General features: G+C 58.2%; 5 protein-coding genes across 7 annotated transcripts in view; 4 read left to right on the top strand and 1 right to left on the bottom strand.

Moving 5' to 3' along the window:
* The first annotated feature begins 14,458 nt into the window (after window positions 1–14,458).
* Window positions 14,459–64,590, top strand: NOVA2 (NOVA alternative splicing regulator 2). Its single transcript, XM_075915101.2, has 4 exons — window positions 14,459–14,704; window positions 28,989–29,132; window positions 47,098–47,264; window positions 53,864–64,590. Exons 1-4 carry the CDS (start codon window positions 14,533–14,535, stop codon window positions 54,878–54,880), a joined length of 1,500 nt encoding a protein of 499 aa, XP_075771216.1. The 5' UTR covers window positions 14,459–14,532; the 3' UTR covers window positions 54,881–64,590.
* Window positions 64,591–69,497: 4,907 nt separating this feature from the next.
* On the top strand, window positions 69,498–83,343 carry LOC149523160 (uncharacterized). The gene is made up of 9 exons (XM_089769920.1): window positions 69,498–69,668; window positions 70,250–70,315; window positions 70,970–71,020; window positions 71,333–71,360; window positions 75,874–75,904; window positions 77,250–77,307; window positions 77,918–77,951; window positions 82,361–82,388; window positions 83,206–83,343. The coding sequence occupies exons 1-9, from the start codon at window positions 69,498–69,500 to the stop codon at window positions 83,234–83,236; spliced, it is 498 nt and encodes a 165-aa protein (XP_089626046.1). The 3' UTR covers window positions 83,237–83,343.
* Window positions 83,344–93,407: 10,064 nt separating this feature from the next.
* On the top strand, window positions 93,408–95,751 carry NANOS2 (nanos C2HC-type zinc finger 2). Its single transcript, XM_075915469.2, has one exon. It carries the CDS (start codon window positions 94,519–94,521, stop codon window positions 95,152–95,154), a length of 636 nt encoding a protein of 211 aa, XP_075771584.1. The 5' UTR covers window positions 93,408–94,518; the 3' UTR covers window positions 95,155–95,751.
* Window positions 95,752–99,958: 4,207 nt separating this feature from the next.
* On the top strand, window positions 99,959–116,563 carry CCDC61 (coiled-coil domain containing 61). Of its 3 annotated transcripts, none has more exons than XM_075915139.2 (14): window positions 99,959–100,082; window positions 102,246–102,434; window positions 103,368–103,450; window positions 103,827–103,990; window positions 105,386–105,538; window positions 106,467–106,683; window positions 108,484–108,566; window positions 110,795–111,042; window positions 112,804–112,882; window positions 113,262–113,386; window positions 113,653–113,731; window positions 114,268–114,334; window positions 114,897–114,969; window positions 115,486–116,563. In XM_075915139.2, exons 2-14 carry the CDS (start codon window positions 102,287–102,289, stop codon window positions 115,581–115,583), a joined length of 1,617 nt encoding a protein of 538 aa, XP_075771254.2. In that variant the 5' UTR covers window positions 99,959–100,082; window positions 102,246–102,286; the 3' UTR covers window positions 115,584–116,563. The 3 variants fall into 3 exon arrangements, with proteins under 3 accessions (XP_075771254.2, XP_075771253.2, XP_075771257.2); XM_075915138.2 differs by having other exon boundaries at window positions 99,960–100,082; window positions 114,265–114,334; XM_075915142.2 differs by lacking the exon at window positions 99,959–100,082 and having other exon boundaries at window positions 102,376–102,434; window positions 103,832–103,990; window positions 114,265–114,334.
* Window positions 116,564–126,133: 9,570 nt separating this feature from the next.
* Window positions 126,134–129,410, bottom strand: part of LOC102445335 (peptidoglycan-recognition protein SC2) — a 4,461-nt gene continuing 1,184 nt past the window's right edge. Inside the window, exons 3-4 of the mRNA XM_075915470.2 lie at window positions 127,129–127,247; window positions 126,134–126,799 (exon numbers count right to left, since the gene is read on the bottom strand). Coding sequence (XP_075771585.2) covers window positions 126,621–126,799; window positions 127,129–127,247 — 298 coding nt within the window. The 3' untranslated portion in view covers window positions 126,134–126,620. The remainder of the gene's footprint in view (window positions 126,800–127,128; window positions 127,248–129,410) is intronic.

Below are 129,410 nucleotides of genomic sequence, written 5' to 3'. Positions count from 1 at the left end.
CTGAGCCTTTCTTTATACCTCAGTCCTGGCTCCTGTACCCCTCACATCCCCAACCCTAACTCCTGCACCTCAATACCCCCAGCCTGGCTCCTGCACCCCTCACACCTCCAGCCCGGATTCCTACACCCTCTAGCCTCTTGCCCCGGGCCTCCCACCCCCCATTCCACTGCCCTAAGCCCCCCTCCCCCCGCAGGGTGTGTGTGTGGGGCAGGACAGCACCTGTAAGCCACTTAAGTTACCTTCACCCTGGGCATTCCCACAATACAGATACGATCACAGTTACTGACCCCACACCCCGCCAGCATTTCATGCCCCCTCCCACTGCATGCAGCTGTTTTCAGGGTCAGGCTGGGGCATTGGAACCCAGTTACTCTCCCCCCACCCCGCCCCGCCTCTAAGGGTGACCCCTTGGGCTGTGTTCCTTTCCTGCCATGGCCAGCAGGGCGCAGCCTCCCCAGAGCCAGCTGCCCCACGGGACAGGCAACCCGGCGCCCCTTGCTAGCCCTGAAGCCGAGGTGAATCCAGGACCCTAAGACAGTCCGGCTGCCTGGCGGGAGCTTCCAGCCGGGTTTTACCCTCTGTCAGGGGGCTAGGCTGCTCCCGGCTCAGAGCTGACCTGAGCCCAGTCCCGGGCCCGGAGGCTGGACACGGTCTGCCTGGCAGGACGCATGACTCTGTAACCACTGGGGGGGGGGGAGGGTTACGCGTGGGCTCCGCGTGGGGCAGGGTTTCCAACAGAGGGGCGCCTGGAGTGACTTGGGGAAAGTCTCTGGCCCGCGGGCCTGTCTACATGTAACACACAGGCACTGGACCAGGGGAGCAGAGCCCCCCCACACTTTTTACCGGCTGTAAGGGCCGGTGTTGGAGGCAGTCGGTAGGGGGCGGAGCCTCAGTGGAAGAGAGGATATGAGGGCGGGGCCTAGGAGGAAGGGGCGGGGCCTCATGGAAAGGGGCGGGGGAGAGCAGATGTAAAGGTGGGGACTTAGAGGGAGGGGCAGGGCCTTGGAGGAAGGGGCGGGGCATCAGGGGCGAGGTGGGGATTGAAGGAGGAGGGCTGGTGGGGGGCTCAAGAAGACGGCGCAGTAGGGGCCATGGTTTGAGCCCCCCCCCACTTTTAGGGAACTTTCGCTGCCCCTGTTAAAATACCGCACTGGCTCAGCTGCCTTGGTGGGGTGTCCCAGGGGGGCTCCCTATTGGCGCAGGTAACTCACCTCCCCCCCGCGTGGTAGCTATGAAGTTTGCCCTCGGCCCAGCACTGCCCACACTGGGGTCAGGTGGGCACCGCGCCATCTCTCAGGCTGTGAGCGCTGTGGCTGGGCCAATGGACGTACCCAGGGCTGGGCACAGTGGTCCCTCCCGGCCTGGGAATCTGAGTCTGGGACCCCTGGAGGTGGTGGTCACTGGACATCCCACCGATCACAGGCCAGGGAGAGGAGGGTAGCCATGCTGGGCTGGGGCAAGAGACTGGGAGGTCCTAGGGAGGGGGGAAGGGTCTGTCATCTGAGGCGAGGGGCACAGCTCCCAAAAGCCATGAGAAGCAGCTTTGCACCTGAGCCCGGGAGATTTCCAAGAAAAAATCCACAGGACTGAGAATGGTTTGAGTTTCCCGGTAAGTCCTGGGAATACTCACCAAGCCCCAGTGAGGCACCAGGGGGCGCTGTGCTGCAGAGAGCAGGCTGGGGGCTCACTAGGGGGCGCTGTGCTGCAGAGATCAGGCTGGGGGCTCACCAGGGGGCACTGTGCTGCAGAGATCAGGCTGGGGGCTCACCAGGGGGCGCTGTGCTGCAGAGAGCAGGCTGGGGGCTCACCAGGGGGCGCTGTGCTGCAGAGAGCAGGCTGGGGGCTCACCAGGGGGCGCTGTGCTGCAGAGAGCAGGCTGGGGGCTCACCAGGGGGCGCTGTGCTGCAGAGAGCAGGCTGGGGGCTCACTAGGGGGCGCTGTGCTGCAGAGATCAGGCTGGGGGCTCACCAGGGGGCGCTGTGCTGCAGAGAGCAGACTGGGGGCTCACTAGGGGGCGCTGTGCTGCAGAGAGCAGGCTGGGGGCTCACCAGGGGGCGCTGTGCTGCAGAGAGCAGGCTGGGGGCTCACCAGGGGGCGCTGTGCTGCAGAAAGCAGGCTGGGGGCTCACCAGGGGGCGCTGTGCTGCAGAGAGCAGGCTGGGGGCTCACTAGGGGGCGCTGTGCTGCAGAGAGCAGGCTGGGGGCTCACTAGGGGGCGCTGTGCTGCAGAGAGCAGGCTGGGGGCTCACCAGGGGGCGCTGTGCTGCAGAGAGCAGGCTGGGGGCTCACCAGGGGGCGCTGTGCTGCAGAGAGCAGGCTGGGGGCTCACCAGGGGGCGCTGTGCTGCAGAGAGCAGGCTGGGGGCTCACCAGGGGGCGCTGTGCTGCAGAGAGCAGGCTGGGGGCTCACTAGGGGGCGCTGTGCTGCAGAGAGCAGGCTGGGGGCTCACCAGGGGGCGCTGTGCTGCAGAGAGCAGGCTGGGGGCTCACCAGGGGGCGCTGTGCTGCAGAGAGCAGGCTGGGGGCTCACCAGAGGGCGCTGTGCTGCAGAGAGCAGGCTGGGGGCTCACCAGAGGGCGCTGTGCTGCAGAGAGCAGGCTGGGGGCTCACTAGGGGGCGCTGTGCTGCAGTGAGCAGGCTGGGGGCTCACTAGGGGGCGCTGTGCTGCAGAGAGCAGGCTGGGGGCTCACTAGGGGGCGCTGTGCTGCAGCGAGCAGGCTGGGGACTCACCAGGGGGCGCTGTGCTGCAGAGAGCAGGCTGGGGGCTCACTAGGGGGCGCTGTGCTGCAGAGAGCAGGCTGGGGGCTCACTAGAGGGCGCTGTGCTGCAGAGAGCAGGCTGGGGGCTCACTAGGGGGCGCTGTGCTGCAGAGAGCAGGCTGGGGGCTCACCAGGGGGCGCTGTGCTGCAGAGAGCAGGCTGGGGGCTCACTAGGGGCGCTGTGCTGCAGAGAGCAGGCTGGGGGCTCACTAGGGGGCGCTGTGCTGCAGAGAGCAGGCTGGGGGCTCACCAGGGGGCGCTGTGCTGCAGAGAGCAGGCTGGGGGCTCACCAGGGGGCGCTGTGCTGCAGAGAGCAGGCTGGGGGCTCACCAGGGGGCGCTGTGCTGCAGAGAGCAGGCTGGGGGCTCACCAGGGGGCGCTGTGCTGCAGAGAGCAGGCTGGGGGCTCACTAGGGGGCGCTGTGCTGCAGAGAGCAGGCTGGGGGCTCACTAGGGGGCGCTGTGCTGCAGAGAGCAGGCTGGGGGCTCACTAGAGGGCGCTGTGCTGCAGAGAGCAGGCTGGGGGCTCACTAGGGGGCGCTGTGCTGCAGAGAGCAGGCTGGGGGCTCACTAGGGGGCGCTGTGCTGCAGAGAGCAGGCTGGGGGCTCACTAGGGGGCGCTGTGCTGCAGAGAGCAGGCTGGGGGCTCACTAGAGGGCGCTGTGCTGCAGAGAGCAGGCTGGGGGCTCACTAGGGGGCGCTGTGCTGCAGAGAGCAGGCTGGGGGCTCACTAGGGGGCGCTGTGCTGCAGAGAGCAGGCTGGGGGCTCACCAGAGGGCGCTGTGCTGCAGAGAGCAGGCTGGGGGCTCACCAGGGGGCGCTGTGCTGCAGAGAGCAGGCTGGGGGCTCACTAGGGGGCGCTGTGCTGCAGAGAGCAGGCTGGGGGCTCACCAGGGGGCGCTGTGCTGCAGAGAGCAGGCTGGGGGCTCACCAGGGGGCGCTGTGCTGCAGAGAGCAGGCTGGGGGCTCACCAGGGGGCGCTGTGCTGCAGGGAGCAGGCTGGGGGCTCACTAGGGGGCGCTGTGCTGCAGGGAGCAGGCTGGGGGCTCACCAGGGGGCGCTGTGCTGCAGAGAGCAGGCTGGGGGCTCACTAGGGGGTGCTGTGCTGCAGAGAGCAGGCTGGGGGCTCACTAGGGGGCGCTGTGCTGCAGAGAGCAGGCTGGGGGCTCACTAGGGGGCGCTGTGCTGCAGAGAGCAGGCTGGGGGCTCACTAGGGGGCGCTGTGCTGCAGAGAGCAGGCTGGGGGCTCACTAGAGGGCGCTGTGCTGCAGAGAGCAGGCTGGGGGCTCACTAGGGGGCGCTGTGCTGCAGAGAGCAGGCTGGGGGCTCACTAGGGGGCGCTGTGCTGCAGAGAGCAGGCTGGGGGCTCACTAGGGGGCGCTGTGCTGCAGAGAGCAGGCTGGGGGCTCACTAGGGGGCGCTGTGCTGCAGAGAGCAGGCTGGGGGCTCACCAGGGGGCGCTGTGCTACAGAGAGCAGGCTGGGGGCTCACTAGGGGGGCGCTGTGCTGCAGAGAGCAGGCTGGGGGCTCACTAGGGGGCGCTGTGCTGCAGAGAGCAGGCTGGGGGCTCACTAGGGGGCGCTGTGCTGCAGAGAGCAGGCTGGGGGCTCACCAGGGGGCGCTGTGCTGCAGAGAGCAGGCTGGGGGCTCACCAGAGGGCGCTGTGCTGCAGAGAGCAGGCTGGGGGCTCACTAGGGGGCGCTGTGCTGCAGAGAGCAGGCTGGGGGCTCACTAGGGGGCGCTGTGCTGCAGAGAGCAGGCTGGGGGCTCACTAGGGGGCGCTCTCCCCTGCCAGTCAGTGCTGAGTCCCTGTGCAGGGCTAGGGGGCGCCCTTTGCACTCCTGTGCAGCTTTCCCATAGGCCCCAGTGCTGCCTGGGATTCTGGGGGGACCCTGAGGCAGTGGGGAGCGTCCTGCCCACTTGGTGCCCCACGGGCAAGCCCCCTTGGCAGACAGAGCCTGTGCCAGGGACACCAAGGCGGGGGGAGGTCTGTGTCGCAGGAGGCGGCGTGGTGGGGGAGGGGTGCGCGGCGTCCAGATGTGGCGGCCGTGGACAATAGCCGAGCGGGAAGGGACAGATGGGGCGGCGCACACAATGCGGGAGCCGCTTAGCATTCAGGAGCCGTGCTCGGCCGCCTCCCCTCCTCCCCCTGCGCTATTGAGCCCGGCCGAAGGCTGCAGCTACGCCTGGGGGGATGAAAGGGCCCATCTGCTCCCAGCGCCGCGGCTCTCGGGGCACGGCGGGACACGGCCCCAGTGATCCAAATCCCCCTGCACCTGTACCCCTGGCAGGGCCGTCTGTCCCTCCCGGCCGGTTCCCCCGCGGCCGCTCCAGCGAGGGGCTCACCCCCCGTCTGGTTCCCCTCTGCCTGGCCTGGGGGCCCTGCTCCCCGAGGAATCTGGGGCCTCTTTGCTCTCCCCCAGGCGGCTCTGGCCACCGGGCCACCCTCCCGGCGCGTGCTGGGAACAGCAGCCAGGCACCTGCCTTCCCAGCCCTGCAGCGAGGGAAAGAGCCCACGAGCAGACCCGCCAACCCTCAGAGAACCTCTCCCTTTCCAGGGCCTGGGATACAACCCAGGAGTCCTGGCTCCCAGCCCCTCCCCCCGGCTCTAACCACTAGTCTCTCACTCCTTTCACAGCGCTAGGGGCAGACCCAGGAGTCCTGGCTCCCAGCCCCTCCCCCCGGCTCTAACCACTAGTCTCTCACTCCTTTCACAGCGCTAGGGGCAGACCCAGGAGTCCTGGCTCCCAGCCCCTCCCCCCCGGCTCTAACCACTAGTCTCTCACTCCTTTCACAGAGCTAGGGGCAGAACCCAGGAGTCCTGGCTCCCAGCCCCTCCCCCCGGCTCTAACCACTAGTCTCTCACTCCTTTCACAGAGCTAGGGGCAGACCCAGGAGTCCTGGCTCCCAGCCCCTCCCCCCTGGCTCTAACCACTAGTCTCTCACTCCTTTCACAGAGCTAGGGGCAGAACCCAGGAGTCCTGGCTCCCAGCCCCTCCCCCCTGGCTCTAACCACTAGTCTCTCACTCCTTTCACAGAGCTAGGGGCAGACCCAGGAGTCCTGGCTCCCAGCCCCTCCCGGCTCTAACCACTAGTCTCTCACTCCTTTCACAGAGCTAGGGGCAGACCCAGGAGTCCTGGCTCCCAGCCCCTCCCCTCCCGGCTCTAACCACTAGTCTCTCACTCCTTTCACAGAGCTAGGGGCAGACCCAGGAGTCCTGGCTCCCAGCCCCTCCCCTCCCGGCTCTAACCACTAGTCTCTCACTCCTTTCACAGAGCTAGGGGCAGACCCAGGAGTCCTAGCTCCCAGCCCCTCCCCCCTGGCTCTAACCACTAGTCTCTCACTCCTTTCACAGAGCTAGGGGCAGACCCAGGAGTCCTGGCTCCCAGCCCCTCCCCCCTGGCTCTAACCACTAGTCTCTCACTCCTTTCACAGAGCTAGGGGCAGAACCCAGGAGTCCTGGCTCCCAGCTCTCCTTCCTCCCAACCACCAGATACCACCCCCTTAGCAGAGCCAAAAAGTCCTGTGCCCACATAACCAAGCCAGCCCTAAAACTTTCCTATGGAATCACCCCCACCCACCGAAGCAGACTAGTGGGCCCTCCTGTAGGGGAGAAACATCCTCTGGGGTTTGGGGGTGGTTGGGGAGCCATCCTAGAAGGAGTCACTGCTGGGCTGTGGAAATACAGCCCGGCCTCTCCCTCGGGGGTCACTGGAGACAGCTGGGAACTGTGGCCCTGCTCTGGGAGTGGCCGCTCCAAAAGCCCCCTCGCCACCCCACCACCAGCAAAGGTGCAGCCCAGGCCCAAGAGGAGAGACACACCAAGAGTGATGGAGTTTCAGGCTTGGGGAGGGGGCACAATCCCTGTCCCTCCCCTGCCCCAGTACAGCCCTGGCTGCTACATTCCCCCCAGCTCACACATGCACAGTCAACCTGTGGAACTCCTTGTCACAGGATGTTGTGAAGACCAAGGTTTTAACAGAGTTCGAAAAAGAGCTAGATAGATTCATGGAGGTGAGGTCCATCAATGGCTATTGGGCAGGGATGGGGGGAGTGAAGCTGTTCGAATCCTGGGTGATCTAGGCCACGTTGCTTCCCCTTGCTGAGTCTCTGTTTCCCCACCCGTCCAGTCAGCTGTCTCCCCTGTTCTCCGCCCGCAGTTCACCGATGCTCGGCCTCCCGGGACAGAAATGATTCGGCGGCGAAAGGGTCGCTGAGGTGAGCTGGGAGCTGCAGGCTGGCTCGCGTTTCCACAGCGTCCAGCCTCTTCTGGGGGTGGTGGGGGGCAGCCGGGGCTAGCCGAGGGCCTGGGGAATAGCTGGGAACGCCGAGGGAAAGGCAGGGATTGTGCCCAGAAAGCCACGTCGGGCTGGAGGTGAGGCCCAGGGAGGGGATGGGACACTGGAGATTTCTAAGGGCAGGTTGGGCACGCACCTGGCAGGGGCTGGCCTCTCTAGGCCCAGGGGTACACGCCTATGGCTCTGTGGTCTGTGCTGCAAATGGGCATCTTCCCACGGTCTCCTCTGGCACCGTCCCTCAGCAGCCCCCAAAGTGCTTAGGCACCACTGGGGAAACTGAGGCAGGGGGCAGGTCACACACCAGGCCAGCGCAATATCCACTAGGCCACGGTGCCTCCTGCAAGTCCCGTCCTTCACATGCTACCCCGACTTCTCAAAGGGGGTCCGGGGCGAGGGCTTGGCCCTGATCTCCAAGGCACACAGGGCTTTGGGCCCAGGGATGGAAAAGAGCCAAAAGTGCTGGGATGGGGCAGACCTGTTTCTCTGGCTCAACGGGGATCCCCACGGTCGGGGGGTGGGAGAACACGGGACAGGCGCCCATCACCTCACTCGCTGCCTCACCCGGAGGTGCCCAGACGCTATGGTGATGGGCACCAGAGAAGAACCTGGGAGAGCGCGAAAGGAATTGGAGCTCAAAGGTGACATTTTTGGAAGCAAAAATCCAACCACCAGCCCCTGACTGACACCAGCGAGGGCAGGGGGTTGTTTGGCTTCTCTGGTGCACTGCCCCAGCCGCTGGGATCGGGCGTTCTGTCCCCCGGCCGGTGGGGGAATAACGCTGGGGAATCCCAATGTGAAATGGAGCCAAACTGGAAAGTGAAACTGACCAGGCACAGGCGGGTGCAGAATGCTGTAATGCCTTGCTGATCAGTGTCTCGTTTATCAGTTCTGCCGCTGACTCTAGTGGAGTGACTCTGGAGTCACACCTGGCTCAGTGCGAAAGGAGCTAGTCCCATTGACACCAGTGGAGTGACTTCAGATTCACTCCTAGCTTAGTGAGAAAGGAGCTAGTCCTGTTGACCTCAGTGGAGTTACGCTGGAGCCACACTTGTCTCAATGAGAGGGAAATCAATCCTGTTGACACCAGTGGAGTTACTCCAGAGTCACACCTGGCTCAGTGAGAAGGGAACCAGTCCTGTTGTGGATTCTGGATTCATGCCTGGCTCAATGAGAGGGAAACCAAACTCCACAAATAGTATTTTAGGCTATGTCTAGACTACAGGCTTCTTTCGGAAGAAGCTTTTCCGGAAGAGATCTTCTGAAAAAACTTCTCCCGAAAGAGAGCATCCAGACTGCAAAAGCGCATCAAAAAAGCCATCTGCTTTTTCGAAAGAGCGTCCAGACGCTCTCTCGCATGTACGCAGTGCTGGCTATGGACGGAATAGCCACCAGGGCACCTGTGCTTTTTCCTCTTTCCTCTTCTTCCGAAAGAACTCCCTCTTCCCTGTCCACACATGCCTTTTCCCGAAAGAGCTCTTCACAAAAAGGCTTCTTCCTCGTAGAACGAGGGTTACTGATGCCAGAAAAGCCCCTCTGTTCTTCCGATTTTCTTGCGGAAGAGCACAATTGCAATGTGGACATTTCTTAAGTTTTGTCATAAAAACATCCTTTTTCCCAACAAAACTCTGTAGTGTAGCCATACCCTTAGGCTATGTCTAGACTGCGAGCCTCTTTCAAAAGAGGCTTTTTCGAAAGATACTTTCGAAAAAGCCTCTTTCGAAAAAGAGCATCTAGACTGCAAGCAGTACTTTCGAAAAAGCGGCTTGCTTTTTTGAAATTCGATCACCCAGGCAGTCTGGATGCTCTCTTTCGAAAAAGCCCTGTTTGCATTCAAGAACGCCTGTTTTCAAAAGAGCTCTTTCGAAAAAAGGCGTTCTTCCTCGTGAAATGAGGAGTACCGCCATCGAAAGAAAAGCCGCGCTCTTTCGATTTAATTTCGAAAGAACGTGGCTGCAGTCTAGACGCAGGTGAAGTTTAAAAAAAAAAGGCTATTTTTTTCGAAAAAACCCTGCAGTCTAGACACAGCCTTACTGAAAAAAGTCCAGAGTGGGGTTTAAACAAATGACGCGGGTTGAAAAAAAAATACATTACAAAGAAATTGAGGCGTGTGGGAGGAGTGACAGAAAAAGCCTTTTTGGACCAAATGGCAATTTTCACTAATCATGCCTGGGTTTGGCAGAAATGTTTGATTTCTTGTAGACACCTTAAAATACTGCAAGGGACATTCCAAGCCTGCTGACAGTGGCTTGCCTCCTCTAGGTGAAGTAACATGGTCTTCCTGTTCTTTTACCTAACAGAAGGTGACATCACATGTCACTCCTCAAGGATTCCTCCAGATACGGAATCCACGGCCACAATGGAGCCAAGATCAGACGCCAAGCAACCGCTAACAACACCTGAAATCATTAAAAGGGGGAATCTATTTCAACCCATTCACGCGTTATGCTGAACACCCGTCATTTCCCTTTCATTGTGTCCTTAACACCCCCAGACTTTCCATACTGGTGTTTCATTCATACCTGCATCCATCACCTATAAATGACCCATTTGTGCCCACGTGCTTTCAATTTCAAAGCTCCCAACTAAGGCGGTCGATTAATTGCAGTTCACTAAAAAAGCCTGTGTTTTGAAAAATGAATCATGCTGTAATCATGGTTTCAGTCGCACTGTTAAACAATGGAATACCACTTGAAATGTATTAAATATTTGTGGTCTTTTTCTACAGTCTCAAATATAGTGATTTCAGTTACAACCCTGAATGCAAAATGTAGAGTGCTTCCTTTATATAATTTGTATTGCAAATATTTCCACTGTAAAAATGATAAAAGAAATGTTATTTTTTAGTTCGCCTCATACAAGTCCTTTAGTGCAATCTCTGTATTGTGAAGCTGCAACTTATAAATGTAGAGCTTTTTTTGTCACCTAACTGCACTCAGAACAAAAACAATGTAAAGCTTTAGAGCCCACAAGGCCACTCAGTCTTACTTTCTGTTCAGCCAATGGCTTGGAGAAACAAATTTGTTTATTTTTGTGGGAGGTGCTGCTGCTCACTTCTTGTTTACAGAGTTACCTGAATGTGTGAAGAGGTGTTTATGTAGCACTTTTATAGCCGGCCTAGCAAAGCATTTGCACCCCAAATATGCTAAACATTCATATACTCCTTCGTGCTTTGGACACCATCCCAGAAGACATGGTTCCATGCTGATGACACTCATTAAAAACAGTGCGTTATTTTAATTTGTGACTCAAATCCTTGGGGGAGAATTGTGTGCCTTCTGCTCTGCACTTTACCTGCATCCTGCCATATCTTTCACGTCAAACCATCTTGGATGGTTGTCCATTAATTAAGAACGCTTTCCCTTCAGATCTGACAACACACAAAGAAGGTACCAGCGAGAGATGTCTTAAAGCAGCTACAGCACTTGACCCAAGGTTTAAAGATCTGAAGTGCTGTCCAAAATCAAAGCGGGAGAAGAATCTTCTGTGCATTTGGCATGTAAATATCTTGTAATGCCGGCTGCAACAATGACATGCAAGTAGTAAATGGTGCGATAGCTCTCGTCACCATGGTCTTTTGACAGGTGCCCCTGCGAACGCCTGTTCTCACTTTCAGGTGACACTGTAAAAAAGAAGAGGGCAGCAACGTGTTTGTCGGAGCCAGGGGTGGGGAACCTAAGGCTGGGGGGCGGGTACAGCTCCCTCAACCCTCTGTGGGGCAGGAACACACAAAATCTACTAGCTTGCCCTCCCTCCCGCCCCCCGGGTTGATATGCAAGAGGTACGTGGAGGAATGTCTTTCTCCTTCACAGTCAGGAACCACGTCAATGAGGGGTGTTGGTTTCTGGTTTTGCTTCTCACTTGTGTGTGGCCCCCGACTGACTTTTTCCCTGTGGGTCAGTGTCCCCCAACCCAAAAAAGGATCCCCACCTCTGAAGCGATGGGCTGAACACAACATAGGACCGAGTAGACTCGTAGGCGCCGAAGTTTCACATTGTTTTTGTTTTCCAATGCAGGAATATTTTTATACACAATTCTACACATGGAAGTTCAACCGTCATGAAAAAGATTGCACTGCACGACTTGGAATAGGCAAATTGACAAATACTATTTTGTTTGGTTTTTTTACAGCACAAATACTCGCAATCAGAAATGAAGGGAGCACCGTACACGTGGTATTCGGTGTTGTAATTGAAATTGATCATATTTGAACATGGAGAAACCACCCAAAAATGGTTAAACAAACAGCATTTGTTGTTTGCAAGTGTGATTAATTGTGATTCATTTTTTAATTGTTTGACAGCCTGGCCTTCTCAAATCTACCAGACCTGGCCGGGCAGCTGTCTGTCATTTACTTCTCCAGGGAAAGGGTCCCATATTTGCTTTCCTCGGCCTTTGAGGATGGAGGATCTGGTCTTTCCCGAAAGGAAGCTATCGCACATGGGGCTGCTGATAGCGAGTGTTCACGCGGCCTTTCCCCAAGTCAACTGTGTGTTGATGTCCAGTTTCACCTTCAGGGTCCTTGTGAGTGCAAGGATGGGTGTCGGGTACTACAGGGGTGGGTGTTGGGCACTGTAGAGGGTGTGTGGGTGTTGCACACTGCAGGAGTGGGTGTTCACACTGCAGGGATGGGTGTGGGGCACTGCAGGAGTGGGTGTTCACACTGCAGGGATGGGTGTGGGGCACTGCAGGAGTGGGTGTTCACACTGCAGGGATGGGTGTTGCACACTGCAGGAGTGGGTGTTCACACTGCAGGGATGGGTGTTGCACACTGCAGGAGTGGGTGTTGCACACTGCAGGGATGGGTGTCGGGCACTGCAAGGGATGGGTGTCGTGCACTGCAGGGGGATGGATGTCGGGCACTACAGACAGTGGATGGACATTGTCGTTTCAGGGTGAGGAACGTCAGTTTTAAGACATTGGCTTTCACCATTTTTTATTTCTTGTGTTTTTTTTCTTGTTGTTTTCTTTTTAAATTGTTGAAAGATTTCCCACTGGGCTCAGCTCGTACAAAGCTGACATGTTTGGTGGCCTAGATTGTATCTCAGCCCTCAAAGCAGAAAAAGAGCTGCAGCGAGAGGTAGGGGTGTGTGTGTGTGTGTGTGTGTGCATGCACCCTGGGTAGACAGACAGACAGACAAACACACACATACACCTGAAGCAGTGCTCTGTGTAGCTTGAAAGCTTCTCTCTCTCCCACTGACAGAAGCCAGTCCAATAAAAGTGTTTCCCTCATTCACCGGGGGTCTGTCATGTCCTGGGACCAGCACAGCCCATGGCAACACTGCAGGGATAGACAGATGGGATGTCTAGGGGTGCATGGGTGGGTTGGGGTGTTTGGGGATCGATCAACTGATACTTTGATAGATGCATAGACAGAGATGTGGGATGTAGACATAGGTTGGAGCATGAGATAGATGAATAGATAGATGGATGATGTGTATGTAGATGGATGGATGGATTGGGGTGTTTGGAGACAGACAGGTGTGTGAAAAGAGACAGATGGATAGCTGGGGGGTGTACAGGGATGGATAGATAGGGGTGTACAGGGGTGGATAGGTGGGATGTACAGGGATGAAAACGTGGGATATACAGGGACGGTTATACGTGAGTGTGTACAAGGACAGATAGGTGGGGTGTACACAGACAGATAGGTGGGGGAGTACAGGAATGGAAATGCAGGGGTCTACCTGAATGGATAGGTGGAGTGTACAAGAATGGACAGGTGGGGTATACAGGGACGGTTAGGTGGGGGGTGCACAGGGACGGATAGGTGGAGTACTCGGAGGGTTAGGTGGGGGTGTACAGGGAAAGATAGATGGGGGTGTGCAAGGACAGATAGGGGTGTGTATATAGGGATGGATAGGTGGGACTGTATAGGGACAGCAAGGTGGAGGATGTACAGGGACGGCTAGATAGTGGTGTACTAGGATGGATAGGTGGGGTGTACAGGGAAAGATGGGGTGTGTGTACAGGATGGATAGGTGGGGGTGTAGAGGGAAGGATAGGTGGGGCGTACACAGACGGATGGGTTGTGTGTACAGGGATGTATAGGTGGGATGTACAGGGATGGATAGGTAGGTTGAACAGGGACAGATAGATGGGGTGTACAGGGATGTATAGGCAGGGGGTGTACAGGAATGGATAGGGTGTGTGTGCAGGATAGATAGGTGGGGGGGTTAGAGGGATGAAGAGGTGGGGTGTACAGGGACGGATGGGGTGTGTGTACAGGGATGGGCAGGTGAGTGGTTGTACAGGGATGAATAGGTGGGTTTGGGGGCTCTCAGGGGTAGGGATGTATAGATGGGCAGGGGGTGGGGATACAGGACATAGGAGTGATGGATTGATGGGGTGTGGGGAGGGGTAGATGGGTGTGGGGTGGACACAGGCTGTAGGGATGGATCGATGGGAGCGTGGGGGGGGGAGTTAGGAGGGTAGATGGGCGTGGGGGAGGACACAGGCTGTAGGGATGGATCAATGCGGTACGGGGGGGCTGGGTGCATGGATCGGGTGCCCCGGGAGGGGCAGACAGGTGCGGGGGGCGGGGCAGCCCGCCCTAGGTGAGGGAGGGAGGGGCGTGGGGGGTCAGGCAGCAGCCCACGCCCCACCTCTCCCTCCCCCACAGTCCCAGCCTCGCCCCCCCCCCCCCCAGCGCGGCGGACGAGGGGGGCTGAGGCCGGGCCCGGCGGCGCAGCGAGCGGGGCGGGGCTGGGGCCGCTCCCGACGTCGGGGCCGGGCCGGGCCGGGATGCTGCCCCGGGGACCGGCCTCAGGCTGCGCGGCTCGCCGGAGCGTTTAAACCCTTCGCGTGCCCGGGTCTCTGCGCCCCTCCCCGCCGCCTTTGTGCTGCTGCGCCCAGCCCGGCCGCCTCGCACCCCCCTTCCTGCGGCGGGGCGGCCGGTCCCCCCCCCCCCGCGCCCGACTGCTCCAGCTGCCCTCCTTTGTCCGCGGCGTGGGCAGACGCCTCCCCCCGGCCCGCACCCCGGCGCACCCCCTGCCCCCCTCGCGCACCCTCTGCCCCCACCTGCCCCCACTCGCACCCCCCGCCCCCCGCCTGCGCACCCCCTGCCCCCCACCTGCCCCCACTCGCACCCCCTGCCCCCCACCGGCGCACCCCGTGCCCCCCACTCGCGCACCCCCTCCCCTCCGCGCCCCCTACCCTCCCTCGCGCAACCCCTGTCCCCACTCGCGCCCCCTTGTCCCCCACCCGCGCACCCCCTGCTCCCACTCGCGCACCCCGTGACCCCCACTCGCGCACCCCCTGCCCCCACCCGTGCCCCCCACTCAGCCCCACACCTGGCACCCCCATTCCGCCCCACCCTGTGCACCCCTTCGGCCCCCCTCCCCGTGCAACTCTCCTCCCCCTCCCTGCTCTAAGCCTCCCCCCCCCCCCCCGCCTGTGCATCCTCCCTCCCTCCTCCTCCTCCTCCCCCCGGCGAGGCGGCCGGATCCCGAGCAGGGCTGGGAGATTCGCCCGGAGGATGAAGATGATGGCAGGCGGGTCGGTGCACCAGAACGGCATCTTCTCGGCCTCCCACCCGCAGCCCCAGCAGCCGCCGCCCCCCCACATGGAATCGGACCCCCCCGACTCCAGGAAGAGGCCCCTGGAGACCCCCACCGAGGCCATCAGCACCAAGCGGAGCAACACAGGAGGTGAGCGGCGGGCAGGGGATGGATGGGGAGCTCCCTCGCCCTGGCAGCCCATTGCTCTGCCACCCTCGCCCCTCCAAGGACAGGGGTCGTCCGCTCCATCCCTTTCCCTGCGCCAGCCTGACCTACCTTCCCCCCATCCTCTTCCCTCCCTCCAAGCCACCCACCTGGAGAGGGCACCCCCCCCACACCTCTCCAGCCTGTCCCCCCCCCCCCAAGGATGGAGATTTCCCCTCCATACCGCTCCCCCCCAGCCAAGCTACCCGCTCGCCATCTAATACGTCAACAGTTCTGCACAGATCCCCCATCTGGGACTGCTTCCCCCCCCCCCCCCCCCCGGCATCGCCACGATCCCAGCATTAAAAAAATCATAATCCAGTTGCCACAAAACCGGCAGGTATCTGCAGCCTTCGAGCCGGCAGTGGCGGGCAGGCGGGGGGGGGGGGGGGGGGGAGGGAGATGTGACAGCCCAGCCCTCTGGCTGCCTCTTCCCTATGCAGCCCCCCCCCCCCCCAAAAAAAATCCTGAGATGTCTATCCAGCTGCAGTGTCAAAATGGAGGCGAGGAGAACTGTCCATTTGATAGCAGCTTGGCGGGGGATGGCGGGAGGGGGTGACACACACACACACACACACACACAGACACACAAACACACACACGCAGGATGGCAAGGCTGTCAGCTCTTCCCAGGATGTGAAGGGGGCCGAGGGCAGGAAGGAAGCGGCGTGGATGCGGGCAGAGGGCAAGGGACGGAGGCAGCTGGGGTGTTTGAAAGACACTGCGTGCCTGGGGGGGGGGGGGCGGCCGCCGGGGAGGGGGGGACAGAAGGCTCAGCAAACAACACAAATCCCTCGAGACCCTCGCTCTTTGCCAAGGGCCAAGATGCCGGAGCTGGCTGTCTTCCCGCCCCCCCCCAAGGCCTCGCCGCACTCCCTCGCCCAACCCCAACCTGCCTGGTGGCCACAGCGGCCCAGGCCCTGGGTTCTGGGGATGTCTTTTCTGCCCCAGATTTCTGTGTCGGTTTCCCTTCCCGGCCCTGGTGTGTCTTTGTTGTGCAGGTGTGCGGCCAGTGACGGGGTGTGTGTGGGGGGGAGGGGGATTCCCAGCCAGGCGCGCCCACCATAACCCTCATGATGTAATTAACATTTGGAGCCGTTTGCATTTGGCCTTTGGGCGAGGAGCGATAAATATTGCCGCCGGACGCAGATTCCTCCAGGGAATCGGCCCGGGCGATTAGCCTCGTTGGACTGATGGGCCTCATGCATCGTCTGGGAGGAGGTAGCCGAAAGCCGGGCGTGAAATGTAGCGATAAGAGGCTGGGGAAGGGCTGGACGGACAGGCCGGGGGCTGAGGGAAAGGACGGCTCCCGGCTGTTACCCGGATATTTGGCTGATGGGTTTTTTGGTCCCTTTTGGGCCGGTGGCGTCTGTTCTGTAGCCCGGGGGGATGGGTGTGGGATGGAGGGGGGGGGTGGATGGATCCCCCTGCACTGAGGCGGGGGGCCCTTTGGGGATCTCTGAGTGGGGGCCGGGATGGAGAGCTGGTTCGGGGCGGGGGGGGTTGGAATCCGGCCTGCGTTGGCAGAAGGAGGCCGGTTGCCCAGGCGATGCGCAAGAGCGGAGGAGGGGGAGGGATCCCGGTGGAGCAGCCAGGGGTAGCTATGGCTTTGAGCCAGCTGAGGCGGGGGGGGGGGGGGCGGGGAAGGATGCGGGGGGAGTCCGGGGTCTGAGAAGGAAAATATCAGGGGAGGGGAGAGTGGAAATGGGGTGGGGTTTGGTGTGGTGGAGCCCTAGCTTATTTGGGGAGAGGGATCCCCCCCACACCCAGGACCCATGGGAAGACGGATCCCCCAAACCCAGGCCCTATGGGGAGAGGATCCCCCCATTCCAGGACCCATGAGGAGAGGGGACCCCACAAACACAGGCCCCATGGGAAGAGGGATGCCCCACAAAACAAGGCCCCATGGGAAGAGGGGTTCACCACAAACCTAAACGCCATGGGGAGACGGGATCCCTGCAAATTCAGACTCCAGCTTAGCTGACCCCCTCAAAGCTCCTAGGTGGCTCTTGGCCCTGGGGGAAGCCGCGGCCAGGGGCCGGGGCAGCAGGACGCCCTGTGGCTGGAGGGTCCTTCCTTCGGGGGGAGGGCTGGGGCAGCAGATCTCACTGGCAGCCCCGTTGCGCGAGGGGGGAGGGGGTCTCGGCTTGGCTTGCGGTGAGGCCGTGGCGGTGGGGGGCTCGGGCTGGGAGCCCCGGGCCCGGAGGAGCAAAGCCCAGGGCAGGGCGGCGAGGGAGGTGGGCTCGGGGCCCTGCAGCCAGGTTGGAACGAGGGTCCCCTGGGCCGAGGCCGACTCAGCCCACAGACCCAGCGTGGCAGCTGTGAGCTTGGGTCCATCCTGACTGGCCGGGAGGGTCCAGGGGGCTGGGCTGTGCTCCCCCACGGTGCCCTGGTGGAATCTCCCAAAAGCCTTTGCTCCCCCCCCCCGCATTCTGATGGGCTGGCCAGGTACCCGCAGCCCGTGGTGCGGGGTGCTGGGGTGGCAGGGGGCCTGGAGCCGCGCACTGGCATGGCTGTGGCAGGTTGGCATGGAGTGTGGACAGAGCCCAAGTCTGGGCTCCCTGGTGAGGTCGATCCCCTGGGAGCCAGGCTCAGCACGGCCCCCTCTCCAGCTGGGCCGACACAGCCCCCTGGGCCAGGCAGCAGCAGGATGGAAACAGCCAAGGGGGCTGGGAGCCAGGGAACTGGGACTGGGAGCTGGGCGGGAGCAGGGAGTTGGGATCTGGGAAGGGCAGGGGGCTGGCTGGAGGCTGGGGCAGGGGACAGAGAGCCTGGGAGGGCAGGGAGCTGGCAGCTGGGGGATGAGGCAGGGGGCTGACAGCCTGGGAGGGCAGGGAGCTGGCAGCTGGGACAGAGGACTGGGGGGGCAGGGGGCTGACAGCCTGGGAGGGCAGGGAGCTGGCAGCTGGGGGAGGGGACGGGGGGCAGGGGGCTGAGAGCTTGGGCAGAATATTCACTCATTTTGTTGGAAAGTCCCTTCATGGGCAGAGGGGCCCCCTCACATTCCAGCTCCAGGCCCCCCCCCCCAGATAGGACCCAGGTGTCCAAAGAGGAGGGGGGAGGAGCCATCGGTGCTGCAGGCCATGGGCAGCCTCATCTCTGCTCCGTCTGGGCAAGGTGGGGGTTTGAGCGGTACAAATGTCACATTTGGGAGGGACGTGGAGAGACACCAAAGCCGCCCTCACCAGGGCTGGCTGGCTATTTATGTGCCCTGCCAGTGCCCCTCACTCCCGACCCGCAGCCCCTGCCAGCCCGGCCCTGGCCCCCAGCCCTGCCGGTGCCCCCCACTCCCGCCCCGTACCCCTCCAGCCCAGCCCTGAATTTCCCCTATGCAGACCCTGCCTGTCACTCGGAGCTGGCAGCTGGGGGTGGCACATTTGTTTCACTTGTGACTCCAGCCTCGCATCCAGAGGTGACTGGTCAATACCCAACAGGTCTTGCACCCCTGCTCTGTTCCCTTCACTGGGGCCCCAGGACAGGAGAGTGGGTCTGTCTATCCCAATGGATAAAGGGACCAATAGGACCTTCCACTGGCGATTTATGGGGCCCTGATCTCGGTCGCTGTGTGTCTGGGCGGCGCCCGGCCCGACGGGCCCTGATCTCGGTCACTGTGTGTCTGGGCGGCGCCCGGCCCGACGGGCCCTGATCTCGGTCACTGTGTGTCTGGGCGGCACCCGGCCCGACGGGCCCTGATCTCGGTCACTGTGTGTCTGGGCGGCGCCCGGCCTGACGGGCCCTGATCTCGGTCACTGTGTATCTGGGCGGCACCCGGCCCGACGGGGCCCTGATCTCGGTCACTGTGTGTCTGGGCAGCATGTAGCCCCATAACAGACCTAATAATTAGGAGCAGAAATCCCCACCTGCCCGCCCACCCATGCATGCATCTCCCCCTCGTGTAAGCAGCGTACGGTACCTTTGCTGAAGACAAATGGGGATTGGGGCCGAAAAATGCCAGGTGTGGCTGCTCCCTTCATAGGGGCCAGGAATAGGACCTGGATTCCTGACCCTTAGTGCCCCTGGCTCTAACCACTGGCTCCCACTCCCCTCCTAGCACTGGGAACAGAACTCTGGAGTCCTGGAAGTTCTGTCCCGGAATGTGCCTCCCTCGCCCAGAAGGGTGAGGGGCGATGCCTTAAAGGGACGTGGACTCTAAGCTATCTCCTCTGGCCCTCTCTTGCCTCGGGGGCTGCGTGTGGTTCTGAGGCCCTGCTCCCCTGGGAGGGGCCTGTGTCTGCGCCCTCCACAGGCCAGGGCTGGCGCCCAGCGACACAACCCTGGGGTCCCTGCCCACCATGGCTGAACCCTAGTCAGGAGGCCCCAGTGGCCTGGCTGGGGTGGGAGGTAAATTCAGGTGTGAATCTCCCAGGGATCAGGGTTCCCCGGAGGCAGGGCAGGGGCCAGGTCCCGGTCCGTGGCTAAGGTTCTGGTGGAGGCAGATGCTCCGTGCGGATCAGCCTGGAATCTATTGCCTCCTGAGACGACTTAACTGGCTTAAGCTCCCCCAGAGGTGTCTCTTTAAGTGGATTTGGGCTGAGAAGCCTCCCCGCCAAGCCGCTCAGGGAGGCTGGAGCCGTGCCAGGGTCTCGGGGCGGGGCGGACCCCCTGCAGGAGGATGGGCGATACGGGCTCACCCCTCCATGGGCCCTCAACTCCCAGCTCGGAAGGGTGCACTGGACAGGGGCTGGTGTGAAGCGGCGGCCGGGGAGACAGGTAATCACAGCCCTGTTTCCACATGGCAGAACTAGCAGGCACCTAGGCCTGGTCCACACTAGGACCTTAGTCCGAAATTAGGCCCCCAAGCTCAAATTTGTAGGCGGTGCCTCCACGCTCCCAAGCCTGTGATTGCGGAATGAGGGGGTACGGAATTCGGACCCTGCAGTCCTGCTTTTCACGGGGAATAACGCTAGTCCCATACGAAGCGAGATTAAAAAGACTTGGAGGTTTCAGCTTAGGAAAGAGGAGACGAAGGGGGGATAGGTTAGAGGCCTATAAAATTACCACTGGGGTGGAAAAAGTGAATAAGGAAAAGTTATTTACTTGTTCACAATATAAGAACTAGGGGTCACCAAGTGAAACTAATAGGGAGCAGGTTTAAAACAAACCAAAGGAAGTTTTTCTTCACACTGCGCACAGTCAACCTGTGGAACTCCTCGCCAGAGGATGCAGTGAAGGCTAGGACTGTAACAGGGTTCAAAAAAGAGCTAGATAGATTCATGGAGGTTAGGTCCATCCATGGCTATTAGCTAGGCTGGGTAGGAATGGTGTCCCAGGCCTCTGTTTGTCTGGAAACGGGTGACAGGGGAGGGATCACGGGAGGATTCCCTGTTGTGATCCCTCCCTCTAGGGCATCTGGCACTGGCCAATGTCAGCAGACAGGATACTGGGCTGGATGGACCTTTGGTCTGACCCAGTTCGGCCATTTTTATTTTCTTATGTGCTTAGTCCCGAACGTGTAAGTCCTAAGTAGCATTCATGGGGACGCGCTGGTGCCGCTAATTGAAACTAATTGGCTTCCGGGAGGCCTGAGGGTCTGAGTCCGAGGTAGCACGTCCACATTAATGGAGCCTGCTTCGGACTCCATTCGAGTCTTTCCCGTAGTGAGGACGCAGAACTTCACATTTGTAAAATCAGGCACCCAGCAGTTGAATTTAGTAAATTCGAAATAATCTCCTTGGCTACGTCTGCACTGGCATGATTTTCCGGAAATGCTTTTAATGGAAAAGTTTTCCGTTAAAAGCATTTTTGGAAAAGAGCATCTAGATTGGCAGGACGCTTTTCCGGAAAAGCACTTTTTGCAAAAAAGCATCCATGGCCAATCTAGACGCGCTTTTGCGCAAAAAAGCCCCAATCGCCATTTTCGCGATCAGGGCTTTTTTGCGGAAAACACTACTGTGCTGTCTACACTGGCCCTTTTCTGGAACAGTTTTCCGGAAAAAGACTTTTGCCCGAACGGGAGCAGTATAGTTTTTCCGGAAAAGCACTGATGATTTTACATTAGATCATCAGTGCTTTTCTGGAAATTCAAGCGGCCAGTGTAGACAGCTGGCAAGTTTTTCTGGAAAAGTGGCTGATTTTCTGGAATAACTTGCCAGTGTAGACACAGCCCTTGTGTAGACATGGCCCTAGTGCATAAAGGGGAAAAACAAGGCGATGTCATAGTAGGGGGTCTACACTGGAGAACCAGGAAGAGCAGGTGGATGGAGGAGCCTGAATGTTGAGTAGTAATGAGGGACTTTAACGACCCAGGTATCTTCTGGGGAAGCCACATGGCCAACCTCAAACTCCCTGGTAAGTTCTTGCAGGGTATCAGGGCAGCTTCTTGCTTCAGAAAGTGGAGGATGTAACCAGTAGGCAGCTATTTCAGATTTGATTCTGACCAACAGGGAGGAAGAGGTAGTGAACGGGAAGGCAAGTGGAAGTGACCATGAAAGGTGCAAGAGTCACTGTGGCTGCAATTGGCCACTGTCAGCAGACTGGATACTGGGCTGGATGGACCATTCTTAAGTTATAGGAGATTGGCTAGCTCCTAGGACTGGAAGGGACCTTGTGGGTCATTGACTCCAGTCCCCTCCCTTCACAGCAGGACCAAGTACCATCCCTGACAAATGTTTGCCCCAACTCCCTAAATGGCCTCTGCAAGGATTGAACTCACAATCCTGGATTTAACAGGCCAATGCGCAAACCACTGAGCTATCCCTCCCCCCTCCTTATGGTTGTGGTAGAAGAAGGCCCATAGAGAAAAGTCCTTACCCACCTCAGAGAACTGGTAGGGGAGGTCCCTCGGGAGGGAAATCTAAGGGACGGAGGATTTTGGGAGAGTTGGTTCAAGGAGACAATACACAGCGCACAACTGCTGGCCACCTTGCTGCGAAGAAGATAGGACGAAGAGTATGGCTCGGGGAGGGGCCCTTTACTGGCCTGAAAATGAAAACGGGAAGCTGCACCAAGTGGACAGCTGACTAGGGAGGAATACATAAGAACCGCTCAAGCCTGCAGAGGCAAAATCAGGAAGACTAAGGCACCAAACAAGGGACGTATGAGGCCAGAGGAAGAAGCTCTTGAAATATACATGGTGGAAGAGCAAGTGCGGGTCCTTTGATCGGGGGGAAAGAGAGCGAATAAGTGTGGACAGCAAGAATGGCGAGGGGGTTTGACACCTCTTTTGCTTCACTAAACTGGTTAATGGTGACCAGACGCTCAACACAATTAATATTGGGTATGCCTACACGGCATGGCTATTTTGGGGTACTGGAGGTATCTTGACATAGCTACCCTGCGTCTATACAAGTCGCCTGCTATTTCTAAATGTTTTTCGAGATAACGGGAGCGCTATTTCGCCATCCTGGTAAATTTCGTTGTATGAGGGATAAGGGATGGCCCGAAAAAGCGCGTTATTTCAAAATTTGGCACTGCCAAATGTCAAAACAAGCCATTTCGAGATAGATTCGAAATAAGAGACGCAATGTAGCCACGCCTCCCCTCCCATTGGTAACCTCATGGTCACGCCTCCTCTCCCATTGGTAATCAGCTTCATACCACAGATTCAGCCATGGCAGCAGCGGATATAACTCACTTGTGCCACGCCTCCTCTGCTAGTGGGCGATCTATACAACAACCTGCTACTGCTGCCAGCCATGGAGCGACTCCCTTAAGCAAAGCGGCAGAGGTTCCGTGCGTTGGTCCTTGAATGTGAAGGCTGCTGACGACGCGGAGCGGGGAGAGGGGGTCGTTATGCTAACCTGCAATAGTTACGAGGAAATTATTTAACGAGCAGCTGGGATGCTGGGGTGTGGCGTCGGCACCGTGGGAGCAGCCCACTCTGCATGAGAGTTGCTGGACTGGGCTCGAGGGCAGGACGTCCCAGGGGAAGACTCGGGGTCCATGGCTCCGGCTGCGTGGTGGCACTGATGGGCCTTGTTAACGAGGAGGAAACCAGGTTGGCCACTCTGGCTATTGTCCCAGGCCTCAAAGCTCGGCGAGGCGGGGCCCTGGGACATGTTGGCCAGCTGCATTGCGCGGGCAGAGCTCTGCGTCCTGATTGGCTCCCTAGCAGCCAAAAATAAAGTTAGGTGAAGTCAAGAGGCAAAATAGGCAGATCTCTGCATCCTGATTGGCTCTTCAGCTGTCTCATATAAAAATACACAATCCCATGCAATATACGCTCAACACACAGAGTACACGTTCAGTACACACGTATACAATCACACAGTCAGTACACACACAACACACATGCAATCCCATTAAATATATATTCAATACACACAACAATCACACAGTCAGTACACACAACACACATGCAATCCCATTCAATATATATTCAATACACACAACAATCCCACACTCAGTACACACACAACACACATGGAATCCCATTCAATATATATCTGATACACATAACAATCCCACACTCAGAACACACACAACACACATGCAATCCCATTAAATATATATTCAATACACACAACAATCACACATTCAATACACACAGCACATACGTGCAATATATACTCAATACACACAGTACACATCCCATAATATGTATACAATCACACACACAACACACACATGCAATCCCATGCAATATATACTAAATACACACAGTACACATTCCATGCACATATATGCAATCAAACGCAATATACACTCAACACACACAGTACACATTCAGTGCACACATAGACAATCACACACAATAGACACACACAATGCACATATGCAATCACATCCAATATACACTTGATGCACACAATACATTTAGCTTGCAATGTGCATTCAATACACACAGAATATACATGCATACAATCACATGCCATAGACACGCAACACGCATGCACATGCATATGCTCATGTGCAACGAGCACTCCCTACATACACACACCGCACACACACGGACACGCAACACATGCTCCATACATGTGCACGCCCATCCACTGAAGACACACCACTCATCCCCACACAGGCTGTGATTTCCTGGTGAGATGCCGACGGCCAGATCCCAGCACCGTTAACCTTGAGCTAGGAGAGCAGCGCCGCCGCAGTGCCGAGAAATCGGAAGCTCAAATCCCTAAGCTGCTTTGCAGAAGTGGAATGAGGGCAGCCACTGGGCCTGTGCCCCCTGCGGGTGAGGGGGGGGGGCTGTATTCTGTGTTACAAGCGGCAGAGGAACTAGGGAGCGAATGGCTGGAGCAGAAGCAAGGGAAATTCAGGCTGGAAATTGGATGCATGTTTTTCCCAGGCAGGAAAATTGCAGACCCTGCCTCGCTTGGAGATGGGGTGTCTTTTTCTCTGCCCTAGTTCGACCCCCAGAACGTGCATCAGCGCAGCAGGGATCACTGGGTGGAATCTGTGGCCGGCATAATGCCCCAGGAACATTTGCGGTGGAAATGTGGGGCCGAGCGGCCGGGGCTGTGTCTGGTGCTGTATGGGAGAGAGCAGCTCCTTCTGGGGCAGGTGGAGGGCAAGGCTGCTAGGCTGGTCAGAGGACAGGCGAGCTGATGGCGCGAGAGATTGAAAGAGCTGGGCTTGCAGAGTGACTGCGCTCTAGAATTATGCTGGAGGGGGTGGTGTCTGTGATGGAGAAGGCTCCTTCCAGTGAGTCACAGAACCCTAGAACTGCAAGGACCTCGAGAGGTCATCAAGTCCAGCCCCCTGCCCTCACGGCAGGACCAAGCACCATCTGGACCATCCCTGACCAGTGTCTGTCCAACCTGCTCTTAAATATCTCCCGTGATGGAGATTCCACAACCTCCCTGGGCAACTTATTCCAGTGTTTCACCACCCTGATGGGAAATTTTTCCTAATGTCCCACCCAAACCTCCCTTGCTGCAATTTAAACCCATTGCTTCTTGCCCTATCCTCAGAGGCCAAGGAGAACAATTTTCTCCCTCCTCCTTGTCACACCTTTTTAGGTCCTTGAAAACTGCTCTCCTGTCCCCTCTCAGTCTGCTCTTTTCTAAACTAAACAAGCCCAATTCTTTCAGCCTTCCCTCATAGCTCATGTCTTCTAGATCAGTGTTCCTCAACCAGTGGTACGAGCACCCTTAGGGGTACTGCAGAGAAGTCTGGGGGGGGTACGTCAACACAACTCAAATTTGGAGAAAACAGAATTTTTGTTCTAAGTTTTACAGCGTTTTATTATTTTTGTACTTTTTACACCCAAAAATGTCATCACCCGCCTGGCTACGATTAAGTTGTTTACACAAATACGTTGCAATGGCAAAAAAAAATGTGTGTGTGTCTGAAAACTGTAGATACTGGGGGTACTTATAATTGTTTTTTAAAGGGGTACTTTATAAAAAAAGGTTGAGAAACATCTTTATTTAGATCTAGATCTTTATTTGTGTTGCGCTTCACTGGACCCTCTCCCGTTTCTCCACATTTTTCTTGAAATGTGGTGGATACAGTCCTGTTTCTTAAGCTTCTAGGTGGTTTAAGAGTCCAAGGTGGTGTGTGCCCAGATGCTAAGGTGACGGGCATAAAGGCATGAACCGAGGCCTTGTCTACGCTAACCCCCGCCATCAATCTACTCCAGCTATGCAAATAGCGTAGCTGAAGTAGATATACTCACCGCAGCGTCTTGCATGCAGTAAAGTCAGCGGGGTCTGCTCTCCTAACGGTGCTGGCTACTCTTTTCGTCCTGGTGGAGTACTGGTGTCGAGGGGAGCACACTCAGAGATTGATTTATCGCGTCTAAGTAGACATGATCTCTCTGGAGATATTTAAGAACAGGTTAGATAGACATCTGTCAGGGATGGTGTAGACGGAGCTTGGTCCTGCCTTGAGGGCGGGGGGCTGGACTCGATGACCTCTTGAGGTCCCTTCCAGTCCTATTATTCTATGATTCTATTATTCTATGATTCTATGATAAATCGACAGTCAATCCATCCCCGGCATAGTGGAGACGAGACCTATGCCGTGGCTGGTAGGTTGCTGATAGCAATACAGACCCTTGTGCTTTAGTGGGACATCATGGCACCCCCAGTAACTATCCGCTGGGGGTCGGTGAATCTCGGTTTCCCCCACCTTGGAGAAGACAATATCAGAGTGGGAGCATAATGCTCAGTGAGGCAGTGGAATCTAGTGGGTAGAGCCCTGGACTGGAATGCAGGAGATTTGGATTCTCCTTGCAGACCCATTGGGAGACCTTCGGCAAGGTTGGCGGTTTCAAGCAGAGCACCTCCAGGGTCGGTTCTGAGGCCGGTTTGGTTCAACATCTTTCTGAATGACCTGAAGGAGGGGATGGGTCGTCCCCTCAGCAAGTTCACGGAGGACACTAACCGAGGGGGAGAGGTAGGTACGTTGGAGGGCAGGCAGGGTCCAGCGTGACCTAGACAAATTGGAGGATTGGGCCAAAAACAATCGGATGAGGTTCAACAAGGACAAGTGCAGAGTCCTGCCCTTGGGGCGGAAGAATCCCAGGTACTGGTACAGGCTGGGGACCGACGGGCTAAGCAGCAGTTCGGCAGAAAAGGACCTGGGGGTTCCAGTGGATGAGAAGCTGGAGATGAGTCAGCAGGGTGCCTTTCTAGCCAAGAAGGCCAACGGCTCATTGGGCTGCATTAGGAGGAGCATTGCCAGCAGATCTAGGGATGTGATTATTCCCCTCTACTTGGCTCTGGTGAGGCCACATCTGGGGTATGTCTAAACTACACCCCTCTGCCGATAGAGGGATGTAGATTAGGCACATGGCTATGGCAAATGAAACGGGGATTTAAATATCCCCCGCTTCATTAAAATAAAAATGGCCGCCGCGCTGTGCCGGCTCAGCTGATCGTCGGCACAACACGGCAGTCAAGACGCGGATCGGTCGGCAAGGAAAGCCTTTTCCGACCGCTCCTGTAAACCTCGTTGCACTAGGCATAAGGGATCGGTCGGAAAAGGCTTTCCTTGTGGACCGATCCCCGTCTAGACTGCCGCTTTTTGCCGGCAAAAAAGCGGCGGCCATTTCTATTCAAATGAAGCGCGGGATATTTAAATCCCCACTTCATTTGCATTAGCGATGTGCCTAATCTACATCCCTCGGTCGGCAGAGGGGTGTAGTTTAGACACAGCCCTGGAGTGTTGTGTCCAGTTCTGGGCCCCCATTACAGAAAGGATGTGGACGCATTGGAGAGGGTCCAGCAGAGGGCGACCAAAATGATTCGGGGGCTGGAGCATATGACCTATGAGGAGAGGCTGAGGGATTTGGGTCTGTTTAGTCTGCAGAAGCGAAGAGTGAGGGGGGATTTGATAGCAGCCTTCAACTACCTGAAGGGTTTGGAGAGAGGGTGTTCTCAGCAGTAGCAGATGGCAGAACAAGGAGCAATGGTCTTAAGCTGCCGTGGAGGAGGTCCCTGACCTACGAATGGGTTACATTCCGAACACCTGGTCGTAACTCGATTTGGTCGTAAGTCGGAAATACCCTTAAATGCGCTGCCCGCACTGTTCAAAACACTTGACGTCCGTGGTTCTCAACTCGAAAATATTATAATAGGGTTTATGGGAGGTTGGTCATAAGCACGGATGGTCGTAAGTCAGTGTGTTCGTAAGGCGGGGAGTGGCTGTATGGGGAAGCGCTGGGATGGGTTCCCTAGGGAGGGGATGGAATCTCCATCCCTAGAGATGTTTAAGCCCAGGCGTGACCAAGCCCTGGCTGGGCTGATTGAGTCGGGGTTGGTCCTGCTTTGGGCAGGGGGCTGGACTTGATGACTCCTGAGGTCTATGCTAGCTCTGGGCATCTATGATTCTAGGTCCCTTTTCCCTCTCTGCCTCAGTTTCTCCATCTGTACAACGATGGCACTGACCTCCTGTGTGGAGCACTTTGAGATCTGCGGGCGGAGGTGCTGGGGATCTTTATTCTGTGGCTGGCAGCATGTCTCCCCACACATGAGACAGCAGCAGCTCCTCTAGAGCTAGAAGAACTAGAGGACACCAAATGAAATTAATGGGTAGCAGGTTTAAAACTAATAAAAGAAAGTTCTTCTTCACACAGCGTGTAGTCAACCTGTGGAACTCCTTGCCAGAGGAGGCTGTGAAGGCTAGGACTATAATAGAGTTTAAAGAGAAGCTAGATAATTTCATGGAGATTAGGTCCATAAAAGGCTATTAGCCAGGGGATAAAATGGTGTCCTTGGCCTCTGTTTGTCAGAGGCTGGAGAGGGATGGCAGGAGACAAATTGCTTGATCATTGTCTTCGGTCCACCCTCTCTGGGGCACCTGGTGCTGGCCACTGTCGGCAGACAGGATACTGGGCTAGATGGACCTTTGGTCTGACCCAGTACGGCCGTTCTTATGTTCTTATGTTCTCTACTTGTGCTGTGTTTGTACAGCGCTGAGCACAATGGCTAATCTCTGCCCGAATGCAACATGCACGGAGGGCCACGAGTGGCCGGCTGTCACAACCGCATCAGCCCACTGCCAGCTCTGTTAGTGTCAATTCTGTTCTGACCCCCATGCCTGTTCCAGGGGGACCTGACCTCCCAGCTGGGCCTTGGGCCAGGTGGCTGACATCTGTCGTGGGTGGGCTGTTTCACCCTCGAGGGTCCCCGTGGTGATTGGGATGCGTACACCCCTGTAACACTCCGGCAGTGCGACCAGAGTCCAGGAGCCCTGTTGGGAGGCCATGACCCCATTTACGCTGGGTGCGCTACAGACCCCAAAGAGGCCTGGGGAGCAGCACTCCTGGGGTCTCTCTCCAGCTCTGGGAGGGAAGTGGGGCCTAGTGGTTAGAGAGGGGACCAGGAAACAGGACTCCTGGGTTCTATTCTCCAGCTCTGGGAAGGAAGTGAGGTCTAGTGGTTAGAGGCAGCACTGGGAATGAGCGTTCCTGGGTTCTATTCCCCAGTTTTGGGAGGAGAGGAGAGTCTAGTGGTTAGAGTAGGGTGACTGGGAGTTGGGATGAGAGCAGGGGTGAGTGGGGGTCAGGACACTGGGGTTCTATCCTCGGCTCTATCCCTGGCCACGGGCAGGTCCCTCCCCCTGCCTCAGTTTCCCCTGCCTCAGTTTCCCCTGCTGTGAAATGGGGGCAGCAGTGCTGTTGCTTCTTGAGAGAGTATTTTGAAGTTGACAGACGAAAAGCCGGATGAGGGCTGAGCATGGTTACTCCAGCACGCCCCAGTCATGGCCTGACACCTTTTGGGGGCTATTCACTGAGTAGGTTGGAAGCTCGGTGGGCAGGGTTGGGGGGCTAATCTCTCCTCCACCCCCCATGGCTTTGCTAATGGGCCACTTCTCTCCTCTCTCTCTCCTCCAGAAGAGGGCGAATATTTCCTCAAAGTCCTGATCCCCAGCTATGCGGCCGGCTCCATCATCGGGAAAGGGGGCCAGACCATTGTCCAGCTGCAGAAGGAGACGGGCGCTACCATTAAGCTCTCCAAGTCCAAGGACTTCTACCCAGGTGAGGGGCCCCCGTGACGCCCTGCGGATCTGCGCTGGGGGAGGGGGAGGCCAGGACTTGGCCCTGCCACGGTGGCTGGGCAGGAGGGGACCAGGTTTGTCTCGTGCCCGGGCTCCGGACCCCTGTGGTCCATCCTGGGTAGACCTCGGGGCCGGGTGAACTTCTGCCATCTGAGCAATCAGCCTTGCCAGGCTTGGAGAGGGGCGAGAAATGCCGTTTGCACGTAACAGCCAGTTGCGAGACAGGGGGCTGCGTCCGGGCCAGCAGCAGCTCTGGAAACGGCTCGGGGCTCCCGGAGGCTGCAGAGATAATGGCTCTTGCGTGAGAAGGGGGGGATTCAGCCCCGCGGAGCAATCGGCTCAGGCTCTCTGCAGACTCAGGCGGCATCACTTGGCCAGCCTGGCCAGCATGTATGGGAAGGGTGGGGAGGGGCAGAGAGTTACTGTGGGGAGTGACCCCACCCCGAGTTTCCACCATGGTAGGACTGAGACCCACAGGTGGAGGGCAAGGTTTGCCCTGCAGCCCCCCCGTGAGGTACATGGAGGGAGCTGGATCTCCCATGCCCCCGGCCTAGCAGAGGACCACAGCCCCACAGCGAGGCCACGTTGGGGCCAGCCTTTCCTTGGGGGTATTGGGCCACCTCCTTCGTACCAATAAAAGAAAGTTCTTCTTCACACAGTGCATAGTCAACCTGTGGAACTCCTCGCCAGAGGAGGCTGTGAAGGCTAGGGCTATAACAGAGTTTAAAGAGAAGCTGGATAATTTCCTGGAGGTTAGGTCCATAAAAGTCTATTAGCCAGGGGATAAAATGGTGTCCTTGGCTTCTGTTTGTCAGAGGCTGGAGAGGGATGGCAGGAGACAAATCGCTTGATCATTGTCTTCAGTCCACCTTTTCTGGGGCACCTGGTGCTGGCCACTGTGGGCAGACAGGATACTGGGCTAGATGGACCTTTGGTCTGACCCAGTACAGCTGTTCTTATTTACCGGGGGGTTTCTCTGTCCCGGGATTGGTGCTGCAGTGGGGCTCTGCTCTAGTCCAGACAGGGATCGTTTCTGGGCAGTTTCCTAGCCTATGTTAGGCAGGAGGTCCGACGAGATGATCACAGTGGTTCCTTTTGGCCTTGGAATCTAGGCAGCTGTGAGGGGAGTGGTGTGTAGTTGGGGGTGCGGGATCTAGGACTCCTGGGTTCTAATCCTGGCTCTGGGATTTGTTGGGGGCAAGTTGACATGTTTCCTGCCGTTCCAATCTACCGCAATTCTTTGAGCGGGTTAACAAGCATGTGGACAGGGAGGAGGGTCCGGGGGAGACAGTGTACTTAGATTTTTCCGAAAGCTTTTGACAAAGTCCCTCACCAGAGGCTCTGGAGCAAAGTAAGTTGTTGTGGGATAAGAGGGAAGTGCTTCTCATGGATCGGTAACTGCTTAAAAAACAGGCAAGAAGAGGGTAGGAATGACTAGTCTGTTTTCAGACTGGAGGGGGGGGTGTCCCCAGGGCTGTGCACTGGAACTAGTGCTGTTCACGTAATCATAAATAAAGGGATACGCAGGGAAGGGACAAAATTTGCAGCCGATACAAAACGACTCACGATAGTTAAGTCCAAAGCAGACTGCGATTTAAAACGAAAGCAGACCAAAAAGCAGGTTTTAGACAAACCAGAGGAAGCATTTCTTCACACAACACCAACAGGCAACCTGTGGAACTCCTTGCCGAAGGATGTTGTGAAGGCCAAGACTCTCAGGTTACGTCGACGCTGCAATGCTGTTTCGGGATACCAGAGTATCCCGAAATAGTTATCCTGCGTCTTCACAGCAAGCCCATTATTTTGGGCTTGCTATTCCGACGTCCCGGTAAACCTCATTTCACGAGGCGTAAGGGAATAGCACTTTTATTTCGAAATGTGGCGCGGTGTAGAAATAAGCTATTTCGAAATAGCATCGAAATAAGATATGCAATTTGCCTAGCTCAAATTGTGTCGCTTATTTCGGGTTGCAGTTTAATGTAGACGCACCCTAACAGGCCTCCGAAAGGAACTAGCTATATTTACAGAGGTTAGATACTAGCCAAGCTGCTCAGGGATGAAGTTCCTAGTCTCTGCTTGCCAGAAGCTGGGAATAGGTGACGGGAGGATCACTTAACAATTCCCTGTTCTGCTCACTTCCTGGGAAGTACCTGGCACTGGCTGTCGGCCGACTGGGTCTGGGTTACGTGGGCCTTGGCTCTGGCCGTTCGTGTGGGGTTCAATGGTTTCAGCACCGGCAGGGAAGCCAGGATGCGTGAGTCCTGCTCCCAGGACTGGGAGGTCTGGGGGGTGTCTTGATGTCAGCAGGAGGACACGGGGAGCCAGGACCCCTGGGCTCGGCCCTGCACCACGTAGTCCCGGGTCTGCTACGTGCCAGCCCCACAAAAGGTTTCATTTTCAGGTCAAGCGGGGAGATTAGGGGGTGGTGCTGGGTGGCAGGGGAAGCTGGCAGCCCCGGCCCAGACATAATCTGTGCCCTGATTGTGGGGCACACAAAGCCGGACCCGCCCAGCTAAGCCGCTTTTCTCTGCATCGCCCGTCCTCGATTGGGGGATTACTGGGCGGCAAATCCCAGGGGATGGAGGGGTGTTGCCAAGAGACTAGGGGGAGCAGGGGACAGTTCTTCACTTGGGAACTGCCCTGGGAGAAAAGGGGTCGTTCCAATCCCTCGGGAAAGGGGGAGGCACCATCCCCCGCCACCCTGACGTGGAGGGAGGGGAGTTTGGTCCCTAGGGGTTTCCGAAATCTGAGGGCATGATCAGGAGTGTGTGTAGGAGGCAGAGACTCTTGGGACTGTGGCAAGGCAGCATAGTGGTTAAAGCAGGAGGGGCTGGGAGCCAGGGCACCTGGGTTCTCTTCCTCAGCTCTGGGAGGGGAGTGGGGTCTAGTGGTTAGAGCAGGAGGGGCACTTGGGTTCTGTTCTCTAGCTGTTAGCAATGGCTTCCTGCGAGTCACATCCAGGCAGCCCCTCTCTCGTACACTGAGCTCTTAGGCGGCGCTCCTGATTTGTAGGTCAGGCTCAGGATGGGGGGTCGGCCCCATGGGGTCTGAACTGGTGGGGCTGGCAGTGCCGCTCGTCCTTGACCGTGTTGGGGGCCTGGCCTGCCCAGGCTGCCCGCAGGGGTGGGGGAGCTCCAGCCGCACGAAGGGTCCTGGAGAGGGGTGTCTGTGCCCCTGCAGCCAGCCCCCAGGACCCCATAACCCTTGGGCAGGGGCCTGGAGATGGAGGAGGGAGAGACACCCCGACACCACGGTGGCTGTCTGCAGCCCTTAATACCCTTGCCCTCTTCCTCTCCCCATCCCCCCTCCCTGCAGCTGCAGAGCTAGGGGAGGAAGCAGGAAGCTGGGCAGGGCTGGACCAGGCAGGGAGGGAAACAGCTTCAATGACAGGAAATGCTCCCCTAGATAAGTCAGCCCCAAGCTGTGCAGGCCAGCCCCTCCCCCCCCCCAGCTCTGCCCTGAGCCCCTCCTCACCCCCCCAGCTCTGCCCTGGGCCCCTCCTCACCCCCCAGCTCTGCCCTGGGCCCCTCCTCCCCCCCCAGCTCTGCCCTGGGCCCCTCTGCCCTGAGCCCCTCCTCACCCCCCCAGCTCTGCCCTGGGCCCCTCCTCCCCCCCCCACCTCTGCCCTGGGCCCCTCCTCCCCCCCCAGCTCTGCCCTGGGCCCCTCTGCCCTGAGCCCCTGCCCCCCCCCCAGCTCTGCCCTGAGCCCCTCCTCACCCCCCCAGCTCTGCCCTGAGCCCCTCCTCACCCCCCCAGCTCTGCCCTGGGCCCCTCCTCCCCCCCCCAGCTCTGCCCTGGGCCCCTCTGCCCCATCTCCTGGCTCCGTCCTGGCCCCCCCGCCCTGTTAAGCGGGATCCAAAGCACCAGAGGGGTGGCGCAGTTCGTCTGAAACTGGAAACACTCGTCTAGCAGCACCTTGGGGACTCACACAACACGGAGAGGGCACCGGGAGCTGCCGTGGGTGCTGCTGGACTTCTTGTTTTTTAAGTGGATCCCAAGCCCGTTCCAGGACCACCATGGGGCGGGGCGGGGGGGGGGGTGGAAGGGGCATGAGGAAGCTTTACGAGTGGTTTCTGTCCCTCAGGCAGGGGTTCAGGAAGCCCCCCTCCCCCCCGCGCTCCAGGATCAGGCTTCCCCGCTGTAAGGAAACTCCACCGCATCCCTGGAAACAATAGGGCCTGTCCCGGCCAAGGGCTAATCACGGCTGGATAAATAGGAAAGGGCGTGGAGAGAGCTGGTCCCTCACTATAGGTGGGGGCGGGGCAGTTCCTGGGAATCGTCCTGCCCCTCGGAGCTTTTCCTCCCCCACTCTTGGTAGCAGATGCTCCCCACCCCCACCAAGCTGGGCTTCCCCAGGAGGAGGGAGATGTGAGGGGGGGCAGAGGGGAGAGTTCCCGGGCAGGGGTGGAGGCCGGTGCTGGTGGCAGGGGTGTGGGAGAGCACAAGGGGCCAGGGTGTGAGCTCCACGTCTCCCCTCCCACCCTGAAAGAGGGCGTGACTGCAGCCACCTCTGGGGTGGAACACAGCCGCTGCTTAACAACCTACAGCGACGCTGTGCTCTAGGGGCGGAGCCAAGGAAGGCTACAGTCTCCAGATGAAAACAGGAATAGGGTCCAGGGGTCTTGACATGCTCCTGTCAATAATAGTGTCAGAAAAGCCAGACGGGTTCAGAGCAATGGTCCAGCTAGCCCAAGATCCGGGCTCTGACAGTGGCTTGTGGCAGATGCTTCAGACAGAATGAAAAGAGCAGGGCAATTATCGAGAGCCCATCCCCTGTTGTCCAATCCCTGCTTCTGGCAGTCAAAAGCATGAGATTATGTCCCTGCCCATCCTGACTGATTGTCGTAGATGCACTTATCCTATACTTTTGACCATTACAACATCCCCCGGCAAGGAGTTCCACAGGTTAACGGTGCTCTGGGTGAAGCAGTACTTCCTTATGTTTATTTTAAACCTGCTGCCTATTCAGTTCATTGGGGGACCCCAGGTTCTCATGGCCTCATCTTCACTTTCTCCCCACCGGTCATGATTTTACAGACCTTAGTGATTCTTTCCAAAGCTAAACGGTCGCAGTCTTGTTAATCTCTCCTCACAAGGAACCTGTTCCAGCCTCTGAATAATTTTTGTGGCCCATCGCTGCGCCTTTTCCAATATATCAGTGTTGAAGTGGGTTGGGGTGACCAGATCTGCATATCTCATTCAAGGTTTTATCTGCTGTATATTTGAGAGAGTCTGTCTGTCTGTCCTGCTAAACAGGAAGCGCTAGGACCGCCACATTTGGTAGGTAGCTTCCTCTTATAACTTCAAGCAAAACCTGGGGATTACAATGGATGAGAAGCTGGATATGAGTCAACAGGGCGCCCTTGTAGCCAAGAGGGCTATGGCATATAAGGGGGCATTAGGAGGAGCATTGCCAGCAGATCCAGAGATGTGATTATTCCTCTTTATTCGGCTTTGGTGAGGCCACATCTGGAGTATTGTGTCCAGTTCTGGGTCCCCCACTATAGAAAGGATGTGGATGCATTGGAGAGGGTCCAGCGGAGGACGACCAGAAAGATTCGGGGGCTGGAGCACATGACCTATGAGGAGAGGCTGAGGGTTTTGGGTTTGTTTAGTCTGCAGAAGAGAAGGCCACATGCTTGTTGACCCCTTCAGAGAATTCTCATAGATTGGTGAGGCTATTTTCTTTTTACAAAAGCCATCTTGACTTTTCATCCACATATTGTGTTCGTCTGTGTGTCCGGCAAGGTTTCCTCTAACTTTTTCCAATTCATGTGTGTGATGGACCGGGCCGGGTCTGGGCACCGCTGAGGGCATCTGCTTAGGGCAAATCGCTCAAAAACAGGGCTCCTTACAGCCCCCGACTGGAGACCTTTTACAAATAGGCCACAAATCAGTCACACCAAGCGCTTCAGCTGCCAATCCGGCCAGCAGGAAGCCTCATGAGCAAAACCCCTCAGAAACTCCAGCTCTCCCTGTGCCACAATCAGCTGTGGACCTGCACACAGGTGAGGAGTTATGGAACCCAATCTCACCTACCCCGAACGGGTTCTCCCGGTCCCAAAAGACCAGCCACAGTTCCCAGTCAATTTACACTTTGGATCTTACCCATAAGATCACGCTTGGGCCAATCCTTTAGAATCTAAAATCGAGGGCTGTGTCTAGACTGCCAAATTTTTCTGCAAAATCATCTTCTTTTGCGGAAAAACTTGCCAGCTGTCTACACTGGCCCCTTGAATTTCCAGAAAAGCACTGACGATCTCCTGTAAGATCGTCAGTGCTTTTCCGGAAATACTATGCTGCTCCCGTTCGGGCAAAAGTCTTTTTCCGAAAGACTTTTGTGCAAAAGAGCCAGTGTAGACAGCACAGTAGTGTTTTCCGCAAAAAAAGCCCCAATCGCAAAAATGGCAATCGGGGTTTTTTTTGTGGAAAACCACGTCTAGATTGGCCACGGACGCTTTTCCACAAAAAGTGCTTTTGCGGAAAAGCATCCTGCCAATCTAGACATGCTTTTCCGAAAATGCTTTTAACGGAAAACTTTTCCGTTAAAAGCATTTTCGGAAAATCATGCCACTGTAGACGTAGCCTAAAGGTTTATTAATAAAGGAAAGAAAAGGTGGAGAGTAAGGTTGTTAAGGAGAATACACCACATGCACCAATCACCAGGTTCTTGATGCAGGTTCTAAGCAGAGATGTTACAACCTGCTATCTTAAAAGTCTCTGGTGTCCATCCTATGTCAGGATGGGTCGGCGATCCTTCCCGGCGCGCTGTCCCTCGCAAGGCTGCATCTGGGATCAGTGGCAGAATTGAAGACAAGATGGAGTCCGCCTCATGGTCCTTTATATCCATCTCTGGGACCTTCCAAGCTGGAGCAGGTCACATAGCCGAGTGTCCCATCCCTGCATCCCATGTCAGCAGCCATTAGATACTGACTGGCATACAGGTTTCCAGAACCATTCCTCGGGTGTGTATTGGGCACCTGGAGAGCCATTGTCTTTAGGGCTGTGCTAGTTAGCATAGTCACTCATTGGCCATTGCTTCCTCACGACCGGCAGTCCAGGCCCAATACCAGCACAGAGTCCATATTCATAACTCCACATACAGACATCATACCAGTATATGGATAGCACATATAGAATCAGTAGAACGTAAGCTTTCATTTGATACCTCACATGGCCCTCTTTGTATAGACTTTGGGGCAAACACCGGCCCCCAGTGGGTGCAGTAGTGATCTGGCTGTTCCCCTTAACATTCAGTAACATGACAATGTGCAGAATAAATTTTGTTATGTGCACCCAGGTATGTGCACCACCAATAGAAACACATGTTGTCGGGTGTAGACGCTCTGCTAATCAGCTGGGCAGCATTTGAATCTCTCCTGGGCAGCTGGCCGAGTGCTGAACTTACAGGGAACGCTGGTCTGATGATTCTGTTCTAGCGTCAACCAATTTGCTACCAGCCTGTAATTGCCAGGGTCGCCTCTGTAGCCTTTTTTAAAAACCAGCATTATATTAGCTTCTCTCCAGTCACCAGGTACGGAGGCTGATTTAAGAGAGGTTAAATCCCACAGTTTGCCATTTCTCATTCTGAGTTCCTTCATCTCTCCGGGGTGAATGACCTTGGATCCTGCTGCCGTATTACTTTTTCATTGATCAGTTTGTTCCTAAACCTCCTTTACTGATACCTCAGCCTGGAATAGTTCCTTAGACTTGTCATGGAAAAAGAATGGCTCTGGTGTGCGAATTGTCCTCTGTGGTGAAGATTGGTGCAAAAAATTCATTTAGTTTCTTCCCCAAACACCTTGGCTGCATCTAGACTGGCAAGTTTTTCCGCAAAAGTGCTTGCTTTTGCGCAAAAACTTGCCAGCTGTCTACACTGGCCGCTTGATTTTGTGCAAAAGCACTGACGTTCTACTGTCCGAAATCAGTGCTTCTTGCACAAATGCTTTGACGTTCCCGTTCGGGCAAAAGCCCTTTTCCGGAAATGTTTTTGCGCAAGAAGGCCAGTGTAGACAGCTAAAAACTGTTTTGCGCAAAAAAGCCCCGATGGCGAAAATGGCGATCGGGGCTTTCTTGTGCAAAACCGCGTCTAGATTGGCACGGACGCTTTTCCGCAAAATGTGCTTTTGCGGAAAAGCGTCCGTGCCAATCTAGACGCTCTGTTCCGCAAATGCTTTTAACGGAAAAACTTTTCCGTTAAAAGCATTTGCGGAAAATCATGCCAGTCTAGACGCAGCCCTTGTTTTTCTGGAGCTCACGGCCAGGGATGACTCTAAGCATCCAATTTACCTCCTGATAGTTCCGTAAGTTTCCTGCCTCTGACGTATTTGAAAAAAAAATTGGTTTTAATCTGCATGTTCTTTGTTAGTTGCTCTTAAAATTCTCTTTTGGCCTGCCTGATTATAGGTGTATACTTCACTTACCGGAGTGTATGCTCCTTTCTACTTTCCTCAGTAAGATTTGGCTTCCAAGTTTTAAAAGATGCCCTTTTGCCTCTAACTGCCTCTTTTATCCAGCTGTTTAGCCATGGTGGGATTTTGTTGGTCATATTACTTGGGTTTTCTTTTTCATATTTGAGTTCCTTCAGTACTCTGGGGTGAGCTATTACTTTTTAATTAATCAGTTTGCTCCAAAACCTTTTCTATTGACATATCATTCTGGGAAAAATTAATTGGGGGGGACGACGCATTTAGTTTGAGCCTCTCTTAGGGCGCTTTAAAATCATTTCCATGCAGTTTGCAGGCGTTTCTCGGTCGTGCCTGTTTTTGTCCATTTAACTAGCTTCCTTGTTTTGGTGTGGTTCCCCTTTTTGCAGTTAAATACAACTGTGATGGGTGTATGTCCCCCTAAGTAATTACACTAAGGCCTCTTGGTCCCAAGTGGTTCAGCTGCATTCACCTCTTGGCCCAGATCTTAGTCAGTGCTTAGGACCAAATCAGGAATTGCCTTGTTGGTTCCAGGACTAGCAGCTCCAAAGAGAGGTCGTTAACAGGGCGTAGAAAATGTTCTCTCTGCATCCCATGCTGAGGTGACAGGTATTTAGTCCAGGAGTGGGCAAAAGGACCTGCATGGGCTGGATCTGGCTCGCCAAGCAGGCTGATCCGGCCCACAGAGACTATGCCGCTCTCTTGCCTGCAAGGCGATCAGGGCAAGGGGGGCTGGGGAAACACGGAGTCTCCTGCCCTGCCCCCTCCCTGCAAGGAGTGCTCAAAGTGGCACATGCTGCTTGCAGGGCGGGAGGAGACGTAGCCCCCAAGCCCTGATTGACCTGGGGGGGAGGAGCGTGTGAAATCTCCTCCCACCACCAACAGTGCCAGCGTCTAGAGGAAACCGCCGGCTGTTCCAAACAACTGGTGGGTTTTCTCTGGGGAGGGGGGCAGGGGAAAAGACTTTAGGCTCCTGCACCCCCAGACCAATCAGGGTTTGTGGGCGGGGAAGCACCGAAGTGTTCTGGCCCCGCCCTTCCGCCTGAGGCCCCGCCTTGGGGCGACGTCAAACATTTCTGGAGTGGCTCTCAGTAAAAAATGAATGCCCACCCCGACTCAGTCCCTATGGGGATGGCTGAACTCCCCCATTAATACTGGAATTTCTGGTGTTGTGGCCTCTCTTATCTCCCTGAACATTTCACAACTAGCATCACCATCCTGGCTAGGTGGTTGGTAGCATATTCCTCCTGCTATCCGCTTCCTGTCCAAGCATGGAATCTCTGGCTCTAGAGATTTGATGGTTGAGTTTAATTCATTTAGGATTTTAACTGGGTTTGGACCTCTGCTTTCTTTCACAGATAAAACCACACCCCCCACCCGCTAAGTTTCTGTGAGGTAAATATCCTCATTTAATGCCAGGCCCTCTAGTTCCCCCAGTTGAGGATTTCAACCCCTGACGTTTGTATACAAGCACTTATAGAATGTGTCCGTATTTAGGTACCTGCCTTTGTGTGGTGTGGTTGAACGGGGCTCTTTTGACTGTTTTCTAAGCGCCTGCCTGTATTTTACCAACTTCTACCCTCTCCTCTTTACTAGCGCATAGACTCATAGGGTATGTCTACACTACCCCCCTAGTTCGAACTAGCGGGGTAATGTATGCATACCGAACTTGCTAATGAAGCCCGGGATTTGAATTTCCCGGGCTTCATTAGCATAAAGCCGGCGCCGCCATTTTTAAAAGCCGGCTTGTTCCACGAGGCGTACAGATAGTTCGGAATGGCTAGCTAGTTCGAACTAGCTAGCCCATGCCGTGTGTAGCCGCGCGGCACGGGGTTCGAACAAGCCGGCTTTTAAAAATGGCGGTGCCGGCTTTATGCTAATGAAGCCCGGGAAATTCAAATCCCGGGCTTCATTAGCAAGTTCGGTATGCATACATTACCCCGCTAGTTCGAACTTGCGGGGTAGTATAGACATACCCATAGACTGTAAGGTCAGAAGGGACCATTATGATCATCTAGTCTGACCCCCTGCACAACGCAGGCCACAGAATCTCACCCACCCACTCCTGGAATAATCCTCTCACCTGTATCTCAGATAATGAAGTCCTCAAATGGTTTAAAGACCCCAAGATGCAGAGAATCCTCCAGCTGTGATCTGTACCCCATGCTACAGAGGAAGGCGAAAAACCTCCAGGGCCTCTGCCAATCTACCCTGGAGGAAAATTCCTTCCCGACCCCAAATATGGCGATCAGCTGAACCCTGAGCCTATGGTCAAGACTCACCAGCCAGACACCCAGGAAAAGTTCTCTGTAGTAACTCCTATCATCCCTCCATTGGCCTATTTCCCACTGATAGTGAAAGTCAATTAGTTACCAAGTTCATGTTATCTCATCAAACCACCCCCTTCATAAACCCATCTAGTTTAATCTTGAAGCCAGATAGGTCTTTTGCTCCCACTACTTCCCTTGGAAGGCTTAGGCTTAGGTGGGCGGGCATAGGGTGACCCCTTTCAGAGATCCTCCCATAAGGGACATCTCTGAGCTGTGTGCTCCTGCGCCCCTGTCTCCTTCCCCCCAGGCCTTAATTTAAAACCTCCTCTACGACCTTTCTCATCGGACATGCCTGCCGTCTGCTTCCCTTTTGGTTTAGGTGCAGCCCGTCCTTCCTCTACAATGACGGGGGCGGGGAGCAATATTTTTGGACCGGGGGCCACTTCAGAAATTTTTGAAGTGGGCCCGGGCTATGTGGGGCCTCCGGTGGAAGGGGTGAGGCCAGGACACTTCTGTGCTTCCCCGCCCACAGACCCTGATTGGTGGGGAGCATGTGAAGTCTTTGCTCCTCTCCCCAGAGAAAACCATCAGCTGTTTTGAACAGCTGGCGGTTCCTTCCAGGTGCCTGTGGGCCTCGTGATGGGAGGAGACTTAGCGCAATCCCCCCTGGCCAATCAGAGCCTGGGGGTGGGGGGAACATGCAAAGTCTCCTCCCCCCTTGCCCCCGTCCTGCAAGTAGCGCATGGCCAGGGTTGACTCTAAGCGCCATGTGCTCCCCAGACCCTGATTGGCTTGCCGGTGGGGGAACGGCAGGGCCTCTGCGGGCCGGATCAACGCTTTGAGACCCTGCATCTCCACCTCCCCGAACTGGAAACATTTCAGACAATGCTGCTAGGGGGATCCTGGGCTCTAATCTCTTAGCCAGCAGACCTGTCCTATTTTCCCTGGCATCAGTGGCACCTCCGTGTCCCCCCACCTGAAGTCTGTCCAGACGTCTCCTGAACTCTGCAGGCTTGGCACCCGTCCACCATGCGCTTCTCTCCGTCATCACCAGCCCAGCTAGCTGTAACCCCAGCGATCGACTCCCCCATTGCTGGGACCTGGCTTTTCCTCAGACTCATAGACTCATAGACTTTAAGGTCAGAAAGGACCATTATGATCATCTAGTCTGACCCCCTGCACAACGCAGGCCACAGAATCTCACCCACCCCCTCCTAGAATAATCCTCTCAGCTATATCTCAAATATTGAAGCCTTCAAATACTTTGAAGACCCCAAGATGCAGAGAATCCTCCAGCTGTGATCTGTACCCCATGCTACAGAGGAAGGTGAAAAACCTCCAGGGCCTCTGCCAATCTACCCTGGAGGAAAATTCCTTCCCGACCCCAAATATGGTGATCAGAACTGGGCCCCCTTCCCCAGGGGGGTCTCCTCCGTGCGAGAGGAGACCACGACGCCATCTGGAGGGAGGGTCCTAAAAAGGGGTCGTTTCCCTCTGCTCCAGCCTGATGCTCTGCTTCCCTGAGGCTTTCCCCTTCCTCAGCGGCACAGCTGGAGGGCAGGATCCGCTCTGCTGTGTGGTGCAAAGTCTCCTCTCTCGTCCGGTTTCCACCAGCATCTCCGGTGCAGTCGCTCTGGTCTCCGGAGCCTGTGCTCTGTCTCCGAGGGACACAACTTGCTCGCTCTGACCTCAGTCCTCTCCCGGAGCCAGGATAGGATGCAGGAGCTCTGGCTCCCAGCCCGCTCGGCTCTGACCACTGGGAGTTGTGGCCCGTGGCAGTGTGTGGACAGCAGCTGTGGTTTGTGCGGTGGGCAGTGCTGGTGGGCGGTTGGTGGTCTGTGCTCTGGGTGCTTGCGGCGGATGGCAAGGAGGGAGGTGTGTAGCGTTGCGAAGGAGGTTTGCGGTGCTGCGGGCTGCGGTTTGGTGCACATGAGTGATGGGAACGGGTATCTGGTTAACCGGTCGCCCGGTAAGCATCACACTTCATGGGTGATTCCTCCTGAGTAATAGTTAACCCTTACCCGGAGCAGCCTTGGGGACTGCTCCAGCCTCGCGTGGATACTGGCTCCCATCCCACGAGGACTGGGAGTCGGCAGCCTCGGATGGGAGATGGGAGGGCAGAAGTGGCGGAGGGAGAGTTGCCAACTCCCAGACCAGGATCGGAAGCAAGATTGAGCGCCGCTCCAGTCTGACCATGGTGGGCACGGGCAGGGAGCTGCTCCTCCCCAGTGCCCCCCCTCCCTGTTTAATTAGTTAATCATTTAAGATTAATGTTTAACTGGTTAACTAATTAAACAGGATTTTACATCCCTCATGCACATGGTTTATGAAGGAGGGCATGGGTCATGGTGTTGGTGGCTGGTGAGCATGGGCTTGTATCAAGGGCCGTGGTTGGGGAATCATAGAATCACAGAATACTAGGACTGGAAGGGACCTCGAGAGGTTGAGTCCAGTCCCCTGCCCTCATGGCAGGACCCAGTACTGTCTAGACCATCCCTGACAGACATTTATCTAACCTGCTCTTAAATATCTCCAGAGATGGGGATTCCACAACCTCCCTGGGCAATTTATTCCAGTGTTTGACCACCCTGACAGTTAGGAACTTTTTCCTAATGTCCAACCTAAACCTCCCTTGCTGCAGTTTAAGCCCATTGCTTCTTGTTCTATCCTCAGAGGCCAAGATGAACAAGTTTTCTCCCTCCTCCTTATGACACCCTTTTAGATACCTGAAAACCGCTCTCATGTCCCCCCTCAATCTTCTCTTTTCTAAACTAAACAGCCCCAATTCTTTCAGCCTTCCTTCACAGGTCATGTCCTCTAGACCTTTCATCATTCTTGTTGCTCGTCTCTGGACCCTCTCCAACTTCTCCACACCCTTCTTGAAATGTGGTGCCCAGAACTGGACACAATACTCCAAGTGAGGCCTAATCAGCACAGAGTAGAGCGGCAGAATGACTTCTCGTGTCTTGCTCACAACACACCTGTTCATGCAGCCCAGAATCATGTTTGCTTTTTTTGCAACAGCATCACACTGCTGACTCATATTCAGCTTGTGGTCCACTATGACCCCTAGATCACTTTCTGCCGGACTCCTTCCTAGACAGTCGCTTCCCATTCTGTATGTGTGAAACTGATTGTTCCTTCCTAAGTGGAGCACTTTGCATTTGTCTTTATTAAACTTCATCCTGTTTCCCTCAGACCATTTCTCCAATTTGTCCAGATCATTTTGAATTATGACCCTATCCTCCAGATTAGTTGCAACCCCTCCCAGCTTGGTATCATCTGCAAACTTAATAAGCGTACTTTCTATGCCAATATCTAAATCGTTGATGAAGATATTGAAGAGAGCCGTTCCCAAATCAGACCCCTGCGGAACCCCACTTGTTATACCTTTTCCAGCAGGGGGGATTGGCCGTGGCATCAGCGGCCAACCAGGCTGGCCCATGGCATTGTGGCGGGTGAGGGTGAGGTCAGTGGATGGCAAGGCCAAGTTGTGGTATTCATGGTGGGTGAGGCCGGGCCGTGGTGTCAGTGGCGGATGAGGCCTGGCCTTGGTGTCCCTGGTGGGTGAGGCTGGGTCGTGGTGTTGATGGTTGGCAAGGGTGGGTCATGCTGTCATGGTTGGGGAGGATGGGCTGTAGCTTTGGTGGCAGGTGAGGGTGGGCCATAGCACAGTGGCCAGCCAGGCTGGCCCATGGCATTATGGCGGGAGAGGCTGGGCCGTGGCACCAGTCATTTGGCAAGGCTGGGCTGTGGCATTGGTGGGTGAGGGTGGCCCGTGGTGTAGGTGGTATGGTTAGGGTGCCCCCTGGTGTTGGTGGCAGGCAAGGCTGGGCCGTGGTGTCAGTGATGGGCAAGGGTGGGCTGTGGGGTAAGTGATTTGGCAATATCGGTGGATGACAAGGTTGGGCTGTGGCCTAAGTGGCATTTGTGGAAGGCGAGGGTGGCCTGTGGTGTTGGTGGATGGTGCGGCCAGACCATGGCATTGGTGGCGGGTGAGGTTGGGCCATCACATCAGTGATTTAGCGAGGGTGGGTCGTGGTGTCGGGTGATTTGGTAAGGGTGGCCCGTGGTGTTGGTGGCAGGTGAGGACAGGCTGTGGTGTCAGTGGCTGGTGAGGGTGGGCTGTGAGGTTGGTGATTTGGCAACATCGGTGGTTGGCAAGGTTGGGCTGTGGCATAGGTGGCTAGTGAGAGTGGCAGATGGTGTTGGTGAATGGCGAAGCCAGGCAGTGGTGGTGTTTGAGGGTGAGGGTGACCTATGGTATTGGTGGATGGTGAGGCCAGGCTATGGCATTGGTGATCTGGTGAGAGTGGATCGTCGTGGCAGTGATTTGGTGAGGGTGGGTTGTGGCATTGGTGCCATGTGAGGGTAGGCCGTGGCATTGGTGGTAGGGGAGAGTGTGGCATCAGTGGCTGGTGAGGGTAGATGATGGTGTCAGTGTCTAGTGAGAGTGAACCATGGCACCAGTGAGGTTAGGCCATGAAGTGGGTGGCTGGTGAGGGTGGGTTGTGGTGTCAGTGGCAGGTGAGGGTTGCTTGTGGCTTTGGTGGCAGGTGAGGGTGTGGCATTGGTGATTTGAAGAGGGTGAGTCATGGCGCCGGTCATTTGGCGGGGATGGGTCATGGTGTCTGTGATTTGGCAAAGGTGGGTCATGGCATCGGTGGCTGGTGAGGATAGGCCATGGCATTGGTGATTTTACAAGAGTGGGTCATGGCGTCAGTGATTTGGTGAGGGTGGGTCATGCTGTTGGTGATTTGGCGAGGGTAGGTTGTGGCATTGGTGGCTGGTGAGGATAGGCCGTGCCATCAGTGGCTGGTGAAGGTGTGGCATTGGTGATTTGGTGAGGGTGGGCCATGGTGTCGGTGATTTGGCAAGGGTGGGTCATGGAGTCGGTAGCTAGTGAGGGTGGGCTGTGGTGTTGGTGATTTGGTGAGGGTGGGTCCTGGCGTCGGTGGCTGGTGAGGGTAAGCCATGATGCTGGTGGCTAGTGAGAGTATGCCGTAGCATCGGTGGCTGGTGAGGGTGTGCCATTGGTGATTTGGTGACGCTGAGCCGTGGCATCGGTGATTCGGCAAAGGTGGGCCGTGGCATCGGTGATTCAGCGAGGGTGGGCTGTGGCGTCAGTGGCGAGGGCGGGCCGTGGCGTTGGTGATTTGGTGAGGGTGGGCCGTGGCATCGGTGATTCAGCGAGGGTGGGCTGTGGCGTTGGTGATTCACCGAGGGTGGGCCGTGGTGTCGGTGATTTGGCGAGGGTGGGCCGTGGCATCGGTGATTCAGCGAGGGTGGGCCATGGCGTCGGTGATTCGCCGAGGGTGGGCCGTGGCGTCGGTGATTCGGCGAGGGTGGGCCGTGGCGTCGGTGATTCGGCGAGGGTGGGCCGTGGCATCGGTGATTCGGCGAGGGTGGGCCGTGGCATCGGTGATTCGCCGAGGGTGGGCCGTGGCATCGGTGATTCGGTGAGGGTGGGCCGTGGAGTCGGTGATTCGCCGAGGGTGGGCCGTGGTGTTGGTGATGTGGTAAGGGTGTGTGGTGTTGGTGATTCGCCGAGGGTGGGCTGTGGCGTCGGTGATTCGCCGAGGGTGGGCCGTGGCGTCGGTGATTCGCCGAGGGTGGGCCGTGGTGTTGGTGATGTGGTAAGGGTGTGTGGTGTTGGTGATTCGCCGAGGGTGGGCCGTGGCGTCGGTGATTCGCCGAGGGTGGGCCGTGGCGTCGGTGATGTGGTAAGGGTGTGTGGTGTTGGTGATTCGCCGAGGGTGGGCCGTGGCGTCGGTGATGTGGCCGTGGCAGCAGTGCTATAGCTGGCTCGGAGAGGCCGGACGGGGTCCAGGGTTACGGTTTGAACTAGCCTGAGGGTTCCTGACTTATTCCGGGCCCTTCCTCCCATTTCTCTCCTGTCCACCCTGAACCACCCGACTCTGTGTGGGGTGGGGGGGGGGCTCATCTCTCCCCCCCCCCGCCTTGGTGCCAGGCCATGGGGTGAGGGGATCTCAGCATTGGGCCTGCCCCTTGCCATGGGGCAACGGGGCCCCCCCGGCCACCTCTGCCCCTCCCCCTCCCGCCTGGTGGCCCTCGCCCCACCCCGGCGAGGGCCTATCCTCATTGCTGGGGACAAAGGGTCCCTCATCGCCCAGGTAACCACCGGATGGCAGATGAGGGGGTGCCGGTTGCCATGGCAACGGGCCCTTGCGCCTTGGGCTCCATCAGGGCTGCTGGGGGGAGGGGGTTTTGAAACGCTGCAGGTTGCCATGGTAACCTGGCTGTGCCTGTTTTGTCCAGGCAGCCGCAGAGGAGGATGGGGGGGGGGCAAAGAGGGGGAGGTGGGGAAGGAGGGGGAAGGGACGGGGGAAAGGACCATGTGCCGGGGGCAAATTGGGAGGGGCAGGGGCATAAGGGGAGATACAGGGAGGGGGACGACGGATGTGGGGGGATAGGGGAGGAGGAATATGGGGGGACACGAGGGGCGGGCAGGGGAAGTGGAGAGAGGCTCTGGGGGGACATAGGGAGGCAGGTGATGGGGGACAGGAAACGCCCTGGTTTCCCTCCCTCTGCCCCACACACTGCGGCTCCCCCCTGCATCCCAGCAGCTGGGGGCACTTGCCCCACAGGGCCATTCCCCACACACCTCCAGCCATGGGGAAGCAAATGCAGGGGATGCTAAGATCTCTCCTTTCTGGTGGTGGTGGGGGGGGATGGTACTTCTTATTCTACTGTATCGATTGTCCCGGGACGCGAGGCCTGGGGCAACCCCCCCCCCCCACCACTTCCCCAGGCGCAGGGCTCAGGGCAGCTCCCCTACCGCAGATTCGCCCCACCCTTGCGCCACCCCTTCCCCAAACCTTGCCCCTGCTCTGCCCCACCATGCTACCCTCCTAGCCCGCTGCACCCCGCTTCTGCATGGGTGGGCGTAGCAGAAAGGCTGCCTGACAGCTGGATCCCAGTGCCATGGTGAGTGTGCCCTGTTGCCGCCCCATGCCAGGCCCCGTAATCCCCCAAGTGTGGGGCCCACGGCAGTCTCTGATTGCTCCGCTCTTAAACACACCCTCCCCTCTTGCACACTCACCTTCCTCCTTCTGCCCCGTGTGTTAGGTCCCCGTTCTGTTGCACAGCGATTCTCCGTTTGCACACTCACCCCAGTGGTGTCAGTGTTCTCCCCTTGCACAAGGGCTCTCTTTTTGCACCCTCCCTCCCTCTCCAGCACCGTGTCCATCCCTGGGTAATAACCCATCCGTGCTTTCTTCCCTCCCAGGCACCACGGAGCGGGTGTGCCTCGTGCAGGGCACGGCCGAGGCCCTCAACGCCGTCCACAACTTCATCGCGGAGAAGGTGCGCGAGATCCCCCAGTCCGTGGTGAAACCAGAGTCTGTTAACATCCTGCAGCCGCAGACCACCATGAACCCGGACCGTGCCAAGCAGGTGAGACCTGGTGGAGGGAGACCCTCCCCCTGGGAGTATCCATGCCTCTGGGGTGGGGGGGCGGCTGGAGTTGGACAGACCCTGCGATTGTCCTGAGCTGTGCAGTGCCCAACCGACACTACCCAGTGTCACAAATCAGGGGCTGTGTGTGTGGCACGTGCTGCCGGGCAGGGGGAGAAGTACACACTCTTCAGCACAGCCACGGTCAGGTGCAGAGGCAGTAACGCACCCACTCTCCCTTAGCAGCCATGGCCTTGTGGTGTCTGTGACACTGTAGCATGGGGAGTAACGGTAGTTCGGAGGAGTAACGGTAGTTTGAATTAGAGAGCCTAATCCGAACTACCTACTCCATGCCGCGTGTAGCCGCGGGCACGGAGTCTGAACTACCGGGGGCTTTAAAAATGGCGGCGCCCGGCAAGATGCAAATGAAGCCCGGGATATTTAAATCTCAGGCTTCATTTGCAACTTCAGTTGCCTACATTAACCACCCTAGTTCGAACTAGGGTGGTAGTGTAGACATACCCTCAGTGAGTTGGTTGCATCTCCTTTCTGAGTGGGGAATTTGCTGCAGGCTGGGGTAACCCGGGACCGTGGGTCTGGAGTGGGGGGCGTGGGCAGAGCTGGGAGGAGACCAGGGCTGGGCTAGTGGGGGGCTGCGAGTCTGGGGGAAAGGCCTGGAGGGAACGACACCCCCCCACCCGGGCAATGAGAAGCGCTGGCAGAGCTGCAGGCATGGAGGAGGCTGGGGCCGGGGTCGTGGGTCAGGATCGGATCCAGGGATCTGGTTTAGTGTCACAAAGGCCCCAGTACAAACTCTCCCCAAGCCCCTCCCCCTCCCTCAGGTTCACGGGCACGTGTGACATCATCCGGTGCAAGGATGAGCCACATCCAGGCTGGGACCCGGGTGGTGGCCTTGGCGCAGATGCCAGGGTCCCCTCGGGACAGTGCTTGTCACTCCCAGGAAGAAAGGGAGCAGAGATGGCGTCATGTCTCATTAGGCATCATACAGAACCCTCCCTGTCCATCCCCATGGGGTCAGGGTGGGAACCTTGTGTTACTTGGGGGGGGAGGAGGAGGGGAATCCTCCCCCTCCAGGCCATTTCCCCGTAGGGTGTTGTTCCCTCGACAGAATTCTCCTGTTTCCCCAGCTACAGAAGCCCAGCCCCTGGGTCTATAGGACTGTCAGGTTTCTAGGGGTTAAGGACCGGGGCTGGGAGCCAAGGACACCTGAGTTCGTTCCCCAGCTCGGAGAGAGAGGAAGGGTCCCACAGGTTAGAGCAGTGGGGCTGGGGGCCACAACACCGGGGTTCTCTGGGCATTAATTCCCCTCTCCCGGGGGAAGGAGTTTGGCACCCCCGTGTCCTCGCTCCCCATAGTTCTTGCAGGATGCCAGCCCCACCAGATCTCTTTGCCCCCTTTCTCACATCTGCATCCTGTTCTCCAGCCCTGCCCCCCATCTCCTCCCACAGCCCAGCTCAACCCACGCAGTCCCTTGGCAGGGAGGCAGCGACAGCGGCACCTGCCTCCCCTCTCCAGGCCTGGCTGCTTCAAAGGCAACAAGGACTCACTTGACTTTCCCACTCCTGTCAATGGAACAGGGTGGGAATGAGTTCAGACCTTCCCCTGCCTGGCTCCTGCCCTGCTCCCCACAGCACCCCCTGCTGGAACAGGCTCCCTGCACAGCCAGATCCTGCCTTGCTCCCCACAGCGCCCGCTGCTGGGACAGGCTCCCTGCACAGCCAGATCCTGCCTTGCTCCCCACAGCGCCCCCTGCTGGGACAGGCTCCCTGCACAGCCAGATCCTGCCTTGCTCCCCACAGCGCCCCCTGCTGGGACAGGCTCCCTGCACAGCCAGATCCTGCCTTGCTCCCCACAGCGCCCCCTGCTGGGACAGGCTCCCTGCACAGCCAGATCCTGCCTTGCTCCCCACAGCGCCCGCTGCTGGGACAGGCTCCCTGCACAGCCAGATCCTGCCTTGCTCCCCACAGCGCCCCCTGCTGGGACAGGCTCCCTGCACAGCCAGATCCTGCCTTGCTCCCCACAGCGCCCCCTGCTGGGACAGGCTCCCTGCACAGCCAGATCCTGCCTTGCTCCCCACAGCGCCCCCTGCTGGGACAGGCTCCCTGCACAGCCAGATCCTGCCTTGCTCCCCACAGCGCCCCCTGCTGGGACAGGCTCCCTGCACAGCCAGATCCTGCCTTGCTCCCCACAGCGCCCCCTGCTGGGACAGGCTCCCTGCACAGCCAGATCCTGCCTTGCTCCCCACAGCGCCCCCTGCTGGGACAGGCTCCCTGCACAGCCAGATCCTGCCTTGCTCCCCACAGCGCCCCCTGCTGGGACAGGCTCCCTGCACAGCCAGATCCTGCCTTGCTCCCCACAGCGCCCCCTGCTGGGACAGGCTCCCTGCGCAGCCAGATCCTGCCTTGCTCCCCACAGCGCCCCCTGCTGGGACCGGCTCCCCACACAGCCAGTACCTGTCCCACTCCTCACTGCGCCCTCTCCTGGGAGAGGCCGGGGCTGGTGTAGCCAGGAGCTCCCCCCACAGCCAGCTCCTGCCCTGCTCCCCACAGCGCCCCCTGCTGGGAGAGGCCAGGATTGCTAAGCTGTCCCAAGAAACCTCTTGCTGAACAGGAGGGCTACGTCTACACTACGAGTTTTTGTGGCAGAAAATATGCTAACGAGGGACTCATTAGCATAAGTCACAATCTCATTTGCCTATTTTCGTCCGATCCGTTTTTTCAGTAGGGGGTTTTTGTGCAAAAGCAAGCAGTATAGACATTTCCTTTTTGCGCACAAGTCCCTTTTTCCGCAAGATCGGTATACCTCCTTTTTTGAGGTCACCAGTGGGGATGCCTCAGTGGGCTGTGTTGTAGCTCCCCATCCATTCCAGGCCTGGCTACCCCTGAGGGACCCCAACACTCAGTCCAAGTAGGGCAGAGTAAGGGGTGGTCTCTGTGCTGAGGAACAGTGGGGCGGGAGCAGCTGGGAACCTGTGGCAAAGCGGGCACCTTTGGGCACCCTCTGCTCCCCTCACGGATCTCCAGCCTCGGGCAATCAGCCAGGCAGGGTAGGGGCGGGGGAGGCATCAGGCTCTGGAAAGCCCCTGGAGTGTGTTAGGAGGAAGGAGGAAAAGGGTGCTCAGAAGTTCTGGGAGAGGAGTGGAGTCTAGTGGTTAGAGTAGGGAGCCAGAACCCTCGGTTCTATTTCCTGGCCCTTGGCTTCCAGCTCAGATGGAGTCGACAGAGGCCAGCCTGTGCCCAGAGCAGGGAAGGGGCTGGATCGTGGTGGGGAGGGTGCCCTTGGGGTGGAGCTGAGGCCAGCACCCAGCTGCTGGAGGGAGGGGGGTTGCCAAGCAGAAGCAGGGATGCGGTGGGGCCTAGGGACTTGGAAAGGGGCCATGGGATGCCCAGGAGCTGGTCTGACTAAGGGGGGCAGCTCCCACCTCTACAAGGTCCCCTAGCCATGGGGGTGGGAGGCTCTGTCATGTGTCAGGCTGCCTGGCCACAGTTGAGAGAGGGAGGGGTCTGGGGGGCTGGATGCGGCACCTGGGGCTCTGTCCTGGCTCGTGGCCCCGAGCAGAGACTGGGGGGGCGGATCAGCTTTCCCCAGACTTGTCACTTGACTTCACCCCCCCAACTGTCCATCTCTCCTCCTCATTGTCCTCTCCTGCCCCCATTGGAGGCCATCAGCCCCCAACTGCCCCTCACGCCTTCAGAGGTTGGCAGAGCTGGGTCTGAGAAGCCCCCCACTCCCCACAGAGTGAGCTCATCCCTAGTGGTCTCCCAGCCCACACCGCAACCCGCATCCCCTGCTAGTCCAGCCCTGGGCTCCCCCCAGCTCTGCCAGGGCCCCTCACCCCCAACCCACAACCCCAGGCTCCTCTACATCTCTTCCAGGGCCCCTCACCCCAACCCGCAGCCCCTGCCAACCCAGTCCTGAGCTCCCCACAGCTCTGCCAGGGCCCCTCACCCCCAACCCGGAGCCCCTGCCAACCCAGCCCTGGGCTCCCCCAGCTCTGCCAGGGCCCCTCACCCCCAACCCACAGCCCCGGGCTCCCCTAGATCTCTTCCAGGGCCCTCACCCCAACCCGCAGCCTCTGCCGGCCCAGCCCTGGGCTCCCATCCCTGGCTCTGTTGAAGAGCCTGGTGTCTCGGGGAAGCGTAGGGCTGGGGCAGCAAAGAGCAGTGTGTCGAACTCAGGGGCACCCACAGAGCCAAGCTGCAGCTCTCTCCCATGGATGAGTCTGGCCTGACGGCAGAGCTGGGGCCTGCGCTGCAGCTGGTCCTGCGAGTGATGTTCTTGCCTGAGTCGCTGGCGTTTTCCTTTGCTCCTGGGCTGTGGTTATAGAATAGGGTGTGGGAGCTGCATCTGCCTCCCTTCCCAGGCAGAGCCCTGGAGCCTGGAGCCCCAGGCTGTGTCAGTGCAGGTGGCTGAGCTGGGAAGGGCCCGAGGGGACCTCCAGCCCCAGATCATCCCCCAGCCCTTCCCTGACCCCTCCTTTAGTCTGAGTTTTACCTAGGGCTGGTGTACTGGTCACAGAGATCTGGGCGTGCCAGGCGCTGGGCATGCCAGGCAATGGATGTGCCAGGAAATGGGTGAGCCAGGCGCTGGGCATGCCAGGCAATGGGTGTGCCAGGAAATGGGTGAGCCAGGCACTGGGCGTGCCAGGCAATGGGTGTGCCAGGAAATGGGTGAGCCAGGCACTGGGTGTGCCAGGCAATGGGTGTGCCAGGAAATGGGTGAGCCAGGCACTGGGTGAGCCAGGCAATGGGTGTGCCAGGAAATGGGTGAGCCAGGCACTGGGCGTGCCAGGGAATGGGTGTGCCAGGAAATGGGTGAGCCAGGCACTGGGTGTGCCAGGAAATGGGTGAGCCAGGCACTGGGCGTGCCAGGAAATGGGTGAGCCAGGCGCTGGGCATGCCAGGGAATGGGTGTGCCAGGAAATGGGTGAGCCAGGCGCTGGGCGAGCCAGGCAATGGGTGTGCCAGGAAATGGATGAGCCAGGTGCTGAGCATGCCAAGCAATGGGTGTGCCAGGAAATGGGTGAGCCAGGCGCTGGGCATGCCAGGCAATGGGTGTGCCAGGAAATGGGTGAGCCAGGTGCTTGGCGTGCCAGGCAATGGGTGTGCCAGGAAATGGGTGAGCCAGGTGCTGGGTGTGCCAGGGAATGGGTGTGCCAGGAAAATGGGTGAGCCAGGCGCTGGGCGTGCCAGGAAATGGGTGAGCCAGGCGCTGGGCGTGCCAAGGAATGGGTGTGCCAGGAAAATGGGTGAGCCAGGCACTGGGCGTGCCAGGGAATGGGTGTGCCAGGAAAATGGGTGAGCCAGGCGCTGGGCGTGCCAGGAAATGGGTGAGCCAGGCGCTGGGTGTGCCAGGCACTGGGTGTGCCAGGAAATGGGTGAGCCAGGCGCTGGGTGTGCCAGGCAATGGGTGTGCCAGGAAATGGGTGAGCCAGGCTCTGGGCGTGCCAGGCAATGGGTGTGCCAGGAAATGGGTGAGCCAGGTGCTGGGTGTGCCAGGCAATGGGTGTGCCAGGAAATGGGTGAGCCAGGCGCTGGGCATGCCAGGCAATGGGTGTGCCAGGAAATGGGTGAGCTAGGTGCTGGGTGTGCCAGGCAATGGGTGTGCCAGGAAATGGGTGAGCCAGGCTCTGGGCATGCCGGGGAATGGGTGTGCCAGGAAATGAGTGAGCCAGGATCTGGGCGTGCCAGGGAATGGGTGTGCCAGGAAATGTGTGAGCCAGGCTCTGGGCGTGCCAGGGAATGGGTGTGCCAGGAAATGGGTGAGCCAGGCGCTGGGTGTACCAGGGAATGGGTATGCCAGGAAATGGGTGAGCCAGGCTCTGGGCGTGCCAGGGAATGGGTGTGCCAGGAAATGGGTGAGCCAGGCTCTGGGCGTGCCAGGGAATGGGTGTGCCAGGAAATGGGTGAGCCAGGCTCTGGGCGTGCCAGGGAATGGGTGTGCCAGGAAATGGGTGAGCCAGGCGCTGGGTGTGCCAGGGAATGGGTATGCCAGGAAATGGGTGAGCCAGGCTCTGGGCGTGCCAGGCAATGGGTGTGCCAGGAAATGGGTGAGCCAGGTGCTGGGTGTGCCAGGGAATGGGTGAGCCAGGCGCTGGGTGTGCCAGGCGCTGGGTGTGCCAGGTGCTGGATGAGCCAGGTGCTGGGTGCACTGAGCTCTGAGTATGCCAGGTGCTGGGTGAGCCGGCGCTGGGTGCACCGAGGTCTGGGTTTGCTGAGGTCTGTGTGCCGGGTGCTGTTGCTGCTCTCCATGGTGCTGAAGGGGACCCCAGCTGTGGTAGGCAGTGTCTGGCAGTGCCCGTTCCCAGCCCGTTCCCTGGGAGTCCCCGTCTCCGGACGGCTCCGATACGCACTCGAGGCCCATCCATGGAAAGGGGCAGGCGCATTGTGTCTCCGCTCAGTTCTAGGGGGCGATGTGCTGCAGGGAGCAGGGGCCAGGTGAACCCGGAGGGGGCTTCTGTGCAGTGTTGGGTGCTCCCTGTAGAAACAGCCCCATGCCCCACCCCAGAGGGGGCTGCAGTTGTTGGTGCTCATTCCCTCCCTCCCTGCTAATGCCCCCTCCCCTCTTCCCCTCGGCAGGCCAAGCTGATCGTGCCCAACAGCACGGCCGGGCTCATCATCGGCAAAGGGGGCGCCACGGTGAAGGCCATCATGGAGCAGTCGGGGGCCTGGGTGCAGCTGAGCCAGAAGCCGGAGGGCATCAACCTGCAGGAGCGGGTGGTGACAGTGAGCGGGGAGCCCGAGCAGATCCGCAAGGCGGTGGACATCATCGTGCAGAAAATCCAGGAGGACCCGCAGAGCAGCAGCTGCCTCAACATCAGCTACGCCAACATCACCGGCCCTGTGGCCAACTCCAACCCCACCGGCTCGCCCTACGCCAACTCCACGGACGTGCTGCCGGCCGCCGCTGCCGCTGCCACCGCCTCGGGCCTGCTGGGACACACCGGCCTGGCCAGCGTCGGGGCCTTCCCGGCCGCGCTGCCCGGCTTCTCCGGCAGCGACCTGCTGGCCATCAGCACGGCGCTCAACACCTTGGCCAGTTACGGATACAACACTAACTCGCTGGGGCTGGGGCTCAATTCTGCCGCCGCCTCCGGCGTGTTGGCCGCGGTGGCGGCCGGCGCCAATCCCGCCGCGGCCGCTGCCGCCAACCTCCTGGCCTCCTATGCCAGTGACGCCTCTGCCAGCACCAGCACGCCAGCTGGGGCTGTGGGGGCCTTCACCCTGGGCTCCCTGGCAGCCGCCACTGGCGCGGCCAACGGCTACCTGGGCACAGCCTCGCCGCTGGTGGCTAGCTCCTTCCTGACCACGGAGAAGCTGGTGGAGAGTGCCAAGGATATGGTGGAGATTGCGGTGCCGGAGAATCTGGTGGGGGCCATCTTGGGCAAAGGGGGCAAGACGCTGGTGGAGTATCAGGAGCTGACGGGCGCCCGGATCCAGATCTCCAAAAAGGGAGAGTTTATCCCGGGGACCAGGAACCGTAAAGTCACCATCACCGGCACGCCGGCAGCCACGCAGGCCGCCCAGTACCTCATCAGCCAGCGAGTGACGTACGAGCAGGGGGTGCGAGCCACCAACCCGCAGAAAGTAGGGTAGGGCAGGAGGGAGCCGCAAAAGGGAGCAATCCATTTTAAATTTCAAACAAACAAGCAGGCACCCCTCCCCCGCCCGGCCCATCCCCCGCACGCCCCCAGACATGCGCCCCCTCTAGTAGGGAGGGGCTCCCCCCAATCTAATGACCAGCTCCGATCCAGACGCAATCTCCGGATCGGCCCGCGGACCTTGCCGTGCGTTCTGTCTGATATGTATATATTGCACTTCTTCTTTTTTTTTAATAGAAAAAGAAAATGGGTCAAGATTTCTCTTTATTTCCTTTCTTAACAATTTTCCTTTCTGCCCCTTCCCAGCCCGCCCCCGCCCCCGCTGTCTGGTCTCTGAATTCAGGGAGCAGCTCACACGTGGGGAGCGGATTCATTTAAGACGGGGGGACTGGATTTTGATCCATAATTGGGGGTGGGAGTTGGACCTGAACTGGACCCATGCTGAGCCTGGGATGGGGTGGGGAATGGGGTTTTTGCATGAGCTGTAGCTGCCGTGCACCCCCCACATGCCCCCTCCGTAGCTGGTCCCATTGAACTAAAGCTGCGATGCGGCATTTCACAGATACGGTTTATTTTCTCTGTGTAGATAGTCAAATTGTGTTGAACGCTGGGGTGGGAGGGGGGTGTTATGTTAGGACTGGGGGGTGGTTTTTATGGGTGGGGGGGTGTAGTTATTCATATCTTCAGTAAAAGTGTGGGCGGGGGGACCTAGTCCCCCTCTTCCTCCAGATATAAAGCAACAGGTTTTAAAAATATCTCGAGCTGTGTAATTGGAAAGATGGCAATGCTGCCCTCATAGGGGTGGGGGTGGGAGTCTGTTCATGGAGTAGCCACTGGGCAGTTTTATTCCCATCTTGCTTGACAGGGTCTGCTGGACCGGGTGATTGGGAGGTTGGGGCATGAGGAGCAAAACATGAAGTTATGACAACATGCATGACGGTCTATGGTGCAATGTGGCTTAGGGGGCTACTTCCTGTGATGTCATAGGCTATGTCCTGTGACTTCACAAGTGTCTACCAGAGAAGTAGTATGCTGCTTCCTGTGAGGTGGGAAGCTATTTCCTGTGATGCCACAGGCTACATCCTATGACATCACAAGTGTCTACCAGAGAAGTAGTATGCTACTTCCTGTGAGGTAGGAGACTACTTCCTGTGATGCCATAGGCTACATCCTGCGACATCACAAGTGTCAATCAATGATGTAGTATGCTACTTCTTGTGGTATAGAAGGCTACTTTTTGTGGTGTCATAGGCTACATCCTGTGACATCACAAGTGTCTATCGGTGATGTAGTATGTTACTTCCCGTGGTGTAGGAGGATATTTCCTGTTATGTAAACGCTGGCCTGTAGCATGTCAGGCTGCTTCCTGTGAACTCATAGGCTCCTTCCTGTGACATCAAAGGTTGCTTCCTATGATGTCATAGGCTGCTTCCTATGATGCATCCAGGTGTGGTTTTATTTTCCTTCTGGGCTGTTGTGCTAATGTGGGTGTCACACCTGCCTATTGAGGAATCCCTTCCCCCACATGCGCCGGGAACGTGCGCGGCAGAGCCCTTCCCGCCAGAGCAGCGACAGGGCAGGGAGCCGAGCCATCCCTGCCACTCGCACAGGCCCCAGGGGCTGGCACGGCCAGGGGACTGAAGCACCAGCCAGCTGCCTCCCTGCAGCGACCACTCAGTATTAAAGCCCGACGGGGGCTGTGGGTATTTTCTCAGCATGGGGATATTTTCTCAGCATAAGATTTCAGCATCTTATCAACCTTTGAACCTCACAACCTCCCCTCCCCCATTGCTCCAGGGAAGGAACGTTGCTCCTTGCCCTCTTCCTGGCCCCTCCCCCGGATCTCCTGGAAAGATCGTGCAAGTATTATTGCCCCGAGCCGGGGCAAATTCAAGGGCTGCTGGCAGCACGGCCTGTGGGCAGCGCAAACAGGACCTGGCTTCACATATCAGTGACTCTGGGCAGTGTTGCGAGAGCCAGATGCCCAGTAGCTCCAGGCGCGTGCCGGCGTATCCATTAGCCTCTGGGCTAGCACAGGGATCAGGCCCAGTAGCCCTTGGGCTAGCGCTGGGGCATCCAGGAGCTATTCTGGGATCAAATCAGAGGGGCCATTCTCCTTGCCATGTTTACAGCTGCCCCCTTTTTAATGCACCACTTTTCCCAGCCCCACCCCCAAAATGTTTTCCTTTTGACCAGCTCCCACCACTGTGTGCACTGGCTTTGATTGTAGGGTTTCTCCGGAGTGCCCCGCTGCAGGCTGGCTTGTTATTGTAGGGTCTTTTGGAAACTTCTGGCTGCACAGGCTGGTTTGTTATTGTAATGTCATTCATGTGTGTTAGGCTCCTTACACTGGCTTGTTATTGTAGGGTCGCTCAGGAGCCCTGGGTTGTATACGCTGGCTTGTTATTGTAGGGTCGCTCAGGAGCCCTGGGTTGTATACGCTGGCTTGTTATTGTAGGGTCGCTCAGGAGCCCTGGGTTGTATACGCTGGCTTGTTATTGTAGGGTCGCTCAGGAGCCCTGGGTTGTATACGCTGGCTTGTTATTGTAGGGTCGCTCAGGAGCCTTGGGTTGTATATGCTGGTTTGCTTCCAGAGGGTTGTTTGTGAGCCTGGGGCTGCGTTGGCTGGTTTGTTATCAGAGCAGTGGGCAGGAATCCTTTCCACTTAGAAGAGGCAGGAGTAAAATAACCATATCGCCAGTGAGTGTCTCTGTGCCGCTGCCGTGCTCGGAGAGACCCCCAGCGCCCAGACCCTGTGCCCGGGGAGGCAGGCTGTCGGCTGGTGCTTCACAGGCCCAAATGCAGACACAGCCTCTGGAAAGTTCCCTGCCTCCCTCCGAGCCCTGCATGAACCACATTGCCCTAGAGAACTCCCCTGCCCCACAGACCACCCCCCACCTGACCCTGCAGCCCGAGGGAGCCCGAACCCCCTTTAGCATTGGCACTTATCCCATTATCCTCCCAGCCTCAGGCACTTACCCCATAACACCCCGCCCAGAGCCCACCGGACTCCCTCCCCACCATGTTGAGCTGTGGATTTGTGCAATATTTTACCCTGACCCCCGGCTGGCCGTCAGCCCCGGCACAAGCGGCTTTCCATGGCACTTTGCAGTCTCCAGAGCTCACCGGCAAGGCACTGAGGGAGCGGCTGTCTCCATCTTGCTCTGGCAGGTAGACAGTCGGATCAGAATGGGGACAGACTCTGGACGGGGCTAGTGGTGGGTCTGGGATTTGGGGAGGGGAGAGGAGTCCCTCTGTGTTCGTTGGCAGAGATCAATCGTTTTCCATTTGTTCGTGGGGGAGGGGGGAGGGAAGGGGGTTTGTAACCTTTTAAACTAGGGAACAAAACAAATGTGAAAATATTTACTACTTAAAAGGAAGCAATATTTAAGTAGCATCTTGCACTGAATCTTGGAGCTGGCATGAGAGGCAGAGGCAGGAAAACCGGCCTTTTACAGGGGCCGGGCCAGATCTTGTGCTGGGGTAAATTAGCCTTGCTCCTCCCACGTGGGGAGCTCCGCCCATTCCTGCCAGCTGTGGGAGCAGCCCGCATGGGTCTGGGAACTTGCGTGTCGAACAAAACGTGCTGCTGCAGTCTTACGGTGGAAGTATTGCATATCAGCCTTTGTGGCGGGAGGAGGGAGGAGGGAGGTGGTTTTTGTGCCAAACTATTTGTCTGTCTTTTTCGATACATGCTTGCCGAGGGGGTTCCCCCAAATTATCACCCAAACTACCCTGCTGGTGGTGCTCACACCGCCCAAGACTATGCTGCAAAACCTACCCTACACTGGGTAACACCGGGGGAGTTTCACATGGTATCCTCACTGAAAAGACTACAGTCATATCCGAAAATTCGACAGTAACACCCTAACACTACAATGCCTTGGCATGTTTTTGTAACGATACCCAAATAAAAGTACTACAGCAATCTCCTAAAATCCCACAGTGACCACCCAACGTACTCTCGTATGATCAGTTAGTCTGTGGTTTCATAAAGATGCCCTTCTAAAAGCACAAGAGTAATAGTCTATCATACTACAACCCCCAAAAATATTTCAGTAACACGACGATAACCTGGACTGTTTTCATAAAGGTACTTGTGCGAACATGCGACAGGAATACCCTAAAATACTGCAGTAGCATTAACCTGCACTGTTCTTCAGACACTGTGGTAGCAAGATGTCAGGATAACCTTGTAAAAAGAAATGTTCCAACATTCTTCAATGCTGCCCCAAATCCCGCATGGAGAATCAGCCACATAGTTGTGTGATTTTCCAATTCTTCACACAAAACTATTTTGGTTTTTGTCACGGGTCCAATTTTTCTAAAGATGCTTTTCCTCCAAAAAAAGTCACTTTACGCTTGCCATGTTTCTGGCCAGCTCCTTGGAACCGATCAGTTTCCATGCAAGAGGGGATCTATTATGCAGCATCAAAAATGTATTTACCTGACATTAGAGAATCATAGAGTACTAAAACTGCGAGGAACTTCAAGAGGGTCTTCCAGCTCTGGGCGGGGAGAGAGGAGTGAGGGCAAAAGGGCTGCGGGAGGACGGGTGAGTAAGAAATGTGGGGCTCCATGCCCCAGTGTGCGAGAGGGGTGTGGGGAAAGGAGGGGAGACAGGGGGTCCATGGCTGCAGGTTGCCCACACCTGACCTCGACCGTCCCTGACAGATGTCCGTCTAACCTGCTCTTAAAAATCTCCAACGATGGAGACTCCACAAACTCCCTAGGCAATGTATCCCGGTGCTTCACCACCCTGACAGGAAGTCTTTCCTAATGTCCAACCTAAACCTCTCTTGCTGCAATTTGAGATTGCCCATTTTAACCCCCCCCCCCCCCCCCGAGTTCTTATGTATTAGCGGTATTATAACATCTGGGAGCCCCAATCATGAGCCGGGGTCCCCTTGTGTCAGGCGCTGTATATCAAATGTACGATTGCGACACCTGCGGGTCCCAGTCATGGGCCAGATCCACTTCATGCCCGGTGCTGCCCAAACATAGAATAGACTGGTGTCCACTGCCACGATTAAACAAATCTTTCCTGAGCAACTAGGAAGATGAAAAATCCATCAAATTCCAAATGAATCAGGCCAAAAATAGCTTCCAGATTTTCCAAATCCCATGACATTTCTTTCCTCCACTGCTGGAGCTAGCCGTTTAGTGAGATGTAGTATTTGGGGTGATCACTCTGCAGTGCCGTGGGAGTTTTGGATGATCAGGATAGCTGAATAAAAAATACCCTTATAAAAATACTGTGGCATCATTCAGTAACTGGGCAAAATGCTGCAGGAAGATTAGCATACGTTGTAGCCTGTTCGGATTAGCGCCCGAGTGCTGTCGAGTTTCGGATCATCTGCAGGATGCTGTAAGTCTAACCCCGCTGTGCTACACAGCATGGGGGGAGGGATGTCATGCACGCACACTGCTGTAATTTGGGGTCCATCCTGCAGAATGTGGTGAGTTACGCTCCAAAACAATTCCAATTGTAAATTATTTCTCCCGCGCTCATCTGGAAAACCGCCCCGTGCTTGTTTTAAGGTACAGCCTGTGGCGAAGTCAATACTCAGATACGGGCGTGTTTGTGGCTCGTCGCTAAAGGCAGTGATGGGTAGAGAATTGGAGTCAAATTAGGCTGCGCTGCTCTGTGCCTCAGTTTCCCCATTTGTATAGTAAAAACAGCAGCTTCTTTTGCAGCGCGTTTGGAGCGCTCTAGAAGGGCAAAACCCTGGTGGCACTATTGCTCACAGCAAACCCTTAGAAAATACGAGCGTTCACCAGGACTGTCCCAAAATACGGCAGCGTGTGCAGCATCTTGAGGCTAAGGTGGAGTATTCCAGGCCCTTCCTAGGGGATCCGTTCCCTCTGCGGCATCTATCTGAAAAAGACCGGACTGTTTTTTTGAAGTGCCAAACTTTTTATTTATAGAGAACATGCAGCTACTGAAAAGGGGGGGGGGAGAGAATGAAGTTTTTAGATGTTCTACAAGATTTAAAAAAAAAATTAAAAAGGGAAAAAAAATAATATAGCGACGTAAATAAACGATAGCTCGCGTTAGTGGATCTGAACCCTGGGTCCTTTCTTAGCCGCTTTTGAAGAATATTAAATAAAATAAGTATAAAACGCATCATAAATGGAAAGAGAGAGTCATGGGGCCGGGTTGCCCAAGGGCGTTAGGCACATGGCTGCAATTTTTTTGGTGCCTAATTCCCTTGGACTCTTGGGCCCCAGGTCTCTAGGCTGTCTGTCTCAGTGACTAGGGAGCGAGACCTCTCCCGAGTGCTGGTCCTATGTGTGTCTTGCCTGGTGGCTCCAGGGGACACCTTGCAGTGTCTTGTGTCTCCCCTTCCTCCCCCTTGCTGCTGTCTTGTGGCCCCGAGGGTAGGGGCTGGGGCTGGCATTCTGAAACACCAGCAGGGCGCTGGGGCCGCTGTAACTCGGTCTGCGCCCATGGGTGACTCCAGGGTGCAGGGACCGGAGGAGGGAGGCACAGGCTGTTGTTTGTGGGCGGGGAAGCCGAGCGAGGTCCCCTTGGAAATCCACCTCCGGCTGCCGTCAGGGGTGGGAAGTGCTTGGAAGTCGGAGAGCCGGCCTGCCCACCACTCGAGGGGCGCTCCCCCAGCCAGCTGGCCCCTCCAGCCACGGTGCGAGCCCTTAGCAGCCCCTCCAGTTTAGGCTCTGTCTTGTCCCGTGGGCATCAAAGCCAGGCCTGTGGGGGCCAGGTTGAGGGGCCAGGTCCCAACTCCCCCTTGGCCTGTGGGGGGCCAGGAGTGGCTTTGGGAAGAACAGCCCCTGGCCAACTGGTGCAGAAGCCGTTCCCCAGGGGCCAGGCAAGATCTGCTGCTGGTGGAGGACCAGCCAGAGGCCTGGATGTGGGTCCCCCACTTTTTCTACCCTTCCCGCCGTCTAAACAGAAGCGCCTGCTTCTGCCCCACACCGCTCTGGCTCTGGGAGCGTTTGCAGTGCCAAATGGAAGTCGTGCTCGCTCTCCCCGGCCTCCACCCTCAGCGGAGCGTGGGGGGCGCTCTTGGGGGAGGGGAGGCCACTCTGGTTGGCGGCGCTGGGGCGCCCCCTCTTGTATTTATAGGCAATAAAAGTCCAAGACTGGAGCAGGAGGGGTGGGGTGGAGACAAGCTTGTGCTATGCTCTGAGCCGGCTCCGGGTCCCCCTGTGCTGTGCGTGAGCGCCTTGGGACACTGCGTCTCTGTCTGGGAGTCTACCTATAACCCGCACGCCCCGGGAGTGGGGGGGGGGGCAGGATCTCAGCTGGGAGGGGAGGACAGGCACCCCTGTCTTGTTTCCATTTGCTCACCAGTACCTTGTTCTCTCGCATCTACCATGTCACTGTTTGATCTCCCAGAACGTGATACTGACGAGAGCAGAAGGAGGCACCAGCCCGCTCTGTCCCCGACCCCTTGTGTTTGTCTCTCGAAATAGCCCCTGATCATTCTAACTCCCTTTTAATTTCTGTCCGGACATCCATCTGGAGCACCCCTCCATACACATCGATGAGTTCAGACACACTGGCAACACACAAATCTCTATAAATATATATAGCCACACTATATATATCTATATATCCAAAAGCCTACACAGCGAGGGACTAAAGACACAGTAGCCGGCTACCTCGGGACTGCTTTTCTAAATCCACACTCATCTCCTCTGCATCGAGAACATTTCTAAGCTGGTTGCTTCTCAGAGACAACCTGTCACCAAACTCTGCCTCATCTGAACGGGATTCATCTCGACTTTTTGTCGCTGCTGCGGAGAGCCATCCTGTTTCCAACCACCGTCTCCTGAACTTTTGACCTCCACCCCACCCTCATCTTGAACTTTTTAACGCCCCCTCCACTTCCCCACCCCCCTTTTTCTGTGTCCATCAAATCTGTTTTCTGGATTTTTTTTCCCCCTCCCTTCCCCCGCATCTTCCATGTTAAAAAGATCAACCAAGAAATTCTATATCTGACGAGTCTCTTTCTAGAGCAATAGATATAGAAAGGAAGCAAAACAAAGACTGTTGAATGGTCACCCATAATCTATTCACTTGGACTGTCAGAGCCATCTCATTTTTTCCCAGGGATGAGGGGTGGGGAATGGTTTTTTTCCCCCCTTCCCTTTAATCTCATTGCTTCATTGTAAATACTCAGTTTTGTTCAAATGTCAGAGGGAGAAACCTTTTGCGTTCAAGGTCCAAGAGCTGATGCATAAAAATGTTGGTGCTTGGATGGACAGGGTAGGGTGACGCTGTCTCAGAAAAAGAGGCTTTTGTGGGGAAGAAACCTGGCAGGTGACTCTAACCACTCCCCGGCCACATGGTCAGGCAGCTGTGCTGAGAATCAAGCCAAACAAGGATGTATGGCTGGAGGATGTTGTGAAGGCCAAGACTATAACAGGGACTAGATACATTCACAGAGGATTGGTCCGTTAGTGACTGTTAGCCATGCCAGGCAGGGATGCTTAGCAGAAGCTGGGAACAGGTGACAGGGGATGGTTCCGTGTTCTGTTCCCTCCCTCTGGGGCCCCGCACTGGCTGCTGCCGGCCGACAGGGTTTCAGAGAGGAAGGCAGGAGAGTCTGGTTCAGCCAAGCCAACGAGCAGTCCGGTGGCACGTTACAGACCAGCGAATGCGTGCAGGCGTGCGCGTTCGGGGGCTACAACGCGCTTCGTCGGGATTTCGGAAAAGGCAGCGTGATTCATTAGGAATCCGTGCTAATTACACCAGGGCTGCCCAGCCTCTGGGGAAGTGAACTGTCGCTCACGAACGCATCTGCCCGTAAAGAATTCCTTAAAGGGCCACCGGACTGCTTGTTGGCAGACAGGGCCCTGGGTTAGATGATCTGGCCCCGTCTGGCTGCTCTTATGGAGAAGGCTGGCGGCCCCTTTCTTCCCGGCAGGACAGGGTTTGGTTGGGAAATGAAGGGCTCAGTCGGCAAAACTGGGCAGGCTCGACTGGCCCGTTTCCCACCTTTAAAGGAGATGGTTTGACGTGGGAGGGGGTTCAGGAGTCAGGACTTCGGGGTTCTGTTCCCAGCTCCTGGAGTGAGGCTAGTGTAGGCCCTAGAAGAGAGAGCACGAGGAGCCAGGTGTCTGGAGGTCAACTGCCTCTGGGAGGCAGTGGAGTTGAGTGGATAGAGCAGGGGTGAGCTGAGAGTCAGGGGCGTTACCCCCGGAGTCATTTCAGGGCTCAAAAGCCAAATCTAGATGCTCAAGTCAAGCTTGTGCGGGGGAGACCTACTGATCTCTTCTGGCCTCAATTCCCTGAATTGTTCTTGGATGGCAAATCTGTCCCAACGAGAAGGCCAACGCCTCCTCCCGCCCCCAGCAGAAGCAGGCCAGACAGGTTGGAACTCTCAAAGCCCGACATGTTTTATGAAACAGCCTCTGGTCATTTTTTTCTCCCTCTCCATTGACTCTCTCTTTAACGGCCTATTTATTTGATTCATTCTTTATCATTTTTTTTTTCTGGGGCTGGGTGGGTGGGGGCGGGAGGGGGGGTGATCTGCGAAAGGGAAGGGTCGAGACTATGTGTCATTGTTTTAAAGAGCCAAGACCTCCATTACCATGGCTAAGTAGCGAAATCTGAGTGTTCCGGTAGGTTTGTGTGTGTAAAGTTGTGTATTAACTTGTGCTTAGTGGAGTCAGCCTTTTTAGTGCTTAATACTATTAACTCATTTCTGTCATGATAAATGTTCACTCACGGCATCACTTCCGTCTTCTGTTGTCGTTTTTTCTTTGCATTTCACGACACTTTTAACCCATTACTAATGGAGAGGAGCGGGTGGGGGGAGCCCAGGCCCAGGTCAGGGTGCCACGGGGTGGGGCAGAGGGGGCAGAGTAGGCGTTGCTGTGGGCTCTGCCCCTCCCCGGTTTTGGCAGCACTCTTGGATGGGTCGATCAATGTTTTCGGCTGCTGATTGGTGCCGGATTTGCCAGGGGTGTGAATCAGCAGAGCACCACTGAGGTAGAAGAATTGATTACACCAGCTGGGATCTGGCCTATGGACTCCAGTGGGGCTACGGCCCATTGACAGCAGCAGGGATCTGGTCCCATTGACCCCAGCTGGGATCTGTCCCATTGACTAATGGAGCTACGGCCCATTGCCAACAACTAGAATCTGGCCCCATTGACTCCAATGGAGCTACGGCCCATTGACCCCAGCTAGGATCTGGCCCATTGACTCCAGTGGGGCTACAGCCCATTGACCACAGCTGGGATCTGGCCCATTGACTTCAATGGGGCTATGGCCCATTGACCCCAGCTGGGATCTGGCCCATTGACTCCAATGAGGCTACGGCCCATTGACCCCAGCTGAGATCTGGCCCATTGACTCCAATGGGGCTACGGCCCATTGACCACAGCTGAGATCTGGCCCATTGACTCCAATGGGGCTATGGCCCATTGACCCCAGCTAGGATCTGGCCCATTGACTCCAATGAGGCTACGGCCCATTGACCACAGCTGAGATCTGGCCCATTGACTCCAATGGGGCTACGGCCCATTGACCCCAGCTGGGATCTGGCCTATGGACTCCAGTGGGGCTACAGCCCATTGACCCCAGCTGGGATCTGACCCATTGACTCCAATGGGGCTACGGCCCATTGACCCCAGCTGGGATCTGGCCCATTGACTCCAATGAGGCTACGGCCCATTGACCACAGCTGAGATCTGGCCCATTGACTCCAATGGGGCTACGGCCCATTGACCACAGCTGAGATCTGGCCCATTGACTCCAATGGGGCTATGGCCCATTGACCCCAGCTAGGATCTGGCCCATTGACTCCAATGAGGCTACGGCCCATTGACCCCAGCTGGGATCTGGCCCATTGACTTCAATGGGGCTACGGCCCATTGACCCCAGCTGGGATCTGGCCCATTGACTCCAATGGGGCTACGGCCCATTGACCCCAGCTGGGATCTGATCCCATTGACTCTAATGGACCCATTGACTCCAGCTGGGGTCTGGCCCGTTTGACTCCAATGGAGCTACAGCTGATGGATGCTGGCTGGTACCCTCTCATCTCAGCAATGACAGATCCCAGACCACAGTAGGGCAACCTGCCCTTCCCCCAATCCCAGCCATGTGCCTCTCGGAACTCCGGTGACAGCTGGGCTCTGCCGCCTGCAGCCTCAGCCTGGGCTGAGACCCTCCGGCGGATTTCACCGCGACAGAGAGGTTGACTTTCAGCTGCAGGGCGGGCTCTGGGACGGTGGGGAGAGGGGCTTCACGTGTCGGTGCCACAGCACAGCCTGGCATGGGATGCCCTGATTGTGGCTCCAGTCCCCACCCCCACTCTGGCCCTCTGTGCCCCCCACATGCCAGCCCCCCATGGGACAGAGCTGAGAGTGTGCAGTAATCCAAGCTGACTCAGCAGCTCTCCCTAGCGGTGCCCAGAAGGTGGGGGCAGCCTTGTGGTTAAAGCAGGGAGTCAGGACTCCTGGGTTCGCTCCCCAGGCTCTGGGAGGGACGTGGGGTCTAGTGGTTAGAGCAGGGTCCCAGGACTCTACCAGTTAGCAGTGCTTTCGTGGGAGTCACACAGACAGTCCATCGCTTGTGAACTAAGCCACGTTCTCTCCCTGGGGCGGGGGACACTACCCGGCCGAACCCAGAGCCCCAGGGGTTTGCACCCTGCCCAGTCCCCCTGCCCGCGAAAGGGGAATTCCTTGCCCCATGTAGCTCTGTCTGATTACACTCTCAGCTTTGCCAGCCCCGGGGCAGAGGGCAAGTATGCCCCTGAGCACCCAGCAGGGACAGGGGACCCTCCCCAGACAGAGCTCGGTTTGGGGGTTGCTGGCAGTGAGAATCCAGAGAAGGCAGCGGCCTCAGTGGGTAGGAAAGGGGGGGGGGTATGCTCCCCCCCCCATTCATGGGCTACAGGGCTTCTGATCAGCACCAGGCAGTGGGTGGGGGAAGGAGAGACGCAGCCTCTTGGACCACCTGTGCTCATCCTCATGCCTCCAATCCTGACCAAGCCCCCCCCAACCCCCCACCATTGTTCCATCCAGCATGCAGGGCGGCTCCATCGGCACCTCCCCTCTCCATCTCTGCTGTCTGTGAGCTCCCCCCCCCCCCGCCCCGACCACCGCAGCAGGCCCCTCCTCTGGGTGCATGTGTCAGACCAGCAACGTAGGGCGAGGCCGGGATCTCCGGGCCAATGGTGGACCATATTGCCCAGCAGAATTGAGCCCCGCTGGTGCCGCGCCGCCCCCTGCAGGGCAGAAGGGGGAGGAGCCCGCGGTGGGGTCACCAATGAGGGCGTGGGTGCTAATGACTATGAGGCTGGGAGTGGGAGCCGGCCCGAGGGTGGGTGTTTTAGATGCCGGAGGCCAGGAGGCCTTTGGGGAAGGACTGAGATGCAGGTGCCATGTCCAGATGCCACCGGCAGGTGAGGACTCTGGGGTGACAAGGCACATGCCCAGCCACCGCACGGCGGGAGGGCGGCTGCCACCAGGGGAGCGACGAGGCCGGGACTTGCCCTTACACACTGGACGGAGCCCCTGGGGTTTGACGCACCTGGCTCCAGCGCCGGGTCAGAAGGCACTGGGGGGTCTCAGCACCCCCGTCAGCAATGGGCGTGGCACCCAGCCAGGCTGCCCAGCAATGGGGGAGGAAGCAAGAGACATGGGCCCTGCAAGTGGAGCATCCCCACCCCCCACCCGGGCCTTCATCTGGTGTAAACAGGCGAGATCCATGGATGCCCATGGCATTACGGCCCAGTGACACCACCTAGGATCGGCCCCATTGACGCCAAGGCCCCTTGACCCCCGCTGGGATCCAGCCCATTGCTTCCCATGGTGTTACAGCCCATTGAGCCCATCTGGGATTGGCCCCATTGTCTCCAATGGAGCTACGGCCCATAGACACCACTGGGCTCTGGCCCATTGACTCCCATGGTGCTATGGCCCATTGATGCCACTGGGATCCAGCCCATTGACTCCAATGGAGCTATGGCCCATTGACCCAGCTGGGTTCCAGCCCATTGACTCCAATAGAGCTATGGCCCATTGACCCAGCTGGGATTCAGCCCATTGACTCCAGTGAAGCTATGGCCCATTGACCCAGCTGGGATCCAGCCCATTGACTCCAATAGAGCTACGTCCCATTGACACCAACTGGGATCTGGCCCATTGACTCCAATAGAGCTACGTCCCAGTGATCCCAGCTGGGCTCTGGCCCATTCATTCCCATGGTGCTATGGCCCATTGACACCACTGGGATCTGGCCCCATTGATTCTCGACAGGCTCAGAGGTGTCGGGTCAGAGCCTCCTCACAGCCATCGGGAGAGACCCTCTCCCCTCTTGCGCTGCCCCTGAAAGGAATGGGGCACAGGCCATGGCAGGATGGGCCACACAATGTTGCCCCCACAAACTGGGGAAGCCCCCCTCTCGTTCTCACACAACTGCCAGCCATGCTACCCCCCCAGCGCCTTGCCACACTAATGCAGGGGGTGTGCTGGGGCTTCCTGTCCCCTCTCATAATCCCTCACCTCCTAGTGGGGGGGAGGGGAGAGATGGGGAAGCTCCTTGGGGGGCGGGCGGGAGATGGAGGGTGACGAGAAGGGGAGGAAGGAGCGCTGGAGGCCTGGGGGATTATGGGAGAGGGAATCTCTGCACTGTCTTTGCCTGCAATTGTTCTGAAGCGCTCCCTGAGGATCCCTCCCGTGGTGACCCCCTGGGGCCTGACACCCCACCCCTGTGGAACAGGGGACACTGGCGATGGGGCTGGCCAGAGGTGGATGTTGGCCTCACACACACTTCAGGCCAGGCCATCTGGTGGCAGGTGAGGTTGGTGGGTTTTCAGCTCAGCATCATTCTCTGGCCCCTGTATTGTGCAGAAGCGGCGAGGAGTCCTGTGGCACCTGAGTATTGGCAGAGGGGCCCATCTCCAGCTGAGGGGGGCTGGGGGGAAGGATGCCCAGCCGGGCCCCTGGGCAAACTTCGGAACAGCCAGGTTGGATCCATCTATCTCAGTGTCCTGTCTACTGACAGCAGCCAAGGCCAGATGCCCCAGAGGGACGAAACAGAGCCAGGAATCCTCATGTGATCCCTCTCCTGTCACCCATTTCCAGACAAACAGAGGCCTGGAACACCATCCCTGCCCATCCTGGCTAATAGCTAACATAACCTAACCTCCATGAATCCATCTAGCTCGTTTTTGAATCCCGTTAAAGTTCTAGCCGTCACCGCATCCTCTGGCGAGGAGTTCCACAGGTTGACCGTGTGCCGAGTGAAGAAAACTTCCTTTGGTTTGTTTTAAACCTGCTCCCTATTGATTTCATTTGGTGACTCCTAGTTCTTATATTGTGAACAAGTCAATAACTTTTCCTTATTCACTTTTTCCACGCCAGTGGTGATTTTATAGGTGATTTTATAGGCCTCTAACCTATCCCCCCTTAGTCTCCTCTTTCCTAAACTGAAACCTCCAAGTCTTTTTAATCTCTCTGCAGTCTGCCACAGCTGTCCCTGTCCCCTCCAGGAGCCAGATGCCCACTGCTCCCGTACACAGAAACACGCCCGCCCACGTGCGTGCCCACACAGAGTCTGGGAGCTTCCCAGCTAGGGCTGGAGATCTCTCCAGAGGAATCCTCAGACACACACTCCCTTCGGCTGCTCTATGACATCAGGGGTGATGTCACAAGGGAAGGAACCTTCAGAGGGGGGCCCTGGACGTGGAGGGCGACCAGCAGAGGGGCTGGGCCAGGGAGGTGGCGGCCAGGTAATAAGCCATCTTGCAGGCCCTGCGGAGAGGTTTCATGGGAGTTATTCAGAACCAGATCCTGGCTCAGTAGGTTGCATCTCCCTCTTGTTCAGGGGGGCCAGGAGGTCCCTGGCCTGGGCCCCAGGGTAGATGGCTCATGGCCCCATAAGTCACCCCACTCTCACCTTTTTGGTTTGGGGGAGGGCGGGGTCTGGGTGACCTGGACAGCTGACCCCCAGGGAGCAGGCCCAGCACTGCACAAGTCCCTCCTGACTTGGGGGGCTGAAAACCGGTAGCCTAAAGGGCTCTATCCTGTTTTAATCCTGCCTGTTTACTGCTCCTAGGCAGCCTGGCTCTCCAGCCAGGGCCACACTCCTTACTGGCCTACAGCACAGCAACCTTTAAGCCCCTGTCAGTAGCATGGGTAAGCAACAGCATCTATTGATGTCACCCATCCAAACACAGACCCAGCTAGGCTCTGCTTAGCTTAACATGATCAATGGCGCTACAACAGTGTGAGCTATTGAGGAAGAGTCCAAAGAGTGCTTTTTGGGGAAGGAAAAGGGGGGGGGAACTAGCTCACAGCAGAACACTGTTAGGAATTCAAGGCTGATCTGGCAGCCCCCCCCTATCTCCATCCCCCCCCCCCGTTCCTGTTCTCTGCACAGCGCTCCGGCATGGCTGGGAGGGGCAGCAGCAGGATGATCTCTTTGGAGCGGCGCAATCAAGCCCTCGTGAGTATTCCCCCCCCCACCTGCTCCCGGTCACCTGGTGCCGGATCTCTGAGGGGAGGAGTCCATGGGGGGGTGGGGACATTCGGGGGGCATGAGCACTGACGCGAACCTTCACCCTCCAACTGTACCCCCGAAATCTGTGCCCCCACGTGGGAGGCAAAGCCTCAAATTCCTTCCCCCCAAAATTCACATCGGCCCCCACCCCCCCACACCTGTAGGGCTCATCTGTGTGACTGGGGAGAATGCGGCTATTTCTGGATCCGACTCCCCCATTGTTATTGACTCTGGATTTCCCTGTGAATGGAACGTTTGGAGTTCAAGGGGAGGCAGGAGCCATGGGCCCAGGTATCCCAAATTTCCAGGACATTACTGAATACAGCAGCCCTTCCCCCCCCCCCCCCACGCACACTATGCTGCACTGCAGCAGGGTTAGAGGTTAGAGTAAGGAACGCTGGGAGTCAGGACCCCTGGGATCTGTCCCCAACTCTCTGACTGCCCTTGGGCAAATCCGCGCCAAGTGCCTCAGTTTCCCCATCTGGCGAGACTGGCTCCAACTCCGCTCATGGCGGAGGAGGGAGTTATACCTCTTAGCCCTGCTCCCCAGACAACCCTTCTAACCTCTGCTCTCTCCCTCCCGGATGACCGTCCCTCCAGATGGAGAAGATCAAATCCCTGCAAGTAGCCAACGCCAACCTGCGCTACATGGTGAGTGTGCCGGCCTCACGGACACCTGGCCTCTGCCCTGGGGGGAGCCAGGCTCCCCTCCCCCTGCTGGAGGTGGGGTGGGGTCTGAGTTGTAGCCCCAGAATGCCCGTGCTCAGACAACCCTGGCCCCGTAGCCAATGGCCAGGTTAGGGAAGGCCCTGCCAAGCCCCATGACCAGTGCCCAGCCCGGGGCGGGGCGGGGAGGGGGTCCAGACCTGGCTCAGAGTCAGGTGCTCATCAAGGCCGGTAGCCACACAGTGGCTGTTCCCCTCCCCCGTCACTAACCTGACCCGTCTCCCCTTGTCCCTACAGAATTTGCGGCTAAAGGAGGAGAACGAAGGTGAGCGGACACAGCGTGTCGGGGTCCCCAGGGCATGGCAAAGGTCTCCAGGTTGGCCTGGTCAGGGGGAAACGGCCCAGTGTGGGGTGAGAGACGTCAGGCTCTACCCAGGGTACCAAACCTCCCTTGGCCTACGCCCCGAGCTCCGTCCGCCCGCCATGCTGGGGACAGATCCGTCAGTGACCAGCTCCCAACTCTGGGTGTGTGGGACCACCCTGGGAGCTACACAACCGCAGCTCTGCCCTGGGTTGTGGTGACTGTAACCTAGTGGTGTGGCAGGGCACATGCTGCGCTGATCCACAGCGGGTAGGAGTCTGTTACACCCCTTGGCTTGGAAGTTTAGCTCCACTTGTGTTGCTAGTGAGCTGCGGAAGTCCCCGTCTGAAGCCCCGCTGTGTCCTTTATGATGGTTTCTGTCCTATTACTTATGGAAAGGCCTGAATAACCTTAACTCTGCCCTGGGTTGGGTTACTTACTTTCAGTTAAGTCTATACACGTAGGCTGTGTCTACACTGGTGCGCTCTTGCTGCCTGTCTACACTGGCCACATGTTCTTGCGCAAGAGGCCAGTGTAGACAGGCAACAGGAATTTCTTGCGCAAGAAAACCCTATGCTTAAAATGGCCATCAGAGCATCTACACCGGCATGGATACTCTTGCGCAAACGCACATGCCCGCGTAGATGCTCTCTTCTGGAAGCGTTTTTGCACAAATCTTCCGCAAAAGAGTTTCTGCGTGAGAACGCGCCAGTATAGACGTAGCTGTAAAGTCTATCAGTACCTACCTGGGGAACAAACGGTTACAATTGGACTCTTCTGTTGTGCAGAGGAAATTCTAACGTGACCCGGTGGCTGGAGGAGGTAGCTAGACGAATTCAGGCTGGAAATAAGGCGTTGGCATTGAGCCATGCATGTAAATAACCCTCTGGACAATTAACCAATGATTGTTAAGGATTCTCCATCACTGATCAAATCAAGATGGGAGAGACAAGGTGGGAGAGAGAACACCTGTGATTGGACCAATACGGTCTCTCATACCATGGGACCAAAATGTCTACTGTAGCACTACCTACATCAAGCTGGGATGTTTTTTTCTAAAAGATCTGCTCTAGGGATTATTTCAGAAGAATTTCTCTTGCTGGATTATCCAGGGGGGTCAGACTCGATGATCACAGTGGTCCCGTCTGGCTTTAGACACAGGGTGGCTACGTCTACACTGGCATGATTTTCTGGAAATGCTTTTAACGGAAAAGTTTTCCGTTAAAAGCATTTTCGGAAAAGTGTGTCTAGATTGGCAGGATGCTTTTCCGCACAAGCACTTTTTCCGTGGCCAATCTAGACGCGCTTTTCCGCAAAAAAGCCCCGATCTCCATTTTCGCGATCGGGGCTTTTTTGCGGAAAAGAAATCTCTGCTGTCTATACTGGCCCTTTTGCGCAAAAGTTTTTCAGAAAAAGACTTTTGCCCGAACAGGAGCAGCATAGTATTTCCGCAAAAGCACTGACAATCTTACATGAGATCGTCAGTGCTTTTGCGGAAATTCAAGCGGCCAGTGTAGACAGCTGGCAAGTTTTTCCGGAAAAGCAGATGATTTTGCGGAAAAACTTGCCAGTCTAGACACAGCCAGTATGTCTAGACTACATGCCTCTGCCGGCAGAGGCATGTAAATTAGACTACCCGACAGAGTCAATGAAGCGGGGATTTAAATATCCCCGGCTTCATTAAAATAAAAATGGCTGCCACGCTGTGCCAGCTCAGCTGATCGTCGGCACAACACGGCAGTGAGGACACAGATCGGTCAACAAGGAAAGCCTTTGCTGACTGATCCCTTATGCCTCATGAAATGAGGTTTACAGGATCGGTCGGCAAAAGCTTTCCTGGCCGACCAATCCACGTCTTCACTGCCTCGTTGCGCCGATGATCAGCTGAGCCGGCACAGCGCGGCAGCCATTTTTATTTTAATGACGCGGGGGATATTTAAATCCCCGCTTCACTGACTATGTTGGCTAGTCTAATTTACATACCTCTGCCGGCAGAGGCATGTAGTCTAGACATATCCACAGTGAATCTAGGAACTCTGCCCTTGGGTCTGTGTCACTCGTTTTGGATCCTCCACAACCTTAACTCTGCCCCTAGATTGCTGGTCCCAGAGCCCCATCCCACGATGTTCATTTGCTTTGACTCTGATGGGATGGAGGATGATTTTGTGCCACTCGAGGCTTTACAGAGAACCCTGGTATTCCCAGCTGGAGCAGATGGAAACTTGGAGCTCTTCCCCAGGAGATGCCGACATTTCAAAATGTGAAAACGAGCTTTTTTTTAAAACATGCCACTGGGTAAAATTAAAAAAAAAAACCACGTCCGGCCAGCTGGCATGGTCCATTTGGAGAAAAGTGAAAAGTTTTTTTATTTGGACTTTTAAAAAAAAACATTCTGTGGATTAGAACAGATCTAAAACATAGAAGGGAAAGATTTCTGAAAGGCCCTGGTAGAACAGGGACCACTGGTCTCTTCCTCTCCACAGTCACTGTGGGTATGTCTACGCTACCCTCCTAGTTCGAACTAGGAGGGTAATGTAGGCATACCGCACTTGCAAATGAAGCCCGGGAAATTCAAATCCCGGGCTTCATTTTCAAGTGCGGTATGCCTACATTACCCCGCTAGTTCGAACTAGCGGGGTAGTGTAGACATACCCTGTTTTATAGTGCATTATGCTGGTCATTCACTTCTACTGTCAAATCCAGTTAATCCCGAAATGACAAGCCAGACAGACCCACAGCCCTACGGACCTTGTCAGAACCCGGCCTTTCCATCTTCTTAAATGAAAGGCTGTCGCAAGCCGGAGGAAAGTTCTGATCTCGGCGAGAGGCTGTTTTCCAAGACAGATGCTCAGTGGAAAATATTGTGTAGATTTATAGACGCCTAGAAGAAGGGATCAATCTTTCCAGACGACAGTACCCCTTACGGGGGTCTGATTTGTCTTGCGTCTCCCGGAGGTTCTTAAAAAACAACTTGCTTACAAAATCGGACTTCAAAGGGCCGCTAGTGCTGAACAATCACTGGCTTTCTCATTTTTGCCACATAATTGTAAAATAAATCAACTGAACTATAATATTGTACTTACCTTCTAGTGGCTGGTACACAGGGCTGTATAGATTAGTCATTGTCTGCATGCCCTGTTAGCTGGTACTGACTTTGCTAGTGGTTTTATATAGCCTGCTGTAAAATGAGGCCAATAGCTAGATGAGTGGATGTACCCCTGGAAGGCCTCTGTGTTCCTTTTGACCGGGGGCCACTTTACAAATTTTTGAGGTGGCCCTGGGCTGTCCTGGAAGGGGCGGGGCCTTGGGCAGAAGGGGCGGGGCCAGGATACTTCTATGCTCCCCCGCCCACAGACCCTGATTGGCCGGGAGTGGGGGAGTGCATGAAGTCTCCGCCCTCGGCCCCCGCCACCTCCCATGGCACCTAGAGAGAACAGTCAGCTGTTCTGAACAGCTGGTGGTTGATTCTAAGCACCGTGGGCCCTTTACAGAGTGGGAGGAGACGAAGGAGACTTCGCATGCACTCTCCATCCTCAGGTCCTGATTGGCCTGGGAGCAGGGGAGCGGCAGCATGTCCACAGGGCACATCAACCCGCTTGCTAGTTCAAATCCGGCCCGCCCGTGCCCTGGGGTATGCGTAGCTGGATAACCTCATCTGCTTTGCAATATGTCTACACCGCACTCCTCCTTCGAGAGAGGGATGCAAATGCAGCTAAGTAAAATTGCAAATGAAGCGCGGATTTGAATTTCCCACGCTTCATTTGCATAATTGCGGCCGGCCGCTTTTTCAAAATACTTTATGTCGAGATACACGCCGTGTAGACGTGGTTATTTCGAGGAAAAAAACGTATTTCAAAATAACCCTTACTCGTTGGTTTACGGGTTATTTCGAAAGAAGGGTTTTTTTCCTCAAAACAACCGTGTCTACATGGCGTTATTTATCTCGAAATAGGATCTTTCGAAAAAGCGGCCGGCCGCGATTATGCAAATGAAGCACGGGAAATTCAAATCCGCACGTCATTTGCAATTTCGTTTGTCCGCATTTGCATCCCTCTCTTGAAAGAGGAATGCAGTGTAGACATACCCCAAGAGTTCCAACAGCCGATCTTTTAGGAAACCATCCCAGACTGATTTCAAAGTTGTCAGCGCTGGCGAATCCGGCACGGCCCTTGGTAAATGGAGTGGGGCAGATTCCCCAGGGCCGGCCCTGTGTAAACCCGGCTGGGATGAATTTCTAACAGATCCGCTCCGGGGATTATTGTGGGGCAAGTCTCTGGGCTGGGTTATCCAGGTTAGAGGGTCGCAGTGCTCCTGTCTGGCTGTGGGAGCTATGAACAAAGCCTGCATTGGCCACTCCAACTTCTGCAGCAAGGGGAGGTGAGAGAAACCCGTGTCTGGGGCTTCGCCACGGGCACTGACATGAATGCAGCTGGCCCTATATGGTAACAAGCACCACTTTTTCATCCCCTTGCCCCAGTCTTCAAGTCAACGGAGGAAGTCCTTCTCAGGTACGTGACCTGCTAACTCTCCCCCCCCCCCGACCCCACTGTGCCTGGGCCAGATCCCCCCCCCCCACCCAATTTTCCCCCAGATCTGGCCCCATCTCTGAAAAGAGCTGAACATTACAGAGATTATTGGGGGTGAATCACTGAGACTCAAGGGACCTGGCTCTGCCCCTTGCCTCCTGGGCAGCCTTGGGCCAGTCACGTCTCTGCCTCCATTTCCCCATCTGTAAAATGGACTCGCTGATACCGCCCTCCTTCAGAAAGCCCTAGATGGGCGCTAGGGGTGGTCATTGTTGAAGGCTCAGGGGCAGTGACACCCATTCAATGTGTCTCGGAGATGTGCGTGGGTAGAGCACTGCGGGATGGAAGGCAGGACTCCTGGGCAGTGGTGTCTAGGGGTTAGAGCAAAGGCCAGACACTCTAACCTTGCTGGAAGCTGAGTCCAGAGCATGATCACACCTTGGGAATCATCTCAAGAGGAGAATGGGGGGTCACACAGGGCACCCTCCACCCTCAGTCATAAGGCTTCCCAGCTACCAAATCCCATATGCACTAAGGACCAGCACTGACCATCAGGGGAGAGCGCCCCCTGCAGCACAGCACCCCCTAGGGCTGCATGGGGCCAGTATTGACCGTCAGGGGAGAGCGCCCCCTGCAGCACAGCACCCCCTAGGGCTGCATGGGGCCAGTATTGACCGTCAGGAGAGAGCGCTCCCTGCAGCACAGCACCCCCTAGGGCTGCATGGGGCCAGTATTGACCGTCAGGGGTGAGCGCTCCCTGCAGCACAGCACCCCCTAGGGCTGCAGGGGGCCAGTATTGACCGTCAGGGAAGAGCGCCCCCTGCAGCACAGCACCCCCTAGGGCTGCATGGGGCCAGTATTGACCGTCAGGGGAGAGCGCTCCCTGCAGCACAGCACCCCCTAGGGCTGCATGGGGCCAGTATTGACCGTCAGGGGTGAGCGCTCCCTGCAGCACAGCACCCCCTAGGGCTGCAGGGGGCCAGTATTGACCGTCAGAGAAGAGCGCCCCCTGCAGCACAGCACCCCCTAGGGCTGCAGGGGGCCAGTATTGACCATCAGGGGAGAGCGCCCCCTGCAGCACAGCACCCCCTAGGGCTGCAGGGGGCCAGTATTGACCATCAGGGGAGAGCGCCCCCTGCAGCACAGCACCCCCTAGGGCTGCAGGGGGCCAGTATTGACTGTCAGGGAAGAGCGCCCCTGCAGGACAGCGCCCCGCTCTGGCAGTGAGCTCCCCGCCACCCGCGGGCCTGTCCAGGCGCCATGGCACAGCGCTCCTCGCCCGGGGAGCGGCCGGGAGGTGATGGCGGCCGTGTGCCCTGAATTCCAGGGACAACGACAAGATCAAGCAGAAGATCATCCAGCTGACAGAGCTGCAGGAGAGCCTGGTGAGCAGGGCTCCCTGGGAGGGTCCGACAAGCCGGGGCGGGGGGAGGCGACACGCCCTGGTCCCATTTGGCATCCTAACCGGGCAGCCTCTTAGCTCGCCCTCCTCCCAGCAAACCTCGGCTGGGCGCCTGCCCCTTTGAATGCTCCTTGACGTTTCCTTGCGCCCCGTGATTCGTCCTCTAGGACTCCGCGGAACTCCTCGCTGCAGGGATCGAGCCATCAGGAGCCTAGACGAGGGCTCTTGCCAAACAGCTGGGAGGCATTCGCTGGGCTGCTTCCCAGCTCCCCCATCCTGCTCCCGGCTTCAGGCATAAAGGGGTTTTGCCCTCCCTATACCCCGGGCCCTGCCCCTCGTGTCACCCCGAGGCTGCTCTCAACACGCTCTGCCCCCGACGGGCCCTGGCGGGCTCAGCGTAACCACAGCACAGTGCGCGTTCGCCGTGCCAGCAGGGCACAGGGGAGCGTTGCCACAGGGGGGGCGCCCGGCTGCCCACCCCATTGTCCTGGGCCGGGCTGCAGGGCCAGGGACCTCGGGGGCGGAGAAAGATCCCGAAAGCGCAAGGGCGGGCCTGGTTACTGACAGCGCGGCTCATTCTCCTTCTCTTCCAGCAAGACGACATTTACATCCTGGAAGAGCAGCTGTGTAAGTACCGGAGGCAGGGGCCGGAGTGGAGAGCCTGGCCTGCCAGCCCTGCCCGAGCGACCCAGGGAGGCAGGAGCCCGGACTGGGCCCTTCTTAGACGTCAGAGGCTTTTCAGTTGCCTTAGTCTGCCCTGGTGCTGGCTTGTAGGGCAGGGGGGCTATTTCCTGGGGGAAGGGGTCAATTTCCAGTGTCAGGGACTACCCAGACACACAGGCAGCGGCGGATTTAGGGCAGGGTGAGCGGGGCGGCTGCCTCGGGCCCCGCGCTTCCCGAGGCCCCGCGCATGCGCCGTGTCAAAGAAGGGGCCCCGCAAAATTTCGCTGCTCGGGGCCCCGCAGTTCTGCCCTGGGCTCCGTGGCACTCTCATCGCCCCTGCACACAGGGAACGAGATCAGGGCCCCGTCGGGCCGGGCGCTGCCCAGACACACAGTGACCGAGATCAGGGCCCCGTCGGGCCGGGCGCCGCCCAGACACACAGTGACCGAGATCAGGGCCCGTCGGGCCGGGCGCCGCCCAGACACACAGTGACCGAGATCAGGGCCCCGTCGGGCCGGGCGCCGCCCAGACACACAGTGACCGAGATCAGGGCCCTGTCGGGCCGGGCGCCGCCCAGACACACGGTGACCGAGATCAGGGCCCCGTCGGGCCGGGCGCTGCCCAGACACACAGTGACCGAGATCAGGGCCCCGTCGGGCCAGGCGCTGCCCAGACACACAGTGACCGAGATCAGGGCCCCGTCGGGCCGGGCGCCGCCCAGACACACGGTGACCGAGATCAGGGCCCCGTCGGGCCGGGCGCCGCCCAGACACACAGTGACCGAGATCAGGGCCCCGTCGGGCCGGGCGCTGCCCAGACACACAATGACCGAGATCAGGGCCCCGTCGGGCCGGGCGCCGCCCAGACACACAGTGACCGAGATCAGGGCCCGTCGGGCCGGGCGCCGCCCAGACACACAGTGACCGAGATCAGGGCCCCGTCGGGCCGGGCGCCGCCCAGACACACAGTGACCGAGATCAGGGCCCGTCGGGCCGGGCGCCGCCCAGACACACAGTGACCGAGATCAGGGCCCGTCGGGCCGGGCGCCGCCCAGACACACAGTGACCGAGATCAGGGCCCCGTCGGGCCAGGCGCCGCCCAGACACACAGTGACCGAGATCAGGGCCCTCGGGCCGGGCGCCGCCCAGACACACAGTGACCGAGATCAGGGCCCGTCGGGCCGGGCGCCGCCCAGACACACAGTGACCGAGATCAGGGCCCCGTCGGGCCGGGCGCCGCCCAGACACACAGTGACCGAGATCAGGGCCCGTCGGGCCGGGCGCCGCCCAGACACACAGTGACCGAGATCAGGGCCCGTCGGGCCGGGCGCCGCCCAAACACACAGTGACCGAGATCAGGGCCCCGTCGGGCCGGGCGCCGCCCAGACACACAGTGACCGAGATCAGGGCCCCGTCGGGCCGGGCGCCGCCCAGACACACAGTGACCGAGATCAGGGCCCGTCGGGCCGGGCGCCGCCCAGACACACAGTGACCGAGATCAGGGCCCGTCGGGCCGGGCGCCGCCCAGACACACAGTGACCGAGATCAGGGCCCGTCGGGCCGGGCGCCGCCCAGACACACAGTGACCGAGATCAGGGCCCGTCAGGCCGGGCGCCCAGACACACAGTGACCGAGATCAGGGCCCCGTCGGGCCGGGCGCCCAGACACACAGTGACCGAGATCAGGGCCCCGTCGGGCCGGGCGCCGCCCAGACACACAGTGACCGAGATCAGGGCCCCGTCGGGCCGGGCGCCGCCCAGACACACAGTGACCGAGATCAGGGCCCCGTCGGGCCGGGTGCCGCCCAGACACACAGTGACCGAGATCAGGGCCCCGTCGGGCCGGGTGCCGCCCAGACACACAGTGACCGAGATCAGGGCCCCGTCGGGCCGGGTGCCACCCAGACACATTGTAACACAATCAGGGACTTGCTGTTCTGGGCTCTGCACTGACACATAGTAACGAAATCAGGATCTTGCTGTGCCAGGCGCTGGCTGCATGGATACATGAGCCTGCTTCCGGCACCGACTCTGCCTGGGTTTGCAATGGGAGTTTTTGTTGCTACTCCTGCTACAGACACAGCGGGGCTTGGCCTACACTTACATTTAGCTCAGTGCTGCTGTGTATTGGGATGGGGGGAGGGGGAGAGGGTGGGGTAGCACCCCCTCATCTCCAAAGCTCCACTGACCGAGCCCCCCCATGTAGACACGGGTCGGGCAATGGGAGCAGCTTCCATCTCCCTGGCTGCCATCTCTCCAGGAGGTGGCTTACGCACAGCTCTGGAAACCCCCCTCAGCATCTCTGGTGCTGTGCCCCGGCGAATACCTACGGTGCTGCCGCAGCCTCGTTAGGGCCTGCAGTGTAGACCTGCCCGGAGGCTGCCATAAAGGTGTCTTAGATCCAGAGCACTGAGACCCCTTCCCGTATGGAGACAGTTGACCCGGGAGCTGGATATTTCTACTGCCCTAACTGGGGCATTTGGTCTCCTTGAAGTGCCGCAGGAGAATTGAAACCCATACGGAGAAGATTTCTGAGAGAGCCAGGCCCTGCCTCGCAGAGCTTGCCCTCTGAATAGACACTGGGCGGGGAAACTGAGGCACGGCGCATGGCTAAGGTCTAGGGCAGAGCTAGGCCTAGAAGCCAGATCTCTCATGGCCCATGCACTGACCCATTCAAGACGTGGACCCTGTTCCCACCTTATTACATAGGGTCCGGCCCATTTTGCTTTCCTGCCCTCCTCAAGGGCATTTGAGCGCTGGGTGGTCCCCATGCAAGGGGGCCCCCGACTCCAGCACCGAGCTCCACAGCCTGACCCACGGAGGCTGTGGCACAGGGGCTGCCAGCCCCAGAGGCCCACGGACGTGATCTCAGGCCGTCCGTTCTGCAGCAGCGTTTCTGGTTGGTTTCAGTTTCCTTACCCCCATTGGGGGTAGTGGGTATTTTTTTTTAAACTGCAGGGCTAATTCACCCTGCCTGCATCTCTGTAAATTTCACGGGGGCGGGGGGACCGTCAAGGGAAGGGGAACGGAGCCAGGCGCTTCGCTGCTGCTTGTGTGGGAAGGGCTCCCTCCCGTGAGCCACGGAACCTAGAGTGCAGCGTCGATTTCACTTCAGCCACGGAACCTGGAGCGTGGTGTCGATTTCACTTCGGCCACGGAACCTGGAGCGCGGCGTCGATTTCACTTCGGCCACGGAACCTGGAGCGCGGCGTCGATTTCGCTTCGGCCACGGAACCTGGAGCGCGGCGTCGATTTCGCTTCGGCCACGGAACCTGGAGCGCGGCGTCGATTTCGCTTCGGCCACGGAACCTGGAGTGCGGCGTCGATTTCGCTTCGGCCACGGAACCTGGAGCGTGGCGTCGATTTCGCTTCGGCCACGGAACCTGGAGCGTGGCGTCGATTTCGCTTCGGCCACGGAACCTGGAGCGTGGTGTCGATTTTGCTTCGGCCACGGAACCTGGAGCGTGGTGTCGATTTCGCTTCGGCCACGGAACCTGGAGCGTGGTGTCGATTTCGCTTCGGCCACGGAACCTGGAGCGTGGCGTCGATTTCGCTTTGGCCACGGAACCTGGAGCGCGGTGTCGATTTCACTTCGGCCACAGAACCTGGAGTGTGGTGTCGATTTCGCTTCGGCCACGGAACCTGGAGCGTGGCGTCGATTTCGCTTTGGCCACGGAACCTGGAGCGCGGTGTCGATTTCGCTTCGGCCACGGAACCTGGAGCGTGGCGTCGATTTCGCTTTGGCCACGGAACCTGGAGCGCGGCGTCGATTTCACTTCGGCCACGGAACCTGGAGTGTGGCGTCGATTTCGCTTTGGCCACGGAACCTGGAGCGCGGCGTTGATTTCACTTCGGCCACGGAACCTGGAGTGTGGTGTCGATTTCGCTTCGGCCACAGAACCTGGAGCACAGCGTCGATTTCGCTTCGGCCACGGAACCTGGAGCGCAGCGTCGATTTCACTTCGGCCACGGAACCTGGAGTGTGGCGTCGATTTCGCTTCGGCCACGGAACCTGGAGCGTGGCGTCGATTTCGCTTCAGCCACGGAACCTGGAGCGCGGCGTCGATTTCGCTTCGGCCACGGAACCTGGAGCACGGCGTGGATTTCACTAAGCAGCGGGGGGGGGGGGGGAGGGCGTAAATCGGCACCGTGCTATTGGCTCCTGCAGAGCGGCGCCAGCTGGGATCTGCCCCTGGGGAAGTTGCAGGGCCCCTGTGGAGATTGGAGGAGTGGGGCAGGCAGGGGGACCAGGGCAGAGGTAGATGGAATTGTGGGGTACAAGATGGGGGAAGGGGTGGGGAGCTGGGGAAGGGGACGACACAGCCCCGAGCTCTCGGCAGCCAGCTGAGCCCTGCTGTCCTTGTGTCCTTTCCAGGTGCCTGCACTTGCCGCGAAGGGAAAAGGTTTGGCTTCCCCGTTCAACTCTCCCCACCCCGCTCTGAGCTGCCAGGAACCCCCTGCTCTGTATTTCCATCCCCCCCCTCCTCATCCCACTCCAGCCCCGGCATCCCCTGGCTGCCTCCTAGGGTGGCAGCACAGTCCCGAGGCCCCACAGGAGCCGCCCTGCCTGCATCAGCGACAGGGTCTCAGATTTGGAGTTTCCAGACCAGTGCCAGGGGCTGCGAGCCGGAAAACAGCTCCCCTGGCTTAAAAACGCCAGCTCCCCTTAGCATCAAACGCCCCCCAAATCCTCTGCCTCAGGGGCCCTCACAAAGTGCGTGCTGGGGGCCACTCTTGACTTTATAGACGCAGCCATCTAGAGCCCCTGAATTCACCCCCCCCCCCTTGCCCAGAAATGCAGCCACCTCTGGGGTGGGGCCCAGCAGCTGCTCAAACAGGGCTCCCTTGCTCAGTGCTGAGATGCAGCCACCTCTGGGGTGGGGCCCCACAGCCGTTTAACACGCACTCCACGCCTTAGGGCAGGACATGCAGAATCCTGCGTCAGAGGGCCCCTGCAAGAGGGGTTGGACTCACCCAAAGGGAGAGCAGGCTGGGCCCCCCACGGAGCAGCACAGTGCCCCCTAGTACCACCGGGACTGTGAGGAGAGAGCGCCCCCTATTGTCCCTTTTGAATACTGACTCCCAGCCTGTGGGGACCAAGCAGATGGCCCCTGCTGAGGGCTGCAGCAGAATGGACACAGCTGGACAGGGAGGGGGGCGTGTTCTGGGAGGTCCCCGGCCTCTTCCTGACCCTCGTCCTCCCCCCACGTCTCTCCGCAGAGAAGAGAATATAGAGCCTCTCCGCAGATGAGGGCGAGCCACCTGCCGCGGGCCCCCCCTCCGCGACAGACGAAGCCAGCGGGAGCCCCGGCCTATTCGACCAGCCGGGGCCGGAATAAACTCCCCTCCCGCCTGCCAGTGGTGGTGACGTGCTCAGTGGGACAGCGGGTTACGGGGCCCCCGGGCACCTTTGGGGCCTTTCTCAGGCCCCCCTGGCAGCACTGACAGGGCAGAGCCAGCTCCTGGAGAACGGTCCCTCGTCCCCCCCAGGCATGGCTTTCCTGGGCCCTGTGCGTTTGGGGGCTGCCTGCTCTTAAAGGGGGGGAACTTATTTGGGTCGGGGGGCTGCTGACCCACAGAAAAATCAGCCGGGGGCTGCGCAAAAGTGAGAAGCAACCTTCCCCTCCCCCCCAAAAAACCTCAACCCGGACATTCCCCTACACACCAGAGCCTGGGGGGGGGGGGGCAGGTTAGTAGATAATGTGGCCCCCTACACTCTGGGGTGGGGCCAAAATGAGGAGTTCAGTGTGTGGGAGGGGGCTGCAGGAATGGGTTGAAGGGCCTGGGAGGGTGCAGGAGCGGAGTGGGGGTGCACAGTCTGGGCAGGAAGGGGGGGGCCAGATCCTGGCAAGCTGGGGGCCGGATCTGGTCCCTGGGTTCCCCACCCTGGCTCCTGGCCAGAGGCAGCTACTGTCACTTGCAGGGGGGCGTTCCGCTCTGGGGGGGGATCCTGTCCCTGGAGGTTTTGAAGGCCAGGCTGGGCAGACCCCTGTCAGGGCTGGTCTCGGCCGATTTGCTTTGGGCTCAGGGGCTGGCCGACCTTACCTCTGTGAGCCTGAGACCTGGGGTTTGCCCGGAGCTGGATCTGGCCTCTGGTTGCAGACTCCAGGGCTGGGCACAGGGCCCGGACAGGGTGACTCTCAGGGGACGTGCTCTGGAAGCAGGAAACGGAGCCACCTAACCAAGTCCCAACAGGCCCCGGCGGAGCCCCCGGGGCTCCCACATGCGGCCTCGCTAGCCGGGTCTATCCTGGGCCAGGTGCCAGGCTCACGCCTCTTCTCCGGCCCCTTCCCGGCCAGGCCCCAGTGCTAAGACATCTCCAGCCACTTTCTCCTGGGCTGCCCTCCACTCCTCGAGCTGCGGCCGCGCTGGCTGCCGTGGAACCCACCTGAGCCCCTCCGCCCCCCGAGACAGCACAGGCCTGTTATCTCAGCAGCCTTGACGGCCAAGTATCAGCTCTCCAAAGGGGATAGTCCTCATGGAGGACAGCGATTCCCACCTGGATCCAGACCATTCCTCAAACTGCCCTGTCTCTTTCCCCGGATGCAGGGCAACTGAGAGAGACCCTAATACCCCAGAAGCGCTGGAGGCCTCTTTTAAACAGCAGACCATGCACCCCAACCAGCAGACTGCATCTGTAGATCATTTCAGAACGGTTCCTACCCATCTGAGGTGCCTCTGGCCACCCCCAGAGTATCCAGGCACGTCACAATCTCAAATGTACTAAGGCCATTCTCTTCATTCTATACATGGGGAAACTGAGGCACGAGATAGCAATGACTTGCCCACAGTCACAGAGGGTATCAGAGCAGGGTTTGTCAGGTGCCAGGGTGGTACCCTACTCGCCGGACCGTCCTTCCGATTCCTGCGTGGGTGTCAGACCCCTGCAGAGCGCCCCGGATGGATGGCACACCGGGCGTTCTCACACCACCCCATGTACCCATTACCCCAAACCTGTGGGGTTGAACGGTGATCTGATCCGGCCACTCCTCGCCTTGGCTCCCAGGTTTGCCTGCTGTGGAGCATGATAACCCCCGGAGGAGGCCAGCTGCACTGGCTGGGTTGGGGCTCCCCCACCCAAGGATGGGGAGAATGCAGCCCCTGGATCCATCGGGCCAGGACAGGCCTGGGCCAATGCAGAGCTGGTCAGACCCTGGACCCATCCCCCAGCCTTCCCAGGGGGCGACCCCCCCACCCCTTCCAGGGCTGTGAGTGTCCAAGGAATCTTTTTCCACATCCAAGTGTGAACATTTGACACCCCCGGGGCCATATTTCTCTCTCCATCCCCAGTGGGGAGCGATTTGGGGTCCCTGACTGAGGGGGACCCCCGATATCCCCATTCGATCTCTGGAAAGGGTCCTCTGTTACAGGCAGCCAGCTCCTGGCTGCTGGGAGGAATCATGCAGTAAATTCAGTGGCCTCAGTTTCCCCACTGCTGGCAGGAGAGACACAGCTACAGCCACACCCAGCTGTGCCTCAGTTTCTCCACTCCAGCTGGAGTCTCAGCCTGAGCCACACCCAGCTGGAAGGCAGGACCCTTCCCCCGCCCCTTCGCGGGTTTGCACCTGGGCCTGTCTGGGTCAGAGGCGAACAAAGGAGTAGCCCCCATATCTCCCCCCTGCACCTGCCTGGATTTTACAGGGCTCGGAGCTGGCAGCAGATACAGCTGCTTCCCCCTGGGACTCTCGGCCGCAGGTCGGTGTCTCCCAGGTTCTGAGGTGGTTTCACCGCACAGGGGTCGAGCGGGGACGCGCGGCTGGGCAGACTGCCCTGTGGCTGACAAGTCTCACTGCTCAGACTCAGTCCGGAGAGCCCCCGTCTGCCGCCTCGGACGCTGTGGCTTGTTCACGGGGCCTGGTTTCTCGCCGGGTTTGGGGTTGCGGGGGGATTTCTGATCGGCAGGGACCTTGGGGATTTTCCCCTTCTCCAGTAGAGTAGCACGTGGATCTGAGACCTCAGGCACCTGAGTCTCTTCTGGTCCCTGCACGTGGTAGAAACCCGTTAGCCTGCCGCAGACCCAAACGCCGGTGTCTGACGAGGGGCATTGCGCTCGGCATGCGGGGAAGTGGGCGAACGCCTAGAAGCAAGCCTGGGGTAGGCGGGAGGCCTGACTCAAAAGGGAGTTACGGGGGGGGGGGTTGCAAGGTTATTTTAGGGACCTTATTTCTGCACGGCCTCCAAAGCCGGCAGCCGGAGTGTGGCGGCTGCTGGCCAGGAGCCCAGCTCGGAAGGCAGAAACCTACCAGCAGCAGAGCGGTAATAAGGGAGGCGTATCCAGCAGCCGACTCTCTCCAGCGGCCCAGCTCTGACGGGCAGTAAGGGAGGCAAATATGCAGTGCCCCCTACAACAACCTCGCGACTCCCCTCTCCCTACAACCCCTTTTTGGGCCAGCACACCCCCCCCCCCCCCCCCCAGTCACAACTTTTCGGATTTAAATCGCTGACATCGGGCTGTGGACTAGTTTTCCGATCCAACGACTGTGAAATTGACCAACATGGACTGTGCATTTGGTCGGGCCCTCGTTCCCCTTCCGGCCTCAAATTCCCTTAACGAGTGGCAGCATAGACATGGTCTGAACTCAGCTGTCTCTAGATCGTGGCCCCTGCTGGGGAACGGTCTCTCTGTTAGGGTCAGGGGGCCGGCTACCCCCTGCATGGGCCGTCAGTAACTGGGCAGCCGTGTCCCGCTGCTGGCACCCCCAACACCTGAGCCCTGGGCATCCTCCCCTTTTCTCTTCCCTTGCAGCTGCCGCTAGGGGTCCCCTCTCTGGGGAGCACCCTCCTAGGGCCCATCCAGGAGCCGCTCCCCTGGGGTTTCCTCTTGCAAGCCGGCCGCCTGGCTGCCGAGTCGCCCGCCCCGTTCCCAGCCACGTCTCTCTAGGCCGCGAACACGCAGCCACAGCTGTAACCCCCCAGGCCTCCCTTGTCCCTCGGCAGCCCCTAATTTGAGCTGCAACCGCAGCCTGACTCAGACCCCGGAACTCTCCTCCCATGCATTTTGGGGCTCCGTTCCCAGCAACGTCTCCTTCCGGGGCCTCTCCAGCGCCTGCTGTGGCTCTTCTCTCCACTGCCCCCCGCCCAGCGGCTCGTCCTGGCTCGCTTTTCCAGCCAGTCGACCGGATCCGCCCGCTGCCTTGCTCTTGCTGAGCCTCAGACCCTTGCAGAAGACCAGCTCACTGCCCCCCAGCCTGGTCTCAGTCCCCCTCTCCTCCACGCAGTCGTCCCGTGTGTATCCAACCCAGCTGGGTTTGGGGGCTAAGGCCCTGCAGGGCTCCTCGGGCGATTTCCTGGGGTTAGATCGCCCACTGGGCCCCTCCCTGAAAGCTGCCCAGGGCAGGCAGGCCAAAGGCAGGGATGACCTGAGTGGGAGCTCTGCCCGAGGGAGAACTGCAGGATCAGGCCCCTTGTGCAAGCCCGAGAGGGGCTGGGGTGAGGTGACCCCCCCCCCTTTAGCTGCTCTTCTTGGGTCTCCCGCAGCTGCAGGCGGCTGGTCCCTCACAAATCGCAGACCCGGGCAGAACCCAGGTGTCTGGGGAATCCAGCTCCCTGTCACCGGCCCCAATCCAGCCTCACAGGCGGGGGGGGGGGGGAGAGTGGGGGAGGGTTGTGTGTGAGTGTCACCGGCTCTGTGCGAGGCCTTGGCTTTGAACGTCCTCCCCGCCACATGTCCCACATTGTGACCCAAGAGCTCTTTCTCCTTCCCTGGGTAACAATGCAAAGCAAAGGGGAAACTGAGGCAGACAGCGGCGAACACAAGCATGGACAATTCCCACTTTCTTTGCCCGGTTTGTGTTGACACACTGAGCCTCACCCCAGCCGCCCAGACAGAGCAGGTAAGTCAGAGCCGTCATCTGACCTTCCGTCCTCACCACCGCGGCTGTCTCGTCTCTCCTCCCTGTCTGCGTCTCCTTTGCTAAGCCCTGGAGTGGGTCCAGGGGCTCTCTGCCAGGGGGCACGCAGAGGACTTCCCCCTAGCTCCTTGCCTTGTTTTACCACCGGCTGCCAGGATAGCACCAGGGCCAATTCAAATGGCCAGGGGAGAAAATGAGACAAAGAAGTCACTGGGCGCTGGGGCACGTTCTGAGGTCCGGTTTTGTACCCCGGTGGCTTTGAAGGCAGTTTGGGGGTACGCCGGGCAAATCAGCCTCCAGAAAGGGGGCCAAGTCTCCTGGGAAGATTAGGAGCGGCTGCCGTTGTCTCCCCAGGGCACAGAGGGTGGGGGAGGTATCAGGGAAAGAAACAAACTTCCAACTTGTTCCAGACGGAGTGGAACCAGGGGCGGGGAGCAGACACAGATCCAGACAAACACCCTGGGACTTCCAAGAGCCCCCAAAGCAGTGCCCCATAAGCTGGTTATTTCTAATCACGCTTACTTGTGCCTGGGGGAAGGCTGGATTAAGCGGGGGGGACTAGCCAGGCAGCCGGAGTGTGGCACCTGACGGCAGCTGTAAGGGGCGTCGTGCGCCTGGCCGCATGGTGCCCCTTCGAGCTGCCATCAAGCGCCGCGTGCCCGGGGCTGGGGGCCGGGGGCCGTGCGGTGCCTGATGGCAGCTCTAAGGGGGGCTAAGTGTGCGCCGGGATGAGTTCGTTCGAACCAAACCCCTCAGTTCACATTAACATTACGCCTCAAAAAACGACCTCAGAAGGTCATCAAGTCCATCAAAAAACTAGGAAGGGGTTTGGTTCGAAGGAACGCGTCCCGGCGCGCACTTTCACTTTCAAAACAGCTGTTGAGCCGAGTTACGCGCCGGCGAGATCATGCTAATGAAGCGCGGGCGATTTAAATCCCCGCTTCATGAGCAATTTCGGTCGCCTACTTTTGCATCCCTAGTTCGAACTTTATAGACTAACAAAACAGGTAGATGGTATCATGCGCTTTCGTGGGCGCAGCCATCCAAGGCTGCATTTTGCTCTGAAGTCCGAGGAGCAGCGTCCGACCATAAAAGTGCCGATGTGTGTGTGTGTCTGAGCCCCAAACTGGACTATACTAAATGGTAACCGGGCCTAGCGGTGAGTCTCCATAGTGGATTTCACTATTCCTGTTTTCTCAGGCGACGTTAGCACGGTCCTGGTGTAGTCACGCGCGTTAGAATCATAGAATCGTAGGTTGGAAGAGACCCCCCTGCCCGAAGCAGGACCAATCTCAATGAAATCAACCCATAATTGCCTGGGCGGGAGGCAAACAAGACAACCTCAGCGCTGGCCAATTTTAGGATTTAACCCTCACAGCTCACACCTTTTAATACCGACGGCGCCACGTTTCAACCTGCGCAAGCTTCATTGCATTTCATTTCCTTGTCTTTCCTCCGGCGTTGTCTACCCCAAAACAAACTCACATTATTCCACGGTCTCTCCCTGATCTGCCCTTCTTCTAGTATAATAATGCCTGCCTCTCTCATTTCCACGCCATGCATCCATGTGGGTTTTTGCCCACGAAAGCTTATGCCAGGTAGGGCCAACCTGAGCCTGAGAAGGAGCCACAGTTTACCAATGTACATCGCCGAAGAGCTGCAGTAATTTGTCAGTTGTCCCCATCAATTTGTCAGTCTCCTCTGCTTCCATCCCCACCCCTCCTGCCCTCGGCAAGCAGCTGTTTCATGGCACTCAGGAGGCCCGGTGGGGGAGGGAAGGAATGAGGACAGTACACTTGGAGGAGGAGGTGGAGCCAGGAGTTGAGCACTGGAAAGTTGACACCTGTAGCTGCAGCCCCAGAGTCGGCGCCTGAATAAGGAGCCGCATAATAACTTCAGAAGAGCCACAGGTAGGCCACCCCTGGCTTATGCCCGAATCATAGAACCATAGAACTGGAAGAGACCTCAGAAGGTCGTCAAGTCCAGCCCCCTGCTCTAGGCAGGACCAATTCCAACTAAATCAACCCGGCCAGGGCTTTGTCAAGCCGAGACTTAAACACTAGGGATGGAGACTCCACCACTTCCCTAGGGAACCCATTCCAGTGCTTCACCACCCTCCTAGGCTATGTCTAGACTGCAAGCCTCTTTCGAAAGAGAGCGTCTAGACTGCAGCGGAACTTTCGAAAAAGCAAGCCGCTTTTTCGAAAGAAAGCACCCAGGAGTCTGGATGCTCTCTTTCTAAAAAGCCTGTTTGCTTTCAAGAACGCCTTTTTCGAAAGAGCACTTTCGAAAGAAGGCGTTCTTCCTCGTGGAATGAGGTTTACCGCCGTCGAAAGAAAAGCCGCGTTCTTTCGATTTAATTTCGAAAGAACGCGGCTGCAGTCTAGGTGAAGTTTTTCGAAAAAGGCTACTTTTTTCGAAAAAAACCCTGAGTCTGGACACAGCCCTAGTGAAATAGTTTTTCCTAATATCCAACCTGGACCTCTCCCACCACAACTTGAGCCCATTGCTCCTTGTTCTGCATCCGTCACTACTGAGAACAGCCTCTCTCCATCCTCTTTGGAACCTCCCTTCAGGAAGTTGAAGGCTGCTCTCAAATCCCCCCTCGCTCTTCTCTTCTGCAGACTAAACAGACCCAACTCCCTCCAGCCTCTCCTCATAAGTCATATGCTCCAGCCCCCTAATCATTTTGGTTGCCCTCCGCTGGACCCTCTCCAACGCGTCCACGTCCTTTTTGTAGTGGGGGGCCCAGAACTGGACACAATACTCCAGATGCAGCCTCACCAAAGCCGAATAAAGGGGAATGATGACATCTCTGGATCTGCTGGCAATGCTCCTCTTAATGCAACCTAATATGCCATTAGCCTTCTTGGCTACAAGGGCGCCCTGTTGACTCACATCTAGCTTCTCATCCACTGTAACCCCCAGGTCCTGTTAGTAAAGCTGTTAGTCTGTAAGGTGCCCCAGGAGTCTTTGGAGTTCTTCGGGAAGGGTTCTAGCAGAAAAATAATTTATTTGCGGCAATTCTGGGATGACTCGGCTGTTCCAAACGCTCCAGAGGGGATGCCGAGTGAGTCTGTCACTGGAAAAACTTAAAAAAACAACGAATTGTCTTGCAGCACCTCAGGGTGTGTCTAGACTACATGCCTCCATCGACAGAGGCATGTAGATTAGCCAGATCGGCAGAGGGAAATGAAGCCGCGATTAAAATAATCGCGGCTTCATTTAAATTTAAATGGCTGCCCCGCTCTGCCGATCAGCTGTTTGTCGGCAGATCGGGGCAGTCTGGACGCGACGCGCCGACAAAGAAGCCTTTCTTGATCAGCACAGGTAAACCTGGTTTCACGAGGCATACCTGTGCCGATCAAGAAAGGCTTCTTTGTCGGCGCGTCGCGTCCAGACTGCCCCGATCTGCCGACAAACAGCTGATCGGCAGAGCGGGGCAGCCATTTAAATTTAAATGAAGCCGCGATTATTTTAATCGCGGCTTCATTTCCCTCTGCCGATCTGGCTAATCTACATGTCTCCGTCGACGGAGGCATGTAGTTTAGACGTACCCTCAAAGACTAACAAAACATGTCGATGGTACCATGAGCTTTCGGAGACTATACCCCTGTGTGCACACTCTATTCCGAACTAAATTGAGAAACAGGGAGGTGGCAAACCTGGCAGCGGATAGAAAACTACTCAAGAGCAGTAAGCCCACTGCAGACTGCAAAGAGTTACAAAGGGTTCTCACCAGACTGTGGGACTGGACAACCACGTAGCTGATGCACTTCCGTGTTGATCCATGCAAAGTAAAGCACATTGGAAAACAGGCTCCCAACTCTCCATTCGCACTGGGGGGGTGTAAAGTAACTGTTGCCACTGGAGACAGAGATTTTGGATGGAGTCATTGCGATCGGTCCATTCCGTGTGGAGCGGCCGGCGAAAACGCAAACAGAATGTTGGAAATCGTTTTAGAGGGACAGAGCAACAGACAAAAATACCAGACTGCCTTGCTGCACTCATGAGACGCCCGCATCTTGAACATGACACCCAGGTGTGGCTGCCTCATCTCGAAAAACATAGACTGGAACTGGGAAAGGTACAGAAAAGGGCAACAAAAATGATGAGGGGTATGGAACAGCACCCGTAAGAGCAGGCCTGCACAACATGCGGCCCGCAGGGGCTCACTGTGCGGCCTGTGACGACTACAGGCGGCGCGGTCCTATCCAGTCCGCCCTCCGGGTGGAGGAGTGGAGCGCTGCCGGGGAGGGGGAAGTGCGGTGATTTTCACCGCCGGGCTGCCTGCATGCGGCTCCGGCGCGAGGAGGCGGGGCGCGAGCCAGAGGGCAGGATGCTGGTGTGATGTGACGTCGTGATGTCACGGCCAGCGATCGCCGGATTCAAAAAGGCTCCGGCAGCCCCGCAAACTGGAAGGCAGAAGCCAAGTAGGGGAGGGGAGGGGGGCAGGTCAGGAAAAAGGAGAAGGCACCAAGGGTCAGGGTGCAGGACAGACAAATGCTAGGGGGCCAAGTGGAGACAATGAGGAAAAGGACAGGAGGGGAGATGTCAGTGGGACGGGGGACAGGGTGATGCTGGGAGAGGAGAGGGGAAGGGCATTGGGAGCCGTATGTTGTGCAAGCCTAATTTAATTGAAAAAAATCTTAATAAAGTATCACCCCCCCCCCCCCCCAAAAAACCCTACCCTTGTGGCCTGTGGCTGTTTTCTTTGCAGTAATATGGCCCTCGCCGCTTTCCAAGTTGTGCAGGCCTGCATGAGAGGAAAGATTAACAGGAGCGGGACTTTCCGGCTAGAAGACACGTCCAAAGGGGGAGAGGATAGAGGCCTAAAATCCTAGCTGATGTGGCGAAAGTAAAGAAAGAAGTGTTATTTACTCCTTCTCCCAACACAAGCACTAAGGGGGCCCCGTGAAGTTAAAAGACAGCAGGTTGAAAACAAACAAGAGGAAATATTGCTTCCCCCAACGCACAAGCAGAGGATATTGGGAAGGCGAAGACTACAACATGGTTCAAAAAAGAGCTAGATATATTCATGGAGGTTCGGTGCTTCAATGGCTATTGGCCGAGAGTGGCAGGGTTGATGTTCCTAGCCTCTGTTTGCCAAAAGTTGGGAATTGGGAACACATGATGGATCATTTGAGGATTCCCTGTCTTGTTCATTCCCTCTGGGGCTCCTGGCATTGGCCATTGCTAGAAGACCGGATACGTAGAATGACCCAGTATTGGCCATTCTTATGACTTTCTTCCAGATTATTTACTCTGCCTTTGAGTTATGCTGGAATACCTATGGGTATGTTTACATTGGCATGATTTTCCGGAAATGCTTTTAACGGCAAAGTGTTCCGTTAAAAGCATTTCCGGAAAAGCGCGTCTAGATTGGCAGGACGCTTTTCCGGAAAAGCTCTTTTTGCGGAAAAGCATCCGTGGCTAATCTAGACGCACTTTTCCGCAAAAAAGCCCCGATCGTTATTTTCGTGATCGGGGCTTTTTTGCAGAAAACAGTACTGTGCTGTCTTCACCGGCCCTTTTCCGGAACAGTTTTCCGGAAAAAGACTTTTGCCCGAACGGGAGCAGTATAGTTTTTCCGGAAAAGCACTGATGATTTTACATTAGATCGTCAGTGCTTTTCCGGAAATTCAAGCGGCCAGTGTAGACAGCTGGCAAGTTTTCCGGAAAAGCGGCTGATTTTCCGGAATAACTTGCCAGTGTAGATACAGCCGTGGTGAAGTAACTCTTTGCTATAGATATGCTGGTCAGTTTCTCTTACTTTTGTCAATTACTTTTTTAATGGCCCTTCTGTTAACATCTCTCTCAATCTTTGCAACTGAGTAGGGCAATTTTTAGCAGATAAGCGCACGTGGGTTGGCTTTTTTGGGTGGGCGGGGGGGAACAGAAGAGTGTTTATGGGCTGGAGCAGCTAAAGCTCCCTTGAAACATTTTAAAATGTCTTTAAAAACGCTTTTAACTGATGTTGTTCTGACTCGGCTTGAAGGTTAAATGCGGGGGAGCTACAACGAAGTTGCATTTGCAACTTCTGTGGATGTGTTTTGTGACACCTCCGTAAGCCAGGGTGGCTCAGCGCGACCATCCCCATCACATGGACCCTGTATGGGTATAAAATATGTATCCACTTCTGCCCCACGAACATGGTCTGCAGCTAACTAGTGGCATTTTGCAGGCCTGTAGGATAAGTCTGTTACAACCCTTGCTAAGAGCGGCATGGCTTTTAGCTCATGCAATAGGAGGCTCCCACAGTAAGGTCCCAGGGTCCTAGGTTTGATCCTGACCTCTGACAGCAATGCACAAGGACAGTGGTCATCAACCGGCAGAAGACCAGGGACCAAATCCAGAGCACAAGATCCTTTCGAATGGCCCCAAAACTCTTTTAGTATTATCATTGTTCTCCGTATTCTTTTCTCTGGAGTCTGGATCTTGACTAGGCCTCCACCATGAAGTCTTGAGCTTGGCCAAAAGTCATGGCCTGCCCCTGCGCTAGGACACGAGTTTCGGGCGCAGAACGGAGGGGAACATGGACTTTGGATTTCTAGAAGAGGGGAGAGTCTGATTACCACTAGACTTCCGACCGCTGAGCCTTGAGAATTAGCCCGTCAAACTCCGGCGCGGAGGGTTTTGGTGTCTGGCCCTTTAAATCCCAGACTCCACCTCTTTGCACTGAATGGGCACAGTGCTGCCTGCTGGCACATGCTGCCTACTGCAGGCCAAGCCTATTAAAGGAGCTAGGGTGGAGGGGCTGTTTGCAGAGGAGGGGGCTGCTCCGAGGAGCACCATGCTTCCCAGGCCACCTTGTCCGCCAGCCACGCTCGCACATGACTTCAACATGTGGCGGGACTACCTGAACCTGTCCAAGGTGCTTGGGGAAATCATTGAGGAACACAGAAGGGGATCCAGGCGTCTGCTCCCCTGCGAGACCCCAGACTTCTGCCTCCCTGTGGATCCTCTTCACATGACCCTGGAGGACACTTTGGTCCTGAAACCATCGGGTTGGAACAGGAGCAACAGTAGCAGCGGTTCAGAGGAGCAGAATAGGGTGGGCACCCCTCCGACGCCCGGCAGACTCATATGCAACTTCTGCCGGCACAACGGGGAGTCCAAGAAGGTCTACTCCTCCCACCCGCTGAAGCAAGCCGACGGCACCGTGCTGTGTCCCATACTGCGCAACTACGTCTGCCCGGTGTGCGGGGCCACGGGCGACAGGGCCCATACGCTGAAATACTGCCCGCAGAATCAAGAGAAGCAGTCCCTCTACTGCAAACGCGGGCGCAACTCGGCCGGCTTCGTCGTGCGCCGGTGAACGGCAGGGGAAGACACCTTCCCCGCCCTGGGACAAAAACACGGGACCTTTCCCCAGGGAGGCGCCCGAAGGTGCTTGGAACGGAAATTTTCGGTTTCTGCTGTTTGTTTCGGAGTTTGCATTTCAAGTCCAGGGTGGAACTAACGTGTCCAGAGTCACCCTCATTTCTTTAAATCCCCACGGCAGCCGGGGGGTTGTATCCTGGCCCCGCGGCGAGTTCGGCTGGGAGGGAACCAGCACGGAAGGACCAGCCGTCGGGATGGACGGCTGCGAGACATTTGCCTCCGCTACATGTGTTTTGTTTTCACCTCCTTTGCCCAAGCCAATTGGTATTTATTTGTTTCCACTCCGCAGGAATCGTTTGCAGGCGTTTGCTGCGAGTTTTATTTGAAAATCATGGCAGAAAAGGACTGAATGCGAAAATGGGCCTCTCCGTAGCGTTTTACCGCGTTTTGTAGTTGCAACTACCCATGGTGGGGGGGAGGCGTGGTTCTCTCTCTGTTACATTTGAGGGTTTGTTTAGCAGAGTTTTTTTTTTTTTAAATGCAACACTCCCATAGCCCCTTTCTCTTCTGTTTAATAAACAGTATTGTTGTTCTGGCAGCTGGTTGTGTGGGCTTGGTCGGCTTTTCCCCAGCGTTGCTCTGGAACAGCTCCCCTTTTCGGGCAGGCAAGAGAAGTTGCTCCCTTTGTCTCCCCCACTTGCAAGAGGAAGGAGCACCGGGCCGGGATTGAACCTGTGATGCAAGGGATGGAAGCCGCGTGGCTCTAGCACATGAGCCAAAAGCTGCCTGGAAGAGACTCTAGAGCAGGCCTCGTGCTCCCTTTCTCACTGGTCTCGGTGCCTCTGGGTTACACGCGGCCAGACACGCACGGCGCCCTGGAGGTAGAGTGCACCCTGCCATGTGCGGGCCACCGGGCCTCCTGCTTCCAGTGGGCACTGGCAACCCCACCCCCCACAGGAAACGGCAGGCAGGCAGGTCCAAGGGGCCAGCTGAGGGCGCGCTGTAGGAGGCAGCCGGGGTCCTGGTGGGGCCGTGCCTCCCTGCTGTCCCCTCTCGCTGGACGCCGGGCAGCCCGTGTGCAGTCCTGGCGGAGGCTGCTGCCGGCAGCCCATGGGGATCAGAGGCAGGCTGTGGGGGGGGGGGAGAAGGGTAGTTCTCACGCCACCTGCTGCCCAATAGCAGTGCCCCCACACAGCCGGCTCACAGCTCCCTTGCAGCAAACAGGAGCAGCAGGGCCGGGACCCATCCACCAGGCAGATAAAGGAACCCAGACACTCCCACACCCCTCTCTACCTCCTGCCTTGACTCCTGCATCCCCCAACCCCCCACCCTGAGCCCCCCACACTCCCACCCCCCTGCCCCACACTCCCACCCCCCTACCCCTCTGCCCTGAGCCTCCCTACACACCCAGCCCCCTGCCCTCCGCCCCACAGGTACTGTTGTATTGCAACCCCCCTCCCAAACCCCCTGTCCCCGAGGCCCCCGGGGGGGGGGGGTGTTACAATACGGCAGCACCCATAAGAAACATAAGTTACTGTCACCCCTGCCAAAGCGACATGGGCCAGAAATAGAGTCCACGTGCCCGACGCTCCAGCCTACCGTGGGCTGACAGCGGCTGTGTCCCTGCCTCACCCGGCCCCTCTCCTTTGCCGGTTAACACGAGGGGACAGCTCTACAGCTCCGACTGTGAGGCTCCACCGGTTGATATGCCTGGTCAGAAGCTCCTAACAACAGCCCTGGCTCGGCCACTCCTCTCCCTACTGCTCCCGGCCCTGCCCCCTGCACCCCAGTGTCAGTCAGCCCCACTGACCCCTGCTGGCTGCTGGTTTCCATGGCGGTCGGGCTGCTCCGGGGCGTGGCTGGTGCAGAGAGGGCAGCTGCTGAGGGCAGGGAGGGGGAAGGCAGCATGGGAAGGCCCCAGAACCAGTGCGCCTCCTGCTGGGAGGCACAGAAATACCCCGGCACAGGAGTGGAATGTGTCTTGCAGCAGAGAGGCAGGGTGGAGTGGCTGCATGCACGGGAGGTAAAGATTAAGGGGCACTAGGGGGCTGGGACCCGAACAGCAAGAGAGCAGTGTAAGGAGGGGTGAATTCTCAGGCAAGGTCATAGAATCACAGACACCTAGGGTGGGCAGAGACCTCAGGAGGCACCGAGTCCAGCCCCTTGCCCAAAGCAGGACCAACCCAACTCAATCAACCCAGCCCGGGCTTGGTCAAGCTGAGACTTAGAACCTCTAGGGACGGAGATTCCACTACTTCCCTATGGAACCCATCCCAGCGCCTCCCCACCCTCCTAGGGAAAGAGTTTCTCCTAATATCCAGCCTCGACCTCCCCCACTGCAACTTGAGACCGTTGCTCCTTTTTCTGCCATCTGCCCCAATGAGAACAGCCTCCCTCCAGCCTCTCTGGAACACCCCTGCAGGGAGTTGAAGGCTGCTATCGAATCCCCCTTCACTCTTCTCTTCTGCAGGCTAAACAAGCCCCAATCCCTCCACCTCTCTTCATAGGTCATGTGCTCCAGCCCGTGAATCATTTTCATTGCCCTCCGCTGGGCTTTCTCCAACGGGTCCACATCCTTTCTGTAGTGGAGGGCGTCACTAAAGGCTTTGATACACAAGAAGCGGTCTTGAGATAAGAAGGAAAGGCCTCTCCCGGGTCAGTAACTGAATAAAAGGCAGGAGACAAAGGGTAGGAATAAATGGTCTGTTTTCCGAAGGGAGAGAAGTAACTAGTGGCGTGTCCTCCGCGCTGTTCAATATACTCATGAATGATCTGGAGAAAGGGGGCAAACAGGGAGCTGGCAACGTTTGCAGCTGATTCGAAACGACTCAAGATCGTTAAGTCCAAAGTAGCCTGCAAAGAGCTACAAAGGGACCTCTCCAAACTAGGGGGCCAGGCAGCAGCAGGGCAGATGGAATTCAGTGTTGATAAATGCAAAGTAACGCACACGGGAAAGCATAAGGCCAACTCTACGTACACAAGGATGGGGTCTACATGAGCTGTTACCACTCAAGAAAGAGATCTCAGAACCAAACCAAAGGATGTATTTCTTCACTCAGTGCACAATCAACCTGTGGAACTCCTCGCCATTGTGAAGTCCAAGGCTGTGTCTACACTGCAGGCTTCTTGCGTAAGAGCATGTCCACACTGCCATGTGCTTTTGCGCAAGAGAGCGTCCACGCTGCCACAGATGCTCTTGGGCAAGAAAGCTCTGATAGCCATTCACAGAATGGCCATCAGAATACCCGTGCTTTTTCCGATAGGGGTTTCTTGTGCAAATCCCCTGTTGTCCGTCCACACATGCCTTTTGTGGCTCTTGCGCAAAAAGACTTATTCCTTGTAGAAAGAGGAATAACACCTGCGCAAAAAGCCCCGTCTTCTGGCGATCTACTGGACTTTTTCTTGCGCAAAAACACACTTGTAGTATGGCTACTCCGCGATTTTTTGCACAAAACCAGCTGTTCACTCCCTCTGGGGATGGGGTGGGGCTGTGGGTGGGTCTTCAGGCAGAAGGGGCAGAGCAGGGGTGAGACTGCAAGCAGAAAACCTTGGGGAAGGGCCCCCTATTTGCTCTGGATCAGAGCCCCCCAAAACTTTAATTTGCCTCTGCTTAAGGAGTTTGGTGCTGTCAGCAGCCCCAGCAAGGACAATAGAGCAGATCACAATGGGACCAAGTCCAAAGCAGCATCTCCCACGGACAGGAATCACCCTCCAATTTCCTTAACAAATTGCCTAGATACTCTGCTGGCCACAGTGGGGAACAGAGAAGCAGGGAATGGGATGTGGGGGAGGGAGAAAAGTGGTGGCTCTACCTCCCCCCCCCCCAACCCAGACTCCATCCACAAGCATAAGTTCCACCCAGTCACTCAAAGCGCTCATGTGCATGGTATGTAGGTTTGATCAACCACCAAATAGCTAAACTGTGTGGCACATAAATCTGCACCATTAGGTTCCAGGATTAACAGTCTATACACGGTTGACCATAGGGACTAACTTTTATTTTCTTCCTGGGGGAAGGGATGTTTCACCACAGCTCTGCCCAAGGGCCCTGCCCCATCTCCAAGGCCCCACCCTTGCTCTGCCTCCTCTACCCATACCCTCCCAAGACTTGGCCTTCACTCCCCCTTTTCACACTCCTCCTGGGGCCACTACACTGTCCCCTCCCACACCAACATCTGTTTGGCAGGGTCCCTGATGCTGCTCTGGGGCATCCCTGGGAGTCAGTGCCTATGTCCAGGAAGGGGAGGGAAGGCTCAGCCCTCCCCAGCACCAGGCAGTGATGGGGGGAACCCTCCTCTCGCTGGGGTTTACTCGCTGGGGAGGTGCCTTCGCTTACCCCGTGCCCGGCTGAGGCGCTGATCCCGCCTTGCTTCCCCGCCAAAGGTGCCAGGCCGGGGACTGGGAAGCGGCCCCCTGTGTGGCTCGAACTCGCAACCCTACGCACCAAAGCGCCGCCTGGAGCTCCAGAGGCCACGCAGGGTGCAACGCGCCGAGCAGCCGGGAGGGGGCGCAAGAGCGCAGCGCCGCCGGGCCCCCGTCATTCCCACCCGCTCTCCTCGAGAAGGCGGGGCTACCCGGGGACTGACGGCGAAGAACAGCCAATGGTCTGGCTGGACTGGCGGAGAGAGGCGGGTCCCGAGTGGGCGGGCCTGTGGCGGGGATTGGCATCCCTCGGGGGACCAATGGCAACTCTGAGCAGGATGTCGGGGCGGGACCGGCGGTTGATGGGCAGTCGAGGGAAGCCAGTGGCGGCGCTGGCTCGGGCGGAGGGGGGCGGGCCTTGCGGGTGACCGGCAGAGGCTTCGGGCCAATAGCCCGCCGGCGACGGTTGGGCAGCAGCCAATGGGAGCGGAGCGCGGCGCTGGGGGGCAGGGCCCTGGCCGGGGAGGTGGCGGCAGTTGGGCTGAGCCGGCGGGTGAGGCGGTGAGTGAGCGGGGACCCCCCCCGCGACCCCAACCCCCCCCTCCCGGGAACCCCCCCTGCAGCCCCCCCGCGACCCCCCCCCCCCTCCCCCCCGGGGACCCCCCCCCCCCCCCCCCCCGCGACCCCCCCCCGGGCCCCCCCCGCGCCCCCCCCCTCCCGGGACCCCCCCTCCGAGCCCCCTCCCCCCCCCCCGCGACCCCCCTCCCGGGAACCCCCCCTGCAGCCCCCCCCTCGCGACCGCGACCCCCCCCCAGCCCCCCCGTGGCCCCCCCCCCCGGGTCCCCCCCTGCAGCCCCCCCCCCGCGGGGCCCCCCCCCCCCCGCCCCCCCTGGGACCCCCCCCCACCCCCCCGGCCCCCCCTGCCCCCCCCAGCCCCCCCCCGGCCCCCCCCCGTGGCCCCTCCCCCCAGTCTCCCGTCCCTTCTCTGCCCCCCCAGGAGCCCAGCAGCCCCCCCCGGGGGCTCCTTCCGGGCTCTGCCCCCGGGCTGAGGAGCGATGGGGGGGGGGGGGTTAATCAATTGGTCCAGGGCTGAGGAGCGATGGGGGGGGGGGTTAATCAATTGGTCCAGGGCTGAGGAGCGATGGGGGGGGGGGGTTAATCAATTGGTCCAGGGCTGAGGAGCGATGGGGGGGGGGGTTAATCAATTGGTCCAGGGCTGAGGAGCGATTGGGGGGGGGGGGGGTTAATCAATTGGTCCAGGGCTGAGGAGCGATGGGGGGGGGGATTGGGGGGAGGGGGGAGGGGGGGGGTTAATCAATTGGTCCAGGGCTGAGGAGTGGGGGGGGGGGGATTGGTGGGGGGGGGGGAGGGTTAATCAATTGGTCCAGGGCTGAGGAGCGATGGGGGGGGGGGGTTAATCAATTGGTCCAGGGCTGAGGAGCGATGGGGGGGGGGGTTAATCAATTGGTCCAGGGCTGAGGAGCGATTGGGGGGGGGGGTTAATCAATTGGTCCAGGAGGGCTGAGGAGCGATGGGGGGGGGGTTAATCAATTGGTCCAGGGCTGAGGAGCGATGGGGGGGGGGTTAATCAATTGGTCCAGGGCTGAGGAGCGATGGGGGGGGGGGGTTAATCAATTGGTCCAGGGCTGAGGAGCGATGGGGGGGGGGGTTAATCAATTGGTCCAGGGCTGGGGGGGGGGGGGGAGGAGTGAGTGGGGGGGGGGGGGTTAATCAATTGGTCCAGGGCTGAGGAGCGATGGGGGGGGGGGGTTAATCAATTGGTCCAGGGCTGAGGAGCGATGGGGGGGGGGGGTTAATCAATTGGTCCAGGGCTGAGGAGCGATTGGGGGGGGGGGTTAATCAATTGCCCCCCCATTTGCCATCCTTGGTGTTCTCCTGGGACTTCTTCCGCTCAGTTCCCCCAGAGCTCAGTTCAGCTCCAGTCTGGTCACTGGGCTGCGTTATTTGGGCTGTAGTGGGGCTGAGCCGAGCTTCCCTGACTCGGGTGTCGCGGGTGGGGACGGGGTGCGCCGCGCCTGCAGAACGGCCCAGCCAGGCTTTACCGGCTGGACCGCTCGACTCACGCTGCCCGCGCCTGCTTTCAGAGCTGCACGGCGCCAGGCAGTTACTATTGGATGCAACCCACAGAGGTGAATAGGTTGAGACCCCCTGACCTAGACTCTAGTCTACGCCTCCAAGGATCACCTTGGTAGCTGAGTGGGTGTGATCATGTGATCGCTACACACCCACTGATGGGACACTCCAGGGCTCGTGTGGCAAAGCCCTCTGGATCTGAGGGATGGTGTTCCCCGGCCAGGTGGCTGGGGCAAGTCCCGCGCTAAGAGGGGACAGGCACGTGGGTACAGCAGACCCAGCTAGATCTGAAATCGGATCAGCTCTCACGTGTGATAGGTTGCAGGACGGGCTGCTGCCCCTCATCCCGGCCCTGTTCCCTGACTCGCTCGCGGCTCCCGCTCCCCTTTCAGGCCCTGCACCCCGAATCCCAGCTCCCTCCACACAGCCCTCTTGTGCCTATCAAGCCTGACCCGCATCCTCTGCTGTCTCAGCCCTGGGCTCCCTGCATTGCCAGTGCCCCTCAATCCTGACCCCCAGCCTTGGGCCTCCCCCCGTTCTGCTGATGCGTCCACCCCACCGCCCCTGTCCTCTAGCCCTGGGCTCCGGAGCATCAGTCCCAATTCCTGCGACCTCCCTCTCCTGCCGCAGGGCTGCCAGGGCACGCGGGGCCGGAGTGCTGAGGACTTGCCATGGCCAAGCTGCAGGGGCTGCAGGCTGACTACGTCTTCCGTGGAACGGAGCACGTTGTGCGGATGACTGTGAATGGGAGCGTCCTGGAGGTGGAAGTGGAGGACCGGCTCACCACCGATCAGTGGAGAGGGGAGTTCGACGCCGCCTGTGAGCCTCCTGCCAGTCCCGTTGCATGGCTTCCCGCCCCGGGAGGGCTGTGGCGGCTGGGGGAGGGAGCAGTGGTTAGCAGGGGACTGAAGTTCAGGACTCCTGGGTTCTGTACCTGAATGTGGGGGGCACTGGGAATCAAGGAGTCGTGGGTTCTGTCCCCAGCTGCCGGAGGGCTGTGGTGGCTAGTGGTTAGAGTGTGGGCCGTATTGGGAGTCCAGGACACCTGGGTTCTGTCCCCAGCTGCCAGAGGGCTGTGGTGGCTAGTGGTTAGAGTGTGGGCAGTATTGGGAGTCCAGGACAACTGGGTTCTGTCCCCAGCTGCCGGAGGGCTGTGGTGGCTAGTGGTTAGAGTGTGGGCCGTATTGGGAGTCCAGGACACCTGGGTTCTGTCCCCAGCTGCCGGAGGGCTGTGGTGGCTAGTGGTTAGAGTGTGGGCAGTATTGGGAATCCAGGACACCTGGGTTCTGTCCCCAGCTGCCGGAGGGCTGTGGTGGCTAGTGGTTAGAGTGTGGGCCGTATTGGGAGTCCAGGACACCTGGGTTCTGTCCCCAGCTGCCGGAGGGCTGTGGTGGCTAGTGGTTAGAGTGTGGGCAGTATTGGGAGTCCAGGACACCTGGGTTCTGTCCCCAGCTGCCGGAGGGCTGTGGTGGCTAGTGGTTAGAGAGTGGGCAGTATTGGGAGTCCAGGACACCTGGGTTCTGTCCCCAGCTGCCGGAGGGCTGTGGTAGTTAGAGTAGGGACTGGCAGTCTAGGATTTCTGAGTTGTATCCCCAAGTCTGAGAGGGGGTGGGGTCTAGTGGCTAGAGCAAGGGACAATCTAGGACTCTTGGCTTTCCTTCTAATTCCCAGAAGAGATGCAATGAGTTCGGGGCTGGGAGCCAAGTCTGACCTTGCCTGACCAGTCTCTCTCCCTGTTTTGTTTGCTCCCAGTCATTGAAGATTTAACTCACAAGACGGGGAACTTCAAGCAGTTTGGGATCTTCTGCAGCATGCTGGAGTCTGCCCTGAGCCAGGTGAGGCCTGCGTGGCTCACAGCTGCCTGCTCCTGGGCACATGTGCCTGGCCCAAGAGCAGTGGGAGAAGGGGCCTGGGTGCCGTGGGCTGCATTGGGCAGCTTGCCAGGCCCCCAAGGGTCCCTCCTGTTCTGCAGGGAAATGGAGCTGGCTGAATCAAGGCTGCTTCTTAAGGGACCCCAGGTCTCTGTGTGTGGTGCTCCATCAAGCTGCACTGCTGTCACTTGCGATGGTGCAGAGTGGCATGCTGGGAGTTGTAGTCTTTAGGGGCAGCCCGGTGGCCGGCCGCTCTCTTACCACCTCCCCCCTCGCCGCGGGGTGCAGCGCGAAGGGCTAGGCTGGCGCGGCCCCCCTGAGTCAGCGCGTCTCCCCCCAGAGCAGCGAGTCGGTCACCTTGGACCTCCTCACCTACACTGACCTGGAGGCGCTGCGGAGCCGGAAGATCGGGGTGGGCCCCCGGCACATGCCCTCCGCCTCCAAGTCCTCGCTGCTGAGCTCCAAGCGCTACCTCATCCTCATCTACTCCGTGGAGTTCGACAGGTAAGGGCTGCTCGGGGGGGACGACGAGGAAGCAGCAGCATGGGGCCAAAAGGACTCCTGCAATCCCGAGCTGCATGAACTGGTGTCTCAGGTAGGAGCTAAGGGGGGGTTTCCCTCCGGATCTAGTCTGATGGGACTGCTGCTGGGATCTTGGGCTCCCCTACGGGTGTTCACAACTGAACACGGGTGTCACTGAAGTGGAGAGAGGACCGAGAAGATCCTCCAGAGTGACTGAAAAGCTGCCTTCTCGAGAGAGTCCAGGAGCTCCATCGGTGTAGCCTAACAGAAGGCTGTCACAGCTGATTCCCCACTCTGGCATGCTGAATGCAGAAGTGGGGGCCCGCAAAGTACCCCAAAACCTTCTCCTTCCAGGCTTTGGTATAAAACTTCCCCCAAAATCCTCAAACCCTAGATTTTGGGGATAAAAATCTGCTGCCACCACCCAAGTAATGGTAAGAAAACCAGGGAAGAGATCACTTGGGAAATCTCAGCCCTAAAGTAAAATCAGGAGACACAAATTGACCAATACCAGGTTAATAAAAAAGAAAGAACTTTTATCATCACCGCAGTACTCCTGTTACAAGCGTAGCTGGATTGGCTAGATGGTAAGAGCCACCGATTAGTATTCTCACGGGGAGAGGAAAACCCATTTCTAAATGCACAGACATCAGATTCCCAAACAATAAAACCTAACGGATGTATCTAAACTTTACCCTACTTACAGATAGTGAAGAGTCTTTTCTCGGAGAGAGACATGTTGTCTGTCCCCCTCAGTATTTGGAGAGTCAACTGCCCAGAGACAAAGAGGGGAAAACCCCCAAATTCCTTTGTCTCCGTTTGAAATCCCTATCTGCATTTCTATTGGCTAACCGCTACCTGGCTAGGTACAGTTAACCCCTTAGTCCCCAGGCTGCTGGCTAACCCTCACGGTTATGACAAAGGCTAATGGGCAACTTGATCCCAGTGGATCAGAACCTGCCGGGGGGGACACATTTGCTCAGGACTTCTAGGGAGCAGACAATGGTCTTACAAGATCCAGAGGCTAGAAGCTGAATCTAGGGTGGAAATAAGGTTCCGATTGTTAGCAGGAATTAGTCATTGGAACATTTTAGCAGGGTTTGTGGGCAATGTTCTCTCAGCTTTTCCATCCATGTGCGGAATAATTTTGGTTTTGCACCAAGGTGGTGTGCACCACTTGTAGAAACAAAACAGCTGGGGGCGCTCTGCTAATCAGCTGGGCAGGTCTCTGGCCGGGTTCTCTGGGGGCCAGGCTAGAGGCTCACAGTGGTGCCTTATCAGCTGTTAGTCTAGGGGTGGGAGGAAGTGGGGGGACCTGGCTGTAGCCATCTCCGGAGTGTGCTGATTGCAGCTGCCCCGCCTCTTGCTTCTCCGCAGGATCCACTACCCGCTGCCGCTGCCCTACGTGGGCAAGCCGGACCCTGTAGCGCTGCAGAAGGTCATCAGGGAGCTGAAGGAGGAGCTGGCGGTGCTGAAGGCCAGGCCGGGCAGGGATTTCCGGGACGCAGAGATCCGGCGCCTGCGGGACGAGTGAGTGCGTGCGGGGGGAGGCGGGGTGCCTGGGTGTTGTGCTGATTGCTGCCTCTAGGCTCTCTCCAGCACCTGTCCATCAGGCAGAGGCAAGAAAGGTCACCTGCCCCTCCCCAGAGGCGGGGGGGGGGGGCGCACATTCAGAAGGGAACCGCAGCGGCGAAAGGAGCAGCCCTGGGCCAGCAGCTCTCCGGTATGGCTGTTCCGCGCCCAGCCCATCATGCAGCTGCGTCTCCTGGTATCTGTACAGCCCCGCTGGGGGCGGCACTGGAACGGCCAGGCCCGAGTAGCTGCCTGCAGCTGGCGTGGAGGCTGCTGCTCCCAGGAGTGTGCGGCTGTATCGGTACCATCCCCGGGCCTACAGAGGAGACAGCTGTGTGGGAAGGCTGAGCTTGATACAGCCGCGCTGGAGGAGATGCTGGCGGGGGGCCCCCTGGTGGCCCCACATTCCTGCTCCTTGTGCTGCTGTGATCCCGGAGAGCCCTGGGGCTCAGAAGTCTCAGGGAGCCTCCGCCCTGCAGGGGAGTGGGGGCAGGATGGGAGGAGTCGTATGGCCCCTTTAGCTGGTGTCCCTCTTTGTGTCTCTCCCATTGGTTGCCCCTGAGCCACATGGGGTGCAGGCAGCTGTCCCAGCCGCTCCCCTGTGCACGTGGGAGTCCCAGCTCTGTGTGAAGAGAGGAGGGAGGACTGGGTGTTACTGCAGAGGGCCTGGGAGTCAGGACTCCTGGGTTCTGTTACGGGCTCTGCCCCGGCTCACCTGGTATAAACCACGTGTCTCCGTGACTCAGTTTCCCCCTCTGTAAAATGGGGCATATTTGGATGACTGGTTGTCCCGTGCTCTGAGGTGCTGCGCCGTAAGGGGGCGTGCTTGGCGCTGTGCAGCGCTGCTCTTCCTGAGCCTTGCCTGTGCTTGTCTCCGCCTGCCCAGGCTGAGCCGGGTGCTGGAGGAGAAGCAGGAGGTGGAGACGGCTCTGCTCAGGCTGCAGGCGGAGCTGAAACTCTGCAGCAAGAGCAGTGCCGGGAAGGAGGTGAACATCCTGAAGAAGATCGTGCAGAGCCTGGAGGAGGAGCTGCTGAAGGAACGAACCAAGCACCAGCGCCTGGCCAGCAAGCGCCTGCAGGAGAACCGGCAGCTGGCTGACGAGGTGCGGTCGGGAGCCCATGCCCTCCTGGCTGGGCCGTGGCACCCGGTTAACCCCTCCTGCCCCATCAGGGGATGATGTAACAGCATTGCCCTGGGGGAGTCCTCACCCAGCCTGGCCCTGGAGTAACAGCCCCCTGCATGCCGCTGACGGGACCCAGCGCTGCTGTGACAGTCCCTTTTCACTCCCCTCCCCAGCGCTGGCGTGATATCAGCCCTTGCCCACACCTGCCCCAATAGATGAGAAATCAGAATTGCTCAGCTGTGGAGTTAGTGCTAAAGACAAAGCTCCATAGTGAATCTGAAGGGGAGAAGAACCTTAGAGGAAGCAGCATGTGAGGAAAATGGGGCCTAGTGGTTAGAATCAGAACTTCCGGGTGGTATTTCCAGCTCCGGTGTGGTTAGAGCAGGGGGCCTGGGAGCTTGGACTCCTGGGTTCTAAACCTGACTCTGCCACGGGCTCCTTGTGTGCTGTCGGCAAACGGCTACCACGCTCTGTGCCTCAGTTTCACCCTCTGTGAAGTGGGGATGACCCCTGCTGCAGAGGGTTGGGGTTGCGGAACTGAATTCTTAAAACTGGTTTTAAAAAGAGGCGAGAGCGCTGGCCGAGATCACGAAAATCTTGTGAAATGCTGCCGTTTTTTAAGTGACGTTTGAAATGTCAATGTGAACAGCTTTCACAGCTGAAAAATGCAGCAAGACCCAATGCTGGGCGGTGCTAGACGAGGGCCAGTAACACAAGGGCTGTCAAACGCAGTTAGCGCCAGCGTAACTGGATTAAAGATCCACAATTACTTGCTGTTTTACTCACACGGTTAAACAGGAATCGAATAGCCATTGAAATGTGTTATAAATGTTAGGAATTTTTTGTATATTTTCTAATGCACGGATTTCAGTTGCAACACAGAATACAAAAGGTACAGTGCTCGCTTGATATTAGTATTTGCAATACAAACGTTTGCGCTATAAAAAGAAACAAAACAAATAACGTTTTTCGTTTCACATCATACAAGTAAATGTCGTGCAATCTCTTTATTGTGAAATTGCAACTTACACATGTAGATTTATTTTTTTTAATGTAACTTCACTCAAAAACAAAACCATGTAAAATGTACATGGGAGTCCCCAGCTGACCCCAGGCTCAGTGCGGGACTGCCACTTTGAAGTACCCTCCTCTTCTCTTTTCCCCCCCCCCACTTTCTCTATCTGATAGAAGCAGCAAGTGGGGGGGGTGTGAGAAGCAACTAGTCAAATATCCTGTCGACTAGTCTTTAACATCCTTAGATTGGTAGGCTCTGAAGTTTTACATTTTTATTTTTGAGTACAGTTTAGTTGTTTTTTTTTTTAAAGCCTACATTTGTAAGTTGTGTTTTCATGATCGTACTACAGTACTTGAATGAGTTGAACTGAAAAAATACTATTTTTAACTTTTTTTTACACTGCAAATCTAGCTACATAGTTTCGAAATGTGCGCCTGTCTGTTCATTTGTTCGAGACCTCCTAAACAATAAGAGCTAGGACTCCCAAACTTGGTAGGCAGCTTCCTCTTCTCCTAACTTAAAGCAAAGTCAGAGCTTGGTTGTGACAGGACAACGGGATGTGCCTGGAATTTGATTGTTTCTCATAAAATGGAAAGGGAGGGGGTCTGTTAGGGGGGAGTTATACCGTGGAATGACCACAGGAGGGCAGTAAGTACCTCAGTACCCTAAGACCGCCTCCTGTGCCAAGGGGAAGGAGTTGCCTGGGCCGGTTCCGTAGCTTGTCCAGCGCCCGAGGGAATGAGTTTTCTTCCTCTTCCTCGCAGCTGGCAGAGGTGAAAGCATCAGAGAGGAGCCTCCGGGTCCGCGTGAAGAGTCTGACCAATGAGCTGGCTTTATACAAGAAAGGGTGAGTGACTCCAGCTGCTCTGGGAGCAGACGGGGTAGAAGCGGCTGATTTTCATTCCCCTGTCTAAGGAGCACAGCCCCCTTGCTGTTCCATGAGCCGAAGATCTGCCCGTTGGCCTTTAAATATCAGCCCCTTGCTACGAACGGAGAGTGGCGCCAGAACCGTGCTGGGGCTGGCCGGAGCACTGCCGCACCCTCCTACTCAGTACCCCCTGCGTGGGCCGCCTAGGGTCAGGCTGTCCGCCTACACTGTGCCCCTAGGGCCATCACAAAGAGGCAGCTACCCGGGCTGGCTCTGCCCTGCAGAAGCCCCACTGATCCTCCGTGATGGCTGTGGTTAAGGACTGATATCCCCAGTCCCCGGTCCAGTGTAGGCGGACAGCCTGACCCTAGGCGGCCCACGCAGGGGGTACTGAGTAGGAGGGTGCGGCAGTGCTCCGGCTGGCCCCAGCATGGTTCTGGCGCCCGCGCTTCTGAAAGGAGGTTGCCGGCTTGGACGGGATTCAGAAAGAGCCACGAGGAGGAGCCGAGGGCCGGAAAACCTGCCAGGAGCCTGGGACGGGACCTGTTGGTTTATCTCCGAGAAGGTTGGCAGGTGGGCTGTCCTGGTTTGTCAGCACCGCCCTGGGCAGGTGTGACGGTTCTGGGCACCCCCGTGGCTCGTGAGCTGTGCTGCTGCTTACTCAGGGGTGAGCAAAGGGCCGGATCTGGCCGCCAAGAGGGTGGATCCGGCCCGTGGAGGCCCTGCTGCTCCCCTGCCCCCAGGCCAATTAGGGCCTGGGGACGGGGATGTGCACGTGAAGCCTCCGCCTCCAGGCTAATCAGGGCCTGGGGCTGGGGGAGCTGCGGGAAGCTTCCTTTGCCCTGCCCGAGCCTGCGAGGAGCCCGCGGTACTTCAGAGTGCCACGTGCTCCTGGCAGGGCGGGAGGAGGCGTCCCGCGCTCTCTTGCCCCCAGGCCCTGATTGGCCTGGGGGTGGGGGAGCGTGCCAAGCCTCTTCCAGGGCACGAGTGCCTAGTGGGAAAGGGGGAGGCAAAGGGGCTCCCCTCACCCCCAGTCCAATCATGATCTGGGGGTGGAGCAGCCCCGCCCCTTCCTGTTTATGCCCCACCCCCTCCAGGGTGGCCTGGGGCTACTTCAAAAATTTTTGAAGTGGCCCCCGGGCAAAAATTATTGCCCACCCCTGTGCTAACCCATGTGAGCTCCCTGATCCACCAGCAACCCCCCAGGCTTTGCCAGTGACCCACTGTTCCCCAATACCTCACTGCAGCGCCCCTTCCTTCTTCCGGCCCCGCTCCCAAAACCGGACCAAGGTCCCTGCTCCTTCCGAGAGCCTGTACGCCGCTGCTCGAGACCGTACCGGGATAACAAACCCTCTGTCCCGGTCCACGCTCTGAGCTGGGTGAGGAGAAAAGCAAAACAGGTGCATTAAGCAAAGGACACAGGATTAAGTGACGCCAAAGGCATAAAGACCGAAATGGGACACACAGCAGGGAGAACACCCTTCCAGGGCTCCAGCAACTCGTGTCTTGGTTCAGAGACGTTTTCTCGCCCGTCTTCCTTCCCTCCCAGGGGGCTGAAGAACCCTTGGAAATACGGGCTTTGCAGAGGAAGCCTAGACACAGTCTGTCTGCTGGGGCAGAGATGCCAGACTCTTGTCTTCCTGCTTAGTGGCTTGCTCGCTTTCCCAAATACATAAGTGAGCCTTTGTCATCGCTGCCTGTCCAGGACAGACCGGGGTCTGCGTTGCTCGCCAAACGCCTTTCAGGGACGTCCTTCCCAGGCACGCTGAGAACTCGCTGTCCGCACCCACCACGTCCTGGTTCCCAGGACCAGCCTGCTACCAGTTTGCACGCGATGGTCTGGGCCGGGCAGTTTCAGGAGCTCCCCGAGCAGCGAGCCGCCCGTGGGCCGGTGTGGCCCACGCTGATTTCTGAGCACAGAGGCTCTTCGGTCCCGCGGCCAGCGGCAGGGCGAGATCAGTGGCTGTAGCTGAAACGAAACGGATCCAGGCTTGAACTAAGGCTCCGGTGTTTAGGGAGGGGAATTGATGGACCCGGTGACGGCTGCGGGGACAGCTCCGTCACTTGGAGTCTTCCACTGATCGCACGGCTCCGCTCTAGCTCGACTGTCCGATCTGGGCTGGCTGTGGCGGTGACGGGGCATTTGATCCGCGTGGGCCCGTCTGGCCGCCACACCTAGGACTGACAGCGCTCTCCTGTTTCTCCAGGCGCTTGACCCCCACCGGCCCGGCCCCTCAGAACCGCTCGGCGTCCTCGCGCGGCTTCGGTCACGCGGCCCCCGGCCGGAGCAGCGCGGCAGCCCTGGCCCGAGAGGAGCGGCGCTCTACCTCTGGGGAGCGCTCCAGCTCCCGGGGGCGGGGCGGGGCCTGGCTGGGGAACCGCCCACGCTCCACGTCCAGAGACGGGCCCGGCGGGAGCCAGACCCGCCTCCCCCGCCAGTCGCCGTCCCCCACAGGTGAGGGGAAGGTGGAGCTGTCGGGCAGGTCCCCTGCCCAGGTCACAGGCCCTACGCTGGGCCTCTCTCCAGCGGAGAGGTCTCCAAACGAGGGGAGATCCCGGGTCATGTGCGGCGGTGTGGGGGTAGGAATCCCCCCTGCTCCTGCAATGAACCCTGGGCAGTCTGGGGCGGGGAAGGGTCTGCCCAGCCTGCGAGCTCCACGGCCGGGCGCGAGCCGGGTCTCACCGTGCCGACCTGGGGCCGGGCCTGGTCCCCGGAGTGAGAGGAGAGTGGGGGGCTGGGCTCTCAGCCAACCTCAGGAAGCCCCCAGTTACCTGCCTCAGCGGAGAGGCCAAGAGCTAGCTCCAGGGTGGGGAGGGGACTGAGGCAGGGGTGGGGGAGCTCGCCCGGCCGTTGGGCTTGTTCTGGGGATGGAGACCGGCCGTCCTCGGGGCTCTCGTTTAGTCGCTGCGCTGTGGGCGACCCAATCCCAGCCGAGGAGGCCCCAGCCCGGCCCTTATTTACCCCCCCCCCCATCCCCGTCTTGGGCCCCAGCCCGGCCCTTCTACCCCTCCCATCCCCGTCTTGGGCCCTGGCCCGGCCCTTATTTACCCCCCCATCCCCGTCTTGGGCCCCAGCCCGGCCCTTCTACCCCTCCCCATCCCCGTCTTGGGCCCCAGCCCGGCCCTTATTATCCCCCTCCCATCCCCCTCTTGGGTCCCGGCCCGGCCCTTATTACCCCCCCCCATCCCCGTCTTGGGCCCTGGCCCGGCCCTTATTATCCCCCTCCCATCCCCCTCTTGGGTCCTGGCCCGGCCCTTATTATCCCCCTCCCATCCCCCTCTTGGGTCCCGGCCCGGCCCTTATTACCCCCCCCCCATCCCCGTCTTGGGCCCTGGCCCGGCCCTTATTATCCCCCTCCCATCCTCCTCTTGGGTCCCGGCCCGGCCCTTATTACCCCCCCCCATCCCCGTCTTGGGCCCTGGCCCGGCCCTTATTATCCCCCTCCCATCCCCCTCTTGGGTCCCGGCCCGGCCCTTATTACCCCCCCCCCCCATCCCCGTCTTGGGCCCCAGCCCGGCCCTTCTACCCCTCCCATCCTCCTCTTGGGCCCTGGCTCGGCCCTTATTATCCCCCTCCCATCCCCCTCTTGGGTCCCGGCCCAGCCCTTATTACCCCCCCCCATCCCCGTCTTGGGCCCTGGCCCGGCCCTTATTATCCCCCTCCCATCCTCCTCTTGGGTCCCGGCCCGGCCCTTATTACCCCCCCCCATCCCCGTCTTGGGCCCTGGCCCGGCCCTTATTATCCCCCTCCCATCCCCCTCTTGGGTCCCGGCCCGGCCCTTATTACCCCCCCCCATCCCCGTCTTGGGCCCTGGCCCGGCCCTTATTATCCCCCTCCCATCCTCCTCTTGGGTCCCGGCCCGGCCCTTATTACCCCCCCCCCCCCCATCCCCGTCTTGGGCCCCAGCCCGGCCCTTCTACCCCTCCCATCCCCTCTTGGGCCCCAGCCCGGCCCTTCTACCCCTCCCATCCTCCTCTTGGGCCCTGGCTCGGCCCTTATTATCCCCCTCCCATCCCCCTCTTGGGTCCCAGCTCGGCCCTTATGGCCCTAGCCCTGGCTCTTACCCCCCCATCCCTGTCTTGGGCCCCGGCCCGGCCCCTATTTCCCCCCCCCCCCCCCAATCTCCATCATGGGCCCCGGCCCAGCCCTTCTACCCCTCCCACCCCCTACTTGGGCCCCGGCCCTTGACCCAGCTGCTGGTCTACCCTTTCCCAGGCGTCCGGCCGCCGCGCTTTGACCCCACGGCCTTTGTGAAGGCCAAAGAGCGGAAGCAGAAGGAGGCTGAACTGAAAAAGTAAGTTTCCCCCCATTGGCCAATCAGGGAGGCTCTGGGAGGCGGGGTGGGGGGATGGGCGAGTTCGTGGACACGGGTTCCCACCTTAGGGCCCCCGTGCTGGCTGGGAGCAGGTCTCTTGCCAGCCCACCCCCCAATACGAGCCCTTCCCCCGTCCCCAGGGCGGGCAGCGGCTTGGAGCCCCAAAGGCTAATCAAACCCGCCGAGGTCTCGGTGCCCGCAGGCTCATCAAGGGCCCTGGCTCGTCCAGCAAGGGCGGGGGCGTTGGCCTCAGGGTGCCAGTCCTGGGCCCCCCGCCAGTCCCCTGGGGGTCCCTCCCCTGCCTGCCACGATGGCTGGAGGCCGGTTTCTGCGCGTAACCCTCTTCCCTCGGGCACAGCCAGCGCCGGACCCGGCGGGGTGCGGGAGACGCGCCGCCCAGCAGCTGGGGCCGCTCCCACGCCAGGGGCCTAGCAGCCTTCAGCGGAGACAGCCTGGGCAGGAGCCGCGGACGCAGCTCGTCGGGTACGTCCTGGGGCCGGGAACGTCTCCAGGGTGGGGTACGACTCTGGGCTGGGACCCCCATGGCCCCGGGTCCCCTTCCCCAGCTCTTGGGCCTCCCTTTCGTAGGGGCCAGCCTGTGGGTGGGTGAGAGGCTGGGCAGGGGGCTTGCCCTGTGAGCAGCTGAAGCTCCGTGCTGCGGTTTGTGTGCGGGAGGATTGGGGGGCAGGATTGGTGGCTCTGGAGATCCCCACAGGACTGAGCTCCCCTTTCCTCTCTGTGTCCCCCAGTGGAGAGCTTCCGCAGCCGGCGCTCGTCAGCCAGCTCCGGCAGCGAGGCGGAGGACTGCTCCGAGCCGGTACCCCTCAGGTAACGAAATCAGCCTGCTGCCGGGACAGGGGACGGGAGCCAGAACTCCTGGGCTCTCTCCCTGGCTCAGAGAGGGGAGTAAGGGCTAGTGGTTGGAGGGGGGGGGGGCAGGGCAGGGCGCTGAACCAGGGTTGTATCCCGACTCTGTGGCCCAGCTTTTCAGAAGTGATTTCTGCTCTGGCGCCTGGTTGCTGGAGCAGCCGGAGCTCCCCCTGCCCCGCCGGCCACTCCTCACATCTGCACGCCCCTCCACGGTCCTCAGGAGCCCTCTGCACCCAGAGGCCTCTCATGGCAGGTGGGCCTGTCCTTCGGGATGGGTGGCTGGGGGGTTCCAGGGTGCCAGAGATTGCCGACGGGAGCTGGCTTAGCCCAGAGCTGCCCCGTGGGGGGTGTCGGAGCCGCGCGATTCCCGGCCGTCCCAGCGCAGCGCACCCTTGCCAGCCGCAGGGGCAGGGATCCGAGCCGGCTGCTGCGGGGCGGGGTGCTTGCGGGCGGACCCTGCCCTTCACCGCTGCCTTGTGCCCTCTCTCCAGCAGGGGCAGGCGGCGAGCTGCCAGGGGCAGGAAGCCCTTGAGTGCCTCCACCTGGAACGGCCCTAGCGGGGTAAGTGGTTCTTTGTGCCCCGTCAGGCGCCTCTCTACTAGCCGTGGCGGGAGGCTGCCGTGGCCTCCGAGCAGCTGGGTCTTGCCCTGTGAGGGCCCCCTCGGTGTCTCCCCTCTCCCAGCTCCATGGGGTGCTCCCACCAGAGGGGGAGCTGCTGAGACAAGCCCTCCCCAGTGCTCACCACCGGCCAGGTGCCAGGGTCTCCCACCCAGGTGCTACCAGGCAGCACCTCTGCTTTGAGGCCTCATTGACCTGGTCAGAGAGAATGGAGCCCATCAGATGCTTTCTGGGAAGTGGAGACTGAGTGGGAGGGGCTACGATGGGAGAGGAGCCTAGTGGTTAAAGCAGGGCCGGGGTGCCTGGACCCCTGGGCTGTATCCCCAGCTCCGGGAGGGGAGCGGTTAGAGTGGAGGGATGGGTTGTGGGCTCTTGGGAGCTGTTCCCGGGGCTCTGTCTTGTCAACTCGGATTCGTCTTGGACGGCCCCGTTCATTCCTGGCTGGGAGGGGAACGGGCCGGGAGGGCCCCGCCGAGAAGTGACCTCCAGCGGTCTCTCGCCACAGGCTCCTCGGACTGATGGCGGGCGCAGGAAGCGCCTGGCCAGCACCCCGACTGCGAGCAAGCGGGCGGATAAAGGTGAGCGGGCTGGGGAGAGGGCCGTGCGGCGGGGTGTGGGTTCAGTAGGGGGCGCTCTCCCCTCGCAGGCAGCGCTGAGCCTGCTGCCCTGGCGCGGCACTAGCAGATGCTCCATTCAACTCGGTTTGTCCCTGCTGTGGTTACGGAGGCCACGAACGGCCTGACCCCAGCGTGCAGCCACTGGACAAACAACTCCCACACCCACCCCTGATATAACCAGCTGCCACGCTGCACCCCAGAGCTGGCTGCATTTCAGGTAGATCCTGAAGGACCCACGTCCCCTGCTTTCCCCCAAACGTCTCCTCCCTCAGCACCTTCCCTCTGCATACCCAGGCCTAGGAGCGCCCCTCCGCCTGGCCACGAGCCCTCGGATGCTGCGCACAGGGCTGCAGGGAGGTTTCCACTCCTGTGGCCGGGATGCTCTCGGTCCCGGCTGCCCAGGGGACGGGGGCTTGGCTCGCAGGGCTGGCCGGGTGTGGCAGGGCCCCGCCAACGCCTGCTCGTCTCCTCCGCCAGAGAACTTGTACGACGAGCCCTCGGCCGACCTGTCGGAGATCGACGCCCGGCTGCAGGCCCTGCAGGAGTACATGAACAACCTGGACACCAGGACGTAGCCTGGGAGGGGGAGCGGGCCCCCGGCCCGAGCACCATCCCTGCACTTCTCTGCCCCCAGGGACCCTGGAACCCTTGCTCTGCCCTCGGGGCAGGACAGGACTCAGCTCCGACTGGACAAGAGATCAGCAAGGGGACTGTTCGGGGGAGGGGCCCAGGAGCCGAATCCCCCCAGGGCTTGTTCCCATCCGAAATCCCAGCCCCGCGGGCAGGCGGGTGGCTTGGTAGTGGCACCCAGGAGCAAAGGATCATGGGAGATTTCCTCCTGGGAGTGACTCCCTTCGCTGTGGTGGCGGCTGGGACGCGCCGGCCTCGCTGTGGCTTTCTGAGATTCCCCCGCTCAGCAGGCCCATGGGTCCCTCTTCCAGCCTCCGCCTCTGCCCCCATTGCCTCAGATGGAGCAGCCTGACGCTGCCTCAGCAGAGGCTGGAGGGGTTGATGGAGAAGAGAGGCAGCTGGGGAGCGGAGCACCCAGGAAATTCCCCAGCCTCTGGCTCCGGGGGCTCACAGCCGAGCAGGCGCTATGGGTAGGGCCGTGACGCCAGCCGGCTGGTTTCAGTCTCTGCCGTCCCAGCGGCTTGAACCACTTCTAACGGGGGTGACCTCTCCCGTGACATCCCTGTGCTGCTGTCTCTGGTTTCGTAGCCACACGTGGCTTCGGGTCACCTCTTGACACTGGTCCCTCTGCTGCCCTGAGCCCTCTGCCTGGTCTTTGGGCCCGGGGAAGTCTCGGAGCAGCTTGGTCCTTGCCCAGAGACAGTCTCCGTGACATGGGAGGCCGGGGCTGCGCTTCTCCGGTCGCTCCAAGGACCAGCCGCAAGCTGCAGCCCCAGTTTTGCTGGCCTCTGCGCGGGACCTGCGTCCTCTCCACGCGCTGGGGGGCAGCCGGTGTGTGTGTTGCCATCCTGTGTGCGCCCAGCGTCCCCACGTCTCTGCTGTGTTGTGTGAGGAGCCCTCCTGTAAATAAACCTTTCTAACTTCCCGCCATCTCCCCTCCCTCCCGTGCCTCCCCCTGCACCTGCCACGCTGCAGGTGAAACATGGCTCGTGCTGCACGGACCATTGGAGAATTGCCGGGGACAGTAGAGGGGCTATGACACACAGCGAGCTAGTTCTCGTTCCGCCAAAGCGCCCACAGAGGATGTGAAAGGCCCGGAGCCCAAAGCGCCGTGAGCTTGCCAGGTGGTGGTTTGGCAACAGGTTTTGAACCGGCCCCCTCTGGCATGGCTCTGGGTTACTGGCTCGCGCCGGGGAAAGCTGCCGCCTAGCGAGACGCCAGCGAAGCTCAGTCTGTTCAGTTTAGCCAAAGGAAGGTGCGGAGGCGACGTGGTCTCCCGCTTTGTCCTGAGAGCAGACGGCTCTTCGGCCCCGCGGACAGGGCAAGACCTGGGAGCCGGCACCACGTTCAAAAAGAGGCAGAGCTGTTGAGTGAGGAGGGGGCCGGGGGCGTCCCCCATCGCTCTCCAGACTGGGCACGTCGCGCTCGACCAGCGAGGGGCTGGCTGCTCAAATGGCTCCGTTGGGATTCTCCCGCCTGGGGCCTGCCAGAGCTCAGGCCGGGTGATCGCCGGGATCCAGCCAGGCCTCGGTGCCCATCCGCAGAGCAGCAGTGCCCACCAGCGGCTGGCCTGGGCCGGAGAAGGCACAGGGGGCGGATAGTGAGTGTGGGGGCCGCAGCCCCGCTGGGTGAACGCGGGCCAGCCCTGACCTTCGCTGGGGGCCATGGGGGCATCAGCACCACGCTCCTGGCTCCACACCTGCAGTGACCTAGGCCCAAGGCCTCGGAGGCTGCCAGATGAGGGGGTGAGCTGCTCCTGGGGTGCCTGGGTTTAGCACTTTGCTGTCCAGGCTCTTCCTTTAGAGTGGGGCCCCCCCCCTGCCTAGCGCCTCCCCCCCTCCCCTGCCTAGCACAGCCTGGGGCCGCAACGTCTTTAGCATCTGCCTGGCTTCTCCCAAGCCTTGTCCCTGTATTCGCTGCCGTCCGTGGCAGCAGTTGTTGGCCAAGGCGGGGTAAGAATCGTGCTGAATCAACTGTGAGGTGGGGTACAGGGGGGCTCACCAGGGCTCTGTGTGGCCTGCCGGAGGCTGCGTTGACTGTTGCCCGGTACACAAACGCACTCAGCAACGCTGCCCTAGCAACGCTGCCCTAGCAACGCCGTCAGCAACGCTGCCCTAGCAACGCTATCCACAACAGTCTTGCAGCCCCGGCGATGGAGGAGGTCACTTGAGCGGCCAACTCCCTGCACATGCTCAGACTATCCCACACCTGGGGTCGGCATGCGGCTGAGTGGGCAACAGGAACATTGTGAGGATTCCGAAACGTCCCTGCCCAAAGCAGGAAGAGAAGTTGGCATTTTGAAAAAATGTTACCCAGCAAATATCGGGAGGGGGGGCGGTTTCCGTTTGGGTCAAGTGACAGGTCGATCGTTTAATTTTTGTGAAACTTATTTGTACTTGCCCATGCCCCAGGACTCTTGAAGTTGGCTAAATGCTTCCCACACACTGGGTGATGCTCACAACAGCTGTGTTGTGTAGGCACTTTGCCGGGGAAGGCAAAGATGCCTTTGCTTAGACTGCTTTCTATCAGTAGGTGCCATACACCTCATCAGCTGTAGTAGCATAAGGAGACCTGACATCAGGCCCTATTGTACCAGGCACTGCCCAGACACACAGTGACCGAGATCAGGGCCCCGTCGGGCCGGGCGCCGCCCAGACACACAGTGACCGAGATCAGGGCCCGTCGGGCCGGGCGCCGCCCAGACACACAGTGACCGAGATCAGGGCCCGTCGGGCCGGGCGCCGCCCAGACACACAGTGACCGAGATCAGGGCCCCGTCGGGCCGGGCGCCGCCCAGACACACAGTGACCGAGATCAGGGCCCCGTCGGGCCGGGCGCCGCCCAGACACACAGTGACCGAGATCAGGGCCCGTCGGGCCGGGCGCTGCCCAGACACACAGTGACCGAGATCGGGGCCCCGTCGGGCCGGGCGCCGCCCAGACACACAGTGACCGAGATCAGGGCCCCGTCGGGCCGGGCACCAGCCAGACACACAGTGACCGAGATCAGGGTAGGTTGGGAGGAGAATTACAAGGGGTCTGCCGCCTGAGGGAGCCTCTTGGAGGAAGCCACATCTTCCCAATCCATCCTCCCAGCTTCCCCAGAGGAGAAGACTGGGAAAAGGAGTATAAAGAGTCCAGAGAGCCATGTAAATTGGTATCAGTGGTTCCCCTTCATCCAGAGATGGCTTCAAAGGCTCAACCAGCCTCCCATCACAAGAGGACAACTCCCCCACCACCTAGCCAAGATAGCAGCTTCTTCAGCTTTCTCCAGAACCTCGTCTCTGACCTGCCACGGGTGTCCAGCGCCGTCTCGGCTCCGTCCCGGGGGAGAGAGCCCCATAGGGACGCCACCAAAAGTGGGATACGTCCTCCAGGAGGAGGAGGCCGACGTGGCCAGGTCTCTGCTGAGCTTGGTGATTTTTGCGGCCGGGCGTTTCCACCCCTTCTGCTCCGCCGGGGTCAACAAGGACCGATCATAAGGCCTGGACTGTGGGAAGGCCACGCGCTTGGACTGTCGGAGCTCAGGTCTGTTCCTAAGCTGGGATCTTGTGGTTTTCCGGTTGAACCATGTGCCCATGCTCCGTCAGCATGCTGGGCTCTGCCCAGAGTCAATGCTGGGCTAATGTTGAATTAAGTTTAAAACAGGGACTCAGCTAAAAATACCCCACAAAAATAGATCCAGATTTCTGTTGTGTTGGTCTCTCATTCCAAGATTTGAAAAACTAAACACCAAACCCAAACTCTATGTTTTCTACCCCAGAGAAGCCAGATCATTGGGGGGAGGGAGGGAATTGTGTCTTGTTAGTAACCCCAAGGTTTGCTTCTGTAGCCAGATTAGAAAATGACACTCAAGTTAGTGCCTCGTAGTCTGCAAATTAACAATGTGTTCATGGCGCTGCAAGTCTCCAAGACAGCAAACACACGTGTGCTTAATGTTAGTGTTGAGCAGATGCGTGCATGTGGCCCAGGGCACTCAAATTAACTCCTGCCGGATTTTTCAAGAGCAGCGGTCTGGGGTTGTGTTGTAGGTTTAAAATCCGCCCTAAGTATTCCCTGCCTTTTTTACCAATCTCTCCCATCCCCCATCTCTGATTATTGTATCATCCTGTTTGGAATGCCTCAAGATTGGTAGTTTTCTTTGGGTAAGAACATAAGAACGGCTGTACTGGGTCAGACTGAAGGTCCATCTAGCCCAGTATCCTGTCTGCCGACAGTGGCCAGCCCCAGGTGCCCCGGGGGGGTGGACCGAAGACAACGATCAAGCAATTTGTCTCCTGCCATCCTTCTCCAACCTCTGACAAACAGAGGCCAAGGACACCGTTTCTATCCCCTGGCTAATAGCCTTTTATGGACCTAACCTCCGTGAAATTATCTAGCTTCTCTTTAAACTCAGTCCTAGCCTTCACAGCCTCCTCTGGCAAGGAGTTCCACAGGTTGACTATGCACTGTGTGAAGAAGAACTTTCTTTTATTGGTTTTAAACCTGCTACCCATTAACTTCATTTGGTGTCCTCTAGTTCTTCCATTATGGGAACTAATAAATAACTTTTCTTTATCCGCCCTCTCCACACCACTCATGACTTTATAGACCTCTATCATAACCCCCCTTAGTCTCCGCTTTTCTAAACTGAAAAGTCCCAGTCGTTTTAACCTCTCTTCATATGGGACCTGTTCCAAACCCCTAATCATTTTAGTTGCCCCATTTTAGTTTCCCTTATCCGAACCCTTTCCAAGGCCAAAACATCCTTCTTGAGGTGAGGAGACCACATCTGTACACAATATTCGAGATGTGGGCGTACCATAGTTCTATACAGGGGCAGTAAGATATTCTGGGTCTTATTTTCTATCCCTTTCTTAATAATTCCTAACATCCTATTTGCCTTTTTGACTGCTGCTGCACACTGTGTGGAAGTTTTCAGAGAACTGTCCACGATAACTCCAAGATCTCTTTCCTGATTTGTTGTAGCCAAATTAGCCCCCATCATACTGTACGTATAGTTGGGGTTATTTTTTCCAACGTGTATTACTTTACACTGATCCATATTAAATTTCATTTGCCATTTTGTTGCCCAATCACTCAGTTTGTTGAGATCTTTTTGAAGTTCTTCACAGTCTGCTTCTGTCTTGATTATCTTAAACAGTTTAGTATCATCGGCAAACTTTACCACCTCACTGCTTACCCCTTTCTCCAGATCATTTATGAATAAGTTGAACAGGATTGGTCCCAGGACTGACCCTTGGGGACACCACTAGTTACCCCTCTCCATTCTGATAGAGAGAGACAGGTGGGTTTAAAGTTTTACTAGAACTGCCCCCTTGACCGTGTTAAGTTGTATTTGCAAAGACAGCTGGATTTTGAGTTGTTGGACTTGGAACAAACAGAACCATTTCTCTGTGTGGCAATACCTATCTCTGGCATGATTTAGTATTTTGAACTCCGCTTCCTATCCATCTGTATTGATTACAGGGGTGAGACAGCGGCAGACCTGCTAGCCACACTAGAACTCGGGCGAATAAAATGCATTTATATCGCAGTGCCATACGCATCAGAAACGCACATAGAGGCCGGCCTGCAATAGGATGTGCCCAGACTTGGGGGCGTGGCCTCTGAACAAAAAGGGCGGGGCTTGGAGAGGCTCTCAATGAGGAAAATAGGGCGGGGCTTCTTATGGGAGAGGCGGGGCCTTTGTGGGAAGAGGCAAAGCCTGAAATCTGTTGTAGGGAAAAGACAGAAGGAAGCATATGGTGGCTTGTGGGGCAGGGGGTGTTTAATTGAGATGTGGGCGTGGCCTGTACATCTTTGGGCTACGCTGCTTCTCATGTACCTGGGTAACCGGTCACATTGAGTGCACTCTGGCTTTTTCAGGGAGCAAAGGGAAGGCTGGGATCAGGCCTCCTGGAGTGTGGGTAGAAGGATCGGGACCCCAGTGATGGGAATGGGGCCTTGGGCAGGGGTTGAGCCATTAGCTCATGACAGTGAGTTCAGCATGTGGGGCCAGGCTGGAGAAGGGTTGCCAGGTGTCCAGTTTTGAACCAGGCAGTCCAGTATTTGAGCTTTCTGTTCGGGAATCAAATGGAGAAAATAGAAATGTCCGGTGTGTTCTCAATAAGATGTCATGTAGATTGTGATGTCATGTCAAGTGTGCCCGGTATTTTTGTTGAAACCATCTGGCTACCCTAGGCTGGAGGAAGGGGCGAGTGCACCAGAATCCACCTCCTCCTACACATACACTATGGGGGGTGGGGGGTCGGGACATCAGCGAGGGAGGGGCCTCAGCAGGGTCCAGATCTGAGGAGTAGGGTGGGGAGCATGGTTCAAAGGGGATAGGGAAAGGGGCGGCTCCAGCTGGGGTGAGTGGAGCTCGACAGGGGTTAGCTCTGCCAGAGGGAGGGAGACCGAGGGTTCGCCCACCGAGCCCCAGAAAAAACCATCCTTGGCTAGTGGCTAGTAGGGGGCTGCCGCGCTCAGCCGTTCCCCTCGCCCTCCAGCAGAGGGCAGCAGAGAGCAAGGCTGATTTCTCAATGAGTTAGTCAGGTCATTCGACCGCCTTCACGCTCCGCCAGAGGGCGGTGTTGCTTTCTCAATGGGCTAGTTACTAGTAATTCACTCAGCCGCCTCCCCCTCGCTGTCCAGCAGAGGGCGGTGTTGCTTTCTCAATGGGCTAGTTACTAGTAATTCACTCAGCCGCCTCCCCTCGCTGTCCAGCAGAGGGCGGTGTTGCTTTCTCAATGGGCTAGTTACTAGTAATTCACTCAGCCGCCTTCCCCTCGCTGTCCAGCAGAGGGCGGTGTTGCTTTCTCAATGGGCTAGTTACTAGTAATTCACTCAGCCGCCTCCCCTCGCTGTCCAGCAGAGGGCGGTGTTGCTTTCTCAATGGGCTAGTTACTAGTAATTCACTCAGCCGCCTCCCCCTCGCTGTCCAGCCGAGGGCGGTGTTGCTTTCTCAATGGGCTGGTACAGGGGCCTCCAACCTTTTTAACCACAAGATCACTTTTTCAATTGAAGTGCAATGTAAGATCCCCCTCTGACCCAAATACACTTGCCCCGCTTCCTTCCTGCCCCTTCTTTGAGGCCTCACCCCTTCTTCCAGGTCCATCTCCCTTCCTCCCCCATCCTCACTTACTTTCATCGGGTTGGGGTGCAGGTTCTGGTCTTGGGCCAAGGGGTTCGGAGTATGGGAGGGGCTCTAGGCGCAGCCCAGGATGCGGGATTAGGCTCCAGGAGGGGTCTCAGGGTGCAAGATCTGGGAAGAAGTTTGGGTGCAGGGAGACTCACATCTGGGGCAGGAGGTTGGGTGCAGGAGGAGGTTCAGGATTGGGACGGGTTCAGGAAGCAGGCTCTGGCTGGGCACCATTTAGCTGAGATGGCTTCCGGGTGGTGGAGCAGTGGGGTTATGGCGGCTTCCTCCTGCCCTGGCCCTGCACCGCTCCTGAAAGCAGCTGGCATGTACAGCCATGGCTCCATGGCACCATGTGCTGCCCCTCATCTACAGGCACTGAGCCCACAGCTTCTACTGGCCACGGTTCCCCATTATTGATCAATGGGAGCTGCAGGAGCAGTGTCTGCAGGCAGAGACGGCGTGTGGAGACCCCCTGCTCTGCCTCTCTCAGGGGCTGCAGGGACATGCCAGCCATGTCCAGGAGCAGTAATTCCCACAGGGATAATGGCTGCAGCCACGACAGGTTAGGCAGGTTAGAACTCACTGCTAAAAGAATTAAAGTTAAGCATGAGAGAAAAAAAAATGCACAGACCAGCCACACACTCTGCAAGCAGTAAAAGAAATAACAGCAGCATCCCACTTATGTGTTGGGTCAGGAGACGAAAGTGAGGGACAGCGAGAGTGTGAGAGTGACTGATTTGCATTGCCAAGCTTCCTCCATCCCCGTCTTGCTGTGTGGAGTGGGGGCAGGAGGGACAGTGATATCAGAGCCCTGCCTCTTCTCCCTCTCACACCCTGCACAGCAAACGGGCGGTTCCGGGGGGGGGGCAGCTCTAAGGCAGAGGGCAGGGGCAGCACGACAGTGGGTGGAGGGGCAACTGAAGTGCCAGCGCTTGAGAGCTTCCTGGCCAAACCAGTCAGGATCACCTGTCAGTGGCTCCGAGATCTACTTCGATCCCAAGCTACTGGCTGGTGACCACTGGGCTAGTACGGTCACTCAGCCGCCTCCCCTCATTGTCCAGCAGAGGGCGGTGTTGTTTTTCCCAATGGGCTAGTAAGTCGATCAGCCTCCTCCCCTCATTGTCCAGCAGAGGGCGGTGTTGTTTTTCCCAATGGGCTAGTACTGTCACTCAGCCTCCTCCCATGTTGTCCAGCAGAGGGCGGTGTTGTTTTTCCCAATGGGCTAGTAAGTCGCTCTGCCTCCTTCCCTCATTGTCCAGCAGAGGGCGGTGTTGTTTTCTCAATGGGCTAAGTAAGTCGATCAGCCTCCTCCCCGCGTTGTCCAGCAGAGGGCGGTGTTGATTTTCTCAATGGGCTAGTAGATCACCTTTGGAGGTGTGTGTGTGTTCTCTGCTGGGCGTGCGCGCTGTAAGGAGTGTGGAAACCCACTGGCTCCCCTGCCTTTGGGGAAGAGCTGTGGGGTCCATGACAGACGCAGGGGCAAGTCCACCTGGGACTCCGAGCTCCGTGGCTCACCAAAGGACCAAAGCAGCCTGTAGCGTTTTCTCTGGATGCTGCGCTCACTGGTTTCCCCCGCTCCCCCTGGGAGGTTCTCCACGGGATTGGTGCCGCAGCGTGTGACGTGCGAGGAATCCCCCTTCCCCCCGTCGCAGCCCAACCCCTCAGCTGAGGTCCTGTGAGAGCCGGGTCCTGCCCGTGTGGCTGGATCGCGGCAGCCTGGGCTACGCCTCCTGGCAGCCCCGTAGAGAGGGCACGGCTTCATTTGTAAGGCGGGTGTTTCCGCAGGACCAACCTTGGGGGGCAACCCCCCTCCCCAGGCACAGGGCAACCTCCTGCCCCACCTCTGCTCTACTTTGCTACCCCTTACCCAAGCCATGCCCCGGCTCCCCTCCCACTCTGCCCCTGCTCCGTCCCTTCCCTCTCCCACGTGGCCTGGGGGATTACCTGGGGGCCTAGCCAGGGCCACCCCCTTCCCACACACACTCACCCCCGCAGCAGGAGTCAGTTATCCGGCAGCCTGCTCTGCTCTGTCCCGCTGCCTTCTCCCAGCCCCCTGCGCCTGCTTCTCCATGGTGGTGGGAAGCAGTGTCCTGGCACACTGGCCTTTGCCACTGTGGTAAATGTGTGGGGGGAGGGACGACCCCTTCTGCCCCCCACACCAGGCCCCCAGGTAATCCCCTGCCCGGGTCCTGTCCATAGCATGGTCAAGGCAGCCACTGTGGGGTTTCCCAAAGCAGGGGGCCTGGGATGGCTGCCGTGAGCTGTCCTATGGATGGGGTGGCTCTGTGTTTACGGTCGCCCCAGGCTAGATTACTGGGGCTATTGTCGGCCACCTGCGTCTTGTGCTTTCAGCCGTGTCGGGAGGCTGCCGCCCGACGTTCCAGCACATGCAGTTCTCCAGGGGACTGAGGCCGGGAGTGAAACCTCTTGCTGGAGCCCCTGGAGGTGTCACTCTGTAAGGAGGCTGACGCTCCTGGGCTGGGCTTTCCTGGGTGTTCACACCCTTTCGGAACTCCAGCCCCAGCTGGTCGGACTCTGAGCCCCCACCCACTGGGGCCTGGACCAGCTTCCTCCTGCCGGGGGGCCTGGATCCCAGCTGGTGGTGTTCCCCCAGGGGCAAGGCTCAGAGGCAGGAAGAACTGGGCTGAGCGGGCTGTACCGTGGGGCAGTACTCCGGGGTGGCGGGAGAGTCCTGGCCTGGGCTCTGTGCAGCGGGGCCTCCAGCTGCCGGCCCACCAGGGTTCGTTCCTGCTTATGGGGCACCGGGTTTTGCTCTGCAGCAAATCTCCTAACAACCAGGCACCCCATCAGTGCTGCTGCCCCCTTCCCACAGTGCCCCCTTACTCTGGGCACCATGGGGTGGGGAGGCTGCTGCTGGCATGGCTGTTCCCTCCACTCCCCCCACTCCTGCCAGTCTCCAGCCTCAGCTCCCCTGCCCTCTGGTTCAGCTTGAACCAGTGTCCCCCTGATTTCTCTCCATCTCCTACACCTGGGTTGAGAAGCAGCACTGTCTAGTGGGCAGAGCTCTGGACTACCGCTCTGGGATCTGTTCCCTGCTCTGCCATTGACTAGCCCTGTGAGTTTGGGTGTGGCCATTTTCCCACCCCTGTGCCTCAGTTTCCCCTATTACCCCGTTCCTAGTTAGACTGTATGCTCTTTAGGGCAGGGTATGTCTGTGACCTGTTCTGTGTGTACCCTGCCTAGCACAAAGAGGCTTGTTAGAGCCAATCTAACGGACCATAATCACCCCCTCTGAGCTCCCCAGCCCGACAGCTGTGAGTGGGGCTGATTTAGCAGATGAAATGATTCACGGCACTTTTGTTTTTTCCATTGCTAGAAGCTGGTTTGTTTGTCACTGCTCTGACAAGGCAGGCACCAAGGTGAAAGGCAAATTGCACAAGAATTAAAACACCCTTTGCCCAGGGGTGTACAGGGGTGTAAAACAGGCAAGGAAACACCGTTTCCAAAGCTGCCCAGGGATTGGTAGAGCTGTTGCCACGGAGCTGGGCTGGGAATCGGCCCTGCCCCCGCTGGAGGCTGTAAGGCCCTGGGCCGGGCTGGGTGTGGAGCCGGGCTGAGCTGAAAGGCGGGAGCCGGGGGGCCCAGCCTGGTGCCGGGTGGAGGGAACAGGCTGGTGGCTCCCAGGCGCTGCTGGAAATCTGAGCCCGGGGGAGGGCAGCAGAGCCCAGGGGAGACGGGAGCGCGGCCCCAACTCTCATCTCCCTGCTCTCCGGGCTCCAGGGGGCAGCAGGTGGGCGAGAAGCACAAGACTGCCCCCTGCTGGGGGGCCGAGGTGCTGCAGAGGCCGGCAGAAGCTGCAGGCGGGGTTGGTGATGGGGCTGCCCAGCGGCTGCAGGGACTCAGCGTTTGAAACGGGGCCACCTGGTGATGACCCCGTAGAGGGCGTTGCCGGGGCAGCTGGTGGGGTTCACGTTGCGATGCCCCTTCAGGGTGTAGCTGCGGCTCAGGTAGCCCCGGGAGACGGCGCATTGGATCAGACTCCGGGCGGCGTTCAGGGCGGCGGCGTTGGGGGCTCTGTCTGCAGGACAAAGCAGCCCCCAGTGAATCTCGCCCTGGTCCCGTCTGCACCCAGGGGATGTGACGTGACCTCAATAAATCCCCTTCCCCCACCCGCGCTCTCGATTGGCCACATCCGTCTCAGTCCCCTCCATTGCATTCTGCAATGCAACCCCCCTGCTGCATTTTCTTAGCCAAGGCCCCCCCCCTTGCCTGCCCCCACCCACGGGAGTGCAACAAGGCCCAGCGGGATGGCAGTGAGGCCAGCTGGGAGCAGCAGTGGACGGGAGCCTGCAGAGGGGATTCCCAGCCCCCACGGGGCCTCACTGGGGAAGGGAGGGAGCCACGTACTGGAGAAGGTGCCCAGGAAGCTGAATCCCAGCGACTTTCCGTTCCAGTTTTTGGCGTGCGCCCCCATCGTGGTCCAGCCGCGGCCCTCGTAGGCTCTCCCGTCCTCGCCGATCAGGAAGCTGCAGGCAGAGTGCCGTGTGAGACCCGCATGGCGGCCGCATCTTCCCCCTGCCAAGCTGCATCTTGGCAGCTCCCCCAGCATCATCACTGACCCTGCCCAGGTTTGAACCTGGGACCCTCAGAGCGAGAGGCTCAGTGCTGTGCCGGGGCAGCTAAAGATCTACCGAGGAAAGGGACTGGACTGTATTGCACAATGTGGCCATCAGGTGGCACAGTGTGATATGTGCCCCCCCATAGTAACAACCCTGGGCCCCGCTAGACACAGCTGGGGCGTGAGCGAGGGCTGTAGCCTGCCCAGATGTGGGGCAGGAGAACAGAGCAGGGAGCTGCAGCCCTGTGGGAAATTCCCAGCTGCAGGGGGCAGTGTCACAGATGAGCCAGGCATAGCCCGCATGGATTCTGTTGGCCAAGCTTGTGGGACAGCCCCGGGCCCCCCTGCATCCCCCTACAAACTCCATGGCTGCCCCATCCCATGCCCCTTGTTTCACGCCCCCCCCTCCTCCGCATCTTCCCTGCCAGGAGCTGCACGTCCTCTATGTCCTCCTCCCCCACAGGAGAGCTGCTGAGAGCTCCCCTCCCCCCTTTCCACTTTTCAGCCCAAACAATTCAATACAAAGAACAAATCACTTCTGTGGGTGATTCTCCCACCCCCCACTGCTCCCCTGAATGCAGTTGCTGCTGCCCCCCCCCCCCTGTGCCACTGGCCCTGTGGTGGATGGGAGGGGTACTACCCTTTTCTAAACATCCCAGCATTCAGTCACTGAAGGCTTAAACCCAGACCAGTGGGTAACCAGGACGTGAAGGGTTAAACCCAGACCAGTGGGTAACCAGGACGTGAAGGGTTAAACCCAGACCAGTGGGTAACCAGGACGTGAAGGCTTAAACCCAGACCAGTGGGTAACCAGGACGTGAAGGGTTAAACCCAGACCAGTGGGTAACCAGGACGTGAAGGCTTAAACCCAGACCAGTGGGTAACCAGGACGTGAAGGGTTAAACCCAGACCAGTGGGTAACCAGGACGTGAAGGCTTAAACCCAGACCAGTGGGTAACCAGGACGTGAAGGGTTAAACCCAGACCAGTGGGTAACCAGGAGGCCATGAGAATCAACGGGAAGAAAGCGTTGAGATCAGAATGGAAAAAGACACTGCCTGCTGCAGTTCTTTTGTGGGGGTTCAAACCAGGAGCCGCAGGGACAAGATGAATTGAACCAGAGGGATTCCCATGCCTAGAAAAGGACTGGTATAAGCAATGGAGCTGCGAGTAGACAGGAAATGTTTAGTTAGACACAGGCAGGCTCTTTTCTTTGTTTTGTTATTTGGTTAAACTGCTCTGTGCTAAATCCACGCGCCCCCCCTCCCATACACCATGGCTATGTCTAGACTGCATTGCTTTTTCGGGATACTGGAGCTATCCCGGAAAAGCCACTCCGCCGCATCCAAGGAATGTGTCCGCTTTTCTGAATTTTTTTTTTGAAAAAGCGGCCGTGCGCTTTCACCCTCCCTGTACACCTCGTTCTATGAGGAATAAAGGATGTGTCGGAAGAGCACTTTTTTCCGAAATCTGGCACCTTGCAGACGCGCCAAATTTCAGAAAAGCCTCTTTCGAAAGTCAATCAGGAAAAGATCCGATTCTTTTTCCGACGTCCCATTGCGGTGTCGACCTAGCCTATCATTAATCGGAATCGCGGGGCAGCAATTCTCTGGGGTTTAATCTGTTCAGTTCTCAAGTTGTTTTCTAACATCTAGCCTTTTGGTTTTGTGAATGAAATCACGTTTTTCAGCGTGACTGTGATCTGATTCTTGTGTCCTGGAAGGTAAGAGGAGGTCTGTGCGTGCCTGCCTCAGATGAAGAGGGCAGCTATCGGAGATTACGGTGAGTTTTTTTCAAGCTCTCTTGTGGTAGAAGAGTGTGGGTACCCGTCCGGAGGAAGTCCTCTTCCTGGGTTCAGGAAGGATTTTTTTTCACTTGGGTGGTGGCAACTACCTCCCGAGCTGAGGGAATCTGTGTCCTTGGGGAGCTTTTAAGCACAAACCACAAGAGGCAAGGTCATTTTAAGGTCTCTTGGGGCCTCCACCTTCTGCACTTGAAGCGCCAGAGTGGGGAACCCACCTTGGCAGGCCCCAAGTCTCCCCCATCGCCGTGGGGAGACCCCCCCACACTCA

Source organism: Pelodiscus sinensis, chromosome 18 (assembly GCF_052426305.1).
Source record: "Pelodiscus sinensis isolate ZL-2025 chromosome 18, ASM5242630v1, whole genome shotgun sequence".
Lineage (NCBI taxonomy): Eukaryota > Metazoa > Chordata > Testudines > Trionychidae > Pelodiscus > Pelodiscus sinensis.
This window is presented reverse-complemented; position numbering and strand designations above follow the sequence as displayed.

Coding starts and splice junctions, on each gene's coding strand:
- NOVA2 (XM_075915101.2), top strand. CDS start 14,533: ATGAAGATGATGGCAGGCGGGTCGGTGCACCAGAACGGCATCTTCTCG. Junction 14,705..28,988: donor CAAGCGGAGCAACACAGGAG/GTGAGCGGCGGG, acceptor TCTCTCCTCCAG/AAGAGGGCGAATATTTCCTC. Junction 47,265..53,863: donor ACCCGGACCGTGCCAAGCAG/GTGAGACCTGGT, acceptor TCCCCTCGGCAG/GCCAAGCTGATCGTGCCCAA.
- LOC149523160 (XM_089769920.1), top strand. CDS start 69,498: ATGACATCAGGGGTGATGTCACAAGGGAAGGAACCTTCAGAGGGGGGC. Junction 77,308..77,917: donor CAGAGCTGCAGGAGAGCCTG/GTGAGCAGGGCT, acceptor CTTCTCTTCCAG/CAAGACGACATTTACATCCT. Junction 77,952..82,360: donor CATCCTGGAAGAGCAGCTGT/GTAAGTACCGGA, acceptor TGTCCTTTCCAG/GTGCCTGCACTTGCCGCGAA.
- NANOS2 (XM_075915469.2), top strand. CDS start 94,519: ATGGGCACAGTGCTGCCTGCTGGCACATGCTGCCTACTGCAGGCCAAG.
- CCDC61 (XM_075915138.2), top strand. CDS start 102,287: ATGGCCAAGCTGCAGGGGCTGCAGGCTGACTACGTCTTCCGTGGAACG. Junction 103,991..105,385: donor TACTCCGTGGAGTTCGACAG/GTAAGGGCTGCT, acceptor GCTTCTCCGCAG/GATCCACTACCCGCTGCCGC. Junction 108,567..110,794: donor CTGGCTTTATACAAGAAAGG/GTGAGTGACTCC, acceptor CTGTTTCTCCAG/GCGCTTGACCCCCACCGGCC.